Here is a 110510-nt window from a genome sequence, read left to right on the forward strand (position 1 = left end):
CAGGTGGCTGTGGGAGCGGGCACGGGGCTGGATGGGGCTGGTGGCCCTGGGACCATGGGCACGTCCCCTCGGGGGACACAGAGGTGTCCAGGGGGAGCATCTCTGCAGGTGAGCACCCAACGCTGTCTCCAGGCTTTCCTTCCCCTCCCTGTGCAGCCGTTCAGCCTTTTGGCTCTGGCTTCCTATCCCCAAGCCACTGGGGATGGGACAGGAGAGGAGGGGGTTCTGGGGTCCCCCTGGGCCAAGCTGGAGACGCACTTTCACTTTTACTGCCATTTAACAAGCTTGTGTTCCTCTGAGCTTTGTGTTTAATAAAGGTTTCTACTGACTCTGCCCTTCGGCTGTGCTCAGGTGCCTGGGGGTGTGAAGGGTGCTGGGGACCTCAGCTGAGAAACCAAGAGGTTTGGGGTTATTTTGTGGGCTGTTTTCCACTTGGAACTTGAAATAGGTGACCAGGTATGTCCCTAGCTGTGGCTGCAGGAGGTGCTTTGGTCCTTGGTGTCCCACACAGGGTAGGATCTGGGGCTGATCCTGCCCTTCCTGCACCTCCAAAGAGGCTGTGCTGCAGGAGGATGGCTGATGGGTCTGGATGGGGATTGCTTTCCTTTCAGCAGCCCCTGTCCCCACTTGGCTCCTCTCCTGCCTGGTCCCCTCCCCACCTTCCCCCTGGTTTTGGGGCAGCATTTTCCTGGCTGTGGCTGCAGCATGGGGCCAGTGTGAAGCCACTCCATGCATCCACTGAGTTCTCAGCTTCCCCCGTTCACCCCAGCTCTTGGTGCTGCCTCAAGGCACCTGCTGGCACCGGTTTCTGGCCCAAAGTTTGAGGTCCCTGTGTCCTTGCTCACTGGGGACACAGTGTCTGCCAGCAGTAGCGCTGACCCTGGGTGCCCTGATTCCCTCTGCAGCACACCAGGACTGAGGGACATTGGGGACCCCCAGGGAGGGATGCCTGGAGTTGCCAGGGATCCCCTGGCAGCCAGGATGGGGCTCAGGAGGCCCATGGCCACTGCCCCAGTAACAGCCAGGGGTGTGCTGCTTCCTGCCCGTGTTTGTGCACTTTCTCCCCGCCTCCTGCCTGGTTTTCCTTTAAACAGCTTGATAAATATTTCACCCTGACCATGTTGTGTAAGCTCACCCTGCTCCTGCACCAGCAGGGAATGGGATCCCAGGCTCAGGACAGGCTGCTGGCAGGTGCTGGGTGGCACAGAGAGCCCACCACCACTGCCTGGCCTCCTGCCTCCATCCTTGTGCCTCTGTTCCCACACCCGAGGCAGTCCCTGGCTGGCTGTGCTGCCCCTGGATTGTTCTTACAGCTGGGCACGTGTGGATGGCAGCATGGGGGTGTAGGGTGCCAAGCCCCACAGCTCAGTCCCACACACCATTCCCTTCCCCAGCTTTCCCAGCCTTCCAGAGAGCGGCAGCAGGGCTGGTCAGGGCCCTGCCATCTCCAACTCAGGCTCTCATGGGTGACTCCTGTGCCTGAGCGGGAAGAGATGGTCACACCTTCACTCCTTCAGATGGGGCTGTTTCAGACACTTACACTGGAACAGTATTCCCGCTGCTCCAATCCATGGGACTCCTGCCCCACAGAGCCAGGACAGGAGGACAGGGACCAGGTGGGAGGGCATGGAGCCTGGTCCCTGTCTGCTGTGTCCTTCATTGCAGGGTCCGTGTTTGTCACCTGAGGTGGCAGGTGCTGGAGGTTTTATGATTTACTGTGGGGTGCCCAGCCCAGCCATATGCCAACTCCTCCTCATCCATCCCTCCTCCTCTCCTCTCTGTAGTTCCGTTGTGATGGATGGTGATGGTGATCTGCAGTGCTGCCACAGGGGAGAGACCCTGGCACAGGAAATGGTTTTCACGGGGGCCAGGAGGCACAAGGAGAGGGGAGAGGACTTACGCTGACATCCTGAGCTCCACAAGGCCGTTCCCACAGCCAGCCAACCCTCAGCGGCAGCACAGCTTTGCCTCTTTCCCCTGAGCAAAGGCAAACCTCTCTGATGGCATCACCATCACATTCCCCTCGTAGGGAACCTCCCGGGCTGCTGAACCCTTGGCACTCCCAATCCCCATGGAAGCAGCCCCGGCAGGGACAGGGCCGTGTCCCACTGTGGCAGCCCAGCCCATCCCTGGGGGCTGCATTGGCAGCTCCACGTGAGCCACGGCACCGTAAAAATAACCACTCTGCCTCCCAGGATGATTCATGATGCAGCTGAAGGGCTTCCCTCCTGCTATTTCGGATTGCTGGAGAGGGAGCTGATGATAGCTGCTCTGGAAGAGCACATGGCAGCTTTGGGAAGCGGCCCCAGGCGCTGCCTGGTTTTATTTGTCTGCTCCACAGATGCTTTTCCTTGTCAGGTGAAGCCAGCACAGTGCAGGAGATGGGCACCCTGCACGCATCCTGCCTGCTCCATGGGCTCCCAGCTCCCATTCCCGGGCAGTGGGACCCCACAGGGACCATGTCCATCCAGCCCTGGGGTGCTGTGGGGCTGCAGTGGTGCCTCCATGGGCATCAGCAAACGCTGTGCAGGATTTGGCCACGGTGCTGAGCCCAGACAGCCCTAGGGGCTCCTGTCCTTGTGCTTGGGTTGGGATGTGGGGGAGTCAGGATAGCTCCACAGTGGGATGAGCTCCAGGACAGGATGGCAGTGGCACTAGGTGCCCCCCATAAGGGGTTTGTACCTTTAACCTAATCCCCCTCGGAGGGTCCTACAGGGGTTTGGGGTCCCTATAGGCAGGGGTGTCCTGCCCCACCTCTGCATCCCACCCCATGCTTCCTTATTTCCACTTCCAAAAATGTCCTGTTTCTTCCATGAGGAAGGAACTTGGGGCAGTGAAGAGCAGCACCGTTTATTTCTGGGCTGCTGTTAAGTGGGTGCTTCCTTTAATTCCACCCCGTTGTGGTGCTGGGGAGCAGAGCAGAGCCCTGGTGTCCCCCACAGCCGGGGCCATGCCCCCCTTCCCTGCCGTGGCTTTCTGGCAGCGCCTGTGGACATTGGGAGCACCTCCTGCTGTCGGCAGCTTTGCCCTGAACTCCATCCTCACTCTCAGGCTGCTCCTTGCCACATGGAAACCCATGCTGACTCCAAGGGATCCCAGTGGGTGCCGAGCACGGATTTTTGGAGCAGATGGGAGTGTGGGAAGCCCCTCCAAAGGGGGGATTTTGATCCACAGCAGAGCACCACCATCACCCAAGCCCCTTCCATGCTCCCTGGCAAGGTGATTCCCCTGTCCCTGCTGCATCCCTTCCCTGTGTTTTGTTCCTGCTCCCATTTCAGTTGGATTTGATGATGGCCACGCTCAACAGCTCCGGCCCTTGGATGTCTCTGCCTCCCTAGGGACAGGGAGAGCCCCATGCCAAGTGCGGTGAGGGCACAAGCACCCCGGAGCCCTTGGATGGCCCTGCCAGGGCCCAGGTGCGCTTTTTCCACCTCTTTTGCCTTGCACACACCTGGAACAGCTGGGAGATGGTAAAAATATCTGTGATGCCGTGGGCTCAGCTCGGAGCACGTTATCCCCGAGGGAGCAGGAGATGAGGGAGCTCCACGTGCTGCAGCTCGGTAACGTGGGGGTGGGGAAGGAGCTTGGACCTGAAACCTCGGTTAAGCAGAGCTGAGCTCAGCACTCAGGGTGTCCTGGAGAGCTCCATGTGAAAGCAGAGGTGCTGCTGAGGGAGGCAAAGCAAAATCCAAACAAAACTGGTTCATGCCCCTTTCTCTGCAAGTGAAATCCTGGAACGCAGGCATAAGCCCCCAGGTGCCTGTGCCGGGCAGGGATGGGGGCAGCTCCTCCTCCTCATCTTCCCCAGCCTGCTGGGGTGGGAGGGGGGTTCACACCTCTGGAGGTACTGGGATCCTGGCAGGTTGCTGCGGAGGGAAGCAGCACAGAGCAAAGGCTGCCTGGCACTGTGGGCATGGAGGAGCTGGCATCACCAGGAACTCATTTGGAACCACCCTGACTGTCAGGGGACCACTCCAGGGCCACCAAAACCACAGTGGGACCACCTGTAGTCAAACTGGGGCCAACTGGTACAAGCAGGGCTATCCCAAAGCCAACAGTGACTGCACTGTGGTCAAACTGGGGCCAGCTGGAGCCACAGTGGGACAACTAGGGCTATGCTAGGGCCAGCTGCGACCACCCATGGTCAAAGTGGGGCAGCCGCAGGGCCAACTGGGGCAATCAGGGCTATCCTGGGGCCAAGAGCAACCACACTGGGACCACCCATGGCCCAGCAGGGACCAACTGGGGCCACATTGGTGTGATCAGGGCTACAGTGGGGCCGACAGCAACCACACTGGGAGCACCCATGGTCAAACTGGGACCACTTGAGGCCTCACTTAGGGCACCCAGGGCTACGGTGGGGTCAACAATGACCACACTGGGACCATCCATCACCAGACTAGAGCCACCCTAGGGCCAACTGAGGCACCCAGCGCTACTCTGGGGCCAACAGTAGCCACACTGAGACCACCTGTGGCCACACTGGGATCAACTGGGGCAACCAGGGCTACCGGGGAGCCAACAGTTGCCATACTGAAACCTATGGTCACACTGGGACACTCAGGGATGGTCACACAACCCACGGATGGCAGCACACTGGGCTGCACTGGGTGCAACTGGGACCACCTAAGCAGCGACCGGGCACCGGGACCCAGCGCCGCCCCGCCCCTCGCCCCTCCTCCGAGCACATTGGTGGTTCTGGGTGCCAATCACGGCCAGCGGCCAATCGGATCGCGGCGGGGGCGGGCCCTCCGCGGAGCCAAAGTTGGCTGGGGCGGCGGAGCCGCCCGGCTGAGTCGGGATCGGCGGGCGCGACCTGCGCACGGCACCGGCCGAGCCGAGCCGAGCCGAGCCGAGCCGAGCCGAGCCGGGCCGAGCCGAGCCGAGCCGAGCCGAGCCGAGCCGGGCCGAGCCGGGCCGAGCCGAGCCGAGCCCAACCATCCCTGCCGAGCCGAGCCTAACAGAGCCCAACCATCCCTGCCGAGCCGAACAGAGCCGAACCCATCCCTATCGCACCGAGGCCGTTGCTACCGCACCGAGTCCATCTCTGCAGCACCACACCGAGTCCATCTCTACAGCACCGAGTCCATCTCTACAGCACCGAGTCCATCCCTACGGCACTGAGCCCATCCCTACGGCACCGCACCGAGCCGTGCCCTACGGCACCGCACCGCGTCCTACGACACCGCACCGCGGTACCGCACCGAACCCATCCCTACAGCACCGCACGGCGTCCCAAGGCTCCGCACCGCGCCCTAAGGCATTGCACCCTCCGGCGCCGCACCGCTGCCCACGGCCCCGCGCCCTCGGTGCCCGCAGCACCCGCACCCGGCGGGACCATGATGTCGTGTGCCGAGCTGCTGGCCGTGTGCCTGCTCTCAGCAGATCGCGGCCCCAAGCCCCACCGCCAGCCGCTGCCCATCTTTCACGACGTGAGTACCGCGGGCGGGACCCCCGCACCCCTGCCCAGCCCCGGGGCCGCCGTGCTTCCCCTCGGGGAGCCGCGGCTCGTGTGGGCGTCGGGGTGAGGCTCCTTCCCGCCTGGTCCGGGAGGAACCGGCCCGAGGGATGCGCCAGAGGCTCTGCGGCCATGCCAAGCCGGAGCTGTGCATGGTCGTGATGGCTTAAATAATGGTGTCGTGTCCTTCGGCTGAATGCTGGGCCTCTGGGTGGCTAGAAACAGCCCACGCATCACCCAGAGCTGGCTGTCATGACTCCTGGAGCGGGAGCTGTGTCTGGCAAGAACGCTGTACAAGGTTCCCTGGAGCTGTTCACAGCCATGGGATCCAGCAGCCCCCGGATGCAGTCCCTGTCCCTGCCCGCTCCTGACGCTCCGGGATTGTGGAGGAGGATGCTCCGTGCAGGTTGGAGGTCGCCCAGGCATCCTGGCGGCTGCGGGCGGCACGGGGGAGTTGAAGATGCAGGTGGTGGCTGTCTTTGTATTCAGAGATGCTGGCACAGTTCCTCCTGCCACACCGCGTCCCCTCCAGGCCACGGCCGCGCCGGGTCTCTGGGGGAGGCGGCTGCATCCCGGCCATTCCCCGGGGCCAGTGGCACAGCCCGGGCCAGAGCCCACCTCTGGTGCTCGGCCCCCCTGCTCCTGGCTGTGTTCTGTGAGCTGGGTCGGGTGGACAGCGCCCAAATCTCCCTGGTGAGAGAGCCCTGGCATTCCCAAGTGTCCGGCACCACTGCGCTCCAAGTCACCCTGTGGACCAAGGAGATATGGGAACAGAGGTGCTGCCCCTGCCCTGCCGCAGCACTGAGGAGGAGAAAGCCAGCGAGGGTTAAGGATGAGGGCTGGTGGTGCCCCGGCACCTGCACAGCCCAGGTCGGTGCCAGCTGTCATCTCCCAGCTGTCATCTCCGTCTTGTCCCGATCCACGTTCACCCCCGTGTCCCAGTCCATCCCAGAGAAGGGGAACAGCAGATCTTGGGCAACACTTTGGGAAGGTGACTGCCACGTCTGGTCCAGTCCAAGACCTCCTGGCGTCCCCGGGGAGGCGCTGGGAAGCGCGGTTCCCTCGGCCGTGGCGCTGCTCGCAGCTTCCAGCTGAGGGTCAGGGTCTCTCTCCTGCCTGGGGGGGTTCGGGCTGCAGGGCTCTCCAGGCAGCATCATTAACCGCACTAATTACTTGGCTGAGGGAAGATGGGCTGGAGGGGGCGGGTAGTAACAGCTGTGTTCCAGCTCAGCTCCTCAGGGCACTCGTTGAGTCGCACATCTATCCCTCAGGGTGTCATTAAGGCAATTAAAATGGGAAATGTTAACAACGCTAGCAGCTGCTTTCCGGGTTCTGACGGCTTCTCTTCCTCTACCCTGTGACTCCTTTGTTCCCACCTTTGCTCCAGAGCTTGGCGGGGTGAGTTTAATCTCTGCACTTTTGGGTCTGGGCAGTTGGCCGGTGTCCAGCTGCCCCCCAGGCTTGTGGGGGTGAGCATCCCACGGCAGCAGGGCAGGAGCCCTGCCTGCCTTCCCGGCAGCGCTGCCCACCACAGATCCCGGTGGCTGCTGCTTCCCCTGGGACCTACCTGCACACCTCCTGCCTTTGGGAGAAGTGAGGAGGAGGAGGAGGAGGAGGAGGAGGAGGAGGGCTTTGCCTGAGACGCTTCGCTGCAGGCGCGGTACGAGCCGCAGTGCTGCCATCGCCCTGTGCAGCATCTCAAGCCTCGGCGAGATTTGTCCCCCAGGCTGGTGCCCGGGGCTTGCTCGCTCCCCTCCCGGGACACGGGAGGTTCAGGAAGGACGGCGTTTATGCCGGTGCCTGGCTGCAGCCTGCCTTAGCCCGCCGTGGGTCGGTGAGCGCGTTGTCCCCAGGGCAGCTGTCCCTCCCCAGCAGCCGCCTGTCCCTGGCTGCCTGTCCGGCAGCCGCGGTTGCTTCCAGACCTGCAGACAGGGAGAAATCCTACAATCTCCTTCCTTCCCGGGGTGCGTGTGGGAATATTTGCGTATCCTGCAAATAAATGCTGGTTCGGTGCCGCTTCCCTCAGTCCCAGCGTGGCTGCGGCTGCGGGCTCTGGGTGAGGCTGCGGCTGCTCGGACCCAAGCCCGAGGGCTGAGGGAAACATCGCGGTCTCCAAGCAGTGTGCCTGTGTTTCTGAGGCTGCCGGTCCGCCCTGAGGCAAGAGAGGGATTGCTTGTAGGGCCCTCCAGCAGCCCACGCAGACCTAATCCCATTCCCAGCTTGGCTTTGCATCACTTTTCCCTGGCTTTGTCCCAGGACTGCTGTCCGCACTGGGAGCAGCGCTCACCTGCCATCACTGAGCATGTGCCTGTGCCCAGGGAGGGGCCAGGATTCGCCCTGTGGAGCATGGAAGTGGCTCTGTGCTGTTTGTGCTTGGCTCGAACTGGGTCCTGGGGTCAGCCAGGGACGGGCTCGCCCCGGGCAGTGCAGAGCCCTGCCATTCCCAGGGGCTCTGGAGCAGACGTGGCCTTGCCTCGGGGGGCTCTCACAGCTCCCTGCTTGTGCCACGTTTATTTTGAGCTCCAGACAGCTGTCGTGTGTGCACTGGCTCGTGTAACTCCCTGCTGGAGCAGTGAGCCTTGTGTGTGAGGGAGAGGCATCCACTCTGTTTGCTGAGGTTCCTGCTGAACCCAGGATGGGCTCACCCCGGGTTAGAGACCTTCTCATCCCCAGGGGATCCTCCCTGAAATTGTGCTCTCCCTCTGAGCCCACAGATAAACCCTGCTGAGCAAGGCCAGCCTGTGAGTGAGAAATGTTTGCCGTCGCTCCAATCTGCACCCAGTGCCTGGGTGACACCTGACTGTCCGTGGGATGAGCTAGGTGGCCTCCGTGACATCTGGAGCCATACAGGTGTCATTGCATGAGCCACGCGTCCCTCTGATGACACAGAGCTCTGCAGGACGAAGCTTCTCCCTTGATGGAGAGTCCCTGGCAGGGTTGCACAGACAAGTGAGACCCACGGGTGCTGCCCCTGCAGCCGTGAGACCCCACAAGGAACCCATTAGCCTGGAGAAAGTTCTGCTTTAAAATCCAGAGAAATCACCACTGTTTGGGAGCTGCAGGTTCCTATCTCAGCTCCAAAGTGCATCCACCACGTCCTGTGTGGTGCTCAGGGAGTGCCCGCCCTGCTTTCCTGCCAGGGAAGCAGCCAGGCCGGCTGGAATCCCGGGGGGATGGTTACCTAATGCTGCTCGGCCCAGAGCAGCCTCCGGGCCCTGCAGCAGCTCGGGGCAGGAGGAGCTCGCTTCGCTTTGTTCAGAAGAGCATCCTCCAAGGAGCTGTCCCTGCTCCTGCTTTCGGTCACGGGGAAGGAACCAGGGAGCTCCAGCACCAGAAAAGCCTCTGTCCAGCTGCAAGCCAGAGGCTTAGGGGGCTTTCCTGGGCAGCTCTTACTTTACTTCAGTTTCTCAGGGAGATTTTGGTGCTGGATGGGGGTCTGCAGCCTCGGAACATGCAGCAGAGCTGGTGGTGGGCAGTGCAGGAGGAGCCGGGGGCAGAGGGGGCAGTGGTGCCTCTGCCTGCTCCGGGGTGGGCTGTGGCCAAGAATACAAAAGTTCTGTCTCCTTTCCCGGCCCTTTTTCTTCCCTAATCTTTCTTCAGACCTGCAGATTTCTTCATCACCCAGGATGATATAAATGAGAGTTGCCACATAGACAACTTTCTGTCCTTGACTCCATTAGGATGCGCTGGACAAAACCTCATGTGTTTTGGTCCGGGAAAACATTCCCAGGCTTCGGAAGTGATGCTGTTCCTCACTGGAGTCAGCCCCAGACCTTCCAATAATTACTGGTGAAACAGATCCCGGCAGGGATGAGCAGCCCCAGCTTTCTCCTGGGTCGTGGGCAGGAGCCTCGTGGTTGGGAACCTGCATTGAGACCCTGAACTGGAGCAGCTCTCCAGCTGTGCTCTGTGGCAGAATATGTTACAGATTAATTAATTCATTAATAATTAATTACGGTGTGTGTGCACGCCGAGGTGCTGCAGGAAGGGCTGTGCTGAGGGGTGGTTGCAAAGCTCAGGGCAGGAGCTGCTGCTCGGTGCAGGTTGGTTGAGTGTTGGTGCTGCACAAAGTGCTCCCTTATGGAGTGGGTTTATACTTAATGTTCCTTCATATAAATGGACTGAAAAATTAAACAGTTGCTATCACAAGGATGTAGCAAAGTCCTTTCTGCTTCGCCTCTGTGTTCTCTGAAAGGTGCTCGATGTGAGTGCTGGGCTCGCTCGGCCAAGGGCTCTGTGCATTAGAGGCAAGAAATGGGTTTAATCATCGGCAAAGGAGAATTTTCTGGAGCAGCCTGTGCAGCCCCAACAGCTGGGGCTTCTCCACGGCTCCCTGAGCTCCTGGAGGTGATTTTCCATGGTGCTGGGTGCTGCCAGGCTCACTGTTCAGCTGCCCTTCTCTCCCTGCTGCCACACTGAGCCCTGTTGTGTTTTGTCTTGCAGATTTTCCGGCGAGCCGACAAGAACGGTGAGTGCTTTGTTCCTGCTGCTGCCTCCCCCTCCCTGCCTGGCTCTGGCTGAAGCAGTGTGGCTCGTTCCCACTGGGAGGTTTGGCTGAAAGAGAGAGGGAGGGAGGAAAATGCTTTTCTGCTTCACCGGGATCCCAGGGCCTGGCCAGGGGCTGGGGAATGGGCTCCCCCAATTCCCCATCCGTGCACCACGCAGGACACAGCCCCTTCCAAGCCCTTCTCCTGGCCCAGGGGCTGTCAGGCTTCTGCTCTGTCCCTCACAGGATTGGTTCTGTCTCCGTGCTCAGTCCAGGGTTTTACAGGCTGATCCTGGTTCTGGGTGCCCCTGGAGCTCCTGGCATTTGGGAGTTAGGCTCTGCTACTCAGTTTTTAATTCAGCACCCATAAACCAAGAGGTCCAAAATCACAAGTGGTCTCCCTGAGGCTTCCCACACTCTCTTGGGCTCTTCTCCTTCATGGTAGCTTGGAGGCTCTAGGAGATGCATTTATTGCAGATCTCAGTGCAGCCCAGGAGCTGAAGTCCTCCACAGAGAGGAAGGAAAAAGCTGTTGAGTCAATGGAGAGCATTTTCTTGCCGTGAAAACCGATGCTGCCCTCACTGTGCTGGTTGTTCTTGGACAGTCTGCGTGCATTTTTGAGAACACAGCAAAGGGGGCTTTTGGAAAGGGCTGAAATTCCCACCTGCAATTCCAGTGTTTTTGATGGGCTGGTGGGCCACGCTTTCAGGGAGATATCTGTAATTGTCATGCACAACACGCCCAGCGTCCCACGCACCCGCTGGAGGCTCGCCGGGGCCGGGATGCTGCTCTCCACAGATATATAATTATTCTTCCTTTTTATTTAAATGCAGATGATGGGAAGCTGTCATTTGAGGAGTTCAAGAACTACTTTGCTGATGGCATCCTGAGCTCGGAGGAGCTGTGGGAGTTGTTCAGCGGCATTGACAGGCGTCACTCAGAGTGAGTACCGTGGTGGCACGGAGGAGATGCAGGAGAAGCTAAAACTGCCTGACTGGAGATGGAGGACGTCTGGGGGCGGGTGTGATAAATAGTCGGGGTAAGATAAACCCACCTCTTGCCACAGGCAGGTGTTCAAACCCATTGAACACCAGCAGCGAGCACTGGTGCTGAGAGCAGTCAGACATTTTGGGAGCAGCAATTGGATTTACTGCAGTTCCACAATGCAAGCAAGCATTGAAAATGCCATTTTTTTTCGGTTTGGAAGATGTATTCCAGGAATACCCAGCCCATGGAGCAGGTTGTGTGTCTGCAGGGGCGTGTGGTGGTGTGAGGACAAGGCACAGACTGTGCAAAGTCCCAGACTTTGCCGGTACTGACACAGGGAACTGCTTTTCACTTACATAAGAGCTGCTTTCCACACAAGTGGGCCAGGTTCATGTAACGGGGAATTTAGGCCAGCTACTTGTAAAAAAAAAGAAAGCCCCAAAGAACAGGAGAAGGAATTGTGTTTAGCTCTGGTCTCCTCGTGAGTGGTGGTATCCAGAGGACTCTGTTGGGCTCAGTTGGGATTCTCATCCCAGCTTTTTGGGTACTTTTTGGCCTCCCTGGGGTCCGTCTGCCCGGCTGGCTGCTATGGGCATGTCTGTCCTGGCTCTGGGAGGAACTGGGTGCTGCTGAATTGCATGGCTGGGCTCTGTTCAGACATTGGGGTGCTGCTGGGGGACAAGGGGCTGCAGCTTCCTGCCAGTCCGGGTGGCAGGTTTGGCTCTGGCTCGTGCCACTTCCCCAGCAGCCCAGGAAGCATCTCCTGCACCTCGGACACCCTTGGCCAGGGTGCAGGTCCCCAGCAGGGCGAGGAAATTTGGGCTTTGCAGGGAGCCAGGGCAGTGGCACAGAAGGCCCTGAGATGCCAACAGCCACCAAGAGCAGCCACCAAGAGCAGCCACCAAGAGCAGCCACCAAGAGCAGCCACCCAGCATCATCATCCGCTCAGGACCGGGGCAGTGGGAATGATGGACCCAAAGGTGTCGGAGCTGGGTTTAGCTCCCACTGCAGTGATGGGCAGAGAAGTGGGCAGGTGTGGGCAGCCTTGTGCTGCTTTCCTTGGGGCCTGGCTGCCCGTTGCTGCCTGTCCTGCCAGCTGGGCTCATGGATGTGGGCAGCAGGAGGTGTCTCCTGAAAACCTCTCTGTCTCTTTGGGCTGTGATCCCAGGAAGTTGGCAGCGAGTGTTCCCTTTCTTCTGGAAATGCTCCTTTCCTCTTGGTCCATTTTTGGGGTGATCTTGGAGCCACAACTCCCCTGGAAAAGCTGGGAGCCAAGCTGGGAGCTTTAACCCAGCTCAAAACTGAACAGGGAAGATCTCCTGCCCTCAGGTCAGGCTTGTTCCATCTGTCTGGAGCAGCTGAGCTGGCCTGACAGGGGCCTGTGCTGCCAGGGGAGCCGTGGCTGCAGCGGTGCCCCCACAGCTCGTTACCGTAACGAGGGTGCCGTAGCTATGGCAACGTGGCAATGGCAGCATCAAGCTGGTGACATCTATTAGCAGGGCATGAGCGCTGGGTCTTTGTTCTCTTCCTGCCACCAAGAGCAGAAGGAGCCCTCAGACAGAGCTGTTTCCAAATTCCTGCCTTCAGTGGCTTCCAGCAAATGTAGGAAACACCGCGTTTGGGGTGTGCGGGATTTGGCGTCGTGAGGGCTGTGCTGGTGCCCTGATGTCCCCATGGTGGGGGGCTGGACAGCCCCTCTCTCCTGGGCTTGCCTTGCACTGGCAGGAGCTTCATGTTTTAGAGAGCTGGCCAAAATTTGCTGCCAGGTTCAAGGGTGTTCCAAAGCTGGAAAGCAGCTACAAGCTCTACAGACAGACCTGCTGTGCTGCTTTCCTGTCCCGTAGCTTTTGTGATGATGGGAAAGTTTCACCCTCAACCCAGCAGGTGCATTTGGTGCTGTGTTTGTCAGGTCTAGGCTGGAATTGGTGTCTCCTTGTCCCTGCCAGCCTGACCCGAGGAGGGACAGTAACAGAGACCTTCATTCCCAGGCCCTCTACGTGTCCAGCACTGCCCAGACCCATCCTGACCCTCACCCATCGCTGGAATGTGCAGCTGCTCCCCTGGGCCCCAGAGCTGACAGCTGGGGAGATGAATATTTCAGAGGTCTCCCACAGTACTTGTTCTCCCTCCACAAAGCCCCACGCTCTCCTCTTTCCACCTCTCACCCCCCTGGCACTCAGGTGGGATGCTGGGGCCTGTGCATCCCACACCTCTGGTGGGGTCACTTCAGATTCTACATCTCCACATGAGGCTGTTTTTTGTTCTGCATTTCAGGATAAGGTTCCATTTTAGCATAAAGTATCCCCTCACTTTAATTCTGTGACATTTAAAAGTTCATGTTGAAACCACACTCAGCTCTGCACGGCAGCTGGTACAACAGCAGGTCCATGGTTTTGCTTGGCTGGTCCAGAGCTCCACACCAGCTCTGGCAGTGGCACAGGAAGGTTCATCTTCCTGAAAAAAGAGCATTTTCATCCACTGAAATGCCTGGATGAGAAGAGACTGATGGTTTTGGAGGGATGAGAGCTCCAAACTGCATCCAGAAGCGTCTGGAGAGTTACACTGTGTGGTTTGCTCTCTGTGTCCATCTGCAGCCCAGCTGGGTGGGACAGCAGCAGATCCTGGGGTGTCACCAGGATGGCAGCAGATCCCAGGGTGTCACTGGGACAAGTTCATGGAGATTTGGTTACAAAGGGCTTTGGACTGAACACTGTGGTATTGCAGGGGCTGGATGCCTGCACTGTGAAACCTGCCCATGGAAGTGGTGTTTGGATTTTATGTTGTGCTGGTTTGGCCAGAGTTAGAAATATATCCTCTGAGAGAAGGCAGGTTCCAAACCACCCCTCCCCTGCCAGGTTTGGGAAGAAAATTAAACTTTTTCCTTGAAGGAAAGTGAAAGAGATAAAAGCTATTTATTTAACAAACACACGGGAAAAGGAAAATAATGCTAAATAATAAAACCTCTCGCTGTGGAGAAAAAACCTGGGAAAGTGTTCGAGTCCTCCTGTTGGTCTCCTCGGAGCTGGGGCTTGGCCCAGGGCCAGGCCCTCTGTGCCTGTTGGAAAGTCCTCCCGATGTGCTCTGATGTTGAAGCAGTCCAGCAGAAAAAGGGAAAAAATCCGAAATTCCAAGAAAAAACAAGTTCAGCTCTCTGGAGGGAAAAAAAACCCCAAAAAACTGGCTGAAGCAGCAAGCAGGGTGCCTCTCTGCTCCTCTCCTACCACAGCAGAAGGCAGAAGCCAAAAAAAAAAGCCAAGAATGAGAGTGTGTTATCTCTGTCTGTGTCCTTGAGGGTTTTTATCTCTCTCCACTCAGGCTCAGTTTAAAAGCATAGAAAGGTGTATATACTAATTTCTGGGCATAGTGCAGCGATAGGGAGTACAAGATCAGGTCACCCCAAGCCATTTTTGTCCTGCACCTCTTGGGGAGATTTGGAAAAATAGGTCTGGAAAATCCATCTTTCCATGAGAGTGTTCAGGAATTGGGTGCAGATTGCTCAGAGCCTTTGACCTGGAGCCACAAGGGGTGGAAGTGCTGACCTGGTGGCTCTTAAAGTCTCTCAGTGGAAATAACCTCAAGCCTGTGATTCTCTGGAAGAAGGGATTCCAGTGAATTCCCTCCCCTCTCTTTACTCAGAGCCTCAGAGCCACAGCATCTGCCAGTCCCTGGATGATGGAGAGTGACTGAAAACACTCCGTGTCACATGAAAAAAGGTTTGGAAACCAGATCTGTGATGGCAGTGGAGGTTCCCAACATGATAAATGATAAAAATATATAAAAAAAAAATTCCCGTCTGCGTTTCTGCAGCTGATTGCTGTTTTCTTGCATAAATTCCAGGCACATTCTGACAAAATCCCAACAGCATAATGATGACAAGATCCTTCATCATCAGTTCAGGCTTAATTACAGTTAATCAGTGGTTTGAGCACAGTCAAAATACGGCTGTGGGAAATGTGGAGAGTCTCAGGAGTGGTTTGGAGGCAGAGGATGGCTCTTCTCTTGGAGTGGGAATGGCAGAGGAGCAGAGAAAAGCCTGCTGCCCCTGGCAGCCCTGCAGAATGGGTCAGGATTTGGTGTGCATGTCCTTTACATGAGCTCCTCCTGGCTTTTTGTGGGAATTCTGGTAGCAGGAGAATGGCACCAGCAGCCCTGGGGTTTGCTTGCTGGGCTCTGTCCCGCCCCTGCCTGTGCCCTGGGGGCTGCTGCAGGCTGAGGGACCTGGGGAGAGGTTCCCATGCAGGGCTGCTGATGGAACAGGCTGCATCAGGAAGGGAAGGGTGCAGGTCTTCCCCTGGACAGCTCCCAGAGGGATGATTTTTGCCCCAAGATGTCTTTGATTGGTTCAGTGTTTAGTGGTTTCGTGATTGTTTAGTTAACATTTCTCTTTAAGCAGCAAACAGACATATAAAGAGTTATCAATAACCTCTGGCCTCTCCTTAGAAGCCACAGGGTGGGAGCTGATGGCAGCTCTTCGTCACACCTTGCTGGCACCAAGGTGGGGGCTGGCAGTGGGTTAAGCTGGTGGCTCCTTGTTCCTGCTGAAACCAGTCCCAGCCCCAGGTGCTCACTGGGACCAGTGCAAATGCAGGGTAACGTGTGCAGGAGGTGTCCATGTCCCCTCTTCGGTGACTTTTTACCCTTCTCTCAGCTGAGAACCAGTGGCTCCCTGCAGTGACAGCTCTGGGCACAGGTCTGACAGGCTGGGCTGTGGGTGCTGCAGTGCCAGGGCTCTTGCAGCACTGCAGCAGCTCTGCAGGCTCCAGGCAGCTGCCAGAAGTGAAGGGGAGCAATTAAGAAGGAGCTAAACCTTCTTCCAGTGTGCACTGGTGCTCCAAACCCCAGTGTCTCTGTCTAGCAGAGCTGCTCAGAGATGGGATCAGCAAAGTTGGATGGAGAGGAGCTGCCAGGGGAAGGGGCTGTGGTTTTGCAGGTTTATCTGTATTGAGTCTCGAGGGAAACACGGATTTTTTATCCACTTAAAAAAGTGCCTGCAGTGCCAGGTGAGTGTGCAGAGCCCTGCCTAAATCAGCTCCTCTGTGTTTAAAATAGCTGAGCTGGATCCCAGCCTCACCCTGCCCCTCTCTGCTGCCTGCAGAGGCTCCAGATGCAGTTATGGAGCAGAGGGGCTGCAGTCCCCCTGCCCTGGCTCTGCCACCCCTCACACCAAAATATTCCTGTGCTTTGAGCCACTGCCTGCTGCTGAAGTGCACCAAGTGGAAGCCCAGAAGAAAGAGAGAGGCAGAAACCAGCCTTTGATGTCTTGGGAAAAACTGTAGGGAGATTTTGCCTTGATTATTTCACCGTAAATGGAATTTTGGACACTTTGCACACTGTCCTCTAATTTTACACGGGGGTGTTTTTGTCCCTTTGCCCTGTGAGCAGTGTCAGAGGGGGGACAGGGTGATGTGGCCGTGGTTTCACACCCCCTGGGCAGCAGCACTGCAGCATTCCTTGTGCTTGGAGCCTGGCAAACTCCAGGTACCGCCGGTTCCTCCATGTGTGACAGCACTTAAACACTTAAAAAGCTCTCTTTTGGGCTCTCTTCTACTTTCCCAATCAGGATTAAAAATGGTTGTAACCATCTAGGGGATTTTGAGGCAGCAGGATGCTTTGAGCAGAGGCTGATTTGAATCAATGATATCCTGGGGTCTGTCCCTGCAGGCTCTGGGTGATGCTGGGCATCGAGAGCAGCTCTGCCTCCGTGGCTTTGGCTGCCTGAGCCGATGCAACAGCACCATGCAAACCCATCCCCAAAACCTGTGCCTGTTTTTGAACATTTCCTTCTCCCTCCCCACCCCAGCAGCACCTTTAGTAGCCACAGCAGGGACCTGGCCAAGCCCTGCAGGGATGCCAGGGTGGATTCTGCAGTGCCATGCTCTCTGTTAGTGAAAAGAGGTGGGGGCCTGGCCTCTGCCTCCAGGATTTTGGAGCCAGATCCCTGCTTTAATGACCTTCAGGGCAGGAAAAACCGCTGTGGTGGGCTGTGAAGCCATCCAGCCCCCCGGGAGCCTCCAGGCAGCCCCACACCACCGGGGCTCTGAGGGCAGGGAAGAGGAGGAGGAGCAGCTGGGGGAGGAGGGCGTCTGGTGCCACGGGGAGGAGCTGGGCTGAGGTCAAGGATAAACAAGGAGGGAGCCCTGGCTGGATGCTTCCCATCTTTGGGGGAAGAGGTTGGGTTGAAGAAGCAGCTCCAGGGCTCAGAAATGGGGCTGCCAGCCAGGGGCGTGGGGCATCTCCATCCCAACCCCACCCTGCTGTCACAGATGCTTTCCCAGCACACTCCAGCTCCAGGAGATGTTGGTGGAGCCGATTTTGTTGCTCCTTCAGCCCCTGCAGCAGAGGTGCTGAGGGGCTGGGAATGGCTCCTGAGCTGCTGGCTCTGAACCTGTACAGCTTCTTGTTTTTCTAAACCCTTCTGAAAATACATGAGCAAGCAGTAAATCTGCTGGGACTCGAGACAAGCCCCCAAACCCCTGGTCACCACCACTGTTTCCCCCACACCAGCCCCACTATCTAACAGGAGCTTTTTTTGTGTGTTTCTTGCAGTAACGTGGACACGGAGAAGTTGTGTGGTAAGTCAGGAGATGTTCCTGCCCTGGAGAGCTTCCCCTCCCCAGGATGTGCGTGGTGGGGCTTGTGTGTGTCTGAGCCGGGCAGGACTGGCTGCCATCGGCAGTCCCTGGGCCTGAATCCCAGCACAGAGGTGCTTTTCCCAAGGGGATAAGGAAGGACTTTTCATTTCAGCCCAAGTGGGAGAATGATTCTGGAAAGGGAGGGGAATGCCCCCCCTGCAGCTCTGGGCTGTGTGTGGGGAGCAGGAGCAGGGGAGGCAGAGATGGAGGTGCTCAGGAGCCTGACCATGGTGTTCTCTCGTGCTGCAGATTATTTCTCGGCGTACCTGGGGGAATACAGGAACGTGCTCTCCGCCCTGGAAACCCTCAACGCTGCGGTGCTGGCAGCCATGGACAAAACCAAGCTGGTAAGGACGGGCAGCAGGGCGGGCAGCAGGGCAGGTGGGCGTGAAATTGGAGCTGTGGGGAGTGCAGCTGCTTCTTAGTGTGAGATTTGGGGGTCGGAGGCAGCAAACCCCTCAAATCAAGGGGGTGCCTGGGCGTGCTCGGGTTGTCTGCGTGTGGGGGCAGTGCTGCAGGCACAGGGCCTGGAGGATGGGGAGCCCAGGCCGAGGAGGACAAGGGTAAATCCAAAGCTTTTGTGCTCTGGAAACATCATCTTCCTCCTTGCAGGGCTCTGGCAGTGGCTGTTCCAGCAGCTCCTTGGAGGGTCCTGCCCAGGGACACTTTCTGGGAGCATCCCCGAGAGTCTGTGTTGAGTTCTGAGCCAAAACAAAGCATTTCCCACCCTGCAGCGTGGTCCAAAATCTGCACTGCAGGGTTGATTTGCTCTGCAGGGACCCCCCAGCAGCTTGTGCTGAGCACAGCCAGTGCTCCCAGCACCAAATCCCGGCTGCAGGAGAGGGGCGGGAGCTCTGCAATTCCCTGTCTCCCAGCCTGGTGCAGCGTCCATCCCTGCGGGAATGCTCTCCCTCCCTCTCCCCGCAGCTTGTGCTGGTGGGAAGCAGATTGGAGGCTGCTAATTAGGGCTGTGCTGGGCAGCGTCGGGATGAAGACAGTGGGGAAAGGGACCAGCAGCCCCCTTTGCACCTGAAGTATGTTAAATGGTTTAGCTGCGTGCTTGGGCTGGTGCTGAGCCGTGGGAAGACCCTTTCTGTGCCTTCGGTGCTTTGCTCGAAGCAGATGAGGGGCATCACCCGTGTGAACACTGCTCTGACCGAGAGGAAAAGGGGGGTCAGTCCCACACTCATCAAAGCGGTGTTTGTGCCTCTGCAGTGTCAGTCCCTCTCTGAGCTTTGCTCTGGCCAGAGCCAGCCTCAGCAGCGTCTCCCTGCACGTGTGGAAATTTCATGCCAGGAGAGGGAATCTCTTGAAAATGCATGTTCTCGTTGGTTCAGGTCCCCAGCCCCACTCACAGCTGTTAAATACAAGTCCAGAGGGAGAGGAGGAATCCTCTCCAGAGAGCTGTGCTTTATTTCAGTTCCTTTCTGTCCTGTTTTTTTGGGTAATGAATGTGTGTAGTCACGCGTTTCTCCAAAGGACAGCACAGTCACTGTATTGGTGTGATGCATTCCTTCACTCCGTAGTTTCTGGTGCTACCGGTGTTCCCTGGAAAAGAGAAGCAGGTTTTTCCTGTTGAAACAAATTTCGATGGACTCATTTCTCCACCTGTTTGGATCTGCCCAGAGCCAGGGCAGTCCAGCGTTCCCAGCACCGCTCTCACCCAGGAGAGGTCTCTGCTGATGAGGTGCCCTGATCCCAGCCCTGATGTGCCCCAGGGCAGATACTGATCCTGCTGGGAATCATCTCCCTGCACTCCCCTGCTGTGCTGGGCTCTGAGCTGGGGAGAAGGCAGGAGTGGGCAGGGCTCTTGCAGAGCTGTGGGATACCTGCCACTGCTGCCAGAGATGATAAATGCTGCATTCCTACCTGCTGGGACCTGAATATGTTCCCACATTTGTATTTCCAGAGTTGGACTCGGGCTTGAGTTATTATGGGATTAATGGGCTGGATTTTAGCCAAAGCTCACACCTCTGTGAGCCAGGGCAGAGAACAGATTTCCCAAATTACACCTGCCCCTCAATTCTTTTCGTTCAAACACCTCTCTGAGGTCTGAGAGCCCCACTTTGGCAGAGAGAGCAGCCTCATGGAAGAACCAGATGAATTTTCATCCCAGGGAGCTGCTTGTGCACTGCGAGAACTGGAAGAGCCCTGCTGAAGGGTCTGCAGTCCCTGCCTGTTCTTCCCAGGCTGTATTTCTGAGGACTTTGCCTGACTCTGGAGCAGGCAGTGATGCCCAGGCTGGCTAGGAGAAGGAGGAAATCTCTTGCTTGAGCTGCCTCTCACCACAGCATCCCTTAGTTAGGGCATGATCCATCTCCAGTAGTTCCTCACTGCTGCAGCCACGGTGTTGCTCAGCCCTGCATCCTCCAGGGACCCACAGCTGGAAATGTGAAAACGAGCAGGAAAACAGACAGAGAGCCTGGGCAGCTCCGTGGGGGATTGCTCAGACCATGCCAGTGAGCTACAGCGAGGAGGGAGATAAGGAAACAGGAGCTCGGAGGGAATGTGCTGTGGGTGTATTTGGGAGCTGTGGTTTGAAGCAGTGCTGCCAGAAGCCTTTTTGGTATCGAATATTCCCAGCTCTCTGCTTGTCACTGCGGGCCAGGATACCTGGCATGGATCACTGGCCTGTCTCCTGGCTGGCAAGCTCCTTGATCTGCTCCCATGCACCTTGTCAGGATAAACCCTGGGATAAAGTGTGGGAAGTACGAGCTGGGTTTGTCCTGTGGGCCTGCAGTTACTGCAGGAAGCTCTGTGTGTGTGTGTGAGCAGTAAACCTGCTCGTGGTTGTTTTTATGGATCTACAGGTCAGCAGGAGAAAACCAAACCATTAGGGGTTCCCATGCCTCCATCCTTCCTCACTGGGCTGGTAGGAACATACTAAAGAAAATATGCCTTGTCAAGAAGAGAGGGTTTTTCCTCCAAATTCTGTCATTCCCACTTATTTGTAGAATAGAACGTGATAGCTGTGCTGTAGTGTGCTGCTTACCCCTTATTTTGTGGCTGGACTTCATGTTTGCGATATAATTGCATCAGGGTAGGAAGTGAGCGGTGGAAATACCTCAGAAAACAGTCTGATGTTTCTCACAGGGAGCCTGTATGCTGAAATCTTTCCATTTCCCAGTGAGCAAACACTGCAAACCCTCACATAAATACCTCTCTAAGCCAGGCAGCCTTATTTATCCTTTGACAGGAATTATGTGGCCACCCCTTCCATTCTGTCCTGAGCTTAACTATCATCATAAGAAACCAATAAAACCCCTCAAAAGCAGAATTGTAGCAGCTCTTGGCAACGTGGTGATTTTCATCGGGGTAAACAGAGCTGAAATACCAGTGCACCACCAGAATTCCTTGTCTCCTGCTTGCTGAGTTATTTCCTTTGTGACTCCCCATGGGCCTTTGCCATGAGCAGAAACTGCTGTGCTTGGTGAGTTTATTGAACCTCTGACAACAGAGGGCTTGACCTCTGTGCTACACCTGATGAGAGGATTTTGGTTTTTTGCCCCAAAACGAGGCATGCAATGGGGGCCGGACTTTCAGTTCTTTCTCTCCCCTGGCATGAAATTTTCCAAGTTGATGCAGAAGGTGAAGCAGCATTTGGAGCTCTCCTGAGGGATGGCTGTTTCCATCCTTGCCTGCAGCACGTTCCCCTGGGCGTGCTGTGTTTGACGAGGCGAGAGGCAGGAGGCAGCTGGCAGTGCTGCCTTGTCCCCATGGGACCCTCTGCAGCTGAATCCCTTCCAAGCACAGCGTGCCCTGGGCTGGGAGGGGATTTTGGGGGCTGTCACCCCACGCTGGTGCCTGTGCCCGTGTGTTTGGGGTGTAGGGACTCACCTGGGTGAGCTGTGAGGCTCGGGGCAGGCTGAATGTGGTGTTGGTGAGAGCAGCTCTGCTCCTGCCATAAAACTCCATCCGTGGAGGATGTGAGGCTTAGGCCATTCAGGGTGGAAGCTGAGAGGATGGGCAGTGCTGGGTTGGTGCTTATCCCAGAGCCTGGCCCTGGGAAGGGGAGTGATGTGCTCGGGGAGAAGAATCCATCCCCCACACGAGGGGAAGCGTCCGTGTGCCAAGGCTGTGGCAGGGCTGGAAGGACACCTCGGAGGTGGGAGCACACCTCGTTCACCCCACAGCTGCAGAGGCTGCTTGCTGGGGGAAGGGCCCTCGGTGTGGCCAGAGGGATGGCAGCATTTGCATTTGGATTTTGGGTAGTGAAATGGACTGTGCAGGGCTGTGTGGTGGGTGAATAATGTACCTGCTGTGCCCCCCTGGGGACTCACTCACTCCAACTGTGTCCTGGGGAGGTTGGAGTGTCTCTGTTCCCCTTCAAGCAGGGAATGTGTGTCCGGGCTGGCAGGAGTTGGGTGGGCACAGAGAGGCAGTGCTGGCAGGGATTTTAGTGCCTGCACACCCTGGGATGAGGAGGGGAAGGGGTGGGCAGGGGTCCCCAGCCGTGAGCTCTCCATTCCTGGGGCAGGTGGGGTGCTTGGCGGGGAGAGGCTGGAGATGCAGAGCTGGAACTCAGTTTCCAGCTGCTTCTTGTCAGTGTTGCTGCCATCCTCTTCCTGAGGCAGGAAAATGAGATTCATTTTCCAGCAGGGATAAAAACCCCTGGCCCCTGGTGCTGGGGGGGGGAGCTGTGACCATCCTTTGCTGACTCCAGCATGAGCCCAGAGCTTGGGGGATGAACATCCATCATCTCCACTCCCTTTCCCTTTCCCCTTCCCATCCAGCCCAGTCAGATACAGCTCCTGGACTGGGCTGGTGGCACAGAGCAACCAGAAAACCATGAGGGGCTCAGGACCCTCCCCACTGCCCCCCTTCTTTGACACCAGCAGTGGAAGGGTTACAATGAAATCCTTCTGTGCAGAGCTTCTGGAATTCCAGATCCTCAGTGTGCTGGAGAGAAACACAGCAGGAATTGGAAATATTTGACCCGAGTAGTGGGGTAGCATTGCTGGACATGATTTTGGACATGGTTCATGGAGCCTGGGGGGGTGAGGGCAGCCTGGCTGCGGGTGCTGCAGCCTTGGGGCCACACGAGGACACCGTGGGGAAGGCAAGGATGCTGCTCCTGTCTGTCTCCTGGTCTTGTCGAGGAAAGGGGCTGACCTCTCCTGGTGGACGCCAGCCCTCTGCATCATGTGGAGGCTCCTTCCCCGACCTCCCACTGCTGGTCCTGTCTCTCTCAGTGCTCACGGTGACATCCTGTGGTTTCTGTGTCCCTTGAGGAGCTGGCCCGGGGCTGCCCATGGGGACAGGAGTCTGCTGTGACAGCTGGGCTGTGCTCCCCAGCTGCTTCCTTTGCACCCTCGGATCCTTTTCTGATCGTCTGCCGAGCTGAGTCAGTTCAGCGAGGCAGCAGCAAAGCCAGGTGAGAAAATGCCTGTTCAGGGAGCTGAATCGGCTCCCTGGAGCACCAAATGACCTTTAGACCAAAATTGCAAGGAGTGAATGCAGTTCCCTGGTTTTCAGCTCATCTTTCTTACCCAGTGCTGACCTGTTCCCGTGCCAGGATGAGAAATCACCTCCCGTAGTAAAGTGGCTGCAGCGCAGGTGCTGGGTGGACATTCCCCTGCTCAGCTCCTTCCTTCAGCACTCGTGGCTCCCCTTGGGGGTCCTGCAGTGCTGACAGCTGGAGAAGGCCCCTTCCTCATCCTGGCAGCTGTATTTCCTGTTGGAAAATGCAGCCTGGAGCCTTGGGATTGACTAAATGTACCCAGAGCAGACAGTCGGCGTGGCCTGGATCCCCGGCATGAGCCCCGAATGTTTTCCATCCCGAGGGGCCACACCCTTGTTAGATAGACGGTGGATAGGAAATAACCTGGAGTGTCAGTGAGAAGCACTTTGTTTCTTTTGGGGCTCTTTAATTGACTTTGCAGCCGTGCAGCAGCGCAGGAGCTGCTCAGGCACCGCTGCTGCAGCTGTGCCCGGGGCAGGGCAGTGTTTCGGAGTCACTCCTCCTGCAGAGTGACAGCGGGGGATGGCTGCCACCTCTCTACTGGAATTTTGTGTGCACGTACTCGGCCCCGTGCTCCTGGTACTCGCCCTTTGTCATCCACGTGTGCTGGAAGGACGTGAGTGAGGCTGCCATGGAGCCCCCAGCCCAGGCTGCTGTGCCCCGCTTGGGGTTTGCCAGGACCTCAACGTGGACGCCTGCGCCTTGGAAAAGCAGGTTCAACTCCAAGCACATCCTCTCGGGAAAGCCAGGAAACATGGAGGAGCCGCCTGAGAGCACGATGTTCCCCAGGATGTGCCTCCTGGCGTGGTCAGGCACGGTCTGGAGGCTCTGCCCGGCCAGCTGGTGCAGCCCGGGGCAGCTGTGGTGCAGCAGCTCTGGCCGGAACAGCGGCTCCGGGCAGCAGAAGCGCTCCTTGCCCAGGGTTATCCAGTGCCCGTCGGGGGTCTGGAATCTGGCTGGGTGATGGGACCCTCTCTCCCAGAGGTCTCTCTCGTAGTCCAAGGACACGTAGCAGCATTGCTCCTTCAGCCGGGTCAGCGCCGCCTTCGTCAGGGCCTGCAGCACCGAGGGCTCCCTGGGGCTCTCCAGCAGCAGCCGGTGCAGGTGCCTGGACAGCTGCTCCCCAGCCACCCCCAGGCAGCGGCTGCCCTTCCTCAGGGTCCGGCCCCCGCAGACAGAGGTGACGTGGGACATTGCGGCCCCGGCCTCCACGGCCAGCCCGGTGACCCTGCCGTGGGCGCAGAGCGACAGGAACCCGGTGTTGGCCACGTGCAGGGCGGGCACCCCAAAGCCCTCGAACAGCACCTCGGCCGCCTTCTCCCTGTCGGCGGCGGGGCAGGACGGGGACTCGGCCAGGAGCACCGGATGCTCCTCTGGGGGCACTTTGAGGCAGCAGCAGAAGAGGTGGCTCCACAGGGCTCTCATGGCATCCCAGTCTTCAACGACGCCGTGCTTGAGGGGGTAGGACAGGGGTGCTGCGGCCCAGCCACCCGTGCTCTCGGTGGCACGGAGGTGCTGCTGGGCACTGCGGGGATGCACCAGCACGGTCCTCAGCACGCACTGGGGCTGCTCCTGGCCAGCAAAGCCCCCCCGCGTGAAGTGGCTGCCGCTGTCTATGACCACTGCGGGCTTCAGCATGGCTGGCGCTCCGCAGGGACGCTGGGCACAGGGGAAGAGCCTGCAGTGAGACAAGAGGTGTCTTGTGAGGGCAAACCAGGCTCAGGTAGGTGCTCTGCAAAGGAGGCTGGCTCAGCCCCACTGGAGGACAGCAGTGTCTGCTCCGGAAGTGTCTGGGTACGTCACAGCCTTCCCTTCTGTCTCCTTGCTCCCTGTCTCACTGAGCATCCCTCCTTGGGTGCCTTGTCTCCATCCCCGGAGACTTTCTAACAGCGCAAGGACAGAACTTCAGGTGGTTTTAAGGAAGCAAGTGAAAACTGGACAGGAAAGTTGAGTGGTTGGACCAAGTGGGCTGTGGCCAAAGGAGTGTGGCCAGCAGGTAAGAAGAGGTGATTCTCCCCATCCACTCTGCTCTTGTGAGATCCCACCTGGAGTACTGTGCACGGTTGTGTTTCCCCAGCATAAGAAGGACATGGAACTGTTGGAGAAGGTCCAGAGGAGGCCATGAAGTTGCTGAGGGCACTGGGGCACCTCCCCTCAGAAAGCTGGGGCTCTTGGGGCCGGAGAAGAGAAGGTTGTGTGGAGACCTCCCAGCACCTTCCCAGTGTGTGAAGGGGCTGCAGGGAGAGTGACTCTTCCTCAGGAACTGTAGTGACAGGACAAGGGGGAACGGGATCAAACTGAAAGAGGGGAAATTTGTGTTGGATATTAGCAAGAAACTCTTCCCTGTGAGGGTGGGGAGGCCCTGGCACAGGGTGCCCAGAGAAGCTGTGGCTGCCCCTGGATCCCTGGAAGTGTCCAAGGTCAGGTTGGATGGGGCTTGGAGCAACCTGGGACAGTGGAAGCTGTCCCTGCCCATGGCAGGGGTGGAACAGGATGATCTCTAAGGTCCATTTCAATCTCTTAACATCCTATGATTCTATGAATGCTGCTGCCAGCAGAGCCCATAGCACATGGAGAGGAGCCAAGAGGATCTGTGATCCCAGCTAGCAAAGAAAGGAAGGAGTTTGGGGTGCCTCTGTGTGTGTGTCCCAGCACTTCCCCAGCTCTCTGTGCCTCCCAGACCTAGTCCTGTGGCATGGTGTTCCTCTTGACCCACTATTTGGGCACCCTCCAGGCCAGGTGACCTCTTCATTCTCTCCAGAGCTTCTAATGTGCCCCTCTGGAGCCACCTTTACGCCCCCCAGTGTAAGCACACATCAGAAATTCATCAGGGAAGCTCTCATGGAAGCAGACAGGCTTGGCGCTATCTCCCTGGGCAGAGAGGGCATGAAACCAGCCCCTGCCCGGGCGTGCCAGTGGTGGGTGGGTCCCTGGAAGGAGCTGCCAGCACCTGGGGGGCCACTACAGGCTCCCAGCCTTGTCCCAGAGCCCTGGAGTGAGCAGAGCAGTGTGTGAGCGGGGGGCACAAGGGATGCTGTGCCAGCCCTGGAGCCTTCCCTGGGGCTGGGGGCTGTCCCTGAAGGTGCTCTTTACCTTGTGGCTTGTGTCCATCTGCCCTCCTCCACGGCTCCTGGAGCTGGGAGTGCTGGGGCCAGGGCTGGGAGTGCTGGGGCCAGGGCTGTGGGTGCTGGGGCTGGAGTGCTCATGGAACCATGCGTGCACTCCCCTTGTGATCTCACAGGCAGTGCACCCCGAGGGTTCTTCTGCCCTCCAGCGTCACTTCTGCCCTAAAGCATCACTTTTAGTGATAACTAAAAAAATCTGATTGAAATCCACCCCATCTGGTTTACTTCAGGGACCACCCCTGCCCAGGTGTGCCCCTGCGCAGAGCCAGAGGCATCTGACAGATCCTCTCCCCTTTGCCCCAGAGGTACGAGACGTCCTCGAAGATGGAGCAGTTCCTGACCCGGTTCCTGCTGCGGGAAACCATGCACCAGCTGCAGTCCCTGCAGGCGTCCCTCGAGTGCGCCGTGGACACCGTGGAGGAGCAGGCGGGCCGGGAGAGGTAACGGGGTGGGACGTGCCGGTCCCCCTGTCCCCAACCCCCGCACTGGGAGGGACAGCCGGGAGCGAGATCTGCCCTTTCCAAGCCCCCTGCAGAGCTGGCACCTCTAGGAATGACTTCAACCCCTCCTTTTGCATTTTTTTTTTTTTTTTAAATTCCAGAAAGGACATCAAGAAATCGGAGACTTTGGTTGGCCTGAGGTCAGGGAGGCGGTGTGGGCGCAGGGGACAGAAGAACGTCTGCCTGTCCCCAACAGACCCCTATTCTGGGATGCTGACAACAGGTACCTGCTGTCCCTCGGGCTGTTTGTGCCCTGCTGCAGCCTGGAGGGGGTGTGGGACCAGCACAGAATCACAGAATCAGTCAGGTGGGAGAAGATCTCCAAGATCGAGTCCAACCATTCCCCCAGCACTGCCAAGGCCACCACTAACCCATGTCCCCAAGTGCCACATCTGCAGCAGCACTGGGCAGTGAGGGCTTCTCCAGAATGGAGCCTGGAGCATCTCACCCAGATGCCAGCTGGAGCTCCTGTGAGATGTTGTATCTCTTAGGCAGTGGGAAAAGTTTCAGTAGAAAAAAACCCAATTTTTTTGGATTAAATCAGAGGTTTAGAAGCTTTTGTATTGTGAGGTGTTGAGCAAGCTTTTGCAATGACAAAACAGAGCTTTTTTTGGGTGACATCCCTGTGCCCTTTGCCGTGCAGGGGTTTGTGTCGAGGACAGCAGCCAGTGGATGGCTCAGATCAACAGGCTCCAGCAGCTCATCGAGAAGCTGGAGTGCAAGGTGTGTGCCCAAGGGGGGTGGCTGGGACTGCCCCACACCTGGGCATGGCCAGAGCAGTGCTGAGACCCCCCTGTGCCAGCAGCCCCCCTCTTCAGCCCTGGCATTGTCACAGAGCTGCACCCACGCACCAGCCCTGCAGTCTGCAGAGCCCCCCTTCTCCCTCACCTCTGGTGACCCTCTCCTGGCTTCCCCAGGATGCTGACGAGACAGTCGGGCCTCACTGACCCCACAGATGAGCAGGGCACAGCCCTGCCCTCCCCAGGTACCACAGGGAGTGTCCCTGGAGCGGTGCCCACCTGTCCCCTGGGTTACAGCCCCTCCTGCTGCTGAGCTCTCCCAGTAACCTCGTTTTTCCCCTGGTGTTTGACGCAGAGCCCACGCCTGGAGCCGCTGAAGGACGAAGCCATGTGCAAAGGCCAGGATGCAGTAAGTCCCTGTCCCTGTCCTCGTGGTTTGCAGGTGCCTCCTGTCACACACACGCTGCCTCTGTGCCCCGGCATGGGGGAGCTCTGGCTGATGGAGCAGGGTGGGATTCAGGGCTGTGGGGCCAGCCACGGGACAAACGCAGCTCCCTCATGTCCCTGACAGCTCCAGGCAGTGCCCACAGGCAGCCCAGAGCAGGGCAGAACTCTGTGAGTGCCCAAACCCCCCAGGGGTGCTCTGAGCGCCCACACACCCAGGCGGAGGGGTCCCCGAGCCCCTTTGTGCTGGGGGAAGCACACTGGGAACTGCAGCAGCCCCAAAGCAGGACCCCCGACCCCACCGGGGGATGGAGCATCTCCTGTTGGTGTGGTCCTTGTAAAGACAACCTGTCCAGGTGGGAAGAAGCCCCTTTGTGTCCCCGTTGTCCCCCAGCGGTGGTGCCAGAGCCGCTGCGGTGCCACAGGATGGCACAGCAGGGTGGGAGCAGGGAGGGCAGGAGGGGACAGGCCAGCCCCTGATGCCGCGCTGTCCCTCGGCAGCACATCCTGGTGGCCAAGAGGCAGATCTCGGTGGCCACGAGCAGCATCGAGGAGTTCCGGCAGGCGTTCCGCTCCTACACCGAGGGCACGGCCGGGCACAGCAGCTGCCTGCAGTAAGTGGGGGGCTCTGGGGGGTGCTTTGGGGGTGGCTCCCCCAGAAATGAGGGGTTTAACACCCTTGGGGGACGCAAGGATTTGTATGGAGTGTTTTGTGTGCTGGCCAGGGCACGGGCGGGCTCGGACCTTGCAGACAGGACGAGTGTCACGGCTGCAGCGGTGGCCCTGCACTATCACCCCAGTAAGAACCAGTGCCTGGCAAGGAGTGGGGAAGGTTTACGCCAGCAGGAGCGGCTGTGGCGTGTTCCTGTGAGCGAATGCACGAGCTCCTCCAGCACCGAAGGACTCGAAAGTGAAGGAAAGGTCAAGGGCAGAGCTCCTGCAGGGCGTTCATTTATGGGGAGTGTGTGGGAAGCTGCCAGGAGCACCTGAGGCTGACCCTGTGTGAGGCCAAGGCTGCCCCAGCATTGCTGCTCTGCCGGCAGGGACACGGCACTGCCAGCCTGTCCCTGAGGTGGTACAGCTGCTCCCTGAGCGCTGCTTCCCTTCTCCCACGGGACACTTGAGGCCGCTTGCAGCCGGCAATGTTCGTGCCGTTCCCGTTTCAAGTGTCATTTTTCAGCTCTTCACTTCCAACCAGCACAAATTCACATTTTCAGTGCAAACAAAAGGAAGATGCTCGCTGTGACACGTGCGGCGGAGAGAATGGGAGGCTTTTTCTTTGGAATAGATGGGCGTTTTTGTCATCAGGGCTATTTGTGGAGCCAGCGGGGTGGCGTTGCACGGGCTGGCTCTGCACGTGAGCGGAAAGCTGGAGCCGAGCCCGGGGAGACTCCGTGGGCCTGGTTCACTCCAGGGAATGGCGAAGCCCCTCGTGGGAGCAGGGAGCCTCAGAGCTGCTGGGTGACACGCTGTGCTGTCCCCCCGGGGCTTGGCCCCCTCCAGCAGCCCTTGGCAGCAGCTGGAGGAGAGGCTCGTCCTCAGCTGGAATTGCTGCTGCGGCAGCCGAGCGCAGCTGCTTCCCCTGGCCCTGCACTCGCACCCCGCTGCTGCCTCCCACCCACCTTCCCACGGGCTGGGGGCAGCCCCAGCCTTTCCTGTGGCAGGAGGGAATGTGGGAAGCAGCGCTGGCAGAACGGCATCGCTCTGGGGGCAGAGAGCTGCGGGTTTGTGCTGTGAGCTCAGCTCCTGCACCCGTGCCTCAGTTTCCCCCCGTGTGAAGGGTGACAGGTGCCACACACCTCCTCCGAGGGGCTGGTAGGATGAGCTCTGCCCGTGCTAAGGATGAGTAAGGAATAATAAAACACAGAACGTGCTGGTTCCTGGGCAGCAGCAAAGACCTGTGCAGGAGCTGTGAAGCTCCTCTGCCACCTGGACACGGGCGCTGTGAAACAGGATTTGGGTTCGGGATCCCCTGGAGCTGTTCACAAACTGTGAATGCATCCAAACTGTGCTCTGGAAGCCTCGTGGTGAGGCTGGTGTGCAGAGCAGTGCCCCCCTGTCCCAGGCTGCTGGGGCACGTGTGGCCACGCCGCTCCAGGCTCATGCCAGGGCTGTACCAGGGCCGTGCCAGCCTGCCCAGCCCCGGCTCAAGGGTCTCTCTGTCCCCACAGTGTCTCTGCCTGCAAGCTGACGGACGAGGCCTGCTTCATCCTGTACGAGTTCTGGCAGGATGTGACCTCGTGGAGAAGGTGGGACAGTGTCCGTGTGTGGGGCTGGGTGCTGGGGGGCTCAAGGGGGCTGCCTACTGCTTGCCCTGCCCTGTGTGCCCTGGGGCCATCTGCAGCTCACCGGGGGTGAACACCCCCGATAGAGGATTTGGGGAGCAGGGCAGGAGCAGGGTCTGGTGCTGGGGGGTGCAGAAGCTGCCCTGTCCCTGTGTGTGGGCAGGGGGGTCCCAGCACCACATCCCCCTGACCCTACACGCTGTTTTACAGCCACTTGCAGTCCAGCTGCAGCAAGACTTTCCAGCAGTCCATCCTCAGCTTGCTGGAGTCCCCGGAGCTGCTGACCACCATGCTCTTCCCAGGTGAGGGTGCCTCAGTCCTGCTCCGGGTGTGCTGCAGAGGGAGGAGCAGGGCAAGAGCAGGGCAGGAGCAGGGCAGGAGCAGGGCAGGAGCAGGCAGCGTGGCTCCCTCCAAGCAGAAGATTGCTTTGGGGTGACCTAAATAATGTTTTTCAAGCCAGGGTGAGACCCGTAGTCCCCAGCAGGTTTGGCTGTGTGAGCTGGGGTCTGTCCCCTGCCCACGGGTGCTGTGCAGTGGGGATAGGCAGGAGCAGGGACACTTCCCGGGTAGCAGATGAGCTGAGATCTGTCCCAAATACACCTGGTGCCTCGTTTGTTTTCCACCTGAGCCCTGAACCCGCTCTGCAAAGGGCTGGTGCTCCTGGGTCAGTCCCAGGGGCTGCATGCAGGGCTCCAGCGCAGTGCTGGGGCAGGGGAGAGGCCAGCACAGGGAATGTGCACGTTCCCATGGTCCCATGAAGTGTGACCAGATGTGGGGAACTGGAAGCAATATCAAGCCCCAGTTTGCTTCCAGGCATCACCTCAGGGTCTTGTAGAATATTTAGTCCATAAAAGGTGGGTTAATTTGGACTGAACCCTGTGCTGCTGGTGCTGCTCCTGGCTTGCCAGTCCCGCTGACCACATTCCCTGTGCTCTCCTGCAGAAGCTGCCACAGCTTCAGGGGATCACCCCTCTCCAGGCCATGCCATGGGTGGGGGTGGGTGCTTTAGAGCCAGAGATCTGCAGGCTCAGGTCCCCCATCCCTGCCCCCCAAACCCCCATTCCCAGTTTAACACTGCCCTCACCTCCCTGCTTTCCCTCTCTCCCCAGCTTCCTGGTGGATCATGAACAACAACTGACCCGGGGCAGCGTCTCCAGGACACCATCAGCATGCGGGAGGACGTGGAGCCCTGGGCACAGCCATCACTTTTGTCACCTCCCTGTCCCTCCTTCCCTCCTGTGGCCTGTGGGGGCTGCCTGCCCTCGGGCCTGCCAGTGTTTTGCTCCTTTGCTCTTTTCATGTTAATTTATTTCTTTATCCTGCTCCTAAGACAGTGTCTGAGCTGCCTGGGGGAGCTGTGTGGGGGTGGCAGCCTGGCCTTTGGGGGAGTGCTGGGCTGGTGCTGCAGCCCAGGAGCCCTCAGTCCCTCTTGCACTCCAGCTCCTCTTCGTCCTGGCTCCCAGGCTCCACAGGGTGCTGGGATGGGCAGGGGGACAGGGCTCTGGCCAGCTCTGACATCCTGCCCAGGAGCCAGGTGGCTTGATATGGATTGTGAAGAGTCTTTTATAGGGAAAAAAAATATTTCATCAAGTACTTCTGGCAAGGTGTACCTGCTCGTGCCCTGCCACGCTGGCAGCAGGTGCTGTGGCTGTGAGACTGGCTTTGTGCCCATGGCTGTGCCTGGCCCCAGCACACCCCACTCCCTGCTGAGGCCAGAGTGGCTCCAGGCTCTGCTGCTCCCTCAATTCCCATAAACCAGCATTGGCACCGGGCAGTGCTGCCAGAGGTGGAGCTGAGTTAATGGGGAGGGGTCTGGGGTAGGGGACACTAAAGGAGGGGGGAAGGCTGGAGAAGATCCCAGCTGCTCCATGGCTTGCACTGGGGCTTTCCTTGGTGCTGCTGCAGCAGCAGATCCTCTGCTGAGCCAGGGAAAAATGCACTGTCACAACCAGCGTGGAGGGACTGCCAGGGCACAGGAGGGACCCTCCTGGCATGGAAAACATCATCCTTGTGCCCCTGCCTGTCCCCAGCACCAGTGTGGGGCACCATGGGTGCCTGCACCCTCAATCCTCACTCACCTGGGACCTGCTACCACCCCCCCAAGCTCTTTTCCCACTCCCTCTGGGTGCTGTTCCACCAGAAACATTCGAGTGTTTCTCCCCCAATCCCTGGGTGCAGTCACTAAAATCTGTGGCTGAAGGGGCAGTGGGTGCAGCTCCAGCCTGGGGACACCTCTGTGCTGGGTGGGTCTGACACGGTGTCACCCCTGGCTCCAGGGGGTGACACCACAGGAAGGGTTGTTGGGTTTTAGGGTGCTTGTTTTGCTCCAGCAGAAGCTTCCTGGGTTTGGGGTGCTGGGGGGGACCTGGCTGCTGCCAGGAGCAACCAGCAGAGATGGGATCAGGGGTGCTCCTGGCTGGAAGAGGGGAGGAACAGCAGCTGCTGCTGCCAGCTCAGCTGGGCACTGCCAGATCCCAGCCCAGGGCAGGCTCAGGAGCCAAACCACAACTGCCCCTCCCAGGGCAGGGGGAGCAGAGCCCATCCCTGGTCCCATGGGGACCCATCCTCCAAATGCCCAATTATTTACCTGATCCTCAAACCCCGCTGCTGTCCCTGGCCAAAGCCATGACTTGCTGTGATCACGGGGCAGCAGAAGTGGCTCCAGCCCCGTGCAGGGGCAGCTGCTGGGCCCAGGGCCACAATCCTGCCCCTGGGAATGACATCCAAGGGATCCCGGGATGTGCTGGAGCCACGGCAGGACCGTGGGCCATCAGTAAGGGACGAGCTGTGCCAGGGCACAACCAGGGGGGTTACAGAGGGCACCTGGGGCAGCCACAGAGGCAGAGCTGCAGCAGGCACTGGTTTGGGACTCCTGAGCTGCCTCCCCAGCTCCGTGTGGGGTTTACTCCTCGGTTTTGGGTTTCTTCACCACCGGATTAATGTCTGCAGCAGCCTGGAGACCAAAATCCTCAGGTGAAGCCGTGTGCAGGGGGCATCCCCGGGGGCACAGGGCCGGCAGTGGCAGCCAGCTGTGCCAGCACCCTGCAGGCTGCTCTGTGCTCACATAAAAAAATCACTTATAAGAAGCTCAGGAAACAACACATTGAACTATAAACTCAAAGACATCCAACAGCACCAAAGATGGGGCTGAACTCCAGCTCTGCCTGCACTGCTCCCAGGCTTTGCCCACAGCATCACCACCACGGGGGAGGCAATTTTTGTCCCTAAAAGTCCCCTGGCCAAGGCCAAAGCCACGGTGTGGCAGAGTTCCCCAAAAACCTCTGAGCACTGCTGAAAACCTCTGCCCCTTCCCAGAGAGAAGGGGGAGCTGGAGGATGAATATAGTCTTTTTATTGACTACTTTGGAGTAGAACAAACTAAATACATCTGTAACAGTTTGGGTTCCTTTATACAGGACATTAAATAAGTTATGCACAGGAATGAAGTAACAAATTTCTATTACAGAATTAAATGTCAAAAAAAAAAAAAATAGAAACCTCAACCCAATGTCTTCCCACACCCCAAGTTCACATTTATCATTCCATGTTTAAAAAAAACCAAACAACCCAACAACAAAAAAAAAAAGAAGCAATCATTCTAATCATGACTGTTAGTATTTCATTCATTTACACCGGGGTTAATTTTAATACACAGCCATCAACGTCGCATGAGAATTATGGAAGACAATCTATTTACATGCAAGTCCTTCCAGCCCTGCCCTGCTTCCCCTTCCCACCCCACCTTGCCACTGTCACCATGGACCCACAGCACGAGGAGGGGCTGCAGGTGAGGAGGGGATGTCACAAGCACATGGGATTGACCTGAGGCTGCTCCAAATGTGTCCCTGTCCCCTTAGGGCAGGAAATCCCTTCCTAAGGCCCTGGGGTGAACACCCCGAGGACAGGCTGCTGCAGGTCAGGGTGGCTCCAGTGCCACCCCCACTGGGAGCTGCCTCAAGCTGGGCTCCAGCACCGATTCCTAGGGACACAGGGGACACATCCCCAGGGCCACTGGAGCTGTCTGCAACAGCAGGAGACCTCGTGGCTTTTTAATAAAACCTTGCAGACAGGGAATCACCAGCTCTATCCCACAAAAGCAGCTTCCCAAGGAGCCTTCCCAAGGAGCCAGGGCTGGAGCAGCAGGTCCCCCGCTCACCCCCAGCAGCGCCGTGACGACTCGTTACAGCTCCATTATTCCAACTGAAAAAGTGATCAAAAATAATTTGGGAATTACTCGCCTCATTGGGCTCCAGCCCAGCACTCGCACACACAGTCAGGGAAACACGGCTCTGCTGAAGAGATGGATTTCTAGAGCCCCTGTGTGTGGCTGTGGGAGCTGGGAGCGGCGCCTGGAGGGCACGTCCCCCCCATCCCACGGGCTGTGCCACTGCCATCCTCTGTGACACAGGGCTGTGCTGAGCACAGCCTGCACTGCCCTGAGTCCCTGCAGCCCCTCCTTGCACACCACAGCAGGGGCTCTGCTGTGGCCACATCTCCCCAGGCTGTGCCCGCAGCCCCACGGAACCTTGCTTTGGGACAATCTCCGAAGGTGGAGGCACAGCCCTGGGCATCTCTGGCTGCAGCACCGCAGGAACCCCCTGGGGCTGGGGTAAGGATGGACACAGGACACCCAGTGCTGCCTGTCTTTTACCACTTTGGCCGATGTGTGTGGAGAGTGCTGGCTGTAAATAACCCCTCGCACCAGTGAGAGTCCCTGGGCTCAAAAACAACAGCAGCAACTCCCAAACCAGCAGCTTCCAGGCAGTGAAAAAACCAAACGCTTTCTGCACAGCAAAACAACAGCCCCCAGGTGGAAAGGGCACCTGCACCCAGCCCAGCTCTGCTCTGCACGTGTTCCCCCCGCACAGACCCCACCCAGGAAACACCAACTGTCTCACCACAGAGCAGGATGAAATCCAGGCCATCCAGCAGTACCTCCCTGCCACTGCCACTTGTCTTAGAGCAGACAAATCCTCTCCTCCCTCTCTGCAACCCTCAGCTGCCAGCCTGGAGGCAGGAGAAGTGGGCTCAGCTTTTGCCATTGCACAGAGGATGAAATGCTCCTGCTGGGAAATTGGCTCTGGTCTGTTCACAGCAACAGCCAGCTGGGCACGGCCACCTGAGGCACAGCTGTCTGGGATGAATCAAAAACCGATGGATGTTATGGAGGAAAGGTGGCTGAAGGAGGCAGTGGTGGCTCTGACACCCTGGGGAGCGAGCCTGAGCATGCCACAAGGACAGGGCTCCCTGCTTGGGCACCACACTCTCAGCATCTCCAGCATGTGCCAGTGCTCTTCCCCAAATCCAGGTCCCCTGAGCAGGTGCCCAGTGTCCCCCAGGCCCTGATGACGCTCTGGTGTCCCCCTGAGAGGAGCAGAGAGATGCTGCAGGCGAGGCTCACCCCAGTTCACGAGCCACAAAGGAAAAGGCAGGATGAGAGGGCAAAGCTGGAGTGTCAGCGCTCCGAGGAGGCAGCATGATTGTGACAAATATGTCAAGTGACAACAGTTGCTGTGGGGCGTATTTCAGCTTAAAAAAACCCCAGGGAACTCATCCAGGGGAGTGAAGCAAACCCTCCCTCCTAGAGTCCGTTCGTGTCTATGGCTGTCACGGATGCCGGGGTGGAGGAGCGCGAGGTGGTCGCCGAGGTCTTCTCGAGGGCCGGGCTGGGGATGCCATCGAGGCTCTTGGCTGCTGCTGCCACCCGGCCCGTGGGCAGGGCCAGGGGCTTGCTCTGGCCATGCAGGCCTTGCCCACAGATGCGGTGGTGCCTCTCCCAGTCCTTGTGCTGGCAGAAGGAGCCGCAGTACCGGGCGATGTTGCAGCCGCTGCACGTCTCGCTGGCCTTGCGGCCGCAGTTCCAGCAGCTCTGCAAGACCAAAGACACCGCGCTTGAAAGGGGTTTAGTTTTCCTAAGTGCTGCAGGATGGTGCTGACTCAGCTCTGGAGGGGACTGTTCATCCCCTCAGGCCCAGATTTGGGAATATTAAAATGAGCAATCCATTAATTCCTGCTCTTTCCCAACTAACGCACACTGCTCTTTGCCCACAGCCGCTGTCACACTGCTCCAGGCACATCCTCTCCCCTAGACCCACCCGAATGAAGAGGAAACAGCAGGCATGGACTGAAAAACACACTGCAGATGCTGCTATTGGGCCTTTTTAGTTCCTGTTTTAAGCAGCTCTATTTTGGTCTCGCTCCCAGCCAAGCACTCTCCGCGGGGATCACGGCGTGCTGCACAGGCACCATTTGCTCCGCACCCTGCCTCGCTGCACAAGAGGTTGGAGCAGGCCAATTTGGAAAAGCAAATGCTCATTTGAAAGCCTCCCAGCCAGGTGGAAGCACTGCCAGAGCCCGAGCTTCAATCTGGAAGCGGAGCAAAGCCCCTCTGGCCGCTGGGAGAGGTGTCAGCTGGTGGCTCCCGGCGTGCCACCGCTTCCCTCGGAGCGCGGGGCAAGGGGCCAGCGCCGGAGCGGCGGCTGCAGCTGCTCCGGGGAGGGGAAGGAGCGGCGGAGCAGCTTCCCTGCAGCTGGACCAGGGCGTAGCAAACACACACTGGGGAGGGCAAGCTCAGCTGTGGGAACGCAGCCCCTGTCAGAGCTGGCCTTTGTGGGGACACAGCTGCTGTGAGTGCCAGCAGAGAGCTGTGGGAGCAGGGTGGTGGGAGATGCTGGGCTGTACCAGGCAGCCCTGTTGTGGGGAAGGGCAGTCAGATTCCCACTGCCAGGCTCAGCACTGGAGCCACCAGCTCATGGTGATGGTTTATGGGCTGGCAGTGAAGCACCTGACTGGTTCACTTCGGAGTGAGCTGCTCCAGAGCCTGTGTGTCCCCACGGCTCCTCCACCTTCCAGGGGCAGCAGGACTTGTGACCAAAAAGCCCCTACCAAAGGCCGTGGTAGTTCTTGGAAAACTGGGTCACTGCTTCACAGCTGTTTACACTTCAAGTGTTTTTCAACTGTATTGCAAAGGTTACAAGATGGGCCAGAACACAGGACAGCTTTTAGACAAGGGCTCTGGGGCTTGCACAGAGGGTGCTCAGCAGCTCCCAAGGTCCCAGAGTGCTCCTCAGCACAGCTGGAGGAGGAGGACACTCCTCTGCTATTCCCCTATGGAGAAATCACTACTTGCCTCATTCCTTCCATGGCTTCCTGAGCAGTTCCACCCACTCCCATCATGTGTTTATCGACTGGTGCGTTCAACCCTCAGCAATTCAATTGGGAATTGCAGTATGGACATCATTCTCTGGAATGACACCTAATTATTCCATGGTTCCGGCCATGGAACCTTCCTGAGGCCCAGTTGAGCTGAAACCCACCAGCAGGAGGGGATGGACCTGCTGTCCCCACATCCCAGCAGACATGAACAGCACAGTCCCATCAGATTTCTGCTCCACAGACACAAACCCTCTGCTCTTGCACGTGTAGAGAAGTTAAAACATGGAGCAAAGCCCACATGGATGGGATGTGGTAGTGCAGGAATGAACCATGTGACTCCCCTTGCCCAAAATCTCAAAAGCTCTACCAAGTGAGCTTCCTATTAAGCAACAGGGAGGGTAATTGATGACTGAAGAGTAGAAAGAGATTCTCTGAGACACCCATTCAGCACCTGTCACTGGCTATGACAAACCAAGAGCCATCCCTACTTTTCCAACATGCAAGTGTGGTACAGACCACCAGGAATGTGCAAGAGCTTCTCCTGCAGCCCAGCTTCTGCCCTGCCCTATTTTCAAGCCCACAAACAGCAATTCCTTTTCTGCAAACATCAAGTACCCCACCATAATTTCTGAACTAAACTGCTGCGTGCACCAGCATCCTTTTCTTTTTGCTTCTACACCTCTTTCAACCCCACAGAATCCCTGCTCATTACACTGGGTGCAGCTCAGGGTGCCCAGTGGCTGCGCACACATGTGTCCACAGATATTGTTTAGGCAGAACTCCCTGCCAGCAAAACCTAGAAAGGATTTTTTATGATGTTGGTGCATTGCTTTAGTTGTTGGTTGGAGAGAGACTTCCAAAAGGAAAAGGTGTTGAAGACTGGATGGAGTTTGGAGCACCCTGGTCTAGTGGAAGGTGTCCCTGCCCATGGCAGGGGCTTGGAATGAGATGATCTTTGAGGTCTCTTCCAACCCAACCCATTGTGTGAGATCTACGATTCTATGAAAGGGGGTGGGGGACCTGCAGGCTTGACCTGGAGACTGTGAGCCTTGGAAAGCCCTTTCCCAGGTTGTCCCCTGGCACCTCACCTCGGTGGACTCCTCCTGCTCGTTTATGACGAGGAAGGCGTCCTCGGTGGCCTGGCGCTTGGCGTCGGCGATGGTCTGCTCCATGCGCGCCCGCTCCGACGCGATCATCTCGAACGCCTTCTGCTCCGCCTCGGCCACCGCCTTCTGCACCTCCGACATGGCCTGGCGCTTCACCTCGTTCACAGCTTCTTCTGGAAGGAAAGAGCAGCCTCACCCACCCGTCCTGGGAGTGGGGGAGCCTTCCACAGAAACACAGTTCCAGCAGCGCGTTGCCAGAATCAGCATCCCGACCGCTCCCGGGAGCGGCGAGGCCGGGCTCAGTCCCACGGGATCCCCGCTGGCATCACAGAGGAGCAGAGCCCTTTGGAAAAGGCAGGGTGGGGATGTTGGCAGCCAGATGTGCACATCCTAGGGCGTTCCTGCAGCTGGGCTCCTGCTGTTTCTGCACAGCAAATCCGCAGCATCTGTGTTTACCCCGAGCGATCCGGCAGGAGCCCGGCCGGGGTCACCGCAAACACTCACCGGCTTTCTTCCAAATCTCCTCAGTGACGTAGCCCGTCCCCGACCTGCTGCTGAACTCCCGCAGGGAATCTGCTGGAATAAGGGACACAGGGAAAGGTTGGCAAAGCCTCATCCCACTCAACTGCTGCTCAGGTGCCCAGTGGTACCTCAGGACGTCACGGGGCAGGGAAGGATTGACCAGCTAAAACTCAAAGCAGAGGATCCCTACGGTTAAAGCCATTCCTCAAACACTCAGATGATAAATGACAACATTCAATTAGCACCTTGCATAATTTATGACACTGTATAACCTATCTCCTGGTACTCTAAAGCAACAGGCAATGCTTATGAATGTATGTTATCCAACTCCTGCACTGTCCAGAGGCTGTGAGCATCAATCTGTAGACCAGCAGTTTACATTAAGCACAGCACTTCCCAGTCCCAGGGCAATTCAAAGGCTTGAACAGAACAAACTGTCCTCCCAGACACCTGGAGGTGCTGCTTGATGCTTAACTGCACCTTCTCACAGGAGCAACAGAGACAAAAAATTATCCCTAGGTCCCAAAAAGGGAGAAAGCAACAGTGTTCCAAAGTTACATAACATTTTTAAATTACATCACCTTTAACAACATGGGGCTGGAAGTGTATTAGTCATGATATATTAAATATAGAAGGGCTAAAAGCTGGCTGTGCCCCCCAGACCATCACACACACACCCACTGCTCCTCAGGCTTTGTGGCAACTGGAGCTAGGGGCACTTGGATTCCTTGCAGGAGGATTCCCTCTATATTTTGTGTACAAACAAGTAGAATATACATCAAATTGACATTTATTCTTGCTAGAAGAAATCCATTTTTATTACTGAATAATGGGAGGGGTTTTTTTCCCCAGAACTTGATTTGCAGCAGATTTGTTTGGATGGAAATCAGAATTGCATTTAAATAAATCAGCATTTTAGACTTGTTTTTTGTATGGGGTCAAACCCCTGCATACTGGAGGGGGAAACTATAGTCTGCTTTGATAAAGTTGACTCATGATACAAATAATAGAATTACTAACACAGGTAGCTATTACACTTACAAAAGCCTTTGGTATTTTTAGAATAAATAAACCTTGACATTTAAAATCCTTCAGGCAAGAGGGACTGGAAGGGGGAGAGTGGTGGAGACAAACACCTCTCTCCTGCCTTTTCACCCCCAGATTTATCAACTTCGGGCAGCAGTGACAAGGAAGAGGCTCTTCCAACCGTGAGCAAAGGTGCCTTTAGCTATTGCCAACAGCTCCTTCCAGGAGCTTCCCTGCGTTCCCTCTCTTCAAAGCCTCGAGAAAAACACTTAAGCGGCGCCCAACCAAACTTATCCCACAACTGGCATAATCAATCCTCTCTCTCTGCCTGGCAGAGCTGTGGCAGGCAGCCCCCTCCTCACCGCTGCCCACGGAGTCGGCGCTGGCGGGGCTGTGCTGGCGGCTGAGCAGCTCCGCGCCCGCCTTGCGCGGCTCGGCCGTCTCGGAGCAGCGCCGCTTCCAGTAGTTGAGCTCCTCCCTGTCGGCCTCCTGGCAGCGCCGCAGCACCGCCATGGAGCGCCGCGTCTTCTCCACCATCTCCATGATGCAGTTCAGGGCCTGCGGGAGGAAATGGTCCTCAGTCAGCTCGGATTTCACCGTGGAGGGACCATCCCAGGGTGATCTCGCAGGATTTGGGATGGTGCCATGCCCCAAGGTGGGGTCGCACACAGGAGGTGGTTAAACGCCTCCAGGCCGTGCTCCTAGAAGTGGAAAAGGAAAACCCCACCACTTTCCTATGGGATTAGGGTTGGTTATGATCCTGGTGCCAGTGCTCCACAGTCACAGCCTCACTCCAAATATTCAGCTACAGGGCCTTTGCTCCACCCGAACCTCCATCCCCTCCAAAAACCCATTAGCTTTAGACCATGAGGTCCCTCTGCATTTATGATCAAAGCCAAATTTTAATCCCATCTCTTGAAGGGAAACAGCAGTGAAGTGCCTGGATGAGCCGCCTCGCTCAGAAGGAAAAAGCTCAGCATAAAATCTGCCAGAAACACCAGGTCTTGCTGTTGGTGCCTTTTTTGGTCCATAAAAGGCTAGCACCTCCGGAAAAAAAAACCCAAACTTAAAATACAGTAATGATAGGTTTACTCATTTTCTGAGTCCATATCCTGACTGCACTTAGCACATCTGTGCACTTGTGCTGGCCAGGGCTGCAGCAGAAAGGACCCTCGTGGGGATAAAGCTGGGTTTGCTTGCTCAGCCAGCCATGGCAGCACCTGGCCACATGCTCTGCAGGAGAAGCTCCCCAGCTCCAGACACTTCATCCACACCGATTTTAGTTTCCACTGGCCATGGGCAGAGGAAACCTGCCAGGAAAGTGCTACAGCTCCTCTCAGCCCTCCCCACCATCCACCTGCTTGTTCCTGCACCAGCCACCAGGAGAGCCTGGATACGGTACCAACAACAAGGAAATCACCAACTGGAGCTGGTGGAACACTGGGTTGCTGCTTCCCACAGAGCTTCCCACACTCCCTGCCATTCCTTACGTGATCAAGATGCTTCCACTCATCCGCCCACTCCCTCTCTGTTAGGCGGTGATCCACCAGCTCGTCCTGGTAGCCTCCATTCAATCCTGCAACAAGCCATGGCCACAGAGGAATTAGATGGATCAATGGAGAGGGAAGCAGCCCCAAAGCAAGAATAAAGAGCTTTTTTCCAGCTCCACATAGCTCGGATTTTAAAACACATCTCAAGGTGGCAGCTCTACAGGGGCAACTCCACACTGGTGCTTTTTTATCCCTGTCTGCTTCACTGTCTGGGAAGTGCTACAATCCACTTGTGGCTCCAGCTCTGACCTGCTTGTGGAGCTGGTTCTCCTTTTATAAACTCACAGCAGCTCAGAGCCTGTGATTCACGCTGTCCTGTTGGAAATGCATCATGCACCTCCCACACATCCCTTGGAGAAACAGGGCAGGGGGTCAATCTCTACTCTCCTGCTTTGGAGATCTTGGAAAAGTTAATGTCTATTTCCCTGCCCTCTCTTCCTGCCTGCTGGGTTGGCTACACTCAACTCGCACATCAAGTCCTTCCTCCTCATCCTCAGTGACTCCAGCCTTCACACAGGGAAATACAAACTCTCAATCTTCCAGTTTGTCACTTCCCACAGGCAGTTGTTTCCTCTGAACTCCCTGCAAAGACTCTGCTGTGAGGACATGCCCAGCATCCCACATCTCTGGGTACGAGCGGCCAAGTAGAGACCAACACCAAAGCTCAACCCTCCAGGCTTTCTCACCAAGCCCACCGTGCCTGTCCCGGATCTCTCTGTGCTCCAGCATCTTGCTGGGGTCCCTGTAGAGGTGGGAGGTGGCAATATCTTCCAAGGTGTAGTGCTGGAGGGGCGGTGGGGTGGGGTGGAACTGCCCGCTGGGGTTCATCAGGGGGATGGTGAGGGCAGGGCTGTGCCGGGGCGCGGGGCTGATGGTGCAAACCCTCTTGGCCGGAGGCTCTGTCGGCAGCGGCTCCCTCTCAAAGCTGCTGTCTTCCCTCCTGCAATCACACCAGCAGAGACAGGCATTCCTTAGCATCCCATAAACGTACTCAAAGATGCAGATTTGGAATCAGCAGGGTTTGGGCAGCAATGATTTTACCGGGGGTAAATGCAGAGCTCAAACAAATGCGCTCAATTTGTGAGGCGATGCACAAAGTGACCCCGTCAAAGAAAAGGGTTCAGGACGCCTGAGTGTTGTGATTCATCTCTCTGAGCATGACCAAATTAAAATTTCACAGTTTTTATAAATTTGAGGCATGCTCCACATAATTGCATAACAACTTTTATCTTGGAATAAAACGTGGTGAAAATGAAGCACATCCTTCCCAGCCCTGCCAATGCCTCCGTTCATTGCCTTGGAGGTGGGAAACTGCTCAGCTCTCTGGCTCAGGCTTTTCAGTGCTACCCAAAAGTCCCTCTGGGACAGAACCTGCCTGAAAGAGGAACCCAACTCGAATTCACAGTGCAGTAGGAGCAGTCATTGCAGTCTTAGAACAGCCAGAACAGTTGTTGGGAGCGATAAGATCCTGGATGCTGCTTAAAGCTTTGTCAGCAACAAAGATAAAAAAAAAGTCACAACTTCAACAACTGAGCAGAGTGACAAAAGCTGGTTTTCACCTGTCTGGACTGTGCCTCTTGCCATTGCCATTGACCTCGATGAGCAGCTCGGAGGAGTCAGCAGGAGATGTGGTGTTGGTGTTGAGCAGGATGTGCTCGTGCTGTGCCAGGTACTGGGAGGGCGTTTGCTTGGCAGCACGGGCACAGTGCAGCAGCTCCCGCTGCAGCAGTGGGAGGTTGGCCTGGAAAACAAGCACGGGGCTGGATTACAGCAGGGCAGGGGTTTCCAGCTGTTCCAAAAGGTTTGGTCTTCATTAATACCCCAGAGCAATAATACCTGTGGCCCATGACCCCCGCTCAGGATCCTCCAGCTCCTGGTATCTGCACTGTCAGATTTACCTGTATTTTCCCAGGAGCCTGATGTTGGTGGACCCAAAATCCAAAGCACTGTGTGCTTCCAGCATCTAGTTACCCAGAGAAATTGTGGAATCCCCATCCCTGGAAGTGCTCAAGGCCAGCTTGGACAGGGCTTGGAGCAACCTGGTCTAGTGGAAGGTGTCCCTACCCATGGCAGGGGGTTGGAATGAGATGAGCTTTAAAGTCCCTTCCAACCCAAACCACTCTGCGATTCTGTGATTTAACCATCCCAGACAGACTCTGTGTGCCAGCACTTCAAACATTCTAGATCAGAACATTTGCAAATAAGATTATAGGCTCAGAAGCTGCCACATGGAGCTTGGTTTGCCTCCTTTATCTCCAGCACACAAGCAGACATATGTGGCACACGGCACAACGTCAGCCAGTCCCACACGGCCACCGCTACGCTCTCTGCAGTCTGTCTTGGACTCCAGCAGAATTGCTGTGGTGCTTGCAAGGAGAGCTTTCCCAGCAATGTCACACTGCCAAGAGGCACAGGCAGGCACACAGAGTGTCAGCAAGCCCCAGCAGCTCCCCGTCACCTTCAGGAAGGGGATCACAAACGGCCGGAGCGGGAAGTTGGTCGCCTCTTGCAGCTTGCAGTGAAATTCCTCGATTGTCACCGTTGAGTTCTGAGAAAAGAAATTAAGAAATGGAATGGCAATTTGTTCTTATTTTTAGACATGTGGGAAATGGCTCCAAACGAACAGAACTGGGAGGGAGACAGCATCTGCCACTCCAGGACTGACAGTGTTTGCATTGGATCCTGCTGAATGCAGCCAGGAAGGCTCAGGCCAGCAGGGTAGGAATGCTGCACTAGGAGAGGGGTGGGAACTGCCTGGCCCAGCACCCTCCCAGCTCCAGGGTGGGAGGCAGAGGCTGACTCCAGGGCAGCAGGACCCAGCTGGCATCTACTGCATGCTGGGGCAGGCTGTGGAGAGTCAGACTTCAATCCCAGCTGCTCAGAACTGCACACCTTCCTCTCCTTCCTCCCTTTCAATTCTCCTCATCTAACCTATCCATGGAGTCTCATCAGCCTTCTGCTCACCGTGGTCCTCTCCTGGTCCAGCCCTGCATCCCCCGGGGCTGCTCAGGCTGGAGAACCCCAGCACAGGTAGCATTTGATAACCTGCACGTACCAAACTCATCTCTTGCAGCAATTACCACAAGCCGGGCTGAGAATGACAGGCAGAGGGACCTGGACAACTTCTCATTCCTTCCCCAAAAGGGTAAGCTAAGGTACTACCCTACATCCATGCAATTAAATACGCTATAGAAAAGCAGCAGCAGCATTTTGCATTGAGTCCTTGAGCCCTGGGAGTGACCCTGAGGACATGGACAGACTCAGGTTTGCTGCCAACCTTGGAAGCAGAAATGCTCCAGGCTGCTGCAGTCTAGCTCCCTTCAGTGCCTGCTGAGCCTCAAAAGAAATGTGCCAAAAAGCAGAGATCAGTGCAGGAGCCCCACGGGACCACAGTTGGCCAGGGCTCCAGGGCCTCAGTCCAAAGTCACAGAATGGCTTGGGTTGGAGGGACCTTAAAGCCCATCCAGTGCCACCCCCTGCCATAGGCAGGGACAGCTTCCACTATCCCAGGCTGCTCCAAGCCCCGTTCAACCCAGCCTTGGGCACTGCCAGGGATCCAGGGGCAGCCACAGCTTCTCTGGGCACCCTGTGCCAGGGCCTCCCCACCCTCACAGGGAAGGATTTCTTCCTAATATGCAATCCAAACCTCCTCTTTCTCACTTTAAAGCCATTCCCTCTTGTCCTGTCACTCCATGCCTTTGTAAAGCATGTGGAGTATCATGTCTACTGCACTGGACAGCATTTCTCCCAGTTATTCTGTGTAACTGCAAACACTGGATACAATTCTGCAGCAAGACACGTCCATTTGGGTTTGAAGGGTGTTCTCATGGCAGGGGTTAGGAATGAGGTGATCTTTAAGGCCCCTTCCAAATCAAACCATTCTGTGATTCTGTGATTTACAGAAAAGCTTTGCCCAATTCCTTCCAGGTTTCTTTAAGTTTAGCTGCACACAAGCTCATGCCTAAGCCACTGGACCAACAGCTTTTTGAAACACAGCAAAGGCAAGGAAAAAGAAGTCACTGAGTTGCCCATGAAGCACAAACAGAGCCTTGCTCAGCCACCAGCTCTGCTTGCAAAGACACAGACAGATAACACTGTGTGTCAGGACCTGGGAAAAGCCAGGCAGCCCGGGATGGTGCAGGACTTACCACCAGTGCCAGGACGAGGGTCCGGACCTTCTCCCCGATCTCCGGTGAAATGTCATTCCCAAACTGCTGCAGGGTGGTGAGGAAGCGCTTCAGCTTGCTGAGCTGCCGGGCTCCACACGTGGCTGGGAGCTGCTGGTTGGTCAGTGAGGAGGAGGAGGATGAGGAAGGGCCATTGCTGAATCTCTGGGGTGGGGACGGGGCCCCGTTCAGCGTCGGGGGGGAATGGTTTATTCCGTTGGGCACTGCAAAGGGGAGACAGAAGCGATGCTGAGCACCACATGGGCACATCCCTGTGGTCTGGTGCTTGAGTGGGTCCATCCTCCAGCCAGGAGGTGGCTGCTGCTGAGGGGCAGCTCAGGTGGCTGCACCTCGCCCGAGGAGGGCTGACAGATCCTGTCCTGTGCCTGCCATCCCTCCCTGGGGATTTACAGGGAGTTTCGCAAACACAGTTGTTTTTTCCAGCCTGGTCCCATCTGCAACTTTGCCTCCTGTCAGTGGTGAGCATGTCAAAACAGACTGAAGGGCTGGAAGTTTGGGAACTCGGCAAGGGATTAGGATAAATTGTTGACATCCCCACGCTGTGGTTGCACAATGTCGAGCCTTGTCTGATGAGCAGCTGTGCACTGGGGGCCCAGCTCGGTATAAACCCAGAATTTCGGAGTGAAAAGTACATAACTGGAAATAAGAGTCAGAGCTGATCCACTGGGTTTATCCTTAAAAACCCAGCCCTGAATCCCTTATGGTTTAAAGTGCTGACAAGGGGGCCACAAGGTATAAAAACCATTTCAAATGATGGTGTTCAGAGAAGCCCTGAAACCACCTAACAGAGCTGCCCCTTGCCTGTGGGAGGAGCAGAAACTTGCGAAAAAAGATGCCAAAATTTCTGCTACAGCTTCACGAGGATCATATCAAATCCTGATGAATCCAGTGAGGGGTTTTTCAGAGAAGACAGGAGGTACGTGAACAGTTAAACCACTCTGGGGCATGCCAGGGTCGGAGGCTGGAAAGGCTCCACACACCTGGACCTTCGTGGTGAGCACAGGAGGGAAACTTAACCAGAGTCAGTTAAGATGCAAGGAAAGATAAGGCTACAAGAGACCATCAAAGGTGGTTCCTGCTAACCAGGAGGTGAAAGCCCTCACAGACGACAGAAGATGAGATGAAGGTGAAGGCCAGCACTGAGAGGACGGAGGTGCAAAGCCAATGTGAGCTCATGCCTTTTGTTATGGAACAAAGCAACCTGAAAAACTCCTGTCCCCACTCCCAAAGCAGCAAAGCAACAGGGACGTCAGGATGTACCCACAGGTACAGCTCCACACAGCACACCAGAGCTGTGTGAAAGGCAAGGCCTCTGGTAATTACTCATAAAGGCATTTATTTCACTATAAAAGGGTTATAAATAGGGGCGAAGCTGCCAAGAGAAGCTCCTCTCAAAGAGCAAAGGCTGTGCAGCTCCGTGCTCTCCGGCAGCCACAACTGAGGCGCTTTCCCCTTTCTCTATTTCACTTCCTCTTATTCTTTCAGATGAAAGCCTGGGAGAGCAACGGGCTCTATTTATACCTCAGGACAAAGAGGGGCTGTGAGACACCCCTGGGGCTGAGGAGGACGCTCGGGAGAGGCTGCCAAGGAGGGAGCAGAGGATGTTGGTGGACAGGGGGATGCCACGGAAGCGGAGGGGGGTCGGGCTGCCGTTAGACACAGCCCCGTAACCGCGCTCTGTGTTTTTGGGCTCACCCCTCCTGACCCTCTGCCAACGGCATCACCGCAGGGCAGCTGGCAGTTATCTGATCCTGCACATCACCAGGATCTGCTCCACCACAGACCACACAGCCAGGCTGGCACCTCGACTTCCAGGTGAGAGCACAGCGCTGGAGCAAGTCAGGCAGTGTACCAAGACTAGTGGGATTGCTAGTTTGGGGGCAGCAGGATGAGAAAATTCCTGGGAACAAAGTCATCATCTAAGGCTACTCTTAAATTCTGCCTTAGGTCCTACATAGTCAAAGGTTTCGCTGCTTCCCCAACCCTCTGTTAGTGATCCATAGGCAGGCATGGCTTTGTTCCAACTGCTCCAGCTCACCTGCCCAAGCTATGGGCTTTCACAGGGCAGGTCTCACACCCACCGAGTGACCAAGGGCCTCTGGTGCAACTGAGAAAGGAAAAAGCAAGAATGAACTTCATCACAGGTCGCATCTCTCATCTGTCTTGGAAAGAGGCAATTAAGTCATCTGCAATCAGCAGATTCAGACTTCTTGGCCCTTAACAGCATGCCAAGCATCCTCATTGGAAAAATTAATTTCTGTCACTTTGCTAATGGTCTTTTTCTGCCTGAGCAAAAGGAGAGCCATTAAAAACGCCTGAGCACATAAAGATGGGGACAATGTGTCTGGCGGGATAACCCGGTGATTAGCGCTGCTGCCAGCACCACGCAGCACATCAGAGTGTGTCCTCCAGGAGCTGGAAATCTCCGAATCCCACTGCCAGCATGGAACTCTGAGATAGCCCAGGCACTGTCATGGACAGCACAGCAACGCAGAACCAGCTAGGGAACACTCTGTGCAGGGAAAAGGGGTGAGGAGAGCGTGGAAAATATGTACATGCCATGTGTGGGGGTCAGATAACTCCATGCCCAACAAAGTAGAGCAGCTTTGCTCTGGAACAATGCCTTTAAAAAGACATTAAATAGCTTAAATGTTGGCTGAAGAAGGAAAGAAAAAGACCCTTTCTAGGCTGTAAGAAAAGGCTGAAGGTCCTTTCCATCCATGGAGTCACCTCTGAGCAACGCTCAGCTGGAAGAAGTGGGTGCAAGGCTGTGCTACAGCTGGGCAGGATCAAGACTGACTGAGGTTTAATAGGAAAGAATATAAAGAGAAGCTGGAGAGAAGAGAATCTGGATGGACAGCAAGGAATTTTCAAGGCTGGGAAATTAAAAAAAAAAGAAAAACTTTCTAATCTCAGCTGCAGGAATGCTGTCTGCAAAGTGAGATACAGCAGAGTGGGAATTAACTCCTCCAAAAGATAGAGCGGAAAACCCGGCTCTTGCCTTGCTTGAAGCTGGCCTGATAAAAGATTCAATTTCTTAAGGAGTTTAGGGTGGAAATCAAGGCTGCACCTGCAAAGGGAAGGACTCAAGGCAGCACCAGGAGCAAGGTAGGAGCAGGCAGGGGGGATTACACAGCTTGTTCTACGTCCTGCACGCATTACAGAACTGCAGGAAAGCCCCAGTCCCCCCTCCCTCACAGCCAGGCAGCACCACCCGCCATGCCCTGGCTGAGACATCCCTGGTGAGTTCTCTGAGCAGAGCCTTCCCTCCTGGCTAGAGCTGGTCCCAGGAAAAGCAGCATTACTGGGCTCTTACGTGCAGTCGGAGTGAAGGACACGGGCCGGGGGCCGCCGGAGTTGACGGGGGGCAGCGGTGGCATGTTGGGAGGAGAGGACCTGGACTGTATCTTCACTTCCACAGGCGATCCAGGCATCACTGGAACCCTCTTCTCACCAGCAACTGTACCAAGAGAAGGTGGCAAGGCTCAGTGACAGTCACTGACACGCATTTCCCCGCCCAGCACGCCAGGAACAGTTGTGAGGGTGAAGATAAGAGCTGGGGGAAGTCACGCAAGGCTCCCACGCCGCTCTGCACGGCCCCGAGCTGGGGACAGGCACCCAGGGTCATGCTCGTGGTGTCTGTGCTCACCACCCCAGCCTCCTGACTCCATCTCCTCACCCCTCATGCCTGAAGATGCTGTTCAAAGTATTTCTCTCAGTTTCCTTTGTCCCCATTTCAGATCTCTCTGATACTCCCCAGATGTGCCCACACACACCTCGTTGAGCCTTTCCAGAGGAATCACAACCTCTGGAAGCCATGCAACAGGGAACCTGGATTTGTGCTGTGCCAGAAGTGACAAGAATGGTGGGCCTAGGGTTGCAGAGATGAGTTGATATCAGCTACTCACAGCCCCTCTCCTGTGTGCAGTCTCTACTGTCTAATCTACCACCAGCTCAAACTGCAGCTTCCTTCCCAGCCTCGGAGGGATGTCCCAGCTCAGGGGAAGTGTGACCACACTCCCAGCTCCAGTGGCTGGGATCAGATTCCCAAGACAAAAAGGAGGAGACGTGCTCATGTAATAGGGGGATGCTTTTTTTTTTTAAGTGGGATGTTTTGGGGTATTTTTGATTTTTAAAATGCAGACAACTCAGCAGACGAAGCCTAAGGATCTCCAAAGCACAGCTCCCATGGGAGCCAATCCCATTCCAGGGGTGCTCTGTATTGCACTGCCAGCATCTCCAGTGTCCATGACCCCAAACAAATCACCCTCTGAGATGATGGTCCCCACTCCCTGCTCTTCAAGCTGCCCCTCCTCTTGCTCAATTAACTCACTCACGAGATGGGAGCAGCTTGTTCCACCCAGGAACGTGGCCGGGTCCCCACCACGTCCAGCTGCACCCCAGCTCAGGCTGTGAAGGAGCTCAACTCAACTTTCACCTCTCTCCAGTCATGCAAGCTGGGCTTGGGACCATTACCATCTAATTTGTTATCCACACCTCTTACCAGTACCTGTCAGCTGCAAGAAACTCAGCTTTTGAGCCAGGGCAAAACAATTAAATGCTGCATTCCCATAGAGCACTGAATAGGTGCAAACTTCTGCACTGAAATACAACACCAACCTGCTACTTCTCGACTCCCAACAACAAAAACGCTGCTTTCGAGAGCAGGGAAGACACAAACTGGCACCTGAGCCCTCGTGTTGCTGCCTGGGATCTGCTCTGTCAGCCCCAGCACCTGCTCTGCCACCGAGCTGCCTCATTTATTTTCCTTATGGCAAGTCATGGGGAATGCCAGCGAGGTAACAAATGAACTTCATTATTCCCAGCATTTCTTTCTGCTGTTTGCAGGAAGGGAAAGCAGGGATGACACACACTGAAAATCCATGTTTTCCTGCCCTGTCAGGGCAGGTGGAATAACTTGAGTTGGAATCACTACAAAATCCACGTCCCAGAACATTTGTGTCTTCATTTGTCTAAGCCTGCTTTCAAGAAAAGGAAAAAATTCTAGGCTTTGCTTTCATGAAGTGGGGAGATACTGAAGCCAAGGGAAACTACTATTAATTTTAACATGTAATAACTACATTAATCCCATATTGCAAACTACTAGACATGTGGTCCAACTTCCATACAATTGAACCCTGATGTGCAGACTCTCCCTGACATTTCCATGCACGAATATGATGTTCAGATGAATAACCATGCACTGATGTAGGAATATAACATCATTTATACATGTAGGCACCTATTCCAGGCAGGTGAGTTTATCAGCAAGAGCAGGGAAAACCCCCCGACTTTCTTTCCTCTCCAAAGAAATGCAGCAAAACAGTGAGAGAGCTGATTTTGTGCACAAAGTAATGGGTATTTCTACCACAGAAAGTCTGGGTTCCTTCACCCAGGCAAGGAAGGGAAACATTGCTAAATGACCCAAATTTTTCTATAAAAACAGCACTAATTGTGCCTGTCCAGCACTTGGTGTCAGCTGTGTGATGACCATCCAGGCACCCACTGTCACCACCTGCCTCCTCTTCTTCTCCCTCTTCCCATGAAACCCCATTTCCCAGGTGTACATGGCCAACCTGGTATTGCCATACTCTGGAGAGCATGAAATCCTTGAGTTTTCTCCAATTCCTTCCTAAAATGTTCCTAGGGCACATTAAGAAAGCAGAACTAACTTGATTAATTTACAGGGAGGAAGATAAATTTCACATGGAATTTATAACCCCAAAATAAAACCAGCTACTGTGTGAGACACCAAAACTGAAGCCCACAAGAAGCCAACACCTTCTTTTCCAAGCCCACTCCAACAGACAAGAAGCAAACAGGATTGTTAAATTTAAAAGCTTCCTGCTAATGACCTGGGGCATCTATAAATGCAGACAAAAACCATCTTTCTGAAGCTCTTCATTTTTAGCCTAAACACATCCATTTAATGAGAATCATGTGAGCAAACCAGGCTGTGACCAAGGGCTTGAGTCAGCCTTGAGTTGACCTGGGGCTAAAACTGAGCCAGTGAGCTGCTCCCTGGAGAAAGGCTGCCTTCCTAGTCTCATTCTTTCACTTCCACCACTTGGAAATATTTACTGGCTCACCAAGAGCAGCTTTTCAGTGCTGCCTCCAGATGCGCAGGGAGGACGCAGAGATGCTCCTTGAAACGTGTACAAGTCACTCAGCTGTATCACTCACCTAAAGAGTCAAATGCCATCACGTATTTTGGATGATAGTCTAACAAGAATAATTGTTGTCAATGACTGAATGCTCCAAGTACCAGAGCAAGACACCTGCCCAAACTGGAAACATTGCACTGTTTTCCTTCGGAAACTCCTCCTTCCAAGCTTTACCTGGATTAGAAACCCAAATGCTGTTGCTACTTCTCAAGCAGTGCCTGCAGAAGCAGGCCAGACATGTTTATGGCACAACACTTTGGCTGCCAAGCTGCCAAATGTCCAAACTTTGCAGTGACGTGTGCTCAGCTTTGCACCAGGACCTGCCCAGGGTAACCAGGGGAGGAGGCGGCAGCGACGTGGACACCTGGGCGGGAGAGCTGCCTTCCCGGCCTCAGACACACTGGAGTTTCACATGGGAAGACGACTCAGAGAGAGCAAAACCCAATGAGATGCTGTTTTAGTCTTGGCTCCGTGCAAGAATTCCATCTCCTCCCAGCAGTGGCGGGCTGTGCAGCACAGATTTCGCAGCGCTGAGTTACAGATCTCAGACGCCGGAGCTGCCGGCTGGGCACGGGCAGCTGCAGGCACAGACCAGGCTGTGCTCCTGCCCTATATATTCATGTGTCCCATTTAAGGAGCCCAGGTGTGCAAGAGACTAGAAAGCCCCAGAGCTGTGAGTACACCTGGAGCCCTCCCTCCCTGACACGCTGCAAGGCCCTGGGTTCATCTGTCTCCGCTCTGGCTGTCGGTGTGCACCAGATTTCCTTCGCTGCTCCAGTTCCCATCCTGGCGTAACAAATTAAAAAGGAACATATGTCAGGATTAAGTGCAGCTGATGACTTTCCTTTCTGGAGAGGAGAAAGAGCAAAGTGAGACAACGGGACAAGATGGCAAGAGAAAATCTGGGGTCTCGACAGATCCTCAGAGAAGTCCCACTCCTGCATTCCCAGCTCTCCAGCACCACAGCACATTTCAGAGGGGGCAGTTTCAACACCAACTCGAGACAGATTTTATCCTGTTTATGTTCTTTAAAGAAGTCTTCCACCTATGGTGCTTAGTACAGAGAGAGTGTTGCTGGGACAGGTAGCCCCTGACAAACGGCCAGCATTTACTTGCACTATAAACTGCATAAAGAAGCTGCTTTATCAATCTCTTCATGCCTGTGGGCTTGAGAAAAGGGAAAAAAAAACCAGCAACCAGTTAGGGAGTATCCCAAGTACACTGGAATTTAAATTAATCCTTAAATTCCTTTGGCAATTAGAGAATAAACTAAGTGATGAAAAAGAAGTAAAAACAGGGCATGAGGAGAACGGGATGCTACCTTCCCCAAAAAAGCAAGATAAAGAACTGGAGAAGAGTGACAGAGGCAGACAGACACAAATGGTCTCCTCCTCATCCTCTTCCCAAAGTCCAAAACATAGTTCAAGGCAGTATCAGGAGGTGCTCCCCTCTGCTCAAGAGAAAGCCTCAATCTAGATTCCATGGCAGAGCCATGGATTTGCTGAGACCAAGGGAAGAGAGGAAGAGCCACTGCTACGGTGCAGAAAACGTGGATGCTTTATCTGAATTTACACTGTAGTGTCTGCATGGGCACAATTTAATCCCTGAGCGAGCACATGGAGTATGTGCAGGTTTAAACCCTGCTATCAGCTTGAGACAGCAAAGCTTTCCTCCTCCCTCACGGGACAGGGATTTAAAGCCTGTGGCTGGGTGTTTGGAGGGCTCCTACAGCAGGAATGTGGATATCTTCAAGCCATTCCTGATGCACAGGTAGGATTCCCCTCAATTCCCTGGCATGAGAGTTAAGAAGGATGGATGAACCTGCCTGCCCTGGGAGTGACTTTGGAGCTCTCATTTGTAAATGAGCTGCAAAGAGTCAGAACTGCCTCTCACCAACCCATGTGCCAGACTCGAGCTCTCCAGCTTTCTGCAGATGTTAAACCATGAAGAAATATCTTGGAAGAAATAAGAGAAAAACCACATGAAACATGAGACAGCCCTGCAACACCAGCAGCCATGCCCAGGTAAGGGTTTGCTTTGCTCTTTGGCAGCTTGCAGGATGGAGAACAGGCTCAAAATCAGACCTTGTCAGCAAAGCTTTGATCACCAAGTGGTTACATTGCAAACCTGTAAATTAACAAAGATATTTTTTGAGCAAAAGGCTGTGTACAAGGGTTTGCCCAGTGCTTCAGTCTCAGGAGGGAAAGCATGTAATGGTTTCAGACAGAAAGAAGAGGCTTAATCAAAGCAGATGTTTCCAACTTTCATCTAGAAGAGGCAGAACATATTAATAACCTAAAAAGCCTCTCCTCACCTCAGAAAGTTAAAAGCCCCAAATTCATACCTGCCTCTTGAGAGCAAGAGACTGGAGAACTGTCCCAGTAACAGCAGCCAAGCTTAGGTCCAACAGGAAAAATTCTTTGCTCACCCACGAGCCAGGTCTGAGCTTGTTCCAGAGCCAGTGGACAAACAGACACCCCAAAGGTGATCCAGCTATCCCAGAACATCCCCCAAAGCAAGGGAGATCAGCCACACTCCAGCCACACCTCTCCTTCCACTGGCCCTGACACCTCAGGTGAGCACTCAGACTGGAGGCATGAACTATAGATCGCCTAAAAGTCAGCAAAATGACCCCTTCCTACAAACAGTCCTTGGAACTTTTCCCCACCGTTTACATGGATCAGAGTTCCTGGTTTAAGATAAAGCAGTGCCAAACTTGGCTAAATGGATAGAGAGGCCACTGGAAACAGGGAAACGAAGGAGGGACAGACCTTTAACAGCCCCTTCTGACCCACACAATTCTATAAATCTACAAGCAGCTCAATGTATCATCCTGGAGGACAGGCCAGGGAAAAATGCCCAAGGCCAGCCATGCCAGCCCCAGCGTCCCCAGCGAGGGGGATGTGCTGCACTTGGCTCATCACAGGGTCCCTGTTGATCGTCTGCATGCAGACGAGAGGCAGCATCAGTGTAACCTGACCCGATAATGTAAATAGGGTGAAATGAAATATGGTTCGCCACCTCCCCAGCTTTGGCGAATGTTTATTTTGAATAACATGCTTATCTGCTCCAACTGCTCACCATCTGTTTTCAGTCTCCACCAAGCTAATATTTTTCACATTTAGGAACTGAGAAATGGGAAGAATTACATTTTAATTTTATTAACATCTTTCCTCTGCTCCAAGGTTGCCTTTCCCTCCCCTTGATGGCTCTAAGCCATCTGTAGAGCACCTTTGCAGTTCTCCAAGGCATGCAGATGAGAGGTGATCTACATGCAAAGTAAGAGCATCATTACTCAGGCTTCCAGAAGATGCCATTTACTGCTTCTCCACCGCAATTCCCTCCCTCACCTGCTTCCAGACAGCTTCCCCCAAGCTCAAACTCAAATCACATCGTCAAGGGAAAAGTAATATTTTATCTTTTTGCAGCATCGCTGCATCAAAAAGCGATGGAGGGGGAAGACTGAAGATAAGCATCAGGAACAAGGCAGCCAATACAGCAGCTTTTGGGGGAAAAAAAGGATGGTTGGGTCTGTCCCAATTTGGAGACGTTGGGAGGTTTGTAGTCAAGATGACTTCTCTATACAAATACCGACATTTATTTGCACGAGGGGTGGTTTCTAGAGGTCTTTCTTTGCTTGAGTCAACAGAAGGTCATTTACAACCAGAACTGCAGGACACGAGTGCGTGGCAGAACCAGGTCACCAGCAAGGCCTGGTCACACAAGGTCTTTGTCCCTCCTCCTCCCTCCACACCACAGAGCTGGCCAAGATGATACTACAGCATCTGTGGCAGTGGGTAACTCATGGCACTGCACAGATACTTCCTCCACTCCATGTGATCGGCCTATTTTTACCCCATTTAGCTTGGGTTTATGGCACATGCCGGCTCCTGAGCTGTAAGATGCTGTGGGAGTGGAGAGGGCTCGGCACCTCACAGGAGAGCCTTGCATCACACAGGAGGGAGCTGCTGAGCCTGGGATAGGCATTTTATAAATCAAAAATAAACGCGTGTATCTCCATTGCCATCTAGTCCTCTCCCACACACAGCTGTTTCACTTTAAATCTCAATTCAATGTGAAACTCAGATAGAAGAACTTGAAAGAGCAAAGTATGTTATCGTTTGCAAGCAGTCCAGAAAGCAGTTAATAAGGGAAATAAGATTAATAATTTATTCCTGAAGGCAGACTGCAGATCTTTATCCGTCTTGCCCTTCAGTGATTTTTATAAAATCCTATTAATGTGCCTGGCTCTACAAACTCAGCGGTAGCACAGGTTGGATTTCGGAGCAGTTCCCACCCAGACAAGGCGGCTGCAGCTCCAGCTCTGCCTGTGCCATGGCCATGTCAGACCCATCAGCACAAGCCTGCCTGCATGGCATTCCTGCCTCCTGAGCTCTGCTTTCCTCTGGGGCCATGGACTCAGGCCAGGACCAAACCCATGGATGCAGGATTCACCCCACAAACTATCACATCCAACACGCCCCAGAGCTGTCATACCTCAAGCCCCCAAATTCTGGTCATCTTGCTTCTACAAGAACACAAACCACTCTGCTGTGGTAATCCCCATTCTCCTGCTCTCTGTTCCATGAAGGAGGCAGGGAATTGTTACTCAGAGCATGAAAGCTGCCCTGACAGCCATTTCCACCCAGGAGCTGCTGCTGCTCTAACCACCACACCGCAGCCATTCCATTCCCACACCACCAGCACCCCTACAAATAAGTTCTGGGGACCCAAGTTCATCCCTTGATGTCCCTTCCAGCAGGTTTTGCTCATCACTGTCTCAAAGGGATGCTGTGAGCTCTGCCAGGGAGCCCATGGTGCCCCAGGGCACAGGACCCTCCTCATCCTCACCAGCTGATTGCTCTGCCCCCATTAGAGACAGCCACCCTGGAGGGAGGGATATACTCCTGGATATAGCCCAGGAGAGTATATTCCTGGAAACCAAGGCCTGCATTGCAGTTTTAGGACCAGAAGCACCTTGGGGATTGAGGGGAGTGATCCAGCCTTCCCAAACCACCCTGTTGGCTGGGTTATAGCCCGGGACAGGGCCCTCGTTCAGCAAAGCCAGAGTTGCTCACTAATTCATTTGCTTAGTTACTGCTAAGTATTTTGGTAATTTTTCATTAATTCATTGTTCCACTTAACATTACAGAATCAAGACTATTTTTTATTTTATAAATCACCCACTCCTATAACAATATTAAGAAATATTTCCTCCTCCGCACTATTTACTCCTTGGGCTAAAGCGCTCGGAATGAAAAATGAAAGCAGTTACAGATATCAAACAGGCAATTATCACAATCATGGCAAAAAATTAGTTCTTAAAAGTCTCAGCCTGCTGCAGTGCTCTCCAAAGCCTCTGACTGAAACAACGGTGGCGGGAGCAAAGTTTCCAGATGGGAACATCTGTGCCTCATTTGCCGCAGGGAAGAAAACACCAGGAAGATTAACGGCTCCCGAGGCTGGTGGAGCCCAGACACAACACATACAGAAGGGATACCGTGGAGAAAGGCTTGGAGCAACAGCCTGCTATCAAAGATTATTATTTTTTTTTTATTATTTAATGATTATTTTGCGGGGCTTCTACATGCGGGGAAAAGAGAGCTTGAGTTTTACTCACTGTATATTTTGTGTAGAGAGAAAGCAAGACTTGAGTTAATCATGTTTATATTAAAAAAATAAAATAAAAGCAGCACTTTTTCCATCTCAGCTACTTTTTAGATAGAAAAAGTAATTTTAAGAGGTGGCTTTAAGGGGTTACACCCCCAAAAGGTCTGAAATTGCTCCCTGCCCAAAGCATCAAGGCCATGGATTTGCCCCTCTGGGGTCCAGTGAACACCAAGTTTACACCAGAGAGTAAGAAGTGATCCAACAAGTGGGAAACTCATGGTTGAATGATCAAGTCTCCCCTGGCAATGGCAGCAAAAGCCTGTTTCCCTCAGGAGCATTCCTTAAACACTGCCACAGTTCGGGGACCACATTTCCCCTAGGTGAGCAGGCGTGTAATCCACAGGTTATATAGAGGAACCACTGAGCACTGGCATTTTGGGAGTGCAAATCTGTTTTTCATTCTGCTTAGGCTAAACACCATGGAGTAAACAAATCTGGAACTTTTGTACCTGTAAAATTCTGGGAGGTCCAAACGAGGGGAAACACAGTGAAACAAGCTCTAAGTTTAGAAAGCATTTTCCACCTTAACAGAGGCTTCAAGACAGCCTTTAGGACATGATTTTATCTAGCCCTCATAAATCCTTTTAAAACTTGGATTGCTGGCCATTTAACAAGCAGCTCCACCCTTCTGCTCTCCAGATGAAACACATTCGCACTGGGCTCCATTTTGTTCCCTCCTTCTCTGACCCAGCAGTACCAGCAAAGCAGCAGAGCCTGGGGAACCCTGGTTAATTGGCATCCTCTAATTACTAATTAGCTCTGAGGGGCTCTCTGCAGCTCCAAACAGTCAACAGGAATGCATCCACTGATTTAAACAGGCTTGGGAAAAGCAGAGCTGCGGGAGCAGGCTCTTAGGAATGACCCAAGGAACTGCACAAGGAATCCACAGCTCCCCATGGAGGATCCAGCACAGGGCCACCACCACTGCAGCCCTTGCTGGGCTCTGGAGGAGCCTCAGGGAGGCTACAGGGTTGTCTCACCCAAGAGGAGCATTCCCAGAGGGTTCTGGCTGCTCTGCAGCTTCTCCTGCACAAGAGCCTCTCACAGGGATGCTGCAATTAGAGGAATCCAAGCAGCGTCTGTGGCTTGAAAATCCATCAGAAGAGATTTAAGCCACAAATTCATCCCACCACCACTCCACAAACTCCATATAGGACCCTGAGCCTCCTCACTGTCCAAGTCCACCCTTTAACAAAAGAGGAAAGGGCAATGTGCACAGAGCAGATCCCAGCAGGAGCTGACAGCCGCCGGTGCAGCACACCCAGCGAGGCCACAGCTCCCACTCTGCAGCACTGCCCTTCTCCCCGCTGAGCTGCTCCAGGAAATCCAGGTGAGCACTGCAGCTCTGGCATTCCCATGGCTTCCCCAGGAGAAGCCCCTTCCCAGGGGAGTCCTGCAGCTTCCACACTGTGAGTCTGGTTCATCCCAAAAGGGATGGTCACCAGGTCAGCGACCCTCCTTTTTCACTGCCTGGTGTTTTATATCCCAGCTCTCAGCTTCAGTAGGAAAAGCTGTGGAAAAGGAGGGCATTTTCTAGCCAATTCCATAAGAAACTTAGGAGGTGCAGAGAAGGATGCTGTTTCTGGGTCAGCACAGTGACCCCTTTGCTGAAAGCTTCCCACCAGCGGTCCCGCTCTGCTCACTGCGGGATGAAACCCTGCCTCTCCAAGGACAATCATTTTGGGAGTTTCCTCTGAGAAAAGCATCCCATCAAGGAGAGGCCACTGCACCTCCTGGTGCATTTTTAACCCCAAGCAGCTGAGGGATGGTGTGACACCCCTTATCACAGTGCCAGGTGAGCTCAGATCCCAAACCCACAGCTCCTGGCACTTCAGATCCTGCCCACCCTTGTGCCTCTGCTCACAGTTAGCTGCTGGGGCTAAGTTTGGCCACATGCAGGACGAGTTCCTACAGGGATGTGAATGGTCTGCACAAAAGCTCCCACAGGCTGTTATGAGGGCAGCAAGGCTTACTCAAGTTTTTTGTCATCAGAGAACCCAGAAATCCTTCAGCTGCAGCAGCTCCTTTGGGAGAGACAGCCTTGTCTGTGAAACATGTCCCCTTCCCTGGGCATCCCTGAGATTGGATTGCACCTCCACAGTGATCCTGCCTCACTGGGTACAACAAACACAGGCATTGTCCATGACGTGGACAGGTCCCCAGTGCCACACTGCTCTGCCTGGCACATCCCAGGGATTCCTACTGCAGGGCAGAGGCAGCCTGGAGCACCTCGGAGGTTTTTGCAACACAAGAAAAAAGGGAAACAGCTTGAAAATCATTAAATCGTTTAAAATAAAAGGATGAATTCGAACCCACCTTAAAATCACCCAGTAACTGAAGATTTGGGAGCTTTAAACCTGACTACTAAAGACATACAGGAGGAGTTGTAAGTCAAGCTTTAAAACCATTTAAGAAGACATCCCTCTCACTGTCCTCCATCTTCCAAACCCTGCTGCTTGATGATTTGGTCCCCAACACTATAAATCAACCTTAAAACCAGCACTGACCTCAGAAAACAACGAGTACTGAGCAAATCTGGATTTCTTAGAGCATCACAAATATCACTGAGCACACAGGGATGTGGGCTAATGAGAACAGGAACAGCAGGTCTGGGGTTTCAGGGTAGGGGTACCCAGTGAGTAAAGAGTACTCAAAATGAGTAAAACACAAACTGGGGTAAAAAAAGTCTCTGCATACCAGGCAGACCCAAAGCACCAGTGCCAGCAGCTCAAGCACCACTACCAATAACTGTAAATAACAGCAATTAAAAAAAGCAAGGTCACTTCTGAAAGAAGCGAGATCTCAAGGCAGAAAACCACATTTAATCCATAACAACCAATGTGACCACAGAGAGGCACAAATAATACCAAGGACACCCAAAGCTATTACAAAAGCCTATATTAAACTAGAAAAAAAAAACCCAAACAACTAACAACAAACATGTTTGTTAAGCACAGACCAGGTACAAATCCTGATCTGGAGAAGGAAGCAGTCCCCAAGCTCACAGTCAGAGGGGCCAGTTTAGATGAAAACAATGGTCATTTTAGCAAAAACAAAACAGAAACCAAATCCAGTGCAAAACAAACCACTAACCAAGTTCTACCACAAACCCAAAATGAAGCAATCAAGGAAGGATACAGAAAAACATCTCCCTTGGGTCCCTGAAGTCATACCATTTCCAAATACAAAGCAGTCTAACACAGAGTCGCCCTTCTCCGGATGGAAGCTGAAGAGCAGGAGCTCACCACTGCCAGCCAGCTCCAGGGCCAAAGTTCCACCAGACTTTATCCAAAACCGGGCAAGTTGTCCAAGAAATCAAGGAGGAATTTGGGAAAGATTTGGGAAGTCTCTTTCATCCCTTTTATTTACAACCTCCTACCAAGTGCCAGAGGGGACTCCATCCCTCTGTCAGTGTCTGCAGGGAAGAGTCAGAGCAGGGACCAGACTCAGCTCTGTGGGGACAAGAGGAACAGGCAGGAACCCATGCCCAGGAAGTTCCACCTGAACATGAAGAAGAACTTCTTTACTGTGTGGGATTGCCCAGAGAGGGCAAATACCTCCCTCACTGGAGGAATTCCAGAACTGTCTGGACACAACCCTGTGCCATGTGCTCCAGGATGACCCGGCTGGAGCAGGGATGTAGGACCAGAAACCCCGCTGTGGTCCCTTCCAATCTGACCCACCCTGAGATTCTGTGACCAGGAGTGTCCCTTGCCCCACACAGCCAGGGTGGCTTTCCCAGGCAGCCCTGGCACAGTGCTGGCAGTGCTGCCAACACCAACACCCTTCTCACTGCCCTGCTGATATTCCTGAGGTAGCCAAGCCTCACTAATGACTCCCCAGCTCCCTGGCTCTGTGGAGAGCTCACTTCATTCACTTGGGCGCTAAGTGCATTCCGTGCTGCCCAGCTAATAGTCCCTGCCATCAATGGCACACACAGGAGCCCTGCCAAGACGACAATTCTGCCTCTTAAAAACACTCCTCACACCACTACACAAATTGCTCTTCCTCTGTGCCCCAAGCCTGACCAGCATGTGGGAGCTTTCCACCATTCCACGGAGCTGGAAGCACAGGAGGAATGCGTTTAGGGGTGTGTTTTGGAGGGGTGTAGGGGCCTGATGATGTAGAGGGGCCCCTACACAGCTGGAGCACCACAAGCCAGCATCTCCTGCAGAGTCCAGGCACAGAGAGATCAGGATGGACAGGAGAACCATCAATAGTTACTATTCAGAATCATGGCATGGTTTGGATTGGAAGGGACCTTAAAGATCACCCTGTTCCAACCCTCTGAACACCTTCCACCAGACCAGGTTACTTCAAGCCCTGCCCAACTGGGACACGAACACTGCCAGGGATGGGGGACCCACAAGTTCTTGATCTGTTCAGGGAATGATCCCAGCAGAGATGGATCAGAGCAGTGACTGTTTCTGCTGTGCCTCCTTCCCCTCCCTCTCGTGGGCAGCAGAGGTGGAGAATTTCCATGGATAACCTCTGGAGATTCAGTAATGCACGGGGACTGGAGAGTGAAGGTTGGCCCAGCAGCTGTTGCACTTGCTTTCAACCCATCCCACTGCAACACAGCACAGACAAGACTTTCCAACCCATCATTCTCAGGGTTATCCTCAGGTAGTTACCAGTGAACTGCATGAACCTGCTCCCCATCAACTGGAGTACAGGGGAAAGACAAAAACCCCAAAAGCTCAATTGCCAAAACTGCAAGACCAGGACACAAAACAACCCAGCAAACCCCCAAGTTTGTTCTGAACTGCTGTTTTCGTCCCCTGGTCACAGCAAAGCCTGTGCCACAGTGCCTATAAATTTCCTCTAATGATGCAGCAGTGAGGCAGAGCCCCATCTGTGCCTGGGCACAGGTGAGACTTTTCACTATCGTGTAAGTGCAGGCTGCCTTTCAATTACACTCACCAGCCCATTAGGCAAATTAGATTTGCATATGAGAGGATAACTAGAAAGTCAAGAAATAGGCCCTGAAGGAAAATACATTCTATAAGCTACATATCCCTGGGAAGATGTGGACAGGGAGTTTGCTGTTCAACCCAGGGCTACTTTAGGTTTTCATGGTGTTCAGCTTTCTCTCAGTGCTGGCATGGGTTTGAGGACAGCCTCTCCACCAGGCAGAACTGAAGCCAGACAAAGACATCTGCGTTCCCTGCATTCCCACCTCCCTAAAAAGATGCCCATTTCTGCAGGGCTTTGCATCATTTGCAGGTTCTGCCTTGCAGTATGCTGGATAGGAGATTAAAATATTACTGGTGTGAGAGAATTTCAATCGATTCCACCTGGGTTTCAATAATATATCACTGAACTACAGAATTATTTCCAGCACCCTAAGAAGGTCCACGGGGATGTGATAGCCAGTGGTATGGCATTACACTGGTGTCCCATGTCACTGAGGACACTCATGTGGACTAAACAGTTCTGCTCAGGTGATTCTGAAGAATTCATCTGCCTGCACACACTTTTTTTTTTTTTCCTGAGTGAGTGTATGCAAAACAGAGACAACCTAGCTCATCTCCCAGAATCCAGATGGCACTTGCAAACCTTGTCTGTGTATCAAATGTTGTTTTTTAGATCAAGTGTCCCTGGTTGACAACACAGAACTTCACGATGCTATCTTTAGAGAGGCTTCTCTGCAAAGAAACACCCTTGGAGCATACGTTGCAGGAATATGCTAATGTGGCAGAGTGTTTTCAGCGGCCACAAATGGATCTGTTCCTGGGAGCTCAAACACCCCACAACAAGCTGAGCCTGGCTGGAGATGAAGGCTCACCCTGCCCCTACGGAAAAGATGCGCCAACAAGTGAGAAACTGCAGAGAAAGGTTAAGTTACACCACTGGAGAGATGCAGGATGAGCTCACAGCAAGGGCACTCACACATGAGAATGATGATTACCAAAAACCCCTACTAAATGAGTGAGGGCAGCTCAAAACAGACAGCAAAATCTGAGATTTTCCATTCCTTGACTTCTCCTACAGGTTTAGAGATTCTTACCCTAGTTCCTATTCAGCTAAGTGCAAGGATCTTATAAAAACCCAAAGATTTTCTTCCTCAAGGTCTTCACTTCCTCCTCCAGATTGCATACAAAGATAAAAGCAGCACATGCAAAGTAAGTTGTTTAAAACCAGCCCATTAATAAAGAACAAAACTCTCCAAAACTTGCAGTTTCACATATTCCTGAGATAGTCATGTTACCCTCAATGAAAAAAAATAGTACCAGTTGTTAAAAGAAAACACCAGCACCCCCCAAAAAACCCACCCTGAGTTGTTTTCTATTCTCCTCAGCTCCAAGAACAAGAATCATCACCTGCATGTGAAAAAGCATGAAAAAACCCAATTTATACACACTCCCCACTAAGCAGCAAAATGGCTTAACAAAAACCAAGAAAAAACAAAGAAAGCTGCAGAAACAGGCTATGATCCAGCTCAACCCTGGGGTCAGAAGGTGACACCAACAGCACTGAGGTGGCAGAAATAACCCCTTGTGCCCACTGCTGAAAAGAACATTTCAGAACAGTGACATCAGGTAAAGCAGCAGCTTTTGAAAAAAGAAAGTGATCCAGGAGGTAGCTCCTTCCATATTGCAGGCACTCACAGTAAACACCATATGGCCTGTTAATTTAATTAGGGAGAAGAAACCCCCTAAGTTTGAGATTTGACTTTGAAGGGTTTAAAACAAGTCTGAGGAAAATCGCTTGAGATATTCTGTTAGGTTGCCTTGCCTCCTTCATCCACCTTCTGACCCGCTGGACCTGGTGGCTCCCCCCAGGCTGCACAGCACCCCAAAGAGCTGGAATTTTTTTTACAAGTCCACTACCTTCACCACCACTGCACCTGCACAGATGCTTCCCAGGAAGATCTGGGTGGTCCATGCCAGGCAGCCAAGCCAGGAGAGGTCTGGATCAGGAAGGAGGTACGTGCAGTAAATAAACCAAGCATTTCAGCTGAACACATCTTCTCAGATAGCAACCAGAATTTTTATCTTAAATCCTCACAATCTACATTGGTGGGTCCCACCTGTCAAAGAGAGGATGGAGCTCATGGTGAAGGTCAACCTGACAAATGGTGGAGCACCAATGCTGAGACACAAAGCCTCAGGGCAAATCCACTCCCTATCCATAAATAAGTTTGCATTTGTAATCTTGAGATCAACCAACCAAACTCCAGCCATCCCCAAAGACTTTCGTATCTGAGCAAAGTCTCACTGCAGCATCTAATTCCAGACTAGCCAGGACACTGCTGAACAAAACGTCATTCTCCATTATGAATATATATTCCATGTCCTCATGTGAGGAGGGAGGGGCATTTCTAGGATCATTTCCAGCTAGAAATCTGTCTCTGTTCCATGATGGGACACTGCAGCACCACTGTCACGCTGCCCTGCCAGGTCTCAGCACGAACTGCTCAGTGCATCACCAGCAGGAACACAAGAGATCCCATGGAAGGGGCTGCTGGGGCACCACCAAGAATGCAAAGACACAAAAGGTGATGATTGCCAGAGGAATGGCCTCCCAAGCTGTAACAGCTGAGGCTCACAAGGCTCTGGTAGGCTCTCAACTTCAGCAGCCCCCTGAGGCCCAGGCAGGAGCAGGAACACCTCGGCCATGGTGCTCCAAGGACCACCACCCCCTCAGGAGCTGCTCTGTCAGGAGCCTCCAGCACAACCTTCCTCAGCACAACCTTTAGGGAGTCCCAGCTGGGTAAGGGAACCACAGCATTTCTGCAGAGAGGTGCAACAGACCAACCGACCTGGGGCCAGGGACAGAGCTTTGGCACCCAGGCTGCTCGGGCAGAGGCACAGAGGGAAGCTCTGCCTGATGCCTCCAGCACGGGCACGAGTTGCCACCCTCCTCTCCTCCTGCCTGGCACAAAGGAGGTCAGGGCTGTGTGGACCTACCTGTGCTCCCCACCGGAGATGTTCAGTGCCCCTGCAGAGCAGGTGCATTTCCAAGGCCCAGGTAGGGCAGCAAGGGATGCTCCCTCCCTCCCTCTCTCCTCTTACCAACTGCAGCCCATCTTGTCTTGAGGAAAATCCAGGATGCTCCATGCCTCTCTGCTAGCACTACTACCACCAGGAGAGATTTTGGGAGGTTTGGGCTTTCATGGAACCTGCTGCCCTGTAGATAAATCGTACCAGGAGAAAACCACATCGTTCCTAGAAATTTGTAACCTCAGTTGGCATGGAGTTTCTCCTTGGCTCCTCTCAAGAGCTGACCACACTCACAAATTAACATCCCACTTGTTCAATTATGTTTTCCTTTTCTATCCAGACCCAGGTCGGGATCTGTGTGTCCCTTTAATAGGTGTGTCACAGCAGTATGCCAGAGTTTCCCATTTTCTAGCACAAAAAAAAACCCCAAAAACCAAGGCCAAACCCAAATAACAAAACATCTAAAGCCCAGCAGACTTCTTCCTGCTAGCAAGGAAACCTCCTCTCAGGACACTGCAAAGATTTAATTTACTACCAATTGCCCTCTGGTTATTTTACATTTATGGGGTGGGGGCTGAAGAAAGGAAGAAAGCAGAGAGGGTGTAATTAGCTTTGCTTGTAAAATGTTCATCCCAGTTGTAACAGCAACTGGAGCCTATCGGGGGCTTAATAGATTTCAGGGTTTTGTTGAAGCTGAAAGGTCGGGGGGGGGGATAAAAAAGCAGAAGAAAAATATTAAAAAAAAAAAAAATCAATATGTGGATCCTACATCTTGCCACAGCCCCATATGGAAGTAATCAAGCACAAGGGTGGCAGCTGGGGCCAATAACAGTCACCTGCAGTTGAGGGACGTGGGGGTTTCGGATGGGTTTTTAATGCTAATTTCCTGGAGGAACAATGCGGGAGCGGGCGCGGAGCGGCAGCCGAGGGCGGCTGAATGGGGACCACGGGGAACAATGGCTGCACCTGGCGCTGGGAGCAGCGCACGGAGCCGGCACGCGGCGGCAGCGCCCGGCACATCTGTTCCGCACAATGCCCGCTCCCCCCTCGGCACTCACAGCCTGCCTGCCGGCCTGCAACAGGTCCGAGCTGTCCCTCCTCCTCCTCCCCGCTCAGCTCAGGGACGGGTGTCAATACTTCGGGGGTTTCTCGGCGTTGTTTGGTTAAAGGGACGGCTACGCAGCATCCCGCCGGCAGGTTGCGGCATCCCGCTGCCACGGGAAGGTAAGGAAGGAATGCTGACTCTTGGCTTTGAAGATCTGCAAGTGTTGGTTCTTCTAAATGGTCTTCTGGCCACCTGTGACTGTGCTCCTTCAACACCCCGAGTCGTGCTGCAGCCACCAGAATCCCATGGCCAGGAGCGCGCCAAGGAAATTCAATACGCATTATTCTCAAACCTTAAGCTTGGCTTATAAAAATGCCACTGCCCAGCCCAATAAAAGGCATGATAGTTACACTTTAAAATGCTTTGAAACCTCTGAAATCGCTATTGTCCTGTCGGACATAAGCTGCTGACACACAAAGCGGTGCTAAGGTCAAGGTCCTGCCTCAGAAAATTGCTTGCAGACCCAGGAACTGAACCCAAGCCTCTCCGTGCTGCACTTTAACTGTGGGATCATCGCTCACCATTTCTTCCTGGCTGCTGCTCCCGCTCTAAACAAAGGTTTTTCCAGCCGTTCCCTGAACGCTGCATGAATTAAGGCAGACTCCACCATAAAAATAAAAGTTGAACAGACTCCCAGAGACCTGCAGTGACGCTGCCCCCAGGGACTGCTCTGGAGTGTCTGTCGAAACACATTTCATACCTAACTCCTAACAAGCAATCAGATATGGAAATAGTCACTAGATAAAGGCAAGCTTACAATCCAGCCCAGAACAAGTATGGATAAGCCAGCTCTTATAATGGGAAAAAAACCCAACAGGCAACAGATTACGACCATCTCCTGCCTTAAATCTGCTGCGTGTGCCCAAGTCCTCAAATGACTGCATTCAGCTCTCCAGCTATACTATAAACATCACATATACACGTCAAACAAATCTCATTTTTTGTCCAAACCTTAAAAAAACAGATCTGGAAAAAAACAAGAGGCCACCTGGCTCCCCCATCCCGTCCCATAACCGTGGGAGAGCGCTGCCTCCTGCTAAATGCTGCTGGTGGTTACTGCATTTATGGGTCAATTTGGGGCCTGGAGGGCTGATTCACTTGAAAACTCAGCTCCTGCAGTCAAACCACACAAACCTGTCAAACCAGTGATAACCTCTACAAGCCAAAATCCACTGTGGGCGATGCCAGACAAAGCTCTGTAAAGCAGCAGTAAAAGCATTTGGGACTCGCACTCGATGCGACAGGCGAGGCAGCATTAAGTGAAACCCCGCTCTCATGGGAACACCAGTCCTGTAAGACTGAGAAGAATAAACCAGAAAAAAAACCAAACCCAAGAGCCCGACCCAGGGTTCACATGAGTAAAGCTCCCTTTGCTTTGGCGGGTTTAAACAAGCCTCTGCAACACCAGCAGATGCAAGTTGCAAAAATAGCAGCATCTTGGAAGTGAGCAGGGGCTGTGGCTCCAGTCCCTGGGCAGAGCAGAGCCTGGCTTGGCAGCACTGGTTTGGCCTTTTCACTATTAAATGGAGTTTCTGCTCTTTTCCTCAGGGCATTCCCTGTGTAATAGAGTTCTCAGATTAACGATTTATTCTCCTTGCCTTCAGCAATTCTGCTCCTTCCTCAAACCCTTCAAATCCTTCCCTTGGCTTAGCTGCACTTTCCTGTTGGCAGTATTCACTCCCACTGCCTTTGCCTTACTTTTTTTTCCTTGTTTCCCACACTGGAGTCTCTTAGTTTTGCATTATTTGGATGTTTCTCTAACTGCTGGATGTGCTGGGGTAGGGCTACCTGGCTGTAAAGGGCAAATGGTCACTCAGGTGAAGCCTAGGTAGTTCCAAACATCAGACTGAACATCTTTTCCATATTAATAGTGAAAATCATGTCATCCAGTAGACAGTAGCAGGGGAATAAAAAGTGTCTTCACTTGGATGTCCTACACCATCTCTATAAAATTATTAGGGTTGGGGACAGAGTTTCAAGCCACCCTCTTCCCCAAAATACAGCTACCTCTCTCATCTAAGCACTCGGCTCATCAGGCACCCTAAATCCTTAAAAATAAAGGAGCCTGAGGAAAAAAAAATAAAAGAAAAGTTTCCTGCAGGGCTTGAGCAAGACTCTACCAAATTAGTTGTTTAATGGCCAAATTGTGCTGCCCTGATGCCGGGAGAACTTCCGTTTGCTTAATCAGGGCTCGACCTGCAAGGAGACCGCAGGAGCAGCTGCTCCAACACCCTGTGCTGCCTTCAGAAACTCGGGAAGTCTCCAGGAGAGCTGCAGCAGAGGAGCACGGCTCTCTGCTCCTAGATATCATCACACCCTGGAGGGCTTTGCTGGATATTTTTGGGGTTTCAAACTCCTTTGTGCTGGTGCACTTTGAGACGTTGAAGTGCACACACTCCTGCCTCCTCTCCAGGGACACACAGGAGGTGTTTGGTACATCTCTAGAAGCAGACTTATATAATATTTTGAAAAGCTTCTACCCAAATGCTTGCATGCTGCAGAAGAAGGAAAACCTTAAGGTGGCCCACGGAGTGGCCAAACTGGCCGAGCACAGAGCTGCAGCCCAAGCACCCTGCCAGGGAGCCCAGCCAGGCTCTCCCCCAGGAGATCCTGTAATTTGGCATGTTTAAAGCTAACCTGGACAAAGCAACACCAAAGGGAATCCCCCTGCACCAGACAGCCCAGCAAATATTCCTCTCTCTTTTTCCAGCCTGACAGCAAGCGATGCTCAGCCACATTTAAGCTCCCCAAACTTTGAGCGCTGATTTTCATGTATCTCCTGTGGCTGGGCAGGATTTTTCCAGCACATAAAATGGACTGAGTATCATTGCACAGGAGCTGAGTGGTGCAGGGGGCAGAAAAAGCTGTTAATATTTCGGGGATCAGCTTAAATGTGCAACAGAGGGATCTTTACAACAAGCTACACCAGAGGGTCGGAGGAGCAATTTCAACTCCTGAACCTTCCCAAAAGACAGGGAGGGGAGGAAAAGGGCAGGTTTAAACTAAATATGCAAGATCCAGGGGTTACAACAGAAAAAGGAAAATACAGCCTGTCTACAGCCCAACAGTGAAAATACATAGAGGAGGTGTGTTCTGGTATCACAAGATTGATCTGGGAGATTTAGATGCTGGGAGCATCAGTTGCTGCTCAAGGAGCGCAAAGACAAAAAGGGAGCAGTCTCTGCCACAATGCAGAGAAGCCCTGAAAACACTGGGAAAATTAAGGAAATTTGGGAGCCAATGGAAGAAATCCACCTCTGCAGTTTACCCCCCCCACTCCCAGCTTCAATACCAGCATGCAGAAACCAGAGTCAGCCTAGGCACAGCAGAAAAACCACGTTCTGCTAAAACACACAAAACCCTTCCTGCTTTGCCATTTCCCCAGAAAACGCCAAATCCCAACCCTCTGCTCATGGAGGGGGGGAGCGGGGGGAAAGAAAAAAAAAAAAACAAAAAACCAAACCATTCCATAGCAACACGGAACGAGCTGTACCGCAGCTCTCCTCAGAGAGAGTTTAGTGTTTTTTCAGCTGCAGAATCCTCGCATGCAGCCGGCTGGGCTATTGAAGTTTTCCCCAGCACTGCAGAGGACCGAGGCAAGGCTGGCGAAGCGCTGCGGCCGCCGCCGCTCCCACCCTCTCCCTCTACCTGCTCCCGGCGTGGGGGCTCTCCCCAGCCCGCCGGCAAAAGCCACGGCGCTCCTCAAACCTTCCTGACGGCCCCGGGGCTGAGCATCCCCCGAGCATCCCCCGCGGCCCCGGATCCGCCGAGCGCTGTTTAAAAATAATCCCATGCCTTGCTTACCCTACCCAGCGAGGTTGCAAGGATCCAGCTGCTGTGGAATACACCTCGTTTCTTTGAAATAGAAAGAAAAGCGCTCTTCCTCCTCCTCCTCCTCCGCCCGTGATCTTCGAGCGCAGCCGGAGCCCAGCCTGCCTTCTCCTTTCATTAGCTGGACATGTGTCAGGTCCCGCACATCTGCGATTTCTCACTGCCTGGAGCCGCCTGTCCGATTCCAGGGAAACACAGATGGATCCCAGATGGGAAGGTCCTGCCAAACAGACCAGCTCTCCACCTTGCCAGAATACCCAGCTTAGAGGCACACACCCTCGGCTCCCTGCCTGCTCCCTGCCTGCGCCGCGCTGCTGCCAGGCTGCTCGCCAGCTGATGTCACCAGGCACACACCTACCAGCGCCTCGCCGCCCGCCTGACATTAACTTGTTAAATACACGGAATTTGTTTATGGCCGGCAGGAACAGCGAGACAAGGGCAGGAGCAAAAGAAGCTCCACCGCCCCAAACCACCCTCCCCAAACCAGCCCTGCCTTGTGCAGCACCGGGGGCACAGCAGCCTCTGTCTCAGCCCTGGGTTTGGAAATCGGGATGAGCTGTTGGGTAAACCGGCGGATTAATTTTCCGAAGGTTTCCCCACGCACGTAAATCTTCGCTGCAAACTCCCCCCGCCCCGAGCCGGAGTTTGCGGCGCTGGAAAGCTGGCATGTGTTAGCAATTAGAAGCAACAACAAGATAACAAGACACTGATGTTGCAAGGGCACCAAACGCGGACTGGAAAATTCAAAGGAAGAGCAATTAAATGTATAACATCCTAGCCGGCTCGAAGAGGAAGTGTTAAAGGAAAATGTAAATCCGAAATGTTTTATACGGGGAGTAAACTCCACCAGAGATCTCAGAGCAGTGAAGGAGGCTCGGAGCAGAAACCCACTGGGCACGACCACATTTGACCATTTTCCCCCTCTCATTAATGGACAGACGTGGCGGCTCTGCCACCTACACACCTCCTGGCAATCCTGACAAGCTGCTCCCCGAGGTGCGGCGTGAACAACAGATATTAACTGGAGGCCCCTGACTAATCCCATCAGCCCGGCACCATTCACCGCCAGCCGGGTGCTGGGCAAACACGGATTTACACAACAGCATTCCCGGCCACGCAGGCTGGCATGCCCAGCTGCCGGGGTTCTGCCCCGAGCAGGAGCAACCACCCCTCCAGACTGCCCAAACTATCCTGCTCCACACCATCCCACTCCCAGCTCCTGTAAAACCACCCAGGAGGAGAAGCAATGTTTGCATTTTGCCTGCAGACCATGCACAGGCACATTTTAAGATCTCAGGAGGGATTCACTGCTCCAGTCCATACAGCTGAGCAGGTTCAGGTCTTGATATCCTTTCCCTCCAGCTACTTGTTTTGAGAACCAGGGACTCAATACTTTCCCAGTTCTGCAAACTAAGAGCCTGCCACTACCCAAGCTGGGGGATGCTGGTTTTTCACAAGTCCCAAAATCATACATGCCAAATTCTCCACAGTTGGTGTAGGCATGACGGGATAGTTACTTGTTCACAGGCAGCAAAATGCTCCTTTTGATGGAATTCCCAGTGCTGTGGTAGGCTACTGCTAACTGCCAAGCCACGTTCATAAACCTTCTGGAGGTACTGCCCCCCGGCATCTCATCTAACCCTTCACCCTGGCTTCTCTGGTGCTTATTCCTAATTAGTTTAAGGTACCTCTGCTTCCCTTTGGGAGGGGAAAAGGCTGTAAAGGGAGAAAACTGCTTTAAAGGAAGCATTAAAAAGCATTCTGCAAGCAGGCATGGCATGAGTTCATGAACACATGAACTCCTCCACAATCTCCTCCTGCAGAGGACAGGCCTCCCAGTACAGGCAGGATGCTGCATGGTAATGGGGGCAGAATTAGGGCAGGAGACTTTGGGCTGTGGTAGGAGCACACGAAACTGCTGCTTCCCTGGCTGGGCAAACACATCGCTCTGAGAAGAGCAGCCTGGCTGCAGGCAGAGGGGGCACAGGTTTGCAGCAGCTCTCCCTCCTCCAAACCTCACCCAAGAGCAGCAATTCCACATGCTTCAGTTAGAAAAAAAAAAAAAAAGTGAATCACATTCAAGTATCAGCACACAAATACCGGGAGCATCCCGTGAGGTGATGCTCAGGCAGCAGAGCAGGTTGGGAACAGGCAGATCCAAGAGTGCCTCCCAGCACTCCCTTCATCCAGCACCCCAGTCCTCACTGGAGGGGCTGCTGGCAAGGCACGTCAATAAAACATTTAAGTTCAGAAAGTTCAGCTCGCTGGGGCTTCTGACACTTCTGATGGAAGTTGCGCAAAATACTGAAGCTCTCAATATTTCATAAGCTGAGATGGAAAAACCATCTCTAAATGACACAGACAATGAAGGGAGACACAACCCAAGCAGCTCCAGCAGCACCAGAACTAATAATTTTCCTATGGACTTGCATCTCATGGTCGGCTCCCTGGCACCTCACGCTGTGAGGTCCCCAACAGGAGCTGTCCCCGGCCGGGTTGTGGCGACAGCGGTGGCTCTTATGTGGATTCTCTGATGTCTTATAAGAAGCAAGCTCATGTTGCAGCTCTGTCCCCAGTGGAGATGGTACCAGGCAGATGGATGCAGCCCTGTGCTCCCAGCATTAAGTATCCAGCACCAGACACTGCTGTTCCCTGTCCAGCCCTGTCCCAGCATCCCCAAACCAGCCTGAAACTGGGCAGCGAGCTCAAAAACTGATTTTGGTCTGAACGTAGCAGAGGGGGAGATGCTGTATGGTGAACAGCAGATGCTCAAGAGATGCTGCCTGTCAGGATCTGTCAGGTCTTTGTGTCAAAGCCGTCACAGAAGTACCCTCAGAAGGCACAGGGACATCCTGGGGCTGGGGAGGCTTTATGGAAAACAGGTGACCAGCACGAGGAGTTCCCATGCCTGCTTTTTAAAATCACAGTTCAGCTTAAGGACCCGAACAGTTTGTAATGTTTCACTTCAAACAAATAAAAGCTGTCCACAGCTATGACAACTGGGTTCTAACTACCCTTTGTCAACCCATGGCTAAATAAATCTCTTCAATGTTTTTACAACCTAAAGCACTTTGAAATGTCAAGAACTCAGGTCACTGCAAGTATTTTGAGTATAGTTACAACGACTTTATAAACCTTTATGAAAGGCACACAACTCTTTGCCATGGTGTCCACAGCCCAGTGTCTACCAAAACCCCACCATCCTCAAGGAAGAAATCACCACTTCTGGCTAGAGAGGCAGGAATATGCTCAGCATCAGAGGGAGTTTTGGATTCTCCACGCATAAAAACTACAGGTAGGATCACCTGGGTGCCCTGAGTAGAAGCCATTGCCAAACCTCCTTTGAAAGCCTCATGGACTGTGTCTTTCACATGATCCATGTGCCTCAGCTCACCCAAACCATGACCTATCCCTAAGCCCATCCCTGAGCTCACCACTGGCAGATGCAGGTCCGTGAGGTATAAAAATCACAGAATCCCAGAGTGGGTTGGGTTGGAAGGGACCTTGAAGCTCATCTCATTCCACCCCTGCCATGGGCAGGGACACCTTCCACAGGTTGCTCCAACCCCCTTCCAACCTGGGATGGGGAGTCCATTCACACATCATCGACTGACCCCCCTCACTGTTCCCAAGAGGCTTGTCTGCTCCTAAATATGCATTAAAGCAGATTTTGCAGCCCAGGCACCACCAGCACAGCGGAAGGAAGCAGAACTGCAGGCAGCATGGGGAGAATGCTTTTCCCTGGCTCACCATGCTAATCTGCTTCTGCTTTCTTCTCCTGGGAATGTTCCATGGAAAGAACGATGCAAGCAAAGTTTGAACACTGGGAGCTATTGATACCTGCTGCTTAGTGTGGTTTCTGAGGAAAGCAAGGAAATCTGAAGAATTTTTCCAGTTTCCAGTGGAATTTTTATGCCTGTCATAGCCCATTGCCACAGCGAGCACAAGAGACCCGAACTGCTTCTGATTTCTCTGCTATTCCACAGATACTTCATGATGTGCCTCGGCTTTATTTTTTGCCTGCTGTGTTCTTACCTCAGAAAGAAGCTTCACTTGAATTCAAGGCAACCCTGGAAAGCCTTTGCCTTTTTAAGCTGACCACTTTCCATTGCACAGAAAAATAAATCCAAATGCACTGAGGCAGCCAAAGCCATTTATCAGGCTAAGTAGAAACCATAAATTCATGCTAACTGGAATCTGATGGAAACCAATTGGGATCCTCCTCCAGGCTCAGGTCTGGCAGGAAAGTCAAACATTTTATTGCCTTCTTTATGCCTTACAAGACAGTGGAGCCAAGAAGGGACTGCTCCCTTTGAAGCAATGCTGGTGCAAGGGAGACTCAGTGACTTGAGTTCAAGCTCAACCGCCCGAAACAGAGATAAGACCTCTCCATTCCTGGCAAATTTATCACATTTAACAAACATCCTCCTTTCAATAAATCCATTATTTGAATTAGCACATGGCAGATTATGTTAAAAAGCTTAATTTGTCACAGAATCATAAAGAAAGGTTTGGGTTGGAAGAGACTTTAAAGCTCATCCCATCCACCCCCTGCCATGGGCAGGGACAGCTTCCAGTGTCCCAGGGTGCTCCAAGCCCCATCCAAGCTGGCCTTGGACACTGCCAGGGATCCAGGGGCAGCCACAGCTTCTCTGGGCACCCTGTGCCAGGGCCTCCCCACCCTCACAGGGAACAATTCCTTCCCAATATTCCATCTAACCCTGCTAAGGCAGTAGGAAGCCACATCCTCTTACCACTCCAGACCCTTGTCCAAAGTCCCTCTTCAGGTCTCTAGGAGCCCCAATAGACACTGGAAGGGGCTCTAAGGTCTCCCTGGAACCTTCTCTTCTCCAGGCTGGACACCCCCAGCATTCCCAGCCTCTGCCCAGAGCAGAAGAGCTCCAGCCCTCAATTAAATCCAAATACATTTCCTCCTTCTGGACTGAACATGAGCTGTATGGCTTTTGTGCCATTTCAATCCTGCCCAGAGAAGGGGAAAAAACCATATTAAAAGTTGACCTTAATTGAGCTGGAAGAATTTTACACCCAGAACATCCCCAAGCAGATATTGCCAAAAAATCCCCCAAACAAACAGGGGGAGCAAAGATGCAACAAGGAATTAAACACAACCTGAGGAAGTTACTGAAACTACTTCTGGCCACCCATTAAGGGAGGGGAAACACATCACCTAAGCAGATGACACCTTATTCCTGTGGCCACATATGTAAAGAAAAAACCTGCAGGAATTGATGTCTTGTCCAAAAATATCCCCCCCCAAAACAACAAACCAATTCCTAAACCTAACACCCTTGCTCTGATTAGAAATCCAAGCTTCTGTAGCCGTCACGGGTATTTAAACCAAACACAGAAATATGGAAAAAATGAGTAATCCTATTTGGAGAGAGCAAAATCCAGCCTGCACAGGATTAATTCTAGTCCAACAGCTCTGCAGCTTGACAGTATTTTCCAGATCAATAGCAGTGCCATTTGATTACAGATTTGTTCAAATACATACATCCACTCCCCTCCAATTGTCATTTCGGTGATGCTCAACTTTAATTGCCCAACACCCCGACCAGGAGCACTCCTGGCTTTGGAAGCTGTGAGGATGGAGCTCTGCTGCAGCTCTCAGCCACCTCTCCACTACTTCAGAGAACCCAATCACCTGCCTACATCTGACACTTGTGCCCCACTCCTTGCTGGACCATCCTCTTCAGCACCTGTTTATGGAGCAAACAGGCTTTGGAAGCCAAAACTCCTCCCTTTTGCAGGTGAGCTGGTGGCTTTGAGAGCTGTGTCCTGGATCACCCTGCTCCAGGCTCCCAGTGCTCCTCACCACCAGATGTGGAAGACCATTTACAATTAAGAAAGCACAGGTTAAAGCCTATCAAAGCAGCAGAACTTGGAGTTTTTTGCCTCATCCCAGAGGCCAATGTGAGCAATAAATTGCACGTGATAGATCCCAAGCCCCTTCTCTACAGCAGGCTCACCACATCCCAGTTTGCTTCCAGCACCTCCCTCCACTGGTGCCTTCCCTGCCACGAGATCTGACTCTTCTCCTGAAAATGGTTTTTCCTTCTTTATCTTGGGCTCTTTTAACAGAAGCCTTTCTCCCAATTTCATCCTGAGCTTCCCTGTGCTCCAGTCCCTGGGACTGCACATCTGTGAGGGCTGCTGGGGCTCAGCTCCTTTCCCAGTGCTTCAGAGGAGGAAAGTGGTACCTCCCCACCACACAGCCACCTAAGGAGGGCTCTTTTCTCATTAATTAGTTGTCACTAACCTGGTAACCTTGATTAAAAATATCCCAGTTCCAGTCTCCCTTTAACAAAAATAAATCCTGAACTGTTTTGTTCATTACCCAGTAAAACCACCAGCTCAGGATTTTAAGGAAAGCTTCCCAGTAGCATCCCAGTTTGTTGGCTTTGCAGGTTTAGCACTGAGCAGGGTTCCCTTCCTTCCAGCCTCAACCAATCACAAAACCCCACATTTTCAAACGTGCTTTCTGCTAGTTTTTCCTACATTTATTTTTTACCCATTTTTCTTTGCCAGCTCCCTTCTCCTGCTTTCCGCTGACCCTTTGGACCTAACAAATGCTGGCTTTGGGGAGAGAAAAAAAAAAAAAAAAAAGAATAAAGAGCCCAGCGCAGCCCTTTGCGCCTGGCCCGGCATTCCAGCGCTGCGCTCCCGGCTCCACAAAGTCTGATTTAGGAGCACTGCTGGGAGCTATTAGTTTACGAAAGGCCCAGCACGCCCACCCAGGCACAGGCGACGGCGAGAGGCTCCCCTTTCAGCGCTGCCATGTGCCTCCCATCCCGCCCGGAGCGCTCGGGAAGGCTGTGGTCGGGCTCGGGGCAGGAAGCCAAGGGAAAGGCAGCCCGGGCGGCGGGCGAGGAGAGCGCAGAGGTCAGGGGAGAGGGCTGGATATCGTCCACAGCCCCGTGCTGCCGCAGGAGAAGCCATTAATTAATGGGATGCTTATTAAGAGAGTTCAGCCTGCATCCAGACTCTCCTTTTATCCTGCCCGTTGCTCCTTGTTTCCATGTCCTGTAACCACTTCTTCCTTTTTGTGTCCTTTTCCCGTTTCCACTACCATGCTTTTAATCTCTTCTTCAATCTGCTTTGTTGCCTTATTTTTGCTTATTCTCCACTCTCTACTTCCACCATCTCCAGCTCCTTGCCTGCCTCCACCCCTTGCCTGACAGCACAGAGAATCCCCGGCAGCCCCAACAGCTGATCCTGAAAATCGTCACTGTCATCCCAACCACTGGAGGCCCACGGAATCTGCTGAGCGAGCTCAGCCACCTGCCCAGGTGTCTGCTACCTGCCCCTGTTACCCACCCAGAATTAAAGCATGCATCAGCCTCCCAAAAATGTGTGCCATGGGGAACTTAATGGCATGGTCTGCCAACAGCTGCCAGACTTTGGCCAGCTCGTTATCCCAAATGCCTGGTGTGGATGTAGGACAGAGTTAACGCCCCAAAACTGAAGATCAGCTCAGTGGTGGGAGAGGCAGGGAGAAAGGAAAGGGGAAAACAGGCAGTGAAGCATCGTTTTGGAGACATCAGGGTTTTGACATTCTCCAACTGGCTTCTATTAGCATTGCATCTGTCTTTGGGTGCCTGAAGGGGAAAAAATAAAAGGAAAGACTCATTTCCAGAGGTACAGAGCAATCAGCAGGTTCTCTGCACTTCCACTGCCTCTGGAGTGCTTGGATGCAGCTCAAGGAAGACCAGGAGCAGTGAACAAGGACCTGAAATTTTATTACCTTCCCCTCCTGCCGGAAGCAGAGCCTATTTGCAGATTTACAGCTCGTGTCAACAGGAAGTTCGTGTTTACAAGTTTCCTGGAAAAAAAAGCCAGCATTCCTGTCCTCTGCCATAGCCTGGTGGGAATGCTGCCTCGTGGGGAGTGCTCAGATGGGTATGGGAGACAGGAAGGAGTTTTAGCCACGTAGAACATCCAGACAAATAGATAAAGCTATGGAAAAAAAAAAAAATTGAAGGCCAGAAGGAGAACAGTAATTCAGCAATTTGGTGGAAAATGCACAGCAAGACAGCACAGCCGTGTCTGGAAAAATACTTTTGTAGCATCTGGGATTCACACTTCAAAGAAGCAGAAGAATTTTAAGAGGATGAAAAGCTATATTCAGGCTAACATGAATTTTTCTCCTCTGGCCCAACTCTCTTGTCATTCCCATTACACTGTTCCTCCAAGAGTCACAGCCAAGCTCAGCTGGTCACACTGGGGGGGGGCCACCCTCCCAATAAAGGCATGAATGGGACCACAGCAGTGTTTGATGGTGCTGCTGGATCCACCAGGATCCATCCATCCCCAAGCTCAACCCCAGACTGAGCTGAGAACATCATTTATTGCCTTCAAAAACTGGAATCCTGGGCCTAAACAGCCCTATCTTGTGAAGCCTGGATTTAAAATCTTCCCCTTTCACGTGGTTATTAAAAAAACCAACCTGAAACCAAACAAAAAAAACCCCCAATATTTGTTCCAAAATTACACAAAAGAAGAGGACATGAGGACAGCCAAAGGTCAAGGAGCCAGAGCTCTACCAGGATGCCAAAGACTCAAATCAGTAAATATTTATTTAGGCCATGCTGTACAGTTTAGTAAAGACAGATACGGAGTACCTAGGGTAGTATCTGATCTCCTGAGAACATGCTGCTCCCAAGGAAAGTTTCTATCTTGACAGATGGATATTTTCCAACAGAAGAATGATCCAATCACAAGATCCCTCTGAAGCAAACTCATTCAACAAAACACAACAGGTACAGAAAACCAAGTCTCAAAACCCCACAGCTACCTTCTCCCTAGAGAAAGGGCTGGAGAAAACCAAGCTGGCAAAGCACTCAACCCACCCAGCCTTACAAACCTTCAGGATTTAACACGCAGAAGCTTGAAACAACTGAGCTGAAGAGGAAACTCAGAACTGCTGCAGGCATCAGGTCCTTCCAACACCACCACAGCTGTCCCCAACCCTTTCAGCCACAGCTGAGCCCAGCACAGATTTAGGGTGACCCCCCCCCCCAGCCAAAGCTGCACGTCTCCACTCCTTCCCTGGGTATTCAAGCTCTTTCCATATCAACCAGCAGCACTAGCAACAAAATTCCCAGTAGAGTCGGAGAGAGGGGGAGGAAAGAGCCATGCAAAGGTCCCCAAACTTTTTTTTTCCCTCCTAAGTTCTTAGCAGGAAACCATTACTGAAGAGCAGCCAGCCCTGGATCCAAGCATTTCACATCCAGGTGTCACCATCCCTGTGCAAGAGAATGGAAGTTCAAAAGGAAGGTTTTGCAAGAGGCTTAAAGTGATGCCTTTTCCTGGTCTTAAAATCAAGAGTCACACACGGTTAGAAGGGGAAAAGGGATTTTACCCTGGTATTTATTTAAGGATCCTTAGGTGTACACGTCCAGGTCATATGGATCAAGATGTACCCCACGGAGTCTATCTCTCTCTTTGTCTTCTGTCTCCACCTCTGACCCCTTCCCCAACATTGGGTATAACATTATAGGTTTTACTAATTAGCAGATCTATCAAAGATTCCCCAATGAGAGGCTCGAGTGAGCCCCCCTCCCCAAGGAACCTTCCCTGGATGGTTCTATCTCGGTTTACAGAATGTGTTCTGGAGAGGACCTTGGGCTCTGGGGCACACTGATCCCCAGCTAGGAAGCTTCTAAAATGTTTAATCTCTTAGCTTAACAAACAAGTCCAAGAACTAGGCAAAAAGCACTGAGAATACAGAAGTTGTAAAAAGGCTTAACAGGGGTATAAAAGAAAAGGCAAAAATCTTCATGGCATCAAAAGGAGCATTTGCTGAGAGCATCACATTAAAGCAGTCAGGTGTCTTCTACCCCACACACTGGACACACGTGTTCAGACAACTTCAAGAGCCAGAAGAACCCAAACATGTGTATGGGGAAGGTAATTTACATGCACAGAGAGGAAAAAGGAAGAGAACAAAAATTACCTTCAATCCAAACCTCAGATTTACTAAACTTGAAACTTTAAAAGTCATCAAAATCTTCATTTTCCACATCATGAGTTATATTAAAAAAAAACCAAACCAACAACAACTCAGGGGGACAAATAATAAAGAGACAACTTAAAAAAACCAGAATAAAAACCTGGAGTAGGAGATAGAAAAGAGCGATTCATCAGCAAAGCTCCTCCAAAAGGGGGTTGGGAGCTGAGGGCAGAGGCAGCCCAATGGCAGCATTCTGGAAAGAGCTGATTTGATTTGGCTCTTACTACTGAGGAAAAAACTAAAACAAAATAACAACCAAAAAAAAAACCCTAAAACAAAACTAAAGCAGCTCAATCATGTATTTACTTCCTCTTCATTTCATTAGTCCTACCCAGGGCTGTGGCCAAGGCGAAGCTGAGTTTATTGCCCCCAACCCTGCTTTGGGGTGTGCTCTGCCCAGGTGAGCCAGCACCTCCCGGGGCTGCTCTTAACTTCCCCCAGCTGTGTTTTCCTGATGTCCCAAACATCTCCACCTGGTTCTGCAGATGGAGCAGCTGCAGTTGGAGGCAAACACCTGGTGAGCCACAGCCCTGCCCTGCGTTGCAAGGGGAGATCTGAGTTACAGCAGCTCCTGCCCTATTTAAGGCCGTATCAGGGGTGTAAGTGCTGTGTTTGTGGTAAAGAATCTGTCTCCTTTGAGCCCAGGGAACCTGAAAAGCTCAGCTAGGCAGCTTTGCACTGACCAGCCACCAAAAACCACCTGAAGATGCAGAAAGGAGTGCTAAATCTAGCAGAGGTTGTACTCAGAGCAGACCATTACTGGATGCTCCAGTGATTGTACCTTTACAACAGTTGCATTTCTCACACACCAGCTTTGGGCTACACCAACCCAACCAGCACGAGAGCTGCAGATGTGCCCAGCTCCAGGCTGGCAGGAGCCTCCCTTGGGATAGAGGAAGAGCCTGGTGCTGTTCACTGCTGATGTCTGACCTGGTGCTCCAAGCTCCAGAGTGAGTACTTGGAAATTCACTTCTCTAGAAAAACATTTGACAAATACTCATCCTCTAGGGAATGTCATGATGAGCAGAGCAAGAGAAGTACTAGGACTGTTTTCTGAGGGATTTTTACAACCCTCATGTCAAGTAACACCTCTCTTCAAATCAATACTGCAGTCTGAGCAGGCTTTCAGCCCAACAGTTCATTCTTCTTGGAGACTCCTTACAACTAAGCAGCAGTGTCATACATCTACCTGGCTAGCAGTGCTGCTTCAGCATTTCTTTGCACCATTTTCCTGCAAGTTCTTGGTCAGTGATGGCAACATTTATATTAAGAACACAAGAGTATATAACACTACAAACTGGAGACGGGGACAGTGCACTCAAAAAAACCCCAAACCCACTTCCCAACAGGCTCCAGATGTCTGGAGACTACAGCATCAGCAGAAGCAGCTGTTTGTTACTTAGCAGTCATTTCCAAGTGACTTGAGCTGAATTCAGTATTGTAGTCACACAGGCCAAACAATCCATGAGAGATGCTCAAGGCCAGGTTGAAATGGGCTCTCAGCCACCTGGGATAGTGGAAGGTGTCCCTGCCCACAGCAGGGGTTTGGAACAGGATGATCTTTACGGACCCTTCCAATCCAAACCATTCTGGGAGTCTATGTAATAAAATTTTGAGGGAAAAGGAGGTAATTTAAGGGTTAAATTAAATCTTGCAAGGCCAAACTGACAGGAATCCATTCCAGAAAGCCTGCAGGGTCAACTTGTATTGACTACAGAAGATCCTTGTGCAAATTAAAAGGTTTCCCTGCCTGTTTGTTTTGGCATATGGAAAAGCTGCAAATTCATTCCCTAAGGTTCGCACCAAGGAGGCTGTTAAATGCCAGGACAAGTCTCAGGCCTGGGATGTTTGGATGGTAAGGAGTGCTGGAGGTGCAGCCTGCTGCAATTCTCCCATGTGTTCAGGAGTCAAGTCAAATCAAGCCGACATTTGTAAAAGCCCCTCTCGGGTCCCGTTTCCAAACACCTGCATCCCTGGATCCCCCAGTTCTCCTGTTTCTCAGTGCACCTCTGCAGGAAGGAGCAGTTCACTAGGAAAAATGGAGAGTACCTGTCTTCCTCACCCATGCAGAACAGCTAATCCTACCAAGATAATCCTGCTTTAATGAGAAAACTATAGGACCTTTGATAAAGCATATAAATCTTAGAAAAGCCCTACTACAACATTCCTTAGTCTCTGGGACTGGATGACCGACCTCTAAAATGAATTTTGCATGTGGCTGTCTCAAGCTGTGGAAGGTAACACGTGGCAGGGAGAGCAAACTGCTCCCTCTTGTTTGCAAGACACCATAAAATCTGTAACAGTGCTGCAGGCAAACTTCCCATGCCTCTGGACATGTGTGCTACTCCATCAACAAAATGCCTCAACCTCTGCCTGCCACAGGAGCCAGAGGACACTGTCACATCCAGCTCCTTTTATCCAACTCACAGCACACTTCCCAAAATGGGAATGGCCATGATACAGCTGACCTGCCCCAAGTCCGTGGCTCCAAAGGTTCAGTGATTTCCTACAGCCCAACAAAGAGCTGGGAGATGGCAGGAACTGCGTCAGAGCCAACCTGGGCTGCAGCACAGCTGCTGAGCTCCAAGATAAACTTTCGAGCCTCTGCCAAACTGAGAATCTGTGTCAGGTTTTGTATGACAAAAGAAAAAAAAAAAAAAAAAAGACTTGAAAACAATTCCTCATTACAACTCAGGTGTAGAAATCCACAGACACTTTTTTCTGACCTCACAAGACCTTGCTCCAGCACCGGAGAAGAACCCAATGAATTGACATTTCAACACTTTCTTTTCCCCTCAAGTACAAACACACAACTGCTGAGAAAAAGCAGTGATGCTCTGACCTGACACAAGCAGTCGTGTTGAGGGATAATTCCTGTGCTGTATCAGTGACTGGAATTACCAGGGCTTTGCCAACAGCTTAATGAGATGGAAACTCACACTCCCACTGCCAGAATTTGTTTGTCGGGCTATAAACTATTTAGATGCCCTGAATATTTTGCTCCTGTGTTATAAAACAAGTGTGATGAGGTGCATCTCCATTCACGGAGCTGCTGCTCGGAGCAGCACGGCCTTTTGGACAGATCCAAATTCCTGGTGTGCTGTGTGTACACAGGGAGATCTGTCCACTGACTTCTCCTTCACCAAAAGGGGCTCTCAGAGCCTGGATGGCAACTGGATAGCCCGGAGTCCTGGACTGGCTCTGTGTGGTGCTGCCAGGTTCTCCAGGGCTTCCTGGGCCACCTCAGAGCAGCAAGAGCACCAGCAGGACAGTAAAAGTGCAATGCTGGTGGAAACTGAGGCAATCCTTACACGTGCACAGGGGAAAAGGGGAGATTCTATGCCAACCAAACAATCTTGTTTGGTACCTGTGAGACTGAAGGCAGGAATTCCTGCATGGATGAGATCCTGGTGTTTGGTGCTCACCTGTCCTCACGCCATCAGGATAGTCCTCGGCACTGATGGAGGATCAAATTGTGTAAACAATGTTCAGGAGCAGTGACTGAGTCTACAAGCATTTTTTCTGAGCATATTTTACCATAAAAATAGAACTAATTTTATTCCATTAATTTTATCTCAAACTTAGCTTTCTTAATTAGAGGTACAGGGCTCGAGGGGAACTGCTGTAATTATTAAATGGGAAATAAAACCTGATGAAAACAGTAGCTGCAGTGACTGAAAAATAAAACTGCTAGAGGGCAAATCAAGAAACTTCTAAAAATCAGCTGCTCAACAGTTTGTGTGCTCTGATAGTTATTTACCCATTCAAATGCACAAAGAGGTTTTATTTTCCTATTTTCCCTCCTGCTAAAATCAATACTACCCAGGAAAGAAAAAAAAAAGGGTTGTTCAATGAGACAAATATATTCAAGAAGAAAACAGTCAGAGAAGTGCCTGGGAATGTTTTTGGAATACTGCAGTGCAAAACCAAGGCTCTCCCTCAGAAGATTCCATCAAATTAACTCCTAGGTGCTCAGCGTGTCTAGATAAAGAGGGAAACCCAAGCTTTCACAGAAAAAAGACATCCCCTGGGGGGGAAAAAAGGGCACCACCAGTGTATTCTGGAATGTGGAAACTCAGGTGGGCCAAGGGCAGTAATCTGAAATCAGGTATTTTGCAGCAGAGGGGTAAATAAACAGCAGTAAATGGATGCAGGTGATCCAACCAGGATCCCAGTGCGAGCTGATTTGCAGTCCCTGATATGGGAGTCATATGAACAAGCCACTGCCTGTGTGACACAATTCCTGACCCGGGCTGGTGTAGGAGTGGGAATGGCTCTCTGGAAGAACGCTCCTGAGGACGATGCAGTTTTTGTAAAGTACAGTGTGTCTCCTTACTCACCACGGAAGGTGATCCATCAGCATCTGTAGTGTGAAGAGGGAAGCAAACAGCAGAAGGAAAGCAAAGTGCTAGAAAGAATTCCTGGCTAGAATCTGCTGCTTTAAATCTTCCCATGAACACGGGCTGTGAGCTGCAGAACGACACACTCGCACCGGGAAAGCAAAATGGGTACAAGGCTCCCATCCAACTCGGATTTAATGGCAGAGAAGATAGATCTGCTCTTTGAGAAAAATCCCAATTGTTGATTTCTATTTTGTCTGGCGATGGAGCACAGTATTCCTCCTTCCTTCCTGCCAAAAGTGGTGGAAGTACGATGTGCTTTAAAGTAATTACAGCAGCTCATCCCAGAAGTGGCTGCATTTCAAACGAGGCAGGAGATGCACAAGAGGGGAGTGGCTGTTCCCGGCTGAATGCTGAACCTGCCTTCAGACCGGGGGATGACAACACACCACCACATTTGCTCCCGATACCTGTCCCATTTGCCCCCTTCTGGTCTGTCTAACCCTGCTGCACCTCCATGGATGGCTGGAAAATCCACAGCAGCACGGCTCAGCGTGGCACCCATGGGCAGGACATGCCATCCTACAGGGACTTAGCTTGATCCAAGGTTTTTTGAGCTGGTATCTCTCTGACTCCTCAGCAAAACTGGCAAACATTTGGCTGTGCCAACCCTGTACCCCTCTAAACATTGCAGTATGCCTGGAAGTGCGCAGTATTTTCATTATTGGTAGAACAGCCATAATTATCCAAATAAAACTATTACTATACTGGGCCTTTGATCATAAATAGAACTTAATGGATTTTATTACATCCCAGGAAGCAAGAGCTACAGAAGGAAAAGTATTGCTAAATGTGCTTTGCTACTACCTATCAATTTCTCCTAAACACTCAGCACTTAAGAAATACCCAAAGAAACACACTGCTCCCACTGCATAACCATTGCAAGTTCCCCTCTGAGCTCTTCCCCTGTAGCCAGCTCGCAGGGGACGTTTCAGCAGCTGAAAATTAAAGGGTCACAATATTGAGCCTTCAGGTATCAAGTTCACAATGGAAATAGCAGCTGACACAGAAAGGGCTCTGCTGAGCACGGCGGTGATAATTCTGTTGCCTCAGAGCTGGAAGCAGCTCACTTACGCAAAGTTTGTTATTTAACTCAGCGAGGAATGAAAGAAAATGCCACAGCCATGGATTTATTCCTTACACAGCCTCTTTCAAATCACACTCCACACCGGAGGCGCGCTAGCAGTGAGTCTTTAACGCTGGCTGCAGCATCCTCTTATATCCAAATAATTCCCTGTCAAGTGCCGGGGAAGGCAGTGATGGCCTCAGCGAGTGCTGTTTGTCCTGCAAACCTCTGCAAACCCTTCTACTGGAGCCCAACTTCCAGAAAACTTTGCAGGAGCCAAACACCACTAGATGCCACAGGTCCAAGAGCGAGTGACAACAAATCTGGGATGTCCGACAGTCACCAGTCCATGTGGCCTCACGGAGAAGGGCAGGAACAAGGAGGACTTCAGTGGGGCAGCCAGAAATGCCAGCTTCCCATTTGCCCCTGCTCACATAATCCAGGAAAAGCCATCTTTCCACCCCCGGGGACTCCCCACCTGGCCCCGCTCCGCGGTGACAGCCCAGGCCTGCTGCTATCTCCCAAACAGATGCATTTATTCTCCTGAGAGCCTCCCACGTCTTATCTAGCTGGCAGTTTCCGAACGTCGAGCGCCAAGTCCGGCTAAAACCACTTTAAGCTCTTTTAGGCAACAATTCCTGAGAGCGTTTTGGCAGTGAAGTGAGGCAGGCGGGACGGCAGCCCCGCCGCAGAGTCCTCCCGCGCTGTCCTGCCGGGATGGGCACGGAAAGCAACCCCTGCACCCCGCTCTAGAGATGCTGTAAACAGGACCTGGCACAGGAATGGATGTAGAGTTTACAGAGATGCCTTGCTTCAAGCAAATTTGCCTCTCAACACATGGCCAAACTCTCACGCAATAAATTAACTATTTGGCAGCCACCGAACTAGCGCTGGAGCCAAACCAATTAGGGTTTAATGTGATCCCAATTTCCTATTTCTGAGACGGGGGTCGGGGAGGTGGGGGAGCAGGGGGAAGAGGAGGGAGGGAGAGCAAAGTAAATCCCCTCCTGGTTTATAAATCCTTGCCAATCATCCCAGATAAACCTGTCACCCAGAGCTCTAAATCTGTACTTGCACTCGCGTGCTCCGAGGGACGTGGTGGGAAAAGGCGCATCGGACGCAGCCAGCCTGACTCCTGACATGTGTTTTCCATACTTGGGAAATTCAATCATTTAAAAAATATTTACCAAGCTTTGTCTTTAATTAGAAAAACATGACGACGGATAAGGCGAGTTATTGTTTCTAAGCTAGAAATGTCAGAGATCCTCATGATGTCAGAAGATAAACCCCATCAGTGACCCGCGGACGCGCTGCCAGGGCCGCAAATGTTTCGAGGGATTTTTTTTCATCTCCCCTCAAAGTTCAGCTCCTTCCAGTCAGAATTCATCGGTGGCTTCTTGGCCCCCACCAAAGCTAATCAGGGAGGAGGAGGAGGAGGAGATGGAGGGAAGGCTCCTGCAGCAGATCTGCCAGACGGGTGTTTTAATGCAAACGAGCTCGCACAACGGGGGAGGAACAGAGGAACATTTGACTTCTTTGTGTTTTAACATCCTGACTCTGGTACCTCCCTTGCACAAGTAATTACCTGCCCTCAACTAAGATAAGCAAATTAATCTCATCCACACCTGGAAACGCCACAGGCTGAGCTGTCCCCATCATTTAAAAAAGTGTTAATTTAAGTTTCTGCTTAGCCAAGGCTCAGAGAAATGCTCGCTCCTGGGAGCACAGCCACAGAATACTGCAGCCCACAATACTCACCTAAGAAAAGGAAGCTGCCTGTGCTCCAAGCAGACAACCAGGAATTCTGCCTGCCCAGGACCATGGGGGCCCTAGAGCTGTACCCCACACTACAGCCCCTTTTCCACCTCTGTTTGATCCAACACCTCTGGCCAGATCCGGAGAGGCTCCGCAGGCAGGATGCACAAGTTAGAAGTACAAAGCAAATATTTGTTGGCAACAAACAAAAGACAGCCGGGATGTAATGAGCTGCAAGGCCCATTTGTGTGCTCACCACTCCTGTTAAGGTGACTGAAGAGTCTTTGCTGACCAGGTGGGGGTCAGGGAGGGTCCCTGGACTGGCTCCTGAGCACTGCCCAGCTGCTGTGTGCCACCAGCCCAGTTCCACCAGTGCCAGCAACTGCTGGACCCAACCACCCCTCGCCAGTCCCTGGCCAGACCAGCCCACTCCCACACACCCCAAACATGTACAGCCTCCCTGCTTTATCTCCTTTAGGGCTTTATACCTCCTTCTCCTCCTCCTCTTGTTGCCTCCTGGCAGAAAAGGCGGGATCAAACACACACAAAGGCCAGGTGTCAGGTGATATATTTGGAGGAACTTCCTGCTACAACAACCAGGTGCACTACTAGGAAGTGAAAGCCAACTCCCAAGAGGTCATGAGGATTAAAAAGTACGGCTAAGCAGGGAGAAGCTGGTATTGGTGCCAACAAACTGGTGTGTCTATCGAAACCACTTGGACAAAAGCAGCAGTAAGTCTGCAAGCATTCACTAAGTATTTGTTTGATTATTTTATATCCACAGTCAAAAAAAGGCTAATCCTGCATTTTTCCATTCAAAACCATACCTGTAATGAGAGAGTTCTGTAATATTTTTCAAATATTTTTTAGCAAGCCTTGAAGTGTCCCCTATGGCCCCAAAGCCAATCCATGAGTATGCCATGTACCTTGTGAAAACACCCTTGCAACCCAAGGCTGAGGGCTAATAGCAATGACTATCTTAAATACCAACATAAATCTACACTGGAGAAAATCCCTGCCTGAACAGTCTGATCCTTTAAATTATCCCAAGTGTGCAAAGCACGTCACTGAGGAAAACATATGTGCAGAGTTTGACCTCAAAGTCCAAGTGCCAGAAAAGCTGCTACCTGTAGAAGTTAGTGGTGCTCTCTGATGACATGGAGTAAAGGACATTTTAATTGACTTCTGAGGTCAGGGTTGATTAACCTGGAGTGCACAAATACGGCCAAAATGATGCCCAGGACACCTCTGTAGCTGAATCAAACAAGAGTGTGCACACAGGATGTGGCACAAGGAGATGGGAAGGTGGCAGGGACACTGGAGAAGTTTTAAGTCCCAGACACTGGCTGGACAAGTGCCCTCAGGACTGTGGTTTTCTGGAAAAGTTCCAGGTAAATCGCCTGTCTGGGTGGAAACCCTTCCCCTGGGACTTTCTACATCAGAGAGGGAGACATGGATTCACTTCTCACCTTTTTGAGTTTTACAGCCGCCTCCTTCTTCTGAAAGGGAAGAGTTCACCTCTGATTCTTGCCAGCAAGAGAGAAACCTGAGCAGTTCCCCCCCCTCCAGTGGCTCATGGCAGCCTCTTGAGGTGCCTGTGACTCCTTGGCAGCTCAGGCCGATGGCAAGCACTCAGCTCACTATTCCACTCCAGTCCTGCTTCCAGCAGAGTCAACTCCACAAGCTCTACCCCAAGTACAAGCTCTTTTCGACCCTCGGGGTCCCTGCAAATCAAAAAACTCTTTTTCTTTTTGCTGCCTGCTTTAAAATGTCAGTTTATTTCACTCTCCTGAACACTGGCACAAAGGAAGAGGAACACGTTAAGCCTTTCATTTTATGGCATGTGAAAATCAAGACTAAGTCCCTGAATGATCCATTTCAATTTCTGCCCATTGGAAATGTAAGAAGAGCATATTCATGAGAGCCAATATGTGCCTCAAATTGGAACATCCCAAAGTTTCAAAGCACTCCTTCATTGCTTCTCTCTTTCCCCATCATTAGTTTCACACTGAGCACTGATCCATTTCTCTGTAACACACACCCAAAGGAATCAAGCAACCTCCTGACATTGCCAGGATCTGTGTAACACAGCAGAAACCATTGGGCTGATAACCAAAGCAATGCAGATAATTAGATTTTTAAAAATTATGAGTCTACAGCTGATTATTACTTTCTTGAGACCAAAGATAAACCCCAGCAGTGTTCTTGGGCTGACACTGGGCTCAAGAACTAAGTGATGTCGTGTCAGCGTTCAGGCTGTTAACAGCTGGCACTAACAGGACATCCTTACCTGATCTATCTACAAAGGTCCTGATAGCTATAGCCTACATCTATGTGCTTATCTTTATAAAGCAGCTGCATGGCTCACCAGGCTTATCCTTAGCATTCCCCAATGGATGCTGGGCCACAGGCACATTAAAGCTGCACAAAAAATAACACCTTAGCTCCCACTCCAAGCATTCCAGGTGCCCTCATCCTCCCCTGCCAGGGGCTATGGCTTTGCTGTCCCTGCTGCCATAAGGTCGGTGATTGCTTCCTCAGTCCTGTCAGCAGCACCCAGATGAAAAGCCCTAATCACAGAATAACAAACTGGTTTGGGCTGGGAGGGACCTTAGAGACCACCTTGTTCCACCCCTCTGCCATGGGCAGGGACACCTTCCACTAGCCCAGGTTGCTCCAAGCCCCATCCAAGCTGGCCTTGGACACTTCCAGGGATCCAGGGGCAGCCACAGCTTCCCTGGGCACCCTGTGCCAGGGCCTGCCCACCCTCACAGGGAACAATTCCTTCCTAATCTCAGACATGGTTTAATATTGCAAAACTCAACAGCTACATACACATCCATACGTTCCTGCCACAATCCAACAAAATATTCAAACAACTTGCCCCGTGTTGCAGAAAGTGTCACAGCTGAGAGAGGAACGGGTTTCACATACCCATCCTGAAGCTATGATGGAGGCACAAGATCCCTGTCTCCCTTAGCTTCAGTTATTTTTAGCAGGATTTCAAAGGTCTGCCTGTCCTCCCTGTGCTCAGTCTGGGGGAAGCAGGGAGTCTGAGCAGTCTCTGCATACACCATTGAGCTGCACCACGAGCAGACACACTGCGTGGGATTTGTTTCATCCAACTCCTCACTGCCAAAGCCTAAGCCAGCTCTCCTGGACTCCCCTTGCAGGCAGTGAAAAAGCCCAGGCACCTCCAGTGTGGAATTTGTCTCATTCAAAGAGAGGTGTGCAAGGCTGGAGAGATGCAACACCCTCAGAAGCGCCTGTTTCTCCAATGTGACTTCAAAGGGAGCTTGGGGAAAGGAGATGAGGCACAGAGGGCCGATTTTGGACAGCGGGGTTAAAGCACATGATCTCACTCGAGCTCCTTCTGTGGGGCCTTTTCTTCAGGGCTGACAAAATGAAGGTTAGGAGCCAGGTGCCAGGGCTCTCCACAGCCACGTGGATGTGGACATGGCTCTCCCACCACGGTGCTCTCCAGGCACCTGGGACACTGGCTGGGTAAAGTCCACATGCCTTGCCAGACTCATATATTTCTAACTGCCTTAAGGGGTAACAGCCTCACTTCAACATCTCCACACGCTTTGCATTAAGCAGCACAACAAAGTATAAAACCACCCGCTGCAACTTCTGTCACTCGGTAATTCCTTCTCCATATCGGGAATGCAGCTTTCAGAGTGGTTTCCACATTAGCATCAGCATCTATCTTTACACTGCTTCCCTATGAGCAATCACACTTCATTTTAAAATTCCTGAATTTCCTGAGCGTTGGGATGTGTTTTTAACTGCTTTTCTCCCTTTCCTGAGCTATGGCTTATCCGCAGAGTCACCTTGAGGCCATGATCCAGCCCATGTGCAATGGACATTGCTACACACAGACATCCCGGATCCGTCCGGCACCTCACTCCTCATCCCGGGATGGCTCATTCTCCATTCCCAGGTGTGGATAAACAAGCACAGGCCACAAAAAGCTCAGGAGGTTGAAAAACAGGCTAAGCACGTGCTCTCCTGCCAACCTCCTGGCTTGCAGAGGGTACAACACTTCTGGCAACAAACCCAGGAGTTTTGGGAAATTAATGCAAACGGAGCTGAAGAGATCCACCTTCCCAGCTCCAAGCAGGAGAGGATGCTGGCAAAGCCAGGATTTATGTGCACAGGATTCACACGCACACCGGTGCCAGGTCGCTGCCCACCCGAGTGCCCGGAGTTTGCAGGGGTGGAAGCACTCGTGGCCAGCTCTGTCCTGGGTATCCACCGGGGTGGGACTCCCCGGGACATTTTACCGGCGTGTTCCAGCGGCGGGCTGGGAATGTGGGAAGTGCCAGGAGGGTGCAAACCCCCTTTGGCTCCAACACCTGAGCTCCGGCACTGCCGGACCCAGCCGCCTGCCCAGGGGTGAGCGGGGGGGGGCTGCACCCCTTGTTCCCGGCCGCCAAAGCCCATCCAGCCTGGAAATTCCACATAAACCCGGGGAACGCCGGGCTGGGCTTGCGGATGGGGGTCCCCCAGGCGCACACTTCGGGGCAATGAACCCGCATGCTGAGGAACACCCACGAACCACACACACAATTACAGACTGCGATACAAAGCGCGCGTCCCCCTCCCGCGCCCCGCTCCGGGGGCTCAGCCCCGCTCCCCCCGGCCCGGCCCCGCTCGGCCCCGGCCCAGCGCTGCCTCCCGCCCGTGCCCCGATCCCGGCTCTTACACTGGCAGCTTCCCGGGATCCCCACCATGGCCCGGATCCCCGCCGCCGCCTCCTGCCCGGCCCGGCCCGGCCCGGCCCTCGCCGTGACGAGAGCGGGGGCGCGGCCTCCCCCGGCCCGCCCCGGGAGCCGGGCAGGAAGGGGATGTGGAGGGAGGGGAGGTGCGGTGGGTGTGAGTTCAGTGATGGGTTATAGCCCAGCTGCGGGGTATAGCCTTCGCAGACCCAGCTGCCCGCATTGCCCACCTCCACGGAGGTCTCCCGCTCCCCCTAAGGTGTTACAATACCAGTGCACAACCCCAAAGGTGTTAAAATACCTGTACACACATCCCCAAAGATGTTACAGTACCTGTACCCCCAAAAGATGTTAAAATACCTGTACACACACCCCCAAAGGGGTTACAATACCTGTATCCCCAAAAGATGTTAAAATACCTGTCCACACACCCCCAAAGGTGTTACAGTACCTGTACCCCCCAAAGATGTTAAAATACCTGTACACACACCCCCAAAGGTGTTACAGTACCTGTACCCCCAAAAGATGTTAAAATACCTGTACACACACCCCCAAAGGGGTTACAGTACCTGTACCCCCAAAAGATGTTAAAATACCTGTACACACACCCCCAAAGGGGTTACAATACCTGTATCCCCAAAAGATGTTAAAATACCTGTCCACACACCCCCAAAGGTGTTACAGTACCTGTACCCCCAAAAGATGTTAAAATACCTGTACACACACCCCCAAAGGGGTTACAGTACCTGTACCCCCAAAAGATGTTAAAATACCTGTACACACACCCCCAAAGGTGTTACAGTACCTGTACCCCCAAAGGTGTTAAAATACCTGTACACACACCCCCAAAGGTGTTACAGTACCTGTACCCCCAAAAGATGTTAAAATACCTGTCCACACACCCCCAAAGGGGTTACAGTACCTGTACCCCCAAAAGATGTTAAAATACCTGTATACACACCCCCAAAGGTGTTACAATACCTGTACCCCCAAAAGATGTTAAAATACCTGTACACACACCCCCAAAGGGGTTACAATACCTGTATCCCCAAAAGATGTTAAAATACCTGTCCACACACCCCCAAAGGGGTTACAATACCTGTACCCCCAAAAGATGTTAAAATACCTGTACACACACCCCCAAAGGGGTTACAGTACCTGTACCCCCAAAAGATGTTAAAATACCTGTACACACACCCCCAAAGGGGTTACAATACCTGTACTCCCCATAAGTGTTAAAATACCTGAGGACAAATAGGTTTGTCCCCAGCTCAGCCCCAGTGCCTCAGGTTTTGTAACTGAGTGGTTTTGCTCCCTCCTGGCATTTCCCACATTCCAAGCCCACCGCTAAACCACGTCCACAAAGTGTCCCAGGGAGTCTTGCCACAATCAAATGTCCATGGCAAAGGTGACATGTGTTTCCACTCCGACAAGCTAAAGCTTTCACTGCATAAGTACCCCTCAAAACCTAGAAATGCCAGAGTTTGGGATCACAAGAGCTTCACTGACAGCCTGAGACTCCTATTCAGGGTTTGACAAGGCAGCAGCCTCATAGAGTCATGGAATATCCCTGAGCTGGGAGCGACCCACAGGATCACCCAGCCCAGCTCCCGGCCCTGCACAGACACCCCAACAACCCCACCCTGGGCATCCCTGGCAGCGCTGTCCAAACGCTCCTGGAGCTCTGGCAGCCTCGGGGCCGTGCCCATTCCCTGGGGAGCCTGGGCAGTGCCCAGCACCCTCTGGGGGAAGAGCCTTTTCCTTATGGTGAGGTCTGATCGGCATCTGAAAACAAAGCACAGCTTTGCTCCCATCCTGCAGGGATTTGCCACTTTAGGTGCTCTCTGGGAAGCTGAAAATATGCCAGCTCGGTCAGGAATGTCCCAAAACACTTGGGAGTAGCTGTAGGAGGAAGATATGTGCCTGCAAATTGGGTTATAGCTAGGGTTTCCCTTCCCAGCAATAAAATATATATGTGATCCTGGAAGCAGGGCCAGGACACAGTCTCCTGCCCTAGGTAGATATCCTCACCAGTTACCAAGTCATGCTGGTACCAGTGTGGCTATGGATGCCCTACTTCAGTCTAGGGAGAGCTTACTCCAGTGAAAGAGAGCTCTTGGGATAGGGCAGGAGATCCGAGCTGGCTGCCCTAAGGCTCTGTCCATGCTCTCAAGTCACTGCCTGTATAATCAAGGCATTGAGATCTGTGAGCCCTGCTCGGGGAAGAAAGGGCACACGGGTCAGGGCTGCTGTTTCCCAGTAGGACTGTGGAGGGCTGGGAGCCCTTGGCACAGGAGCCCTTGGCACAGGAGCCCTCTGCACTCCCTTGGAGGAGAAGAGGCCTGAGGGCAAGACGACCTTGCCCAGAGATGAGCAACCTTCCTCTGGGTCATGGTGACAAAGTGAAGCACCCCCAGCACGCCTTGTTTCTGTATGGTAATACCCAGTACCCAGCTGGCCTGTTGGTTTCTACCCCACCCCCTGCCTGCCCCATGGAACCTCTGCCCCTAGCCCTGATTAGGGAGCCTTGTCCCCGGCCACCCCTTCACAGGGGCTGCTGGACAATGAAAGCTGCCTCTGGGGAACTGCTGTACGAGGCTCCTGTCTCTCTGTCCCCGAGTTCTCTGTGGGTGATTTCACAAAGAGCTGAATCACAAGAGCTGGGATCACTTGTAGCTGGGAAATCGCTACACTTGCTGAAATCACCTGTTCCCCAGGGAAGCAGCCACTGCCCCTGGAAGAGCTGCTCCTTGCAGGACACTCTTTCTAGGAAGGTCGAGGCACACCAGGCTGCCCATACCCCGGCCTTTTGGGAGCAACATAGGACCATGCTCCCAGCAAACTGGGTTTGACCTGCCCCAGTTCTGGGCTGGTGGTTGCTGGCAGCAGCCTGTGGACAGCCCAGCCCTGCAGCTCAGCAGTGTTTCACTCCTGATGCTCAGGGAGCCACAGGCTCAGTTGGAGTTTGCTGGCCAGGAACAGGCATCTCTTGGGCCCAGATATCCCAGGATGGAGCAGATCCAACTTAGCACTAAAATAACAGGACCATCCATCCCGTCCCATTGTCTTGGTTTTAACTTTGTGGCTTTGTCTCCTCCCCTGGCCCCTGTCTGCCAGAGCCTGCATCCCCCACGCCGCTGTTATCTCCTGCTGGGCTGGCTGCAGCTTGGCTCTGGCCAGTGTTTGCCACCACCTCATTTCTGTGTCGTCTACAGCCTTGCTGGAGCCAATTTGACACTGGTGAAGCAGAAAGGACCATTGTGTGGGGTGCTGATAAGGGCTTTGTTCTTATTTAGCTGGTTCTTAAAGCCTGTGAAGCTCCTTGGAGAGTGGCAGGTTGGGCTCCATCAGAGCCCACCGTGATGGGAGCAGCTTCCCAAGACACCTGAATGTGCCAGTCACAGCCTGGCATCTCCCTGAGGCTCACCCAGGCTGGATCTCTTTGTGTGCTGAGGGCAGAGAAGATGGAACTGCTGTGGTGACAGTGTGGGGTTGTTGCTGCCCTGCTCCGTGTCCCATCCCTCCAGAGCACTGCAACCTAGAGGGACATGCCCTGGTGTGAAGTGTCACTGCTCAGATTGAGGAGAGGGTGATGAGGACTGGGAAACCAAGACAGAGCACTGGGATGTGCTGGGAAAAGCTTTGAAGGAGCAGCAAATGTATTTTCACCTTCCCTTCTCTCCAACAGCTTTGATGTTGCCCAAGGTGAAGCCATGGTGGGCACAGGGCAGCTCCATGACAGGGACATTGCTGCTTGGTTTCTAAAGATGGAACAGCTGCTTTGGAAACCCCAAAGAGGAGAGGATTGTCTAAATAATACCCCTGGAACACCAGGAAAAGATGCACATGAGGCTTGGTCTTGCAGGCCTCAATGCCGATGGAAGGCATAGCTGCTCAGGACAGCAGTTTTGGGGACATTTCCATAGGTATATGTGACTTCCCCACAGGAAGCAGGATCACGTTTGAAATGGGGCCATCCTGCTGCCCCTCCAGCAGGTGTCTTCTAGAGAGGAAGAGGTGTGAGCAGGGAATGGGATCTCTGTGCTATTTCTCAGATCTGAGATGAGTGGTGCCAGGGTTGTGGGTGAGACGTGGGCATGGTCTTGTAGGGAGGGCGAGCTCCAGACGCTGATGTTCTGTGAGCAAGGGGAGCATGTTACATGGAGATACCCTCTGCTACAGCCTGCCCTGCAGGGAGCTCTCCTTCCCCACCTCCACCCCCCCAGATTTTAAGCCATACAGTGAGCTGAGCTTGTCTCGTGCTCTCTGGAACAACAGCCATCAAACAAAGGTGTCAGATGCAATTTTTCCTCTGCTGGTATACTGATAGACAGAGCAGGGCTTATTTGCTCCAAGAGAAAAAAACCCACCCAGCCTTTATGACTATGGATTTCTGTGCTGCGTCCAACCGAGCAACACCTGTTCACTCAGCTGATGCTGCTGTATGTCCTTGAAATAGGCTGGTGTACGAGAGAAGAAGCTCTACAGGCATGTGGACTTCATTTGGAACCCTTTTCTTTTTATCACTTGAACACATAATGTATTTGGGACAAGAAAAAAGGCTTCTCAGCCCAGTGCAGTGTGTGGAGAGGTAGATATATCTGTCTAAGTATTTCTATACCTCTATCACACCCGACTGAGCAGCCACAGTTTTGCAAGCAGCATTTTTAGGACTATAAATACACAGACACTATACAGGGTATGTATCTATGGCCAGTAAACCACCAAAATATTCATACCTGCCCTCCAAAAGCCAAGAGGTGCTCCCACCATCTTTAGAATGTTTAATTTAATTGGATATCAGGCTGTCACGTCACAGGCACTTTTGCCATGGTGAATTCTCTATCAGGTGCACAGGGAATGGTGCTTGCTGCATGAGCAGGTACTTGGCCTCTGCTCTGGTTATTGCTGCCATCCCCCACCTCAGCTCATGCCATGCTGAGCGAGCTATGCTCTACAGATGGTTTTTTTTCAGTTCTGGTTGCTGTCCTGCCACGTCCTTAGCCCTACCTGAGCACTGATGTGAAGCACCATTCTGGGTTTGGTCCCCATCCTGAAGGAATGGTGCTCCTCCAGCTCGTGCAAAGGTCCTTCCAAAGGGAACAGGATGGACAGGAAGGACATGGAGCTGTTGGAGGGAGTCCAGAGGAGGCCATCAAGGTGATCAGAGGGATGGAGCAGCTCTGCTGTAAGGAAAGGCTGAGAGAGTTGGGATTGCTCAGCCTGGAAAAGAGAGGCTTCAGAGTGAGCTAATTGTGGCCTTTCAGTACCTGAAGGAAGCCTGCAAGAAAGATGAAGAGAGACTGTTTACAAGGGCTTGGAGGGACAGGACAATGGGGAATGTCTTCAAACTGAAAGAGAGGAAGTTTAGATTGGGATATTGGGAAAAAATTCTTCCCTGTGAGGGTGGGGAGGCCCTGGCACAGGGTGCCCAAAGAAGCTGCGGCTGCCCCTGGATCCCTGGAAGTGTCCAAGGCCAGCTTGGACAGGGCTTGGAGCAACCAGGGATAGCGGAAGGTGTCCCTGCCTATGGCAGAGGTTGGAATGAGATGATCTTTAAGGTCCCTCCAACCCAAACCTTCTCTGATTCTCTGATTCTCTGATTCTCTGATTCTATGAGACCTCATGGCCTTGAGTCCCCCTCTGAATAAAACCACCATGACAAAGGTGGCTGCAGGATGCTAAGCTAGAGGGAGGGAAGGCCTTGGGTGGAACAAACTCTCTCAGACAAAGATTTATGGCCAGTCTTGCTCCCCACAGCCTTGTCCTGCCTCTTCCTCACCCCTTTGCTGTCCCCTCCCAGTTCCCACACCAGCTCAGTCCTTCCATTTGCTCTACAGGGAAGGCAGATCTGGCGGCGAGGATTAACAGCTTTGATCAAAGAACAGTGAACACAAAAGCAAGAGGGAACGGTGTTTGGAAATCTCTCATCTCACAGGCATTTGTAGCTCTAAAAATGCTGGAAAGAAACACATTACTGTCATAGGAATGAGTGGGAAATGAGATAAAGGATTCCTCTCACAGGGCGGGTCATGGCAGAGTACCCTGCCTGCTTCCTTCGCAGGGAACTGGTTTTCCAAACGAGGCAAAATGGAAAGTTTAGTAGAGGCATCACTAACAAGGGTGAGAACTGAGTGAAAGGCGAGTGAGGCAGATGGTGCCAGAAGGAGGTTTGGAGGTTGGTGGAGTTTCCCAAGGTCAGTCCTGGTGTCCGGTCAGTGTTTCTCCTGGCACAGTGCAAGTGGTCAGCATTGCCTGGAGAGGCAGGTGTGTCCTGGGGGAGGGGATGGGATCCCATCGAGCAAAAACTTCTGGAGGAGGGGATGGGTGGGATGAGACCTGTTCAGCAGGTGGGAGGCAGAGCACACAGCGGCTGTCAAGCCCAACAGGCAATAATTCTGTGATAAAATCTGGGGACATTATTTATTGTGCAGATCCCTTTCTTCAAACACAAATGTTTGAGCATGAGGGTGTCCAGCTCAGCTTAGAAGCTGTAATCCTGTCCCTGAAACCATCTCAGATCTTCCTCGTTTGTATATTCAAGCTGATGAGTGCCTGCTGCAGCCATAAAGAGGCTGATACTGTTTTGAACATCTTACTTGTTTTCCAGAGGCCATCTGGCTGCATTTCTTCACTGTTTGAGAAAGCAGTGACACTGACAGTGGTGCATTACCCAAAAAATGCCCTGTGCTGGGAGAGTGAGTGACTGGAGGGGCAGAAAAGAGATGTGTGAGCACTCAGCAGTCAGAGCTGGACATCAGGGCTGTGCATCGCTTTGAGATCTCTCAGCAACTCACGGAGAGGAACCAACTGGCTGTTCAGGACCTGGGAGCCAGCGAGCAGCTCCTGTGCCATGTCATCAACTCCTGTGCCACGTCATCAGCTCCTCTGCCACGTTATCAGCTCATCCACGTCCCCGCCTGGCCGGGCACCCCGCAACTTGTGCAGCTCAGGGTTTCAGCTCTGGGTGAACCACCCAGTGCATGCAAACGGGGATGGCTGCTGGGACCCACAGACCTGCTCCCTAGGGAGCAGTGAGGGAGCACAGCGCTGGGCAGGATCAGGTCAAGGTGATCAGACTCCAATGCCAGCAAGAGCTGAGGAAAGCCCAGCCCTTGCACCAGTTTGGGCTTGTCAAAGGATGATTCCCCGGTTGCCTTGCTTTTGGCTTCTGGGGGCAGGGACACCACCCAGCCTCAGGGACACAGAGCCACGGTGTGTTTTGGTGTCATTCAGGAGCCTGCAGCCATAAAAGTGCTCAAACTTTTAACTTTGCAGCCTCAACCCAGCCCCTTGTCACACTTCGAGCAGCCCTGAGCTGAGCCCAGCCTGGCCATGCAGGCTGCCTGCCATCTGGCACAAGCAGGGCCAAGGAGAGTTAAATAAATGTTAAATACACACTAATGCCATGTGACACCAGCAAAAGGCAGTGAGCTCAAGCTCCAAGAGTCTGCTTATGTAAACAGCATCCTGAAATTAATATTTACCTTTTAAAACAAACAGATATTTGGGGTGTTTCACAGCCTTTCTGCCTAGCAGATGCCAAGAACAACAGCTTGGTACTGCAGGGAATTGGCTTGACAGCTCAGGGGACAGTAAACTCCCCACCAGTCTCCAGACTGTGAGGTCAGAGCCGGTCCCTCTCTTTTCAAGCAGATAAATTCACACAAGTGCCAGATTAATCTTTGCTCGGGGGCTGCGACCTCTAATGAGGAGTGGGAGCCACCCCGACATCGCAGCCAGGGAGCGGCATTTGAGCAGCAGATGGGCTGGGGATGAAGGATTTGGGGATGCTCGGAGCAGTCCCTTGTCCAGAGGGGCCCTGGGGAGGCAGAAGGGCTGTCCCGTGGTGGCTCCTTGGGTGGCAGCATCACCACCAGCCTGGCTGCTGTGCTCCACTTCCAGCCAGACCTGCACCTGTGGTGTAAATCCCATCATTTCCCTAAGGAGTGATTGTTCTGCAAATCACAACCCTTGTCAGAGCACAGCCAGGCTTGGGGGTGTCGCTCGCACACCCTGGTTGCTGCTGCTCCTCCATGAAGACATTGTGGCCATCCTCATCCTCATGTGGGCACCCAGCACTTTTTGGGGTTTGCTATGTTGCTTTAAAACATCATTTTCCGGCAATGGGACGTGTGCGGGCACAGACACAAAGCAAAAGTCAGCTGCCACGGTGGAGGTGTTTGGCAGTAAATAGCAAATGAGTAGAGGCTGGGGTAGGAGCCTGATTTGGGTTTTAATGGGATATTTTTTGCAGATGTCAGAAGCAGAAGGAATTTTTGGTGCGTTTTGCAGCTCAGCACTTCTACCATCACCCCCTGCTGGCTTTTATTTCAGCCCTCTGCTCCTAACGCACCTTCGTCTCTGGCACTGTGCTTCCATCCTCGTCCTCCCGGCTCGGGATGACTCTTCCCTCTTGGCCGTGGTGCTGATCCCCTCACGATCCTGCCTCTGGCTCTGGGTGCACTTTTTCCAGAGGATTTCAGGCTGCTGTGGCTGTGCAGGGTGCATGCTCACAGCCACCATGTGCCTGTCCTAGTGCTCAGCTGGCTCCTACTTTGGATTTCCAGCTCCCTCCAGCAGATTCTTGGTGATTTTTCAACCTCCCATGGAAGGGAAGAAAGGGGGCATGGGATGCTGATGGGCCAGGGATGCACCAAGGCTCGGAGCAGAGCTGGGAATCCCACATCCATCCCTCCAGGAGCACACAGATCCCACAAACATTGCACCCTGCTGCCGCCTGCCCCTCACCCGCCGTGCAGCTGCCGGCTTGGGGTGACAAAGGGACACCGCTTTTGGGGGCCGTTACCTGCCAGGCGGGGCAAACAAAACCCCTGAACACCGGCAGTGCGTGGGTGGGAGCCGGGCTGGGCGGGAGGATGTGGAGAGGCTCTGTTACCCCCGTAAAACAAAACCCAACAACGCCGCCAGCCTGGCTGCGATGGGGCCCCTCCGCGGGGTGATGGGGACTGATCAAACAGATGACACCCCAAAAGTGATGGCAAGGCAAGCTGAGCTCACGAAACCACATGAAGTGTGGGATGCTGGGGCGCCAGGGAAGGGCTGCACCCAGCTTGGGGTGCTCAGCGTTTCCAGAGTGGCTGCGCCGGAAAAACGAGTGTGTTTGTGTACGGATTCGCGCCGAACCCCTCTTTCTTTTGAAATCTAATCCTCTTCGCATTTCAGCTGCTGACAGCGCTTGTCTGGGCTCGCAGTCACGGTGATTTAAAAGGCGATAGTGAGCGCTAAGAAATTCATCTGCCCCGCCGAAGTCACACGGGGACCTGCGGCTCAGTGCTGGGGACCGGGGCCACCAACACGCTGTGACAGCCGCCACCCCGTCAGGAAGGGCCACTGGGCTGTTCCCCCACTTCCCTTGCTACAATTAGTTCAGTTTGCTGATGAGGTCAGCCAAAGTTGAGCTGGAGAAAGAGGGGGAGTTTTCCTACTGATGACAACTTCAGGATAAAACTGGGAGGATGTGATCGGGTTGCTGGGAGGTCTGCGGGGACATGGGGACAGGACACCACTGATGGGTGTGGGGAATGCCATCAGCCCTCCTGCTTCCCAAGTCCAGTTCCAGAGGGGGTGTCCAAAACACTCTTGTGCCTGCTCCACACCTCAGCATCCCCTTACAAATAAATTAAAACTTAATTATGATGTTTGGTGCACGGTAATGGGATGCCAATTTTCCCTAAGTGGTGGCTGATTTATATAAGACAGACCTGGAATCTCTGCTATTAAAATGAAGGGGTGAGTTGCATTTTACATGAAAGCCTAAAAATCAAGGCTGCAAATAAGCAGATTCAAATAATCCTCTCTGAACTGAAAAAAGAAATACTGGAGTTTTGAGGAAGAGCCATGCCCCAGTATAAACAGGGATGATTTCAGAACTGGGAGGGAGCAGGACTCCATATTTCTTCAGGGAGTTAACCATAGAGCTTGGTTAGGAGTGATGGATTAGAGGAAGGTTTCCTGCCTGCTGATTTCAACCATGGACTTCAGTCACTTTGCTCTGCCTGTTTCCAGCTTCACCATGGGTTTTGTGTGAGGATTTGTACACCCTGGAGCTTCCAAGGAATATTTTTATACTACAGAAGAATAGTATAAAAGAAATCTTTATATATAAGAATATAAAACATTTAAATATGAATATATAATTTATGTAGAATATATATATATATATATATGAGAAGTTTAATTTCTTATCCAAACCAAACCAGAGAGCAGAAATTCTGTTACAGGTAGCAAGGGCTGAAAATGATGGAGCTGAGGGAGGGGTTTTGCTGAGGGTGATGAGTTGGATATGATCCCCCCAGGCTGTTCCTTTGCACTTCCAGCACCTCTGCCCACCCTCCCCTGTGCCCCTCGACACAGGAGGGCACAGGGCAGCTCCTGTCCAGCGTGGAGGGTTCCCAGACCACCCCGCAGTATCCACAGTCTCTCCGTGCAGCCAGAAGGAGAGGTGGGAGCATTTCCAGGCTGCGGAGAGGCCCTGCAGAGGGGCATGGCAGCTCGAGGATGCTCTGCCCGGCCCTTGGCATGTGCCGTGGCCACAGCTCCAGTCCTGGCCTCCTTCCCACGGAGATGGCTTTCCTAGAAAGCTCTGCCTGCTGCGGGCTGGCCGCTCCCGGAGCACCCGCCGTGCCCTGGCCCCCACACCAGAGATGCCATCAGCCTGAAGGTGAGCACAGAGGAGGCTCAGCAGTGCCAGGTCTCCTTCCATCCCTGCCCAGGGGCTGATGATCCCGAAATAAGACCTGCTGGAGCGCCCAGCTGTGTTTAGGTTTGAGTGTGAAAGGACACGTGGGTGTGCCCATCCTGCCCTGCAACATCACCTGGCACTGCCAAAGGGCTGCAGGTGATGAGGGAACATGCACAATGCAGTTGGGTTATCACTTCTTTTTTAATAGGTTTTAGGGTAAAAAAATAATCCAGGACCACTAAGGAATTAACAAGAGTTGCAATAGCTAACTTCTCTCCCTCCCAGCCGTCTCCTGCCCCAGGTCCTCTGGGCTGGGGCTCACTGCCCCAGGCAGCCGGGCCACTGGCACAGGGTGGCTTCAGCTGGAGCGCAGGGGACGTTCCAGCTGGGCAATGTCCTGTGTTAATTTGGTTGGAAGTTCTTTTTGGAAAAGAGGAGTGAACAAGTGTGTGACATTTTCGTTCCAAACTCAGGCTTCTCTTTATGTGCTAAACTGTGGAGTTGGAGATCAGCAGAAATCGAAATAATGAATTTCACTGTTACTGACTAAAAAAAAAAAAAAATCCATTAACTGGCAAATTCTGAAATGTCATGATTTTTCCGGCTGTTCAGCACAAAAACCAGTCTGGAAATGTCAGTATCCCAGCAGCCCTGTGATCCTGACTGGCTCCAGAGGCTCCGGTGGATCCCAGACAGGTCCCTGTTTGCTCTGGCTTCCTCAGGGAAGGCCCCTTGGCTGTACCCCACATCTTTTGCAGAAGGACATCAGCCCCAATGCCATCTGGGGCTCTGCCCATAGCACCAGGAGGGTGAAGGGGGATTTTTTAGAAGTTCTCCTGGCTGGACCACCCTCCCGGATCACTGATGCAGTACCTGCCCTGGGATCGTGCCTTTCCCGGCCGGAGCCGGACCCAAGGGCAGCACAGGGTGCCCTGGGAGCAGCCAGCTCCACCCGGGAGTGGTGGGTAGCACAAAGCCCATATCAGCAATGATTTCCTGACAAACAGTGCGGCTCATTGTCTGTTCTCATTTATAAACTGCTCCACACCAGCCATCTGATATCCATTATTACAATTACAAACAACCCACAGTAACTCTCCAGCTGGTCAGCTCCATCCTAACAGCACTGCAGCCATTCAAGGATGCCATATGGTACCAGAGTTTCCAAAGCAGCATTGTCAATCAGCCTTATTAATTTCTGAGTTCATTTCTTTTCCTTTTAGGGATATATTTTTTCCTTTCTTTCTATATAAGACAGAGACACTTCTCTGGCCTCAATTTGGAATATGCAGCTTGACAGAATAATTGAAACATCTACATCTCTGAGGCAGCTGGCAGGGAAAGGAAGAGCCTGAACTCTGTGAGCAGCCCCCCGAGTACTGGTGCTCATGCAAGACCTCCAAGTGTCTCTTCCCATCTATACCCCAGTGCGTGCCACGAGAATATTAAAAACCCATTAGATCCGGAGTGCCGGACATGGCTGGCTCTTTACTGCAGATGGAGGCTCGCTAATGGCCATTTCCCTTCGATCTCTGAGTCTCCTTTGAGCTATATTTGTTTTTTCCCCAACATTTTGGAGCCTATGGGTGGTGTCATTGGAGTCGGTTGGGGATGCTGAGATGCTGCCGGCTCTGCTCGTGCCCATCCTGTGGTGAGCAGGAGCTTGGGAGCATCCCAAAGTGATTCCCAACTGGATGGACTCTTCCTTTGGGGTGATTTCTGGTGATTTTGTGCCTGGCCACTTCCGTGTGGTACCACTGCACGGTGTTTGTGTCACAGTGTCATTGTGGATGGCACTGAGGGAAAGGGCTGTGCTGGATATGCCATTCCCAGGCCTGCAAACACAGCCAGGCACTGCATCACAGCCACTGGCTGCAGGGCCAGCTGGGCCTTAATTTTTGCTTTGCTTTTATATTTTTAAGCAAAATCAGCAATCACCCAGGGATGGTTTCTTTCCTTGGCTCGAGGCAGCAGAATTTTGTGGCTCTGAAATGCTCAGCTCCAGCTAAAGCTCAGCACCTGAGCTCCACCAGGATTTTCCTTCCCTGGGGGTGGGATAGAGGTGGTGATGGAAGTGGAGGTGGAGACCTTTCAGGATGAGCCACAGGCAACGTGGCACCCTCAAAGTGTCCCTGTGAAAATGTCTCCACGCACTTTGGCGTTTTTTCTCTCCCCAGCTGACTGTGTGGTGTTCACAGCTGGAGCAAAAGCCTCTTGTGGGAATGTGGGTGCCTCCAGCAGCACCCCAAACATGCTGGGCTGTGGGTACCCCCACCTGAGGGCCTGGCAGAGCTGCTCAACACAGGATTTCACTCCTGGCAGTGGTGCATGGCCAGGGAAGAGGAATCAGGCTGAGAAGAGGGAGGAACATCCAGTGGCTCTTTGCACCATGGCGGGTGAGAGCAGCAGGTTTTGGGGCCGTGCATTATGCAGATCATGTGGGATTATGTAAAACCTCTTTGTTCATCCTCCTTGTCAAGGGCAAAGAGCTCCGTGGGGCTGGGACAGTTTGGGGGGGACATCTGCAGCCACACAGATGGTGACACCGGGGCTCCAGCTACTGGAGGAGGACGTCTGCTGCCTCCCAGTCCCACAGTCCCTGCGGGCACTTCCTCATTGCTTTTAGCTCTTGGGAGCCCAGAGAGGACCCAGCACCCAGCCAAAGCTTAGCCCAGCTCTGCCAGGGGCTTTGTTCCTTCCCAGAGCTGTGGCTGGTGTCCACCTCCAGAGGGAAGCGCTGGGAATGTGTCAGCCCTCTGGAGCTGATGCCTTTTCTTGGTCTTAAAATCAAGAGTCAAACACTGTTATCAGGGGAAAAGGGAGTTTACCGTGGTATTTATTTTAAGGATCCTTAGGTGCACACGTCCAGGTCGAATGCACCTCAATGCACAGTGCAATGCACACCCCCAAAGATCTGGTATCACATTATAGGTGTTACTAATTAGCAGATCTATCAAAGATTCCCCAGTGAGAGGCTCAAGTGAGCCCCCCTCCCCAAGGAACCTTCCCTGGATGGTTCTATCTTGGTTTACAGAATGTGTTCTGGAGAGGACCTTGGGCTCTGGGGCACACTGATCCCCAGCTACGAAGCTTCTAAAATGTTGAGTCTCTCAGCTTGACAAAAAAGGCCAAGAATGTAGGGAAAAAGCACTGAGAATGCAGAAGTTGTAAAAAGGTATAACAGGGGTATAAAAGAAAAGGCAAAAAATTTTCATGGCATCAGAGCAGCACCCGTTCAATGACAGCTGTCACTGTGCAGTATCAGCAGTGCAGTGCCTTCACCCACGGGAAGTGCAGGTTACTGTGCTCCTACCTGTGCTTGCCCTTAGGCTGGGAGCTCCTTTGCCACAGCTCTTCCTCACCACCACCATTTTTGTCTGCTCCAGTGCACACGCTTTGAAGGGTACGCTGAACCAGTTGGATTGTTTGATTGACCTATGATAACAAAATAACATTTTTGTGGTGCTGTTTCACACTTGTTGGGCTCCCAGCACAAAGCCCCTGTTCCCACCTGGATTCTTCAGCCGTGGTTTGGTGCCCAGCTCACACTCCCATGGGGATACTGCCAGGCATGGGGTGTTCTCCTGAAGGGCAGGGGAGGCTGTGTCTCCATGGATGTATTCCCACCCCCAGCTGTGACCTGATCTCACCTGCTGTAGCTCCTGGTGGTGCTGTGATGGGGCAGAAGCCTGAAGCCCTGCTGGTACCCGTGGTACCCACATGGGCTGGGTTTATGGTGAGTTTCCATCGGGCTTTCCTCTCCCCTCTGGCTCTCTCCAGTGTGCAGGGGAAGGTTTCACAGCCCTGTTTACATGGACACCCAGTCAAAATTCACTCTCCTGCCGTTTCTCTGCTGCTTGGAGTTTGGCTCTGTCGTTTCCCTGCGCTTGCACCAGGACTGTACAACATCTCACCCTTTGACCCCAGCTCCCCTCCCTGGCCAGGTGTCTGGGCCTTTCCAGGAGGGCTGGAAGGCTGGGGTTGGTTGTGATCCCCAGCAGTGATGGGCAGGACCCCTCTCCCCAATGCCACCACCCAGCACTGCTCCCACCATCCAGCTTTTCTTCCCCTCTCAGCATCTCCCCACAGGACACACAGACCTCCCTTTCCTTTAAGCTTCTGAATTTGGGACATTTTCCTCGATTTCCCCCCATCTTTCCTCTCTGGCTCACAGTGAACCACCCCATGCCTTCTGCAGGAGGCTCCTCACTTGCTCTGCATCTCTCCTGCTGTGTCTGTGGGGATGTCAGAGCCTCCTGGCTCAGCCCCTGCCCTGTCCCTCCTGCTGAAGTGGCCCAGATGATTCTGCCCCTCACGATGTGACAGTGCATGAGCCAGGCACGTACAGACCCTGGCCTTGGGCAGCTCTATTGCTCCCCCAGATTCTCAGTGACACTTGTCCAGAGGAGTCCTCGTGCCTGTGACACTTCCCATGGCTTGGGAATGCCCTGGGGGAGCCTCTGGGATCTCCTGTGTGTCTCTCCATTCCACTGCTGTGGGGCCAGATGCTGCAGGGCCATGTGGTGCCCTGTGGCCGTCCTGCAGCAGAGAGCCACCGCTCCAGGGTTGGTTTTCCTTTTTCCCCATCCCCGATGCAATCCTGCAGTTATCCCTTTGCTCCCTGAAGTGTGCCCAGTTGCTGAACTCCTTCTCTTTCATGACACTGCCCAGCACCGAGGCTTCAGGATCCACACTGGCTTTTGTTTGAAGGTCGGTCGGGATATTTTTCCCCGACAATTATTTTTTTTCTGTGGGATTTTGCTGTTTCCTCAGCATTCTTCAATTATGATTTCACATACCTCCTGGATCTGACTCACTGCTGACACCATCTTTTCTGAGGATCCGAGGGGGAGCCAAGCCAACATGACTTTCTGGTCTTATTTCTTGGTTCCTTCTTCTGCTCTAGCCCTTCCTGACAGGCATGGATCCCTGTGTGCCAGTGCTTCCTTGAGAAAACCTCACCACGAGCACGGAGCATACCTTGGTTTGTGCTCTGGGTCAGTCCTGGCATCACCTGTATCCATCTTTCTGAAGGGCTTGGAGCACAGGCTGGGCAGGGGAAGCTCCACATTATCACCCCTCCTGACGCTGTGATTGCAGTTTATGCTCAGATCCACAGAGGAGAGAATATTTCCCTTTTTCTGCCCAAGCTCTTGAGAGTGTTAGAGAAAAACTCCGCTCTGCCAGCTGCTCTGTGTGGAGCTTCCTGCACCGGGGATGGGGAGACAAGTGGGCAAGGGCATGATGCCAAGGTCAGCGTTTGCTCCAGTGCCTGCCCCACACCAGCTTTCCAAGAACCTCTGCAGCAGGAAAAAAAAAACCCAAAAAACAACCTAATTTTTTCATTTGCAGCTGGAGCGAGGCCAGATTTTGCAGCAGAGCATTTTTTGGTGAAAATGGAGCTGTTGTCTTCTGGCCAGCACTTGTTGAATGGCCCCTGCCCGGACACCACTGTGGAATGGCAGAGTCAGGGCTGGGACAGAGAGCTGAGGGGCACCAGCCACTGCCTGCTGGGTTTTGGGGCCGAGCCTGGACCCCAGAGTGTCCCCTGTGAGGTGCCACCAGAGGGGAGCCACCGCCTCTGCTGCGGGCTGCGATCACAACTCCGCTTTGAAGACTCTCCAGTGCTTTGTTCTCCCCCTGATACAATCCATTTGGAGCAAATGCAGTCTCGGAGCATCTTGCCAAGCCCACAAGCTTTGGGGAGGGAGGCTGCTGCGAAGCATTAGCGGCAGATAAGGCCTCCTCGGGGATGGATGGCTGGGGAGGGAGGGGCGGTGGTGGAGTCTCGCCTCTCCTTGTCCTGGTGCGGGGACTCCGCTGACCAGGCAGCCAGGGAATGCCAGCCTCTGCCTCGGCTCCTTCACCTGGTTAATCCTGTCACTCTCCTGTTCCTTCACCTAATGTGCTCCAGGGCCTGACCCTGCTGCTCCTCACATCCCATCCCCCATGGTCCCCTGCTTGCCGGGCACCCCAGGGTGCCACAGCATCCCCCAGTTCCCATGGGAGCTCGGTGCTGGACCAAACAAGGGGCAAAGGGATGTGGTTCAGTGGCAGGGGGTTGGGATGGAGCCCCTGTGCTGGTCATGAGCCCCAGCCCTGCGGGAGCCAGGGCTGGACTCACCCCACCTGCAGTCACAGGTGTTGGGGAATTTTTTAAGGCCCTGGAGGCAAATTCCTCATCCTGCCTTGTCCTGCCTGATCTGTGCAGACAGAGGAGGCTGGAGGTGCAGGAAGGGATGCCCGGGATACCCTCAGGCAGGGTCAGAGCTGCAGGCAGGGATCCCCGGGTCCTCATGAAGTGCCAGGGCTGGGTGAGGGATGTTGTAAGTCCCTGTAGGATGCAGTCTGTCCCCAGCCTGGGGACCTGGGGCGCTTGGTGACAGTTGAGGGGTGGGAGCGGGGCAGGGGAGGTTAATGCCGTTATGAGCCGGGGCAGGGGGTCTCCAACAGACGAGGCCTCGCCGGCCAGATGGGGAGACTCGTCTGCCGCTCGCCGGAGCCACAAAGCAGGGTCCCCTGGCAGCAGCTGGTCCCAAGGAAGAGGTTAAGGTGACACGTGTCAGGGCAAAGCCCAAGGGTGGCAGACGCGGCCCAGGCCTTTGTGGGGGTCACCTCCCATCTGACGGGGAGCAGGTGGGGTGGGAGCCGGAGGGACCCGGGGCCGGAGGGGTGGCGGGATGGCTCCGTCGTGGTCCTGCCGGGCAGTGGCATCGCCTGTGACGGCCATTCGCCATCTGCCTTTGTGCTTTTGCAGATAATGGACCTTTTTTTCTCCCAGAAAGAATGGGAATGGCCCCATGGCAGGAGATGCCGATGGGGGTTGCTGCATGCCCTGGCCTGGAGCAGGGGATGGGACAGGGGATAATGGGAGGGTCAGTGGCTTGAGAGCTGGGGCAGGGACTGGCTGGGCATCCTCCCAGTCTGACAGACACCAGGGTGGGTGTCCACGCTGCTTCCCAATCTTGCACAATTGGACAAACCACAGGCAATGCTTCATCCCTATGGGCTCTGCTGGCCCCAGGACCCACTCTGGAGGCCAGGTCCAGCCGGGGGTCAGGGCTCACCCCCTGGCACAGCTCAGCCCCTCGCCCAGCTCAGCATCGCCTGCCCCTCGGCTCCCCCTCGCCTCAGGGCTAATTTCAATTATCTTCTCCAGGCCATATGAATTCTATTAATATCAAAGTAATGAGGTAGTTACTGCAATTCGGAGGAACGGCTGGGGAATTGCTCGGGATAGGGTTTCGCCAGCCAAGAGGGTAAATTAAAACCTCCCTTTGGAGAGGAGCAAAGGGCTGTAGCAGAGGTGAGCAGGGGCCAGCCCGAGGCAGTGGGGGATGGTCACGGTGTCCTTCCCCTGGGGGGCCACTGCTGCCATGCCTGTGCCATCCCCATCATGCTGGGGGGCTCCTTTGGAGATGCCATGAGCTGGACGGGGAGCTCACAGCAGG

At 53.3% G+C, this 110510-nt stretch overlaps 3 protein-coding genes across 10 annotated transcripts; 1 reads left to right on the top strand and 2 right to left on the bottom strand.

Annotated features, from left to right (window-relative positions):
- Nucleotides 1-4882: 4882 nt before the first annotated feature.
- On the top strand, nt 4883-31851 carry NECAB3 (N-terminal EF-hand calcium binding protein 3). Of its 2 annotated transcripts, XM_069034069.1 has the most exons (13): nt 4883-5432; nt 9902-9926; nt 10778-10886; nt 17478-17503; nt 17813-17910; nt 26453-26589; nt 26751-26872; nt 27293-27372; nt 27745-27798; nt 28335-28447; nt 30005-30082; nt 30329-30420; nt 31228-31851. In XM_069034069.1, exons 1-13 carry the CDS (start codon nt 5340-5342, stop codon nt 31254-31256), a joined length of 1056 nt encoding a protein of 351 aa, XP_068890170.1. In that variant the 5' UTR covers nt 4883-5339; the 3' UTR covers nt 31257-31851. The 2 variants fall into 2 exon arrangements, with proteins under 2 accessions (XP_068890170.1, XP_068890171.1); XM_069034070.1 differs by lacking the exons at nt 4883-5432; nt 9902-9926; nt 10778-10886 and adding an exon at nt 17191-17272.
- ACTL10 (actin like 10) lies at nt 23562-24759 on the bottom strand. Its single transcript, XM_069034509.1, has one exon. It carries the CDS (start codon nt 24660-24662, stop codon nt 23562-23564), a length of 1101 nt encoding a protein of 366 aa, XP_068890610.1. The 5' UTR covers nt 24663-24759.
- Nucleotides 31852-32264: 413 nt separating the features above from the next.
- On the bottom strand, nt 32265-92413 carry CBFA2T2 (CBFA2/RUNX1 partner transcriptional co-repressor 2). Of its 7 annotated transcripts, XM_069034169.1 has the most exons (12): nt 80356-80771; nt 51847-52613; nt 48980-49123; nt 45625-45866; nt 43935-44024; nt 43036-43217; nt 42163-42416; nt 41417-41502; nt 40289-40484; nt 38883-38954; nt 38361-38551; nt 32265-35986 (listed from the first exon to the last, which is right to left on the bottom strand). In XM_069034169.1, exons 2-12 carry the CDS (start codon nt 51863-51865, stop codon nt 35699-35701), a joined length of 1764 nt encoding a protein of 587 aa, XP_068890270.1. In that variant the 5' UTR covers nt 51866-52613; nt 80356-80771; the 3' UTR covers nt 32265-35698. The 7 variants fall into 7 exon arrangements, with proteins under 7 accessions (XP_068890270.1, XP_068890269.1, XP_068890268.1 ...); XM_069034168.1 differs by lacking the exons at nt 51847-52613; nt 80356-80771 and adding an exon at nt 92342-92413 and having other exon boundaries at nt 38883-38951; XM_069034167.1 differs by lacking the exons at nt 51847-52613; nt 80356-80771 and adding an exon at nt 92342-92413.
- Between the last annotated feature and the right edge of the window lie 18097 nt (nt 92414-110510).

The sequence above is a fragment of the Aphelocoma coerulescens genome, chromosome 20 (genome assembly GCF_041296385.1).
Source record: "Aphelocoma coerulescens isolate FSJ_1873_10779 chromosome 20, UR_Acoe_1.0, whole genome shotgun sequence".
Lineage (NCBI taxonomy): Eukaryota > Metazoa > Chordata > Aves > Passeriformes > Corvidae > Aphelocoma > Aphelocoma coerulescens.

What these genes read in the sequence shown, in the direction of transcription:
- CBFA2T2 (XM_069034167.1), bottom strand. Translation starts at nt 92,369, where the DNA reads ATGGTGGGGATCCCGGGAAGCTGCCAGT. An exon ending in GTCCTTCACTCCGACTGCAC is followed by an intron (nt 45,867 to 48,979) that starts GTAAGAGCCCAG and finishes TCCCCTTTGCAG; the next exon opens with TGCCCAACGGAATAAACCAT. An exon ending in CGCCGACTCCGTGGGCAGCG is followed by an intron (nt 38,955 to 40,288) that starts GTGAGGAGGGGG and finishes CCCTTATTCCAG; the next exon opens with CAGATTCCCTGCGGGAGTTC.
- NECAB3 (XM_069034069.1), top strand. Translation starts at nt 5,340, where the DNA reads ATGATGTCGTGTGCCGAGCTGCTGGCCGTGTGCCTGCTCTCAGCAGAT. An exon ending in TGTGCAAAGGCCAGGATGCA is followed by an intron (nt 27,799 to 28,334) that starts GTAAGTCCCTGT and finishes GTCCCTCGGCAG; the next exon opens with CACATCCTGGTGGCCAAGAG. An exon ending in GACCACCATGCTCTTCCCAG is followed by an intron (nt 30,421 to 31,227) that starts GTGAGGGTGCCT and finishes CTCTCTCCCCAG; the next exon opens with CTTCCTGGTGGATCATGAAC.
- ACTL10 (XM_069034509.1), bottom strand. Translation starts at nt 24,662, where the DNA reads ATGCTGAAGCCCGCAGTGGTCATAGACAGCGGCAGCCACTTCACGCGG.